The 123,808-nt window shown below is 44.2% G+C and overlaps 6 protein-coding genes across 8 annotated transcripts; 4 read left to right on the top strand and 2 right to left on the bottom strand.

The window, feature by feature from the left end:
- Positions 1–12,063: 12,063 nt before the first annotated feature.
- On the top strand, positions 12,064–13,778 carry pdyn (prodynorphin). Its single transcript, XM_056273812.1, has 2 exons — positions 12,064–12,399; positions 12,986–13,778. The coding sequence occupies exons 1-2, from the start codon at positions 12,280–12,282 to the stop codon at positions 13,487–13,489; spliced, it is 624 nt and encodes a 207-aa protein (XP_056129787.1). The 5' UTR covers positions 12,064–12,279; the 3' UTR covers positions 13,490–13,778.
- Positions 13,779–15,192: 1,414 nt separating this feature from the next.
- gmeb2 (glucocorticoid modulatory element binding protein 2) lies at positions 15,193–27,771 on the bottom strand. Its single transcript, XM_056273810.1, has 10 exons — positions 26,966–27,771; positions 23,641–23,795; positions 22,251–22,336; positions 22,020–22,144; positions 21,800–21,903; positions 20,524–20,681; positions 19,308–19,376; positions 19,034–19,171; positions 18,384–18,506; positions 15,193–16,993 (listed from the first exon to the last, which is right to left on the bottom strand). The coding sequence occupies exons 1-10, from the start codon at positions 27,167–27,169 to the stop codon at positions 16,332–16,334; spliced, it is 1,824 nt and encodes a 607-aa protein (XP_056129785.1). The 5' UTR covers positions 27,170–27,771; the 3' UTR covers positions 15,193–16,331.
- A 5,429-nt stretch (positions 27,772–33,200) lies between these two features.
- On the top strand, positions 33,201–69,676 carry rtel1 (regulator of telomere elongation helicase 1). Its single transcript, XM_056274186.1, has 33 exons — positions 33,201–33,403; positions 36,635–36,833; positions 38,369–38,462; positions 39,004–39,085; positions 39,188–39,248; positions 39,548–39,623; positions 40,567–40,651; positions 41,324–41,389; positions 43,610–43,751; positions 44,229–44,267; positions 44,435–44,510; positions 44,644–44,741; positions 47,139–47,194; positions 47,421–47,492; positions 48,784–48,865; positions 51,087–51,219; positions 51,901–52,014; positions 52,450–52,490; positions 53,569–53,654; positions 53,846–53,923; positions 54,146–54,223; positions 56,542–56,688; positions 56,803–56,918; positions 58,173–58,296; positions 58,448–58,613; positions 59,285–59,451; positions 59,563–59,658; positions 60,081–60,294; positions 64,450–64,587; positions 66,395–66,538; positions 66,697–66,903; positions 68,018–68,140; positions 68,373–69,676. The coding sequence occupies exons 1-33, from the start codon at positions 33,302–33,304 to the stop codon at positions 68,441–68,443; spliced, it is 3,573 nt and encodes a 1,190-aa protein (XP_056130161.1). The 5' UTR covers positions 33,201–33,301; the 3' UTR covers positions 68,444–69,676.
- A 1,133-nt stretch (positions 69,677–70,809) lies between these two features.
- Positions 70,810–77,371, top strand: icmt (isoprenylcysteine carboxyl methyltransferase). Its single transcript, XM_056272949.1, has 5 exons — positions 70,810–71,327; positions 71,897–71,985; positions 73,018–73,187; positions 74,773–74,990; positions 75,970–77,371. The coding sequence occupies exons 1-5, from the start codon at positions 71,109–71,111 to the stop codon at positions 76,147–76,149; spliced, it is 876 nt and encodes a 291-aa protein (XP_056128924.1). The 5' UTR covers positions 70,810–71,108; the 3' UTR covers positions 76,150–77,371.
- An 879-nt stretch (positions 77,372–78,250) lies between these two features.
- On the top strand, positions 78,251–82,535 carry LOC130106723 (60S ribosomal protein L22-like). The gene is made up of 4 exons (XM_056272950.1): positions 78,251–78,301; positions 78,724–78,834; positions 79,147–79,271; positions 82,346–82,535. Exons 1-4 carry the CDS (start codon positions 78,290–78,292, stop codon positions 82,488–82,490), a joined length of 393 nt encoding a protein of 130 aa, XP_056128925.1. The 5' UTR covers positions 78,251–78,289; the 3' UTR covers positions 82,491–82,535.
- A 528-nt stretch (positions 82,536–83,063) lies between these two features.
- On the bottom strand, positions 83,064–101,507 carry rcc2 (regulator of chromosome condensation 2). Of its 3 annotated transcripts, XM_056272947.1 has the most exons (13): positions 101,440–101,507; positions 100,379–100,593; positions 98,141–98,234; positions 93,756–93,899; positions 92,857–92,988; positions 92,102–92,190; positions 91,432–91,546; positions 88,068–88,234; positions 87,691–87,871; positions 86,730–86,835; positions 86,076–86,148; positions 85,725–85,802; positions 83,064–84,671 (listed from the first exon to the last, which is right to left on the bottom strand). In XM_056272947.1, exons 2-13 carry the CDS (start codon positions 100,577–100,579, stop codon positions 84,567–84,569), a joined length of 1,485 nt encoding a protein of 494 aa, XP_056128922.1. In that variant the 5' UTR covers positions 100,580–100,593; positions 101,440–101,507; the 3' UTR covers positions 83,064–84,566. The 3 variants fall into 3 exon arrangements, 2 of the variants coding, with proteins under 2 accessions (XP_056128922.1, XP_056128923.1); XR_008809761.1 differs by lacking the exon at positions 83,064–84,671 and having other exon boundaries at positions 85,740–85,802; positions 86,730–86,849; XM_056272948.1 differs by lacking the exons at positions 83,064–84,671; positions 85,725–85,802; positions 86,076–86,148 and having other exon boundaries at positions 86,456–86,849.
- Positions 101,508–123,808: the final 22,301 nt, after the last annotated feature.

Raw genomic sequence — 123,808 nt, 5'->3', positions numbered from 1 at the left:
GACTTGTCAGTATATATTTTTTTTCAAGCTCATAAGTACTGTTAAAGAAAATAATGCCCCATCGTCCCTTACACCGAGCAGGCCACAGTGTTGACAACTGGCGCCTCCTGCTGTTGATTTGAAGTATCTCACAAGGTGACTCGCTTTTGTTACAGCCATTTAATACAGATTTAGACAGAGGCAGACTCTTCTGGCCAAGACTTAGGCCTGGTGTGGGTTTTAAGGGCGCAACAGACAGTAGAGACCCTCTGAGACTCGTTTCTGGACAGTCAAGGTTTTTCACAACACCTAAAGACAAACTCTCAAGGAACGCAGACAAAGCCAGAAAATAGACTCTTCCATCTGTTTATGCATGATTCACTCTTCTTCTTTTTTCCTTAGATGTTTTCTCCCTTTTTCTCCCCAATTGTATCCGGCCAATTATCCTTCCCTTCCGAGCCGTCCTGGTCACTGCGCCACCCCCTCTGCCTGCAGACTACCACATGCCTCCCCCCGATACATATGGAGTCGCCAGCCGCTTCTTTTCACCTGACAGTGAGGAGTTTCGCCAGTTTCGCCCCGAACAGGCGCCCCGACCGACCAGAGGAGGCGCTAGCCTAGTGCAGTGACCAGGACACATACCCACATCCGGCTTCCCACCCACAGGCACTGCCAACTGTGTCTGTGGGGACGCCCGACCAAGCCAGAGGTAACATGGGCATTCGAACTGGCGATCCCCGTGTTGGTAGGCAACGGAATAGACCGCCACACCGCCCTGGATGATATGATTCACTCTTTCGTGTGCTTTTCAAGTCCTGCTTCTATCAGCTTGAGCGAATATGGACGATAAGGATCGCCGTCCTATCCGCGTTCAACTGCGTTCCCAACAAGTCGTACATTTTTTTCCTCCAGTTCATTAGGACCGTAATTAACCCACCACAGTGTCAGTCCACAGTGTCAGCCTCCACTCATTACGCTCCAGAAAGAAGACTCATGTGTGACCTTGACCTTCGGCGAGAAGGGTCACCCATTTTAAAGTCGCTTTGAAAAACAAAGCAGGATTGAAGTATATAAGGGCGCTCTTCACATCCTATAGGGTCTCTCATGTTGGGATTAAGGGTCCATGAAAACTGTTCATGTTGCGGGAGTGGGAATGACAAAATGGTTTTAGGCGCCTCACAGGAAGTCTGGGCCCCCTGCCGGGCCGCGGCCTCCGAGAGGAAACGTGGGAAGTCAAGCAGGTGACGTGACACATCATTTATCAGTAAGACTCTAGAGACAATGGGGGAACGGCGGTTATCTCCTGCAAGCACACAGCTGGCGAGTTAGACGACGTGCACGTCTAACAGGGATTCCCAACATGTGTCAGCCGTCCAGTCGATGGGCCCAAAATAGATCGTTATAACTGGAACTGGTGCGTGGGAGGTCATTATGGCATTAATTAGCTTTAGCGTGACATTTGCTCTTAAATATCGGACAGTGCTGTAGCCGCGTTTGAGCTGCCGGCGGTTGTGTCAACAAAACCAATTTTCATGAGCTGACTACGACTACCTAGCAGTGTAAGAAAGCAAATGTGTAGAATTGTAATGTCTTTGAATAAAGTTAGTTCCTCTGTTTATGGGGTCTCTGTTTGCTGCTGAATCGCAGCAGCGACTCCTACTTACTGGACTTGCTGGAGTGCACACAAAACTTTACATTGAGACAATGCAACCAACAACCATTTATAACATGGCACATAACAATATAGAATAAACAGGACAACACACACACACACACAGATAAGACAAGCTCTTCAGAAAAAAATGGTCTAAATGTAAAGTGTACTGGTTAAATATCAGATTTATGTCGTTAGATAACTAAGTTCCATGTAGTCTACTGCTACCCGACTTGGTAACCACTATAGTTATACATGTACTGATATGAAGCACAAAAAAACTATGTTTACACATACAATACGCTCATTTATACACAAATAACTTGACTATAATAATCATAATCATCATCATAAAAGTGATAATCTAGTAGTGGTGTTGTTACAGTACTTGTTCCTCAGACAGAATGTTTAACATATAGATTTAGTGCACATTAAACTCTTAATTCTGAGCAGAAATGTTTGCACGTATTTAGAAGGTCTCGCGGTTTTCCATTCTCGTTGAAAATGAACAGGCTGTTTTATTCGAGGGTCTCAAAAGCAGAACATTTTGTTGCATAAGATGTTGAGAGGTGAGGAGTTGTGATGTTTGTCTGAATGTGCTGCTACTGTAGGACAGCACAGGGTGGACCAGACCTCCTCTCCTCCGACAACAAGCGTTATGTTTTCCCCTCTTTCAACCATTATTCTCAACCTGCAGCAGATGTGTCCATCACAGATGGGGAGAGAGACCTTTACTCTTCCCTCCATCTCCTGTTTTCATGAAGAATTACAAATTTTCATCTGCCAAACAAATGACTTGGTACTTGATGACGAGCAGCAATGCAGCGTTCTCAATAAAATGTCCAAATCAAACACAACACAGTCAGGCGGAGGCTTAAGGTCAATGCCAGAATGATGTTTCCATCAAAACTGAGCTGTAATATTTCTCCATCTGTTGCTCATTGAACGGCTTGTTCGTCGTGACTTCATTTCATTCATGCAACATTCCAGGCAGATGAACCTGCTCCTCTGAAGCGGATTGTCTCATAACTGGCAATAACTGTCTGAAACGAAGAAAGCTGTTTCGACAAATGGACAAATAAGACTCGACGTCTGAAATAACCGAGGAGCTCCACAGTCGAATCGGTTCAGGGGCAGCTGCTGCTGTGCTGAATCTACATTACCATGTGTTAAAGCCACAGCAGATCCCTTTCATTTACTAGTGCTAAAGACGAGCCGTTCCTCTTCGTCTCCCCACGTGCTTTATGTTATGCTAATTCAGTTTGTATTTGTGCTGTATTAAAATAACCTTAGGCTTCAAATATACTTGTCCGTGTACAAGTACTGTGTGTGTGTGTTGTGCATTTCGCACAGGGTGATGTGACGCGTCTAGTGCAGTAGAGGAAAGATGCATGCTTGCTTACCGCCTGCTTTTCTTTTCTTTTTAATATAAATTTATTTCTGATTTTCTCCCAATTTAGTGGCCAATCGATCCCTATTTTAGTTCAAACACCCACCCTCGTACTGCATGCGTTCGCCAGCTGCATCTCTCCGGCCGGCAGTCTCGAGGGAGACGCCTCCCCACTCTCGTGACAAGGCGACTCCAGGCCGAACCACTGCTTTTTCCGACCCACCCAGAGACGCATCCACGTGACGAACACAGGCCGACTCCGCCCCCCTCCCGGAGACAGCGCTGCCAATGATCGCTGCTTCATCGAGTCCGGTCATAGCCGGATCTGACGAGACCGAGGCGCGAACCCCGGTCCCCAGTGGGCAACTGCATGGACACAAAGCCGACGCTTAGACCGCTACGCCACCGCGGACCGCCTGCTTTTCTAACCTCTAGCTTACCGCTTTGCCCAGTGCGTAAACCTTCTCCCGCCAATACATAGCGTCTCCTTCGCCTAGACCTCTATCAGGCTTCCTCGTCGCCACACACGGTAACTGGACGCCTCACTAGGCTAACTTGGTGGGGGATCTCGGAGCTGCACCTCTACAAGGAGCGCCTGTTTTGAAGAGGCTGATGATGGCACTGCGTCTGGCCTCAACGAAGCTGTCCTAATGTGGTCTGGGAACCTGAGCTGCCCCCCACCCCCAAGTCGACTCGCAACTCCCAGTCTGACACAGACGTGAGGACACCAGCTGCTGATCTGGGCTTAGACCTGAGGCTGTTCGCTGGCCCTGACGCAATAGTCGAACTCAAAACGCCGCCATTTTGACAGGAGAGCGGGCCCGTGGTAGGGCAAATGACTGCTAGCTAGCAGCACGTGTCTCCGCCTGCTGTATTTATACAGTGAATATGGTGGATAGCCGTTGTGCGCCGGGACGCCAGAACAGTCGCGGACAAGTGAACGGGAGAGGATTTTTTATCGAATTCCTAAAGATCCCGAAAGACGACATGAACGGATTTCTGCCATAAAACGTGCTGGAAGCGAACGGAAAGAAAACTGGGCGACGGGCGCCCACAAGCAACGGATCCCGCTTGTAGTGACCACTTCATATCAGGTACAGAATACAACACTTCCTAACGTTAATATGTCATGTATTTAACAGGCTTTTATCACGGTTTCTGGCAGTTTTATTAGTTTGTATATAAAAGGCAAGTTCGGCTTATGGCGTGGATTTTGCGGGGCTAACAAAGGTTAAGATAAAAGAACTAAGCCCGTGGCTCACTAAAACGTGACAGGACATTTTCTATTGTAAACTACTGTAAACTACTAAACTACTCCTGTGGCTCACTAAAACGTGACAGGACATTTTCTATTGTAAACTACTGTAAACTACTAAACTACTACTGTAAACTGACCCTTTAGCCGAGCGGTTGGTGATGTCGCCTTGTGGTGCAGTACACCCCGTATCGAATCCCGCACCGGGCAAGAAAATAACCGGTTACATTGGTGGCAGCGGTGGGATCCGGAAGTGTGCAGATCCTCAGAAGTCTCTTCGGAGCGCGGGAGTAACAAAGCGCGAGGGCGCGCTTCCGGGAGAGGGTGACGACTGTAAACTACTAATAAGACACGTTAGCCCCTAGCTGGCGGGTCTGACCCTTTGGCCGAGCGGTTGGTGATGTCGCCTTGTGGTGCAGTGCACCCCGTATCGAATCCCACCAATGTAACCGGTTATTTTCTCGCCCGGTGCGGGATTCGATACCAGGTGTACTGCACCACAAGGCGACATCACCAACCGCTCGACTAAAGGGTCAGACCCCCCCAGTCGATCGGCCAGTGGGTCTTATTAGTAGTTTACACTATTTACTTATGTTTTAGGGAAAAACGAGTGATACCCCTCTGTCACCTAACTACGTCCCATCCATTTAAAATGCTTTGCTGAACCAAGCGTTTTACAGCAACTGTTGTTTATCATAAAGGTATAATTTCATGTATGAGGTGGTGCCTTTCGAAATTCATTCACACAGTGATAATGTAGTTAAGTCCTTGTAAATCGAAGACACAGACTAGCTAACGCTGCATACACGTTATGACACCGATTACATTACACCGCTCACTGCTTATGCTAAAATTAACCAGCATGAAGTGACACTCACCCTTCCAGTGATGAGAAAGCAATTTCTAGTCGGTAGACGCCAAAGCTGAATATTTGTCACGAATCCAGATTTCGTCCATTTGTACCCCTCCAGGCTTTTGTAGGCTTTCAAAGGCTCCCCAGAGTGGGCCGAGGGAAGGTTGATCAGGTGATTGTAGATAGGAGCCCCATAGACTCCTCCCAATATCAGGAAATTCTGCCAGAATCCTAGAGCGGTTTTCATCCTGACAGGTACCATGGACATGATTTTTACTGCTCGCCAACTCGAAGAAAAATCCCTGGAACAGAATCAACCATTGTACATAGACTTAACCAACGCTTTTGAGTCCGTAAACCGCCAGGCCACCTGGCTAGTTCTGTCAAAAATAGGCTGCCCTGACAAATATATCGGAGTACTACAACTATTGCATGACAATATGTCAGCTAAAGTACTCAGCAGTTATGGAGACGAGACAGAGTCCTTCAAGGTCCACACAGGAGTTAAACAAGGCTGTGTCATTGCTCCAACCCTGTTCTCTGTCTTCATTGCCAGCATCCTCTACCTCACAGGTCCCAATCTGCTTCAAGGAGTCACAATCATGTACAGCACTGATGGGAATCTTCTGAACATTAACAGATTCAGGGCAAAAAGTAAAACCACTGCCACATCCATCATTGAACTGCAGTACGCCAATTACAACACCTTTGTGTTCCTCATAGAAGGGAACTACAGAGCGTACTGGATACCTTTGCAAAAGTATACAAGCAGTTTGGCCTGGCCATTGACATAAAAAGACCCATATCCTCGCCCAACAGAAATATGCCTGCTCTGCCCTCATCCATCTCTGTAGATGACACAAGACTTGAAAATGTGGAACAATTCCCATATCTTGGCAGCTGTCTCTCCTCCAAAGCCAACGTTGACATCGAAATACACCATCTTCTCAGTTGTGCCAGACAGGCCTTCTCAAGATTGTGTAAAAGGGTTTTTGAAAACTGCGACCTTCAGACCAGAACAAAAATTCTTGTGTACAAAGCGATAGTGGTGCCCGTCCTACTGTATGGGTCAGAAACCTGGACCACATATAGCAGGCACCTGAAGGCACCCAAGGCATATCAACAGCAATGCCTCTGGAAGATCCTTAAGATCAGCTGGGAGGATAAGCACACCAACTTCAGCATCCTCAAGGGGGCCAAAATGCCAACTATAACTGCCACCATTGCACAACATCAGATGAGATGGACAGGCCATGTTCTCTGCATGTCTGACTCTCGCCTCCCCAAACAAGTTCTCAGCTCATGACAGGACGCCGTGTCTCAGGAGGACAAAAGAAGCAACATAAAGATAACATCAAAGCCCACCTCAAAAGGTTTGGCATCGACCTTAACACCAGGGGAAAAAAAAAAGCAAAAATTAGGGAGGCCTGGACACTGGCTGTCCATGAGGGTGCTGGGTGCTACAACCATGACCTCCACTATGCTTCTGAAAACAAGTGCAGACTCAGAAAGGAGCGAGTTACCAGAAAGGCCCAAACCAAATCCTCAACCATTTCTTCACACCCTTGCTCACATTGCCCCAAAATATGCGGCTCCAGGATCGGCCTCTACGCCCACCCGAAGACCCACAAGGACCTAGAAGGAGAACAGTCATACTTGACCCCGAGTGACCGCGGGTGGTGATGATGATGATAGTGTGTGTGTGTGTGTGTGTGTGTGTGTGTGTGTGTGTGTGTGTGTGTGTGTCTTTCACCCGTCGCTTTTAACTGCTGATGATCTCACCAGTCCTCCAGCAGTTTGGTCTTCTTCAGCGAGTCCACCAAACCAAATCAAATCATTTACTCTTTTTTTTTTATTGTTTCATTTATTTACAGGTCTCGGAGATTACATTATTTTAGTCCTCCTCTCGTCTTTATGTGTTCAGTGATAAATAAGCAGTGGTGAACCATGATCACTTAGCAACAACAATTTCTTTCCAAACTTATTTTCATATCTGTCATGACGGAGGTCCTGCATGGCCTGAGTCACAGCAACGATGAGACAGGAGCCGTGCTTCATATTCTAATGGAACATGCCATCTACGGACCTTCAGAAATAAATGGTACGTAAGATTTAAGATTCATAACACAATTATGAAGTGGAAGACACTTGGCCAGCCTCAAAATCGAGCAGACATTTTTCAATCAATGCCAATGGCAATTTTACTTTAATTTTGAAAACCCGTAACTACCGCTCATTGATACGTCATATCTGGGTAGGAGGTTCTGTCCATATGCATGCAACTGAATCACCCACAAAATAGCAAACAGTACTTTTTGTAAACAATACAGACGTATCATGTAACATTACTTGTGTTTTTATTGAAACCCAAAGCCACAATTTTCAGGAATATAATCATGGTAGGTGGCGCAGTGGTAAGTGCAGTTGCCTCACAGCAAGAAGGTCCCGGGTTCCAGCCCCAGGGTAGTCCAACCTTGGGGGTCGTCCCGGGTCGTTCTCTGTGTGGAGTTAGCATGTTCTCCCCGTGTCTGCGTGGGTTTCCTCCGGGGGCTCCGGTTTCCTCCCACAGTCCAAAGACATGTAGGTCAGGTGAATCGGCCATACTAAATTGTCCCTAGGTGTGTGTGTGTGTGTTGGCCCTGTGATGGCCTGGCGGCCTGTCCAGGGTGTTTCCCCACCTGCCGCCCAATGACTCCTGGGATAGGCTCCAGCATCCCCGTGACCCTGAGAGCAGGATAAGCAGTTTGGAGAATGGATGAATGAATGTAATGATCCCACTGAACTAAAATCCTCTTTCACCGAGGATAACAGAGAGTCAATGCCAATTCAATTCAATTCAGTTCGATTCAAAACTTTATTGCAGACTCAGGGTCCATAACAGACAAAGACAAATTGAAAGCAGAAAGTTGAGAAGAGAATTGACTCCTTCGTAAAACCGCATCCACACTCACAATTACAAGTTTTCAATCAAGGACACTGCTGCAAAATGAAATAACAGTAACTCAATCTGAGATGAAAGACTGAAGGCAAAGGATCGTGCATGGCATCATGTTAAACGACACGTCAATATAACACGTGCAACCATGGACCGAAAAAAGAGACATGGGAAACTTTATGTGTAAGGCAGCAGAAAGCTTTTTTAATATTTGACAAAGATGAATCCTGCTGTCCACCATGACAAAATAGTATGAGTCTGTATGCAGGAAGCCTGACAGATCGACTTTTCATTCAACACAGCTTATTTCTGTTGTATGTGTGCCTGTGTAGCAAATTTGGGGGGCAGCTGGGAACCGCCCCAGATAGCATCCGGATGTGGGCCACTTCAGGCAATGATGTGGCTCTGACGGCCTTCTTTTGGCCCTGACAAAATGGATGTGAGCCTGAAGTGGCCCACATGTATAATAGCAAATATGGCCCAAATATGCCGAATCAAATGTGGGCCTTTTTTGGCAAAGATGCGGTGCTCTCGGCAACATGTAATCTGGATGTGACCCTGAAGTGGCCCGTGTGGTAAATGGTGAATATGGCCCAACTATGACAAAACAAATATGGGCCACCTTTGGCAAATATGTGGCACATGCGGCATTGCTATGGCTTGGTTCTGGCCCAGATCTGGCAAACAGGAGCGGACCGCCCAAGTGCCATCATTCCATGCAGTATGTGGGCCGGATGAAGTGTCCGGGTCACAGCACAGGGTCCAGACCACAGCAATTTTGCTATCTGGGGCTGCAGCCGGGGACGTGAACTGGGGCAACTACGTTAACCAGTTGACTATAGGATCCAACCCGTTAGCCAAGAGCTGGCGAGTCTAGTTATCCATGGTCATTACACTTGCTGCCATTGATTCCTACTACATCACCGTATTGCTAGCTATAGAACTCAGTCATACAGTTATCCACATGCTAAATAACGTCACACAACCCTGGGCTGGTGGGTACATGCAAGTGAATTAAAAACAAAAACTGTGCAGAGCCTTGCCCACTTGGAGCCAAGTCTTGAGGAAGGCGAAGAAATAGAAAAGTAGAACTCCTCCACTTCTTCCTCCTGGTCTTCCTCCCCCTCCTCCTCCTCCTCCTGCCAGGAGCAGACTTGGTGAAGGAGTTGCGGACTCTTAATAGCTACCATGGAAACTTTCACACCACTTCCAGCAAGAGATGCAGACACAGTATCGTCACGTTAGCGTCAGCCGTGTCGTTTAACGTGTGTGCGTGTGTGTGTGTGTGTGTGTGATATGCAGGTGTCTCCAGGTTACAGAGGAATGGGGGAGTGATGGAGGCTGCAGAACCAGACAGAAGGAGTTTTTATGAGGTGGTAGCCCTCTGAGATTGCTGCGTTGCTCCGTGTGCATGTGTGAAAAAGGAGGCGAGCGGCGGATTAATCATTTATTGGGAAAGCGGCAGAAACAAATAGATGCTGCTGCTTGTGGAAAGTGTCCTGTTTGGACACGAGGACAGGAAGCTGCTGTTTCCAGCGGCATGTTGTGCTTCCTGTCGCCCTGGATGTCGGCCTGGGTGAATGTGTAGTCTAAGGTGTGTACTGTGAAGCCGATGACTAAAGCAAACACTGATGGCTGATTAGATGACTTGAATATTGGAGGTCAGTCAAACACTTGAAGATGTCCATATTGTACAATATAAATCAACATGTACACAACATGAACACATGTTCTGTGATATTGGGCTACACAAATAAAACTGATTTGACTTGTCTTTGAAGCCTTTTAGCAGGAACATCTGCTCAGACTTCTCCCTTGTTAAACTTGGAGACCACATGAGATATACTTTAGAGGCATGGACCAGAGACACTGACGCGGGTCTGATACTGCAACACGTCACAACACCGATGGGAGGAAGGCAGTGATGCAGGTCAGACATTTATGGAGGAATTTAATATGACGAGAAAAACTCGTGAAGCATCAGACCCCAGTCCTTCATACGTACCGAAAAGCCTCTTGTTCTAGTGAGGAGCTTGCCGGTGTGAAAGACGAGGCCTTGGACTGACGTTCATAAACTGGACGATCACGAGGAGTCTGGAGTCCAGGTTCAGACTCAAGACATGGAGGCTCTGGACACAGCCGGGCAGTGCAACCTACACATGAAAGGAGGGAGAGATGGAGGCAGAGAAGGACGGAAAGAAGGAGGTAGAGAAGGATGGAGAGACAGGGAGAGAAGGACAGAAGGAGGGAGAGAAGGGGGAGAGAAGTACAGACAGAAGGAGGGAGAGACAGGAAGAGACGGAAGGAGGAAGAGAAGGACAGAGGGAAGGAGGGAGAAACGGGGAGAGAAGGAGTGTAGGAGAGAGACGGAGGGAGAGAAGAGGATGCTCACCCAAGGTTGCCTAGAAACACTTGGGCTGTTTGACAGGAGCTTATTAAGATGAAATCACCTGGTTTCTTCTCATCACGACTTTAAGAAGCCGTCTGATTCACTCTGCCGACTGAGCTGATGCAGATGAGGCACACCAGCAAAGGCCCACATAGTTCTGAAAAGACAACCCACTTCATGAAAATTAAATCCGGATGTAGAAAAACAAATTCCTACTTTCATTTTAACAACTTCTATGGATTTTATCTGACTTACAAAAGCCTCTGTAGCATCAACCCACAGCCGTGTGACTCCACGACCCGACACTCTCAACATGGCACACACCAAAGCGGAGGAAAGGTGCAAAATCCTGCCTTCCGTGAAGCAGAAATGTTGAGTTGTTGTTGTTGCTAAAAACTAATTTTGGTTGCAGTCACGGGGTGAAAACGTCGACAGCAACACGCGTGTTGTGAACAAAGGCCCTTTTTTTGCTTCATGGACTCACACAGATCGGCCTTCATTTTAGGTCGTCAACATAAATCCAGTCGTCTGGCGTTCAGCGCTGGTTGAAGGGGGTAAAGTGGGAGTAAGAAGGTCCTGTGGTCCTCTCAGGAGTCTCTGAGCTTCGCTGAACCCCCACGGCTCGTCTGGTCTCGTCTGACAGATCCTCCTGCCTGCATTTCTACACACGTCTTTATCTGCATTCTCGGCGTTCGGCCTCGTTGTAAAGGAGGTTTCTTTTAGACTCATTATAATATGAATAGGTCAACTTCAGTTCACCAGACCAACAAGGTGGAGCTCTGCAGGCTCTCCGCGGGTTGCGTCTCCCTCAGACGCAACCTCAAGGTTTTCCCACCTTTGTCAACATCACGGGCTCAGCGAGAACCTTGGTCTTCAGAGTAAAACAGCCTCGATACGGCATGAAACAGCAAAAGGAGGAGTGGAAAAGGCTCTCTTTGTTTCAGAGCAAACACACAAGGCCAACGAGGTTTATACGCCGTTCCATTAACCTGATATAGAGCAGATAAAATAGATGGGATGATGATGGGATGAATGACTGAGCTGTGTGGGCGTCAGAAATATGGGGGGGGGAAGGGGGAGAGAGGGAGGAGGGGGGAGAGAAGGAGGAGGAGAGGGAGGAGGGGGGGTGTTGGGTGTGAGTGGGGTTGTTGTGTTCTCATTGGTCGGCTGGTGAAGTCTATTCTGATGTGGTCTGGTGACACGACGAGTCTTCCACAATAAAAAGAAAGACGACGCGCAAAGTCACAGGAAAGACTGTTTTGGAGGACCAGATTACACTCCTGCTAAATTACATCGTATTTTACTTTGTATTGTATTATAGTATCATATTATATTATCACATCATATCATATTATATTTCTTGTCATCATTTCCAACAGCACATCCACACGACCGGACCTGTTTCTCCAACTCCACTGAGGTAAATATTTGACATTTGTATACATATTTATGTTGAATATAAGTATTTAATATTTCAAAAGCGATATGATTTCTGTACCTGTGCTTTTCCTGCAGGCTGTTCTGGTTGTGGGATTTGCTTTTCTTTTCTCTGAACATTGATACGTGATCAAAGTTGTGAAAAAATAAAATATTTCTCTGACAGTATAGAAAAATAAATGTGACATTACATTGACAAGACACACACACATATATAGATAGTTGTCTGTGTGTGTGTGTGCGTGCGCATGTGACCAGTGTGGTTAATATTAATGGTTCATTTCAAGTCATTTCTATTGATCTACACAAAGACTGAACTAGCCGGTCATTAGAAACTGAAATTTTCCGTGTCTTGTTGTTGTTGTCTTGTTGTTGTTGTTACAGAGGATGGAGTGGTGTGTCCTGGTGCTGATGCTGAGTCTGCCGTCCTTCATCCACTCAGACTGCTCACACTGCCACAGATGTGTCCTGCTCTCCATCCACACAGACCAGACCCTCAGCAGCCTGGCAAGATCACACCCATACAAAACAAAACACTACAGAAGACAATAACATAACATAACATAGAATAGAATAAAATAAAGATAAAGTAGAATAAAATAACATGAGACAGAATAAAATAACAAAAATAGAATTAAACAAAATAAAATAACAAGATAAAATAGAATAAAATAAAATGAGATAAAATAAGATAAGATAAAATAACAAGATGAAATAGAATAAAATAAGATGAAATAGAATAAAATAAGATAAAATAAAAATAAAGTAATATTCAATGAAAACCTGTATGGAGTCCACTTCCAGAGAAAAGCCCATCGTGTGGTTTGAAGTGACGAGTGCGACAAAACACAACAGAATGAAAGACAATATTAATTTCTAGTTCTCTGTATTAACAAGCCATTTTTACTTGAAAAAAATTACAAGTTAAAAATGTTAAATGCAGGAACTATATTTAAGTTGGCCCGTATAAAACAGTGAGGTACCGCTCAGGTTTCAGTCTGCACGGCTCAGAAAGACAATTCTGCAACATCTGTGGTGAAAGAAAAAGCTCGTTTGTTTTTTCGTCTGTTTTTATTCTCAACTTCTTTTGCAGTCCTGCATCCTGGAGTGTGAGGAGACTCTGCTGAACCCCGCTGAGCTGCAGAAATGCAGGGAGCTGGTGGACTCGGCCGTCAGCAGACAGATGGGAGCGCGTGACGCGCCACAGGCTGCAGAGAAGCTGCTCGGTGGACTCCTGAATGAAGCAGCAGACAACATGAACGGCAGAACGTTCCCCTCCACCCAGCCTGAGGAGCTGTCTGAGGAGGTGCCGAGGAGGAGCGAGGAGGAGCAGGACGCGGCTCTCCATCAAGTCAAACGCTACGGAGGCTTTTTACGCAAATTTGGCCCCAAGTCCAAGAGGAGTAATCCCGAGGATCCGGGCAGCCGGGAGCAGGAGGATCTGCACAAGAGGTACGGAGGCTTCATGCGGAGGATCCGACCCAAGATCAACAACCTGAAATGGGACAATCAGAAGAGGTACGGCGGCTTTTTACGGCGCCATTTCAAATTTTCCTTGCGTTCAGACCAGGAGCCTTATGATGACTCTGGACTATAGGTCAACAGTAAGACCAGAGGAAGACCTGGTTCACAGCTGAACAGTCTGCAGCTGACCAGCCGTACGCTACCGTGTCTGCCCCGTTGCTTTGTGGCTGCAGGTTTGATGCTGCAGATTCTGTCTGTAAAAAAAAAAAAAAAAAAGGCCGGTTGGTTCTTGTTTGTGTCAGTCGTGTTCAGAAGCCTTGTGTGTAAACGGGCTGATCGGTACCAAGTCTCCTGTGTATGTTATGAGCAGAGTTGTTCTCTCCTTTAATAAACCATGTCTGTCTCACAAAACCATGAATAAAAGCAACAACCAGACCCCTTACATCCATCCGCAAGGAAAAACATGTTTTTGTTGTTTGGAATGGGCAAAAAAGTGGAAAGCGAGAAAGCTCCCAAAACACACGTCCAGCTACAGTAACCGGTAGCCTTTGGTAAGTCACCTTCAAAAAAAACAAACAAAAAAAACATTTTAACTGGAAAACCTTGTCTACTCGTGTAGCCCTGAGTGTATTTTTCCGATAAAAAGCGAGCATCATTCATCCATCCTGTAGCTTTTATGAGTGTGCATACAAATATACACACACACACGTGTCCAAGGTGCCAAGGCGCGAAATCAAAAACAATAAAGCATTTTTAAATTATTTTCTCATATAACGTTAGCCTCATAAGATAAATGCCCCAAGTCATTTTTTGGCCAAATTGAGATTTCTGCCTACATGTGTTCTCCTCAAGCTGCTGCATCACCCTGGATTAGTGCCTATGTCCTAAGCCAATCAGAACACTTTTTACATTCAAAAATGACAATCTGCCTAAGTCACTCGTGTGACTTGAGCATTTTTACGTTGGAAAAAAATAAAGAAAAAAGTTGTGTGACCGGTTGTTTTCTTGCCCGGTGCGGGATTTGATACGGATGTACTGCACCACCAGGCGACATCACTAACCGCTCGGCTAAAGGGTCAGACTCGTTAGCTAGGTGGCTAACGTGTCTTATTAGTAGTTTACAGTTGCATACAAGAAAGGCTCCTGGTGCTCGGCTTTCTCTCTTTCCTTATCTGGTAAGATAATTAATATTTCTTTGATTTACTGTAGGCCTGGTGTAAATGTACTCAGCGGATATGAAAATGCGTTTTTTCTTATACGAAAATCGTAAAAAATGACTTAGGCATTTATTCTATGAGGCTAACGATAAGCTTTCTACTGAAATAATGAACAAGTACAGAAGAGCACGTGATCAATCTTGAGATTGACTTGTTTATTTACAAACTATACAGTCCTGCTCTCTCCTCCACACCGGCATGGCGGTGACTGTGCCGGAGCCTGAAAGGTTTTCATTACAAATACAAAATTCAGTCACCAAGTGTCAACAGCGAGTTCACCGCGGAGACACACGGCGTGCTGGGGCGCCCGGGCGCGGCAACCGGAAGCATTTGCATATTTGGGGTCAACGGCCGCTCCACTCAACAGGTGCCGCGCGAGTTCCCAGACTGCAGCGCGGCGGCTAGCGAGTTAGCGGCGCGGGAGCAGCTGCTTCCAGCGTGAAGCGCCGCCGGGGAGTCACGTGTGAACGCAGACTTCCGGGTCTGGGGAAGAAGAAAAAACGCAGACTTCCGGGCCTGGAGAAGAAGAAAAAAAACGCTTCCGCGTTTAGCAGCAAAGTGTTTAGCTTGAACTCAGTTATTCTGCCCCCCCTCACCCCCCCACCCACCACTGCCGTTGTCGATCAGTGGATTTTATTTCCCCCATTCGTCCATCTTGTACTCGACACGGGACACGCGGCTCCTGCTAGCCAGCCTCCCGGGACAAAGCGACGCAAGCTCCGGGCAGGCAGCTGGGTGAGTTCGATTCCCGGTTGCCCCTAAAACTGACGGGACGCTGCGGCAGCCGATCACGGCGAGCTCCAAAGCCGCTTCATTTTTGGTCATCGTGTTCCTCCGAGTGAACCCGTCCTGTTGTGCGGGAGCAGTGGGCGGCTGCTTCTCCTTTCCATCTAGCTCCCTTCCGGTGGTTATTTCAGATCGTTGCTTAAGTGGTCTTATGGTTGACCCCCTTCGTGCTTGCCGCAGCTCTGGGTTGCGCGCGGCGGCGACGTGACGGCACTTGCTGGGCCGCTCGCGTGAAGGAGGGTCCGGCTGGTGCGCAGCTGCAAGGGGGTGCAAACGTGGTCGCTCCGCCGCGCGCGACAGAGAACCTCCACCCAAGCGCGAGCGCCGAGTAAGGGGGGGGGGTTTAGCCAGAGAGCAAATTTTACATTTTGAAATGACTCGTGAAATTCCCCATGACGGACAGCCGCAGCGGGACGCCAGCTGTGGGTGAGTTGTGGCGCGCTGCTTCGGACTGCATGAGAAATTCTCCGACTGCGTCTGTTGATTTGTTCTCCGACGCAGCTGGCTGGGCGGGCGCTGTGTGAAAACGAAACCCGCCGATGGACAACAAAACTGGGACAGACTTCAAGAACGACTACTATTACTACAACTCTCAGCTGCTGCCGTTAGGGGGCGCCACAGCGGACCCTCCGTTTCCGTCTCTAAAAGAATCAAGAGTGATCAACTATCCCTTTAAAATGGGCAACATGAAACAAGCATATAGCAGGTGACTTGTTAGTTGGCTCAGTGTCGAAGCTGATATACAGGTTTTCGTTATGGCTTGGGGACAACATTTACAACATTCAACCCTGTTCCTTTCCATCTAAAACGACCGGCCGGTCTGTCAAAAGTTCAAAACACGAAAGGCTGCGAGACCACTCAGCCAGCACATGAAAACATACTTTCTTTCCGTCACCATGAATGATGGGGTGTCTACAGGGCCGTGAGTCCAGCGGTGTGTTGAAAACTGGAGAGATGATGTTTCAGGTTCTGTCATTGCTCCTCATCTGGCTGCTCTTTCTCTTTCACCTCCTCCTCTTCACTCTCTGGGGCCACATTAACCGGCTGGCTGTAAATCTGGGAATCTATTTCAGCCTCAGCTTGTGATTCTGCTTGTGTGCGTCCAGCAGTGACCGTCGCAGTATTCAGCACGCCAATATTACTGACTTGGAAAGGGACACCGCCACCCTGCGTGCTCCCCTGCAGCGCGGCGGGCAGCGTGACCAGCTGGTACTGTGGGCCGACCACCTTAACGAAGGTAGTGGTGCCCGGGGTGCCGGCGCCGGTCGTGCCTTCCTGGACGCCAACAGCCGTGGAGAGCATGCTCAGACTGGAGGGGTCAGCTGCGAGTTCAGACGTGCCAACCTGAGAGGTCAAGAGGGTGTACCCGCCGAGACTGGCACCAGCCGGGGCACCTGCCATAGTAAGAACCTTGCCAATTGGCAGTCCTGTCAGCTGGTTTAAAGGCAGTGTGATCTGGGTTGGGGTGGTGCTGATGGTGGCAGGACCGGAGATGGCGCGGGTCAGACGGGGGCGCTTGGGGGGCGGCAGGGCAGGCACAGGGGTGAGTGTCATCAGGACATTGTTGAGGTGCTGCGATTTGCTTTTCAGCTCTTTGGCACGCCTCCGGTGCTCATCGCACTGCTGCTCCAGAGCTACAGGAAACAAGGATGTCAGTCACCAAACAACGCAAATCAAAAGCTTTTTAGAATTTGAATAAAATGTGCTCATACCGTGTTTATTAAAGGGATCGTTCAGTTTCAAGATTCAAAGAGGTTCTTACGACATGTCCAAGGCTCAGCGTTTTCGGTTTTAATTTTTCAAAGCCACCCAGCATGCCAAATTTCGCCACAAGAGGACACTGTTACATAACCTCACACGAACAGGAACAACTTTTGGATCCGTGGAAACATACAATGCGGGTGAAAATCAGTTTAAACCGATCTCCTTTTAAAAAAATCTGCGTATTTTTCGGTGAAAATCGGTAAATACCGAAAATGCTGAGCCTTGTACATGTCCTACTGACAGTCAGACAAACTCATGGCTATTTTTATGTCTGTGTGCAGTGTGAAGGTACATTGAATGGTGAGTTTAGCCTAGCTTAGCTCATCTGCACAATGTCTACCAGGATCATTAGCAGCTGCTCTCAAAAGGAGAGGAATACATTTTCTGTGATGTCGATCATTACTACTTTTTACTTGTTATCCAAGCACTAACAATTTTTCTTAGCATTTCTGCTTCCGGTGTGGGAAGATGGTGGCGCGAACTTACGTTTGCAGCAGCCTCACCCAGTACCGTCCATGCAGTGTCTTTGTCCACGTCTACGTCTAAGTTTGTGTTTTCGTCTGATGGCTGGGAGAGCTTGGTCTGTTACGTCCTGTGGGCCCAGGGACCACGGCCCTGCCCAGAGCTGTGCCCAAAGAGGTAACACTGAGGGCGGTCTGACAGGATGCGGAAGCGGGGCAGGCTAAGCCAACTGCTAGCCCATGCAGACCGGCAGTTCTGACAGTCATCCCAGCATTCGTATATGGGTTCTTGTAGTTTTTAGTTATGTGTTTTTGTCTTTATGTTGCACTGCTATGGGAAACGACAAATAAAATGTTCCTGATTCCTGATTTTCACAAGTACATGCAAAATCCCCAAAATTAGATTATAGTTTTGAAATATTTTTTTCCGTAGCAAGTCTTCCGCAGTGGCTGTGCACGAAAGTAGAACCCTGTTTGCTACTCAATAGTTACGACTAGGATGTGAAATTAGCGATAAATACATAAATTACAACATTTAATTTTCTTAGACCAGCCTTTCATCTTTGGTGTCATCTTAAGGTGTATTTCCCTTCTTTTGAGAGGAGCTGCCAATGATCCTGGTAGACATCCAGCAACTGAGCTATGCTACGCTAGAAATGAAAAAGCAATTCATAGGTTTGTCCAACTCTATGTAAGTAGGACACAAAGTAAAAACCCTGAAAATGAAAATATCCCTTTAATTTACTGGGGGGGAAAATGCAAAAGCTAATTGATAAAGTCTCTGTGCTGATCTACTAACCGGCAAGGCTACGTGTGTACTGTTCTCTGTAGCGATCCATCTGACTCTTGTGACTGGCCAGCACCTTTTTAACCAAGTCCAGCATGCCAAAGTTGTGCACGATGTTATTGAGGAGCGCAGCGTCTGAAAAATGACAATTGTTTGATTTAAATGACTTGGCAAAGTAAATCATACACACTTCTGGGAATCTGTCAAGTCACATCACATCATTCCACACAACTCTTATCTCTCTCACACACACACACACACACACACACTTGTTTTACTATCCTCATGGGACCGGAAATTTATGAGACTCAAAATCCCATTTCTCGTACCCCAGACCCTAAAATCCACCCTAACGCTAAACCTAACCCCAAACATAACCCTAACCTTTACCCTAAGAGGAACAAAAATAACACATTTAAACCTAACCTGAACCCCCAACCTTAACCCTGACCCTACTTCTAATGCCTAGCTTTAATACTGGATGCCTAATCATAACCCCTGTTGTACACCTAGACGTTAACCAAACCCCTAGTCCACAGGTAACCCTTTGTCTCATGGGAACTAAAATATGTCCCACTAGGTAGGTGGTTTGAACTTTTACTATCCTTACGAGGATATTGGGTTCACACACACACACACATACACACACACACCAAACTAACCTTTGACCATCAGCTGAGGCTCAGTCACTCTGTCCTGCAGGCCCTTCAGCACCTCCTGTAGCTCCTTCTGAAACTCCTCCACCACCTCCTCCAGCAGGCCCGCCTCCTTCACACCACGCCAGAATGTAATTGAATCCTCTGCAGCGAGCACGCACGCACGCACGCACGCACACACACACACACACACACACACAGTAGTACATAATTTCATGTTGTACATTTAACCTGGTTTCTAATAAATGACGTAGATCAGTAGGGTGGTGTTCTTGCTCACCTCCAATGGCCGTGACCCATTCTGTGCTCTCCTCTGTTACTTCAAGGAACGTAGCCGGTGAGCCGTTTACTAGAAACAAAGAGATGAATCTCACCAAGTCTTCAGACCAATCCGTCTTACTGTCAGTGTATATTATTGTATGTTGTGTGTGTGTGTGTGTGTATCGCCTCGTCTGTCTGTGTCTTGCTGTTCCTACATTCAGCATCAGTAGGGACCAGCTGCTCTTCAGTAAAAACAGCTCTTACATTCACTAACGGTCAAGTGCTGTCACATCAGGACCGCTGTACTAAAAACTACACAGATGAAGGTGATAATGAAATGAAAGTATAATTAAATAATATAATAATAATAATATCCTGCAACCCTGAGTAGGACAAGTGGTCTGGATAATGAATGGATGGCTGGATAATAGTAATAATAATAATATAATGAAATGAAGGAACGAATAATGAAAAATCTGGAAATCTTTTGAAAAAGAAGTGTCGGAAAAGTAAAACTGGACAAAATTACACACTGCAGAACATGGGATGGTTTAACTTCCCAAGCAAGATCAATTAGACTGCTGCAATCTGAGCTTGAACTGAGACTGGGAACGGAAGGGAGGATATAGATCCAATCCATCCATTATCCAAGCCGCTTATCCCGATCCGGGTCGCAGGATGCTAAATGACCTCAGTAGGGATGTTTCCATTATACAGGGTGAATTTTCAAATTTGCACATAAGAAATGCATTTAAACGCTAAATGTTCATTAAAAAAATAACTCAGATAGCGCAACAAAGTTTTTCTGCAACGCTTGAGCATGACCGCGAGGAGGAGAGGCCTTAAAGGATGGCGCAGTTCGGGGATAAAGGATGTAAGAAACAACGCCAGTAGCTGTTGCTTCACTCATCACAATACCACCCGTGAACTACAACAGCCGATACGACACTATAACGAGACTTCCTCCGGCGGCGAACTAGTCTTTAATCCTCATTCCTCTTTAAGCTATCGGCTTCTTATGGAGGACGTCGCCTTGTCTCGTCCTGCGCATGCGCAGACGGGCGGCTTATTCACGCAACTGTTACTGATGGAAAACGCAGCCGTTTGCGTCCCCCCCCCCCCCCCCTTCGTTTGGATTTTCAGCGGTTCGCTTAAAATTCACACCGTGTTTGGATGGCAACGTGACCGCCGCTTACGGACTGACAGAAGAGGGGGGAGCGGGGCTGGAAACCTACAGGCTGCGGATGCTGGGGCGGCGGGGACGAGCTCACTGGCCGGCTGGCTGCTGACAGAGACTTTGCTTCCGACCAGGTCTATCTTGGTGCTGCGGCAGGTGTTGGAGCAAACCTTGCCGTGCTGATAGAAGTCCAGCTCGCCCGAGTCCATGATCTTCCTGTGTGAAATGAAACGAGACACGGGGGGGGGGGGGGGGTTCATTCGTCAGGGCGCAACAGGACGTTACAGACGCTGCGGCGCGGCGCTGAACCATTGCCATAGCTCAGCGTAACAGTGCCACCCGGTGGCACATTTCTGAACTGCACACCTCACTGATGAAGGTCATCTACTCATATATTTTCGGAATGTGTGTGTGTGTGTGTGTTAGTGTAGATAGCGGGACCGAAAACTAAAGCATTTATGATCCTAATTCTTTTTGGAGGTGGTAGGTATTGTCTCAGAGAGTACGGGAAAAATCCCAGAAAATTAAAATTATGCACAATTATGCATAAATATGCATTTTCTCAAAATGGCACCACTTTTCTTGGCATTTCAGATGATTCTGAGCATTTGGGGGGAGGGAGTTGGAGTGGGGGGGGGGTTTAGGGGCAGGGGGAAGGCGGTTAGCTGGCAGGATGAAGAGGAGGGAGATTTAGACAGGTGGATAACCAAACCGCTACATTGTAGCGGGGTTCTTCTAGTCTTATTATGTTTGTGTGTTCGGTTTTATATCTATTAAAGGTGCGATCTGTAATGATGCCGCCACGGCTATGTGGAAGACTGCAACGACGCCGTTGCAGTCTTCCACATAGCCGTGGCGGCATCATTACAGATCGCACCTTTAATAGAAATATGTCATGTTTCTTGTCAATAGAGCACTTGCAGGGCATTTATGGATGTGGCGAGGGAGGACATGCAGGTGGCTGGTGTGACAGAGGAAGATGCAGAGGACAGGAAGAGATGGAAAACGGATGATCCGCCGTGGCGACCCCTGACGGGAGCAGCCGAAAGTAGTAGTAGTAGTGGTAGTAGTCTACTGACAAGAAACATGACGTATCTTTACACTGGGTCAAGGTTGCGCATTTGCATGAAAAATTGAGACACGCGAGAGCCGACGAGGCCTTGGCTGGTTTTCTCATTTGTAAGTAACGAAGCAAAACACGTTGACGAAGTCTGACCAAAACAACGACGGACAGCCGCTGCGTGCATCAATTGGAGATTGTTATCTTTAAAATACGATGCATTCTTCTAAAGCATAAAGACATTTTGGTGACAGCAAAAACGACAAACCCAGACCTGAGCATAGCACCCTTGAGCCGGATGGCTCTCTTCCAGTCCTTCAAAGTGGATTTTCCTGCCAGACAGACAAACTCCTTCGGGCTTATGAGCTGCTCGTTGAACTACACAGTAGAGAGTCATCTAGTTATGAACGTAAGACATCAGTATAAACATGTACGAGATGGGTTTAAACAAGCTAACTGGTGTCAATATGACAGCTGTAGACAAAGATACATACTTGGACACATTTTATATTGATACCGGGGCAGACAAATTTCTTCCACACCAGCGTGGCTTTGGCATCTCCACAGGTGATGGGGTAGAAGATGTCAGCATCGGCATCCATCTCCTTTGATAACTTCACTGCTTACACAGAGACAGAGGTATCACATATGTTTTTCCATTTGATCATCCACACTGAAGTGTAATCTAAGGAGTGGTACAGGACACGGATGTCATATGACATTACCTATGACTGCCTCTTCCTTCGACAGACCATCTGTGCTGCTGCAGTCAGCGTCTGATTTTATTGGCGTTACCTCAAGAACACCTTCCCTACAATTCCAATGGAAAATAGATGAAATCAAGCAATCTGAGGTATCAAGCACAGTTAATGTACAGATGGGTGACAAATTAAAGGAAAAACCTAAACATTTGACCCCTAGGGTGAAGGGGTCTGGGGGTCTGTTATGCTGTGGGGAGCATTTTCCTGGCATGGTTTGGGTCCACTTGTCCCCTTAGAGGGAAGGGTCACTGCAGATAAATACAAAGTTATTCTGAGTGCTCATCTTTATCCTATGATGAGACATTTCTATCCTGATGGGAGTGGTCTCCCATCAGGGTAAAAATGGTGTCGGCCATCAGACCTCTGGAGCTTGTTCAGAAAGCTGCGTCTCGTCTGGTGTTCAACCGCCCTAAGTTCTCCCACACAACTCCCCTTCCCATGTCCCTAAACTGGCTCCCAGTAGCTGCTCGCATCCAGTTTAAGACTCTGGTGCTAGCCTACAGGGCAGTGAAAGGAACGGCGCCTTCCTATCTCCAGGCCATGGTCAAGCCCTACACCCCCGCCCGACCACTTCGCTCTGCTGCCTCGGGACGCCCGGTTGCCCCGTCGCTCAGAGGCCCCTGCTGCCGATCGACCCGGTCACGGCTCCTTTCTGTCCTGGCCCCCCAGTGGTGGAATGAACCCCCCAGTGAGGTCAGGACAGCGGAGTCGCTGCCCATCTTCCGGCACAGGTTGAAAACTCACCTCTTCAAGAACTACTACCCTGTTACTTGCTCTTAGCACTTATTGTATTCACTCATAAAAAGAGAAATCTCTTTCTTGCACTTTTACTTTAGCACTGGTTTTGCTCTTAGATGCTTGTTTAGATGCACTTATGACCTCTGATGACTAGTAGTTCTCCTGATTTCCTACATTTAATGCACTTATTGTAAGTCGCTTTGGATAAAAGCGTCGGCTAAATGACTGTAATGTAATGCCTCTTCCACAGGGCACGGGGGGGGGATCACTGAATGGTCTGATGAGGATGAAAATGATGTAAATCACATGCTGTGGATGCTATGGCCTTCAGTCACCAGATCTCAACCCAACTGAACATCTATGGAGGACTTTGGACCAGCGTGTTAGACAGCGCGCTCTACCACCATCATCAAAACACCAAATGGGGGAATATCTTTTGGATGAATGGTGTTCATCCCTCCAGCAGAGTTCAGAGACTTGTAGAATCTATGACAAGGAGCACTGAAGCTGTTCTGGAGGCTCGTGGTGGACCAACACCTTACTATGACACTTTATGTTGGTTTTTCCTTTAATTTATCACCCAGCGTTGTCCCGTTATAATGTCTACTTTACCCACTCAGGGTTTGTGGTAGTCAGTTCTGTAGCCAACAATACTGTCTTATCCTCCACTTCCACAGAAGAAACCTCTTCTGCCACCGCCTCTGGTATGGTCACGACCACCACCTCCTCTACATCCTGCATGCCGACGTCTGCTGAAGCCATCAGGTACAACTGAAAATGTTCACATGTGAGATGGCAATGAATACAGTGCAGTGATTCTCTACATACGTAAACTGATGGATTTTTTGGGCTTGTGTTCTTCATAAGGGTGGTTAGTTGATATTAAACTCATTCTGCTGTGTGAGACAAATGTGGATGTTCCATGTGGATTCTCATGTACACCACACCAAGCTAATCCAAGACGTTTGCCAGAAATTTGGGGTCTCAGTCCACTTCCAGTTGGATCATGGTGTGGACCATTTGTGGTATGAAATCAAATTCAAAACAGCCTGAACTAGGCTTGATAAAGAAATATATGATGCAATACAATGTGGGTTTGAGGTAGAATATTCAATATCAATATTCAATATCCAATATTGACATTAGATTGTAAATGTCCAATTACCAATGTAGCGAATTCAGGGGGCAGCCAGGAACCGCCGCAGCCAGGACGCGAACCCGGGTTGCCCACACCACAGGCGTCTGCGTTAACCGGTCAACTAAAGGGTCGGACCCATTAGCTAAGGGCTAGCGAGTCTAGTCATCCGTGGTCATTACACTACACCCCCCGCCCCCTCCTTTGGGAAGCACATCCCCGCACTTCAGCATATCAGCTCCCTCACGCCTCTGGGCGCATGTGCTTCCGACGGCCTCACGGCCTCACCATCCCACTTCTGACACCAATGTAGCAATGTCTTACATTGAGCCTTTAAATAGTTATTTATTAAGAGAACTTATGTTGGGGTATATGATAGTAGGGTAGTCAAAGAAAGGCGAATCAGTCATCTGGATATGTTTATTGACAGATACGTTTCATCACTCCTCTAAGTGACCTCCTCAGTCTAAACTGACAGCAGGTATCCCCACCCTTATAAACAATACAGTGAAAAAAACCCAACAATACAATGGACCAAAGGACCAAAACCAACGATCAGTTTCATATGCAAATATGGGTGTGATCATTTACCCCTCACACCCCCCCCCCGTTCAAATGTCCCCCATCACCAATTGCAATTTCGCAGTCTAAGAAGGCTAACCTGTCATTTTTCACATCCCCCCTGGTGAACTTGATGTGGTTGTCCACAGAGTTCATGTGGTCGGACACCTTGGTTAAAATTAAATCTCAGGACGTACAACATTTCACCGATCACATTAACTCTGTGGACAACCACATCAAGTTCACCAGGGAGGATGTGAACAATGACAGGTTAGCCTTCTTAGACTGTAACATTGCAATTGGTGATGGGGGACATTTAATTTTAACCCAGGTGTCGTCCACAAATCTGAACCAATGGCTAGGTGATGTCCCTGGATAGGACATCAGAGGCCTCTTTTCCACTTCCTACATGTACAAGTTGGCCATTATAGGTGAGAATGGGGAACCCATAGCACACCCGTGCCTCTGCCTATAGTACTGCCCCCTGTATGTGAAGTACGTGGACTGAAGACACAGCTTCAGGAGCAGACACACTTGGTCAGTGTTAAGGGTGGTCCTATTGCTAAGGGTGGGGTCATTTTGTAAGTTCATACGGACCACCTCCACTCCTTCATCAACAGGAACACACGTGAAGAGAGACTTAACATTATGAGACCATTGTTTCATCCACCCCCATAACGATGTCTCTCACCTTATCCACAAAATCCATAGTGTTCTGAATGCGATATTCATTACTGCCTAGCAACGGGTTAAGAATAGATGCCAGAAACTCAGAGATGTTATAGGTCACTGAGTTAATCATACAAACAATAGGCTGAAATGGCACATCCCGAGTACATCTATAATCAATAAAAGTATTTCTGTTTCTGGTCTGTCGCCATCTTACAATGTGATTGCGAACATTCCCAAATCCTCTGTGAATAGCACACGTGGCCATTATAACTCCAGTTAGTGGTAAGGGCAGTCTGCATAGGGGTCGTTATGCCACCGTATCGTTTATAAGGGTGGGGACACCTGCAGTCACGTGAGACCGAAGAGGTCACGTAGACGAGTGATGAAACGACCCCGAGAGCAGGATAAGCGGTTAAGATGATGGATGGATGGATGAGACGTATCTGTCAACAAACGTTGTGTCCAGATGAACTAGTTCAACTGTCTTTGCTTTTCTTACATGGATCGTTGAGCATGCACAAAAACGAAAGTGGGGTAGGGTCAGCAGGGGCGATTCTAGGATCAGAGCTTTAGGGGTGCTGAGCACCCAGAGTGCTGGCCGGCCAGGCAAGACACATTTTGGGGGGTGGATCAAACCATTTTTGAAGCACGGGGAGGGGTGTGTGCTGTATTTTTGTTGTTAAAATATTACGTTTAAACCATATACTGGATATGGTTATGACATTTCTTCAGCTTATTAAACATGGACATGCAGTAAAAAATAAAAAAATCTCTTCCAATTTTAGGGGTGCTGGGGTTCAACTTAGGGGTGCTGCAGCACCCCCAAAAATGGGCTTAGAAACGCCTATGGTAGGGTGTATAATTCCAAGTGTGTCCCTAAACCCCGGGATGTGGAGGTTCACCTGACTGACAATGGGTCACCTCTTTCAGCCCCCCCCTCAAAACGGTTTGGCCCCCGCGTCGCAAATCAGGCGAACGACTCCTCTGCGAAAGGGCGGCGCAACCACCACCTTTCGCCGGAGTACGTGTGGAGGGGCTAGCTTTGGCCTATGTCAGGGTTCTGACCAGCGGGGGAGACTTCTCCAGCTAGGAGGCGTGTAGCCGCGCGGTTGGACGGGACACCATCTCGGGAGTTGAACCACGCGTCTTGATTAGCTGCCGACTTGTCATCACGCATGAGCCGCAATAGCTGCGCCGCACGTAGCGAAACGCGTCCGAACGGCCACGCAAAGCGAACGCGCAGGCGGCGGCTCGCCGGCTAACCGCGGCTAACAAGCACGCTAAACAAGGCCGGAGGCCCGCCGCGTCCGGCGGGTTCTGGTTCCGGTTCCGGACGCTCCGCGGGTTCCGGACGCTCCGCCGCACGTCCCACGGCGCCCGGCGGGCGCGTGGATGTTCGTTCACGTCCGAACGTTGTTTTACGTAACGGAGAGAAGCGGCCGCGCGTTACGTCGGGGCGCACGCCGGCGTACGCCGGCCCCGCGCCGCGCCGGCGTGCGCCCCGCTGTTCGCTTTAACGACGTTTAACGTTCCCTTCTCCTCTCTGGGCTCCAGACATACGATGTTTTCTTACCTGCGGCTTCGGGAGGGGGGAGGGGGGGCAATAAGTAAAGGTTAACACCTCTTCCGGGTCGCCGCGGGAACAGCCGTTTGGCTTGATGAGTGGCTGGATACTGGCTCGCTCGGAGTCGCTCATAGGATTCGCGGCTGCGCAGTGCGCAGTCTCCGGGCTCCACATGGCCACCGTGAGAGCCGGACGGATGAGCCCGGACCGCATACGCTTTCTCTATAGACTCCTGGACTCAAGACGAGGGGGAAAGCCGGACTGCTTTAAAGTGGCACTAAACCTCCGGGAGACTATCAGAGGAGGTGTCCTTGTTCTAGGACAGCTAGATAGATGTGCGGTGGTCGCTGAGAGGGCAGAGAAGAAAACGAGTCGCCCGGGGACTAAAGGAGAGTGAACCGCTGCACAGCGCAAGGCAAACGGGGAACTTTAGCAAGCTGATGTGAGACGAACGGATGTGTGGAAGTGACGCTCTTGAGCCACCCCGCTGTTGTATTAGAAGTACCCCAGTTTAGTTTGTTCTCTATGCGCGCTCAGTAACCCGGGCAGGGGAATCAAACAAGGTGGAATCGGTTCATCCGGATCCAACCTTCATTGGGAGAAACGTGTCATCACTCATCTCAGTGACCTCTTCAGTCTCAGCTGACTGCAGGTATCCCCACCCTCATGAGCAGCACAGGGGCACAACGACTCAAACCGACCATCAGTTTTCATATGCGAAGCACCGTGGCTGGAGTTACAGTGAGCACGCGTACTATTCACAGAGGATTGGGGAATAGTTGATCAGCGTTATTATGAATCCCACCGCACTTGTAGGCAAGGCGAACCTTGTGGACAATCATCTCAGTGCTTTGAGACTAATGGGGGGGGGGGCAAAATCTCTCCTCAGAGTTTATGAAGAGCTGAAAATACCCCTGGAGCAGTGTTTCTCAACCGGGGGTCCGCGGACCCCTAGTGGTCCGTGGTGTAATTGCAAGGGGTCCGTGAAAATAAAATATCTTTTAAAAAAAGATCCTATGACATTTATAGAAATAGGATTATTTTACTCAAATGTGACTGAGACCTTTATCTACCTAAACTATAAAGGGTAACAGGACTTTTTTCTCTAATTACATCTGTTTCACAAGTGTAATTTATTGTATTTTAATAAGAGATCTCGATCCCGTTTGCATTGTTAAAAGTTACTGCATAAAAATTCTGTTGTTACATATATCTGAAAGTTACTGCATACATATTCTGTTTTGTTACATATATCTGAAAGTTACTGCATACATATTCTGTTTTGTTACATATATCCGAAAGTTACTGAATACATATTCTGTTTTGTTACATATATCTGAAAGTTACTGCGTAAGAATTCTGTTTTGTTAACCATATCTAAGTTACAACTGAAAGCTCTTATTTTTGCCCCAAAGAGTGAATAAATGCTATAATGCAATTTAAAATGCAGTTTCTACTGTTTCTATCAAATTGCGACCCCCCTCCCCCGAGATCAGGTGGAGGGGTCCTCAGGGTAGATCAAAAATACGCAGGGGGTCCAGGACCCCAAAAAGGTTGAGAACCACTGCCCTAGAGCAACTATGGAAAAGTGCAGACGTGTTATCTTTAATTTGTTTTATCGATTAATTTTTTTACTCTCTATCATTTATGTTACGTATTTTATTTCATACAACTTCTCTGTCTTACCTAAGGTGCCTTGTATGTTGAGAGATGTTTACCGTTATGTTTTGTAAATGAATCGCTTTCAATAAAAAAAAAACAAAAAAAACCAACTTCAGACACAAGACACGCCCCCCCGTGGCATTCAGGCGCTAGGATTGGCCAGGCGTCCGTGCGCGCGCGGGTGTTCGTTTTGACAGCCAACTGCGTTAGCCTAATGTTGATAGATTGGGAAATAAATTATGGTCACATAATTTTATTAATGGAAAACATGTTAACGTGGTTTACTGGGCCAACCTCGATCGACTGTACCTGCATGAAGCCGCCATTCATTTGTTCACAATATAAGGCAAACCTGAGCTGCTCAGGTGATAAGGTATATGGTCACCTGGATATGATCTCACCTGCCTCGGTGCAGGTAAGCCAGGCAGCTTGGTGAGGGACACCTGCAGTCAGCTGAGACTGAAGAGGTCACTTAAGACGAGTGATGAAACGTTTCTCTCAGTAAACGCTGTGTCCAGATGAACTGATTCAACTTTCTGGGATTAGTTATTTATATATTCTCTAGGTTTTTTAAAAAAAAAAAATTTAATATTGTGTGCTTTTGGGTTATGCGAGCTCCAGTGATGCTTTATTTCCCTCAGGATCAATAAAGTATCTATCTGATGCATTAGCAATATTCCCAAACATTACCACAGCATAAAACTACTCTTGCAGCATTATCGTCTGAGTTACAAGAACCCCGGAAACAAAGAGAAGAGCTGTCAAACACACAGCAGGCAGACCGAGACCCCAGGCCTGCACAGACCGAGACCCCAGGCCTGCACAGACCAAGACCCGAGGCCTGCACAGACCGAGACCCCAGGCCTGCACAGACCAAGACCCCAGGCCTGCACAGACCAAGACCCCAGACCTGCACAGACCAAGACCCCAGGCCTGCACAGACCAAGACCCGAGGCCTGCACAGACCGAGACCCGAGGCCTGCACAGACCGAGACCCCAGGCCTGCACAGACCAAGACCCCAGGCCTGCACAGACCAAGACCCGAGGCCTGCACAGCCAGCACACAGTCAGCATGACACAGAGCAAGCTGTCACCTGTAGCCAACTAGTGGGGAAGTGGTCCTTATCAAACATGCAACAAGGCAATTTTAAGTTGTTTTTTTTTGTACATCAGTGACTTTCAAACTGGTCCTGATACACTCTCAGTACTGTTGATTCACTGTTCTGTCTCGTACATCCACCTGTTGTGTGGGTCACCCAACCATCCCAGCAGGAGTTCTTCAGATTTGACTGCATTTGTTCATGTAAGTAGGACTAAAGCCAGTCGCATTGTGGGACCTTGAGGATTGGAAGGAAAAACCACTTTTTTGGATGCTTTAGGTCAGGGGTGGCTAACCATGTGCCATGTAGAGCCATGTGTATGCAGGTTTTCATCCCAGCCGGACTCCACCCCACGTGATTTCACTCATTAGCAACCCTTCAACCAAAGAGGAGGAATGTATCAGTGAAATCACCTGGGGTGGAGTCCGGCTGGGATGAAAACCTGCATACACGTGGCTCTCCATGGCACATGGTTAGCCACCGCTGCCCTAGGTTCATTATACGTCTGTTATTAAACAGAACATAACCAGAGCTGTTAGTAAGTATAGGGTTGTCAGTCAAATTACACCAAAAGAGGAACCACAACACAGAGGGTAGACGCGTGTTTGCTGCCTGCTTTTAGCAGGTCTCCCACATCCAGAAGGAGATTTACCAGTCCTTTATCTGTGCTCTTGTCTGGAGGAGACAAAACGATAACCCCAAACCAAACAATACAGCCGTTCAGTACGGTTTTACACAATCCGTTCAACTCAGGTCGCGATGCTTTATACACCATGAAAAAGAGTGTGTGAGATAAATGCGAGACTTGTAACTGTGAAGGTGTGCTGATGGGTTGTAGGAAGAGAGACTGAAGGGCAGGGTGGTCGATATGGGAAGGGAGGGGAGCATCGAAGGCCCGTTAGAGACAGGGGACAAACAATTACAGGTGCAAAGGGCTTTATTTAAATGCTTAAACAAAACACTTTTACTATCCAGAATATAGCTTCTTACGAAGCCATGATGTTACTCCAGCGCAGTAGGTGGGGGCAAGAAGAAGATGATGAAGAAGAGCAACAACAACAACAACAAGTCTTTATGCATACTCAATAACACAGGTAAGAAAATCACATAAATTTGAATGAGTTCATCTGGATACAACTTTATACGTTTCATCACCCATCACTCACCTCTTCAGACTGAAGAGGTCACTTAGGTCAGTGGTCTGCCGGATGCCACGCGAATGAGTGATGCAATGACATCATTGTACGCGGCGCGCCAAGTATCCGCTTCAAATTAAAAGCCCTCTAGCGTTACACGGACCGGGCTTTTATTTGAATATTGTACATGTTTCCTTGCGGCCCGGTGCCGGTACGTGGCCCGGAGGTTGGGGACCCCCGAGTCTTAGACGAGCTCCCCAAGCGTGGAGTCGCCGTCAGCCAGAGCGACCGCAATACGTTTTGTAGCGAATTCGGGGGGCAGCCACAGGAACTGCCGCGGCCGGGACGCGAACCCGTGTCGCCCGCACCGCAGGAGACCTCCCTAACCGCTCGACTAAAGGGTCAGACCCGCCAGCCTGCGGCCAGCGTGTCTCGTTATCCATGCACGTTACGCTATTCTATAAACGCTGAATTAGTACAACACGCGAGATTAAACTTTTCTCCTTTTCCTCATTTAATACTCAGGCACTGACTCGGCCAGCTGTTTTCTGTCACCACACCAGCTCGCGTTCTTTTGCTGCTGCTCCTGCATTGCTCTTCCTTCTGCTCGTATGCTCCATCCGCACCCATTGACGGTTCCACCTCCAGCGGAGTGAAGCAGGGCGGCCCCTTTCTTTCCCGCGCCGGTTGCCATGGCGAATCGCAGGATCGGCGCTCCATTGGTGGTGGCTTTTTATAGTCACGCGCCTTAACTGGAGCGTGAACGCGCTCAGATCAGCTGTTCGGAAATGGAGAAACTCGTGAGTTTGGCAGTTCACGTTGTCAGCGCAGAGGTCAGGTTTAAACTCGAGAGTTTGTTTAACCTGGTTTCCGAGGAAAGAGCTCATGTTGGAATTCAAAGATTGGGAACAGATGCAGAATTTTGTTGGATGCCTGTTCATGTGGGAATAAAGGGCAATCGATTTGCAGACAGGATGACTTAAAAGATCACTGTGGTGCATATAATTGACACACTATTTGGAAAAGGGGAAGATAAAGCGCTAATCAACGAAACTATCGGAACTTTGGCAGAAAGAGTGGGACGAGGACAGCAATGGCAGCGCATCCTAAAGAACAGTGTTTCTCAACCGGGGGTCCGCGGACCCCTAGTGGTCCGTGGTGTAATTGCAATGGGTCCGTGAAAATAAAATATCTTTAAAAAAAAGATCCTATGACATTTATAGAAATAGGATTATTTTACTCAAATGTGACTGAGACCTTTATCTACCTAAACTATAAAGGGTAACAGGACTTTTTTTCTCTAATTACATCTTTTTCACAAGTGTAATTTCTTGTATTTTAATAAGAGATCTCGCTCCCGTTTGCATTGTTAAAAGTTACTGCATAAAAATTCTGTTGTTACATATATCTGAAAGTCACTGAATACATATTCTGTTTTGTTACATATATCTGAAAGTTACTGCATAAGAATTCTGTTTTGTTACATATATCTGAAAGTTACTGCATAAGAATTCTGTTTTGTTAACTATATCTAAGTTACAACTGAAAGCTCTTATTTTTGCCCCAAAGAGTGAATAAATGCTATAATGCAATTTAAAATGCAGTTTCTACTGTTTCTATCAAATTGCAACCCCCCTCCCCCAAGATCAGGTGGAGGGGTCCTCAGGGTAGATCAAAAATACGCAGGGGGTCCAGGACCCCAAAAAGGCTGAGAACCACTGCTATAGAATACAAAAGACAGCACAGAGTGTTAAAGGGAGAAGTAGAAGAGAGGAGGTTAATCCTATCCAGATGAAGGTTTGATCACACCGGTTTAAATAAAACTATATTTCTACAGGGAAAAGTACATTTACAAGTGTGCGCGCGCTGTCATATGGCTGAAAATGTGTAACAATGCGCTGTGACAAATATGAAGAAAGGATAAGGTCGCAACAAAGGGTCAGAGGCCGAGGGAGGGTGCGATTTGGAAGGGGGTAGTAGAGACAAATGGAGATAAAGTGTGGGAAACACAGAGAGGGGTAATAGATTTTTTTTTAAAAATGATAAAAAAATACTGGATTGTTTAATAGAATATATTATTTTTAGACTAACGTGAACAAGAGCCTGTTCTACATACTCCGATACGTTAGGTGGCGGTACGCATCTAAAAGTTGATATTGCAATCCGCCCAAAAAAACTGCGAAGAAGAAGGGGGCTGCGCTGCGCTGCGCAGTAGTACGGTGCGGGAAGCAGTGAGCGGAACGCGGCAAAACAAACCCGGTCCCGGCTGGTCCGCGCTGTGTCACAACTCGGTACTTTTCTTTTTTTTTTACGTCCAGCGTCATTCTTGCCGAACCACATGGGACCCAGAAGTTAAGAGGCCTGTTACATCTCCTCGGAATTCGGTGATTCGTTGTGTGAGAACGGGACTCCTGCCGCCGTCAGTGTGGTGAGAGTGGAGACGCGACATGCCCGTCCTGACTCTCAGAGGGGTGGCCGTGGCTTTCCCCTTCGCTCCGTATGACTGTCAGAAGGAATACATGAGCAAAGTGATCGAGTGTCTGCAAAACGTGAGTAAACGGCGCTGGGTATACGCAGCATTAGCCGGTTAGCTAACCGACGGGGCTTGTTCGAGTTGATAACATTACCAGTGTAAACTAATAAGACCCGTTAGCCCCCTAGCTAACGGGTTTGATCCTTTAGCCGAGCGGTTAGCGACGTCGACTTGTGGTGCAGATCACGCCGTAACGAATCCCGCACCGGGCAAGAAAATAACCGGTTAACACCAGTTTTTCTACATTTTGATAAACCTCGCAGATTAACAGAAAACATAACAACTGTATGTCGGCACAGGGGGGGGGGTGAAAATGGAAAGTTCCCACCCTCACCTCCACACGCCTACCCTTCCTCACCCCCCGCCCCTTCACCCCAACAGTATAAGTAGCAGAGTTTCCACCGGCACCCTGCTGGCCGACAGTACCGGTGGTGGTCGTTGGTAATCCGAGCCTCGGTCGATCCGGTATGGAAATCTGATTTATGAGCCACATATTTGATTTGGTAAAGGTTTTTACACCGGGTGCCCTTCCTGACGCAACCCTCCCCATTCACCCGGGTTTGGGGCCGGCACTAAGAACGCACTGGTTTGCGCATGCTCAGTGGCTGGGTTAGTGTCAGTGATCGTAAGTCCTTACTGGAATGATAACTAAACTAATTATCCCCTAATCTCTTCCTGGTTCCTCTCATGGCGTTGCATATGATGTCATCTGCACAAACGTGTTGTTTATTGCTAGGACCTTTGTCATATAATCAGCTAAAATATCCAACAGCCACTCACTGACCCTGTTTACAGAAAGTTGAATCACTTCATCTGGACAAAATGTTTATTGAGAGAGAAACGTTTCATCACTCATCTTAGTGGCCTCTTCAGTCTCAGCTCACTGCAGGGGTCTCCACCCTTATAAACAGTACAGTGGCAATCCTCCCGGACCGGCACTTGACAGCGTGCACTATATCGCTCTGCTTGTGCCGGGGGACCCGGTCCTTGGGGTGGACCAATTTCTGGTGCAGCCTGTTTTTGGGGTTTGGAAAATGCGCGTCTCAACTGTTCCGAAACTCCCGCCACATACGGAATCACCACTGGTTCACGCTTGCAGCCATGCCCCAATCTGTGAACAGTACACATTGCCATTGAAACTCTAGTTAATGGTTATGGTAATTTGCATATGAAACTGATCGGGTGGTGGGGGGGGGTACGGTGGCGCAGTCGCCCCACAGCAAGAAGGTCCTGGGTTCGAGCCCCGGGGTAGTCCAACCTTGGGGGTCGTTCCGGGTCGTCCTCTGTGGATTTTGCATGTTCTCCCCGTGTCTGTGTGGGTTTCCTCCGGGTGCTCTGGTTTCCTCACACAGCCCAAAGACATGCAGATCAGGGCAATCGGTGGTACTAAATTGTCCCTAGGTGGGTGTGTGGGTGTATGGGTGGTGGTGGTGGGGCTGATGGCCTGGCGGCCTGTCCAGGATGTCTCCCTGCCTGCCGCCCAATGACTGCTGGGTTAGGCTCCAGCATCCCCTCGACCCCGAGAGCAGGACGGGCGGTTTGGATAATGGATGGAATTGGATACCTGCAGTCAGTTGAGACTGAAGAGGTCACTTGGATGAAACGATTCTCTCAATAAACGTTGTGTCCAGATGAACTGAGTCAACTTCCTGTGATTTCATTACCCGGATTATTGAGCATGCGTAAAGACATTTACCCCATTCTAAATCAAGCCATTCGAGATAAGCTGATTTTTACCTTAAAGCATATTGAATTTGGCTGTTGGTCGATGAGAAGAGTGGCTTTCTGGGTCCGTCACCCCCCCCACCCCCCACTGACTGGTTTCAGTAGTGTGTTGGAGTTCACTGCCAGGTACATAGGTAACAAATATACATCAGTAATCACTACAGAAATGTCAAATTCATTAAGTGCTTCTGCTAAAGCATCACATATAAATGTGATTATAATTAACTGTATAAACCAGAATTTCCCATGGGTTGGCAGTTTTTTTTTGTTTTGTTTTTTTACAGAAAATGGGTTTGGTTTTATTCTTTTGTTACAGTCGATATTGTAGCTAATTGTAATAGTCATGAAAAATATCTAATGCGTGTGTTACCATCCTTCACCTATAGGGGTCAGCTTTTTCCTCAATTCAACGAACGGACTTGTTGCTAAAATTTTGATGCAAAATCAAAAATCATCATGTGATTCTAGTGCAAAGAGCTGAGATGAGATTCTTTGTTGACGTCATGAAATGAAGCCAAATTCCACCTGACAGCACAGCGACACTATGTATAAAGGCCCTTTGGCAGAGTGAGGGAGGGGGGCTTCAAGCCCTTCACTTTGAAAGTTTGTCTTGTTCGAGGTCGCCTTCGGGAAGTTACAATAGCAGATTGGAGAGGTTGTAATGACGTGTATTTAGAGGTAAAATCAAAATGCACAATCAGTGAAGTATGAGCAAGTCTCACGTCACAAGTTTGCAACAACTTTCATTTTTGGGTATCTTTTCTGTGTAAGTGTTTATTTGTAAATGCTGCACTGCACAATTCTCTTATTTTCCGGTGCTGAATGGCAGAAGCAGAACTGCTGAATTGCGCTGCAGAGCTCACCCCGAATGGCAAATGGATGTTACGAGATGGTCTTTCTTTATTCAAAAAAGCACTACATTCTTCTAAGTGTGATTAAACTCTTAAATATGTGTCGATTGAACAATTACTATTTCTTTTCTTTTTTTTAAATTTATTTCTGATTTTTCCCTTTTTTCTCCCAATTTAGTGGCCAATTGATCCCTATTTTAATTCAAACACCCACCCTCGTATTGCATGCGTTCGCCAACTGCATCTCTCCGGCCGGCAGTCTCGAAGGAAAGCGCCTCCCCACTTTCGTGACAAGGCGAATCCAAGCCGAACCACTGTTTTTCCGACACACACAGAGACGCATTCACATGACAAACACAAGCCGACTCCGCCCCCCTCCCGAAGACAGCGTTGCCAATGATCGCTGCTTCACCGAGTCCGGCCATAGTCGGATCTGACGAGACCGGGGCGCGAACCCCAGTCCCCAGTGGGCAACTGCATCGACACCAAGCCGATGCTTAGACCGCTACGCCACCGCGGACCGTAACAATTACTATTTCTAACCATCATTGTGATTAAAAAATGATTAATAATTTATATGCAGCTCTGCTGATCTCTTGTTGACAGTTAGTGAAGTTCTGAATTATTGAATGAAGGCTAAAGCAGACTACCTCTTTATCTGCATCTCTTAGAAGGCCAATGGAGTGCTGGAGAGTCCCACGGGCACAGGCAAAACCCTGTGTCTGCTGTGTGCCACACTGGCCTGGAGGGACCACTTTAAAGACACCATCTCCGCCAGGAAAATAGCACAGAGGCTCGGAGAAGCAGAGATGTTTCCCAACACACCTCTGGCTTCGTGGGGGACGGCTGCAACGGATGGTGATACCCCAAGTATGTAGATACTCAACTTTTTGGCTCGTTTTCTTTCGTATAAATTGTATTTCAGTGCCTCATACTGCTACTGTGGTCATCTTTTATGTGGTAGCAGTTTAGCTAAGGTTATAGTTGGTATTGTAACAGGTGGCATGGTGGCACAGTGGTTAGCACGGTCGCCTCACAGCAAGAAGGTCCTGGGTTCAAGCCCCGGGGTAGTCTAACCGTGGGGGTCATCCCGGGTCATCCTCGGTGTGGCGTGGCGTTTGCATGTTCTCCCCGTGTCTGTGTGGGTTTCCACCAGGTGCTCCGGTTTCCTCCCACAGTCGAAAGACATTCAGGTCAGGTGAATCGGGCCATACTAAATTGTCCCTAGGTGTGAATGTGTGCGTGCGTGTGTGTGTGTCTGTCTGTCAGCCCTGTGAGGGACTGGCGGCGTGTCCAGGATGTCTCCCCGCCTGCCGCCCAGTGACTGCTGGGATAGCCTCCAGCATCCCCGTGACCCTGAGAGCAGGATAAATGGTTTTTTATAATGGATTGATGGATGGATGTTATCATTATAATTATAACAAGTATATAATATAGTAGATATTAGATAACTATATCTTATATATTTTTAGGATACATTACATAATATATATAAGCACATAGGTTATTCAGCCGTAACAAAACTCTATATAGTAGTGACATACCTGATGTGCATACATACATTACCTCCAGTATCCCATTTATTATTCCATTTATTTCTTCTGTTTTTCTTTTGTGTGTGTGTGTGTGTGTGTGTGTGTGTGTGTGTGTGTGTGTGTGTGTGTGTGTGAGAGTGATATCTATAATATGTATATGCAAAGACTAGAAGCTGCTGTAAACCAGAGTCAAATTCCTTGTGTGCATAAGTACACTTGGCCAATAAAGTTGATTGTGATTCTGATTTGAACCCAGCGTTACTTGTTTTCGATTTTGTGATTAATGGAAAAAAAGAAAGAATATATAGATAGATAGATATAAGATTTTCACTGGGAGTGACAAAGAAGGACAGGATTAGGAACGAGTATATTAGAGGGACAGCTCAGGTTGGACGGTTTGGAGACAAAGCAAGACAAGATTGAGATGGCTTGGACATGTGTGGAGGAGAGATGCTGGTTATATTGGGAGAAGGATACTGAATATGGAGCTGCCAGGGAAGAGGAGAAGAGGAAGGCCAAAAAGGAGGCTTATGGATGTGGTGAGGGAAGACATGCAGGTGGCTGGTGTGACAGAGGAAGATGTAGAGGACAGGAAGAGATGGAAAGGGATGATCCACTGTGGCGACCCCTAACGGGAGCAGCCAAAAGAAGTAGTAGTAGTAGTAGTAGGTAGATAGATAGATAGATAGATAGATAGATAGATAGATAGATAGATGTGTGTGTGTGTATGTATTTATTATCCAAGCCGCTTATCCCAGTTGGGGTCACAAGATGCTGGAGCCTATCCCAGCAGTCACTGGGTGGTAGGCCAATATATATATAAATAAAATAAACTTGTTATTGAATCTTCTTGTCTTTTGTGTTTCCCAGCATACTACACAGATATTCCCAAGATCATATATGCATCTAGGACACACACTCAACTCTCCCAGGTCATCCGTGAGTTAAAGAACACTTCATACAAGTAGGTGACTGCTTCCCTCTGATGTCACTTTTGGTTTGATCCATTTCATGTTCATCATGCGGGTTCTCTTCTGTGTCACTGGTGGGTTCACGCGGTAAGCCAGCAAGTTCAGTAACGGGTCAAATATCTGTCTCGGCAAGTCTTTGACGTGGTCAGAAACCTGTTTTCCAAGAGCTGAATGTTTGGAGAGTCAAAGTGATTTCGTAAGATGCATCACGTCTCTTTTAATGGGTTTGATATTTATCAGGGATGTACAGGTATCGCTTTTCCATTGCCGATACTGAGTTCCGGTCCAATCCATTACTTTTACTGAACATTGCAGATTTCTATCATTAGTTTGGGGTCAAAGTGTAAAACAGCTGATGTAGAATCAGATTCTTTTTCCACTATTAAAGGAATACAGTTCTCCATATGCTTTTATTTACGACATGTTGCTCATGGCTTTTAGTATTACAAATTTGGTAAAACCTCCTGTACTAATACTCAGTTTCAGCCTGCATCCATAACGGTCATGTTAAGGTCTCCCTCTCTATCCATCCAGGCCCAAGATGTGTGTGCTTGGATCCAGAGATCAGCTGTGCATCAACAAGGAAGTGATGAGTCAGGAGAGCAGCCACGTCAAGGTCTGACACGAGCAAGTGGCCTTCATTAAGACCACATGAGGATTTGTTTTATTTCCCTTTACATCACATTACTTACATCACTTACTACGACGTCTTTCCCAGATTCATATGTGCAAAGCCAAGGTTTCCTCCAGGTCGTGTATCTACTACAACAACGTTGAAGGTAATACGGCAACACTTCATAAATACTTAGGTGGTGGGGTGAAGATAAAGTAATTGTATGGTCACTGCAAGAGATTTTTACCGTAAGAAACGGTGTATACCTTTCGTTAAGAATATTACTGTAGAATTCATTTTTGTACAGAAATGTAAATATTCTGGAGGACCATAACGTCTACCATTCACATTTCTTTGGAGGACCAGTGATGGATGATAGTAGATCATATCTGTCAAACCCATCGATTGTCTGAATATACAGGGCTTATCATTTGAGATGAGGATTTAAAATTGTGTTTCCTTCAGAGAAAAGCACAGATAAAGAACTGGTTCACGCCATCATGGACGTAGAAGACCTGGTAAAAGCTGGCAACAAACAGAGGTCTGGCTTTTCTTTTTTACTCTTCTTGCTTCTTGTTTTACTCTTGTTCACTTACAAATTGTTCCTGTTTAGCAGCAGTTCTGATAGATAATATAAATTTAACAGGCTTATAATGAAACTAGAGAAATGAACCAGTGAGGTTTAGTGCTTGCTTGTAATGGTTTATTCAATGGCTACCGCCGTCAGCCCTGTCGGCAAGCTGCATCCATGTGAACATGGACACAGCAGCAGGAATATCCTGATTATCTGCATGTTGGTTCAGGAACAGAGTGTAACTGAAGGGACACAAGGTGTGATCGAATTTACTTTCTAAAATTGAAAAAAAAATTCTATTTTGGGCAGCACGGTGGCCCAGTGGTTAGCGCTGTCACCTCAGCAAGAAGGTCCTGGGTTTGAACCCCGGAGTAGTCCAACCTTGGGGGTCATCCCGGGTCGTCCTCTGTGTGGAGTTTGCATGTTCTCCCCATGTCTGCGGTGGGTTTTCTCCGGGTGCTCCGGTTTCCCCCACCATCAAAAAAGACATGCATGTTAGGGTTGATACTCCTGCCTGGGCCCCTGAGCAAGGCAATGGAAAGAAGAACTGGAGTTGGTCCCCGGGTGCTGCACCGGCGGCTGCCCACTGCTCCTAGCTACACAGCTAGGATGGGTTAAATGCAGAGAATTTCCCCACAGGGATTAATAAAGTATATCAAAATCAATTTAAAAAAATTTATTTTATCCCTGCCCTTTCTTGGTAAACGTTTTGAGTAATTTAGGTTCCACCCATAACCTGTGCTGTTTGTATTCTTTCATTTAGTCAGAAGATAATGATTTGCTCTCAAGTCAGCATGTCTTCTTCCTGGAGACATTTAACTTCATCTTAAATGTTTTAGTATACTACATAAACAACCTTTTTTCCAGCAGTATGTACCTTTTAACTGACAGCCGTCTGTTTCCATCATAGGGTTTGTCCTTATTACCTCTCCCGTTCCCTGAAACAGACGGCAGACATAATATTCATGCCGTATAACTACCTACTGGATCCAAAGGTGAGTTTGCTCAAAGAAGCTAGCTGAGCCTCCGACGAGCCGCTGTTTAAAATGGAGTGGGCGTCCAGGTTGCATGGCGGTCTATTCCGTTGCCTACCAACACGGGGATCACCGGTTCGAATCCCCGTGTTACGTCCGGCTTGGTCGGGCGTCCCTACAGACACCATTGGCCGTGTCTGCGGGTGGGAAGCCGGATGTGGGTGTGTCCTGGTCGCTGCACTAGCGCCTCCTCTGGTCGGTCGGGGCGCCTGTTCGGGGGGGAGGGGGAACTGGGGGGGAATAGCGTGATCCTCCCACATGCTACGTCCCCCTGGGGAAACTCCTCACTGTCAGGTGAAAAGAAGAGGCTGGCAACTCCACATGTATCGGAGGAGGCATGTGGTAGTCTGCAGCCCTCCGCAGATCGGCAGAGGGGGTGGAACAGCAACTGGGACACCTCAGAAGAGTAGGGTAATTGGCCAGATACAACTGGGGAGAAAAAGAGGGGGGGAGTCCGACTGCTCCTGTGATGGATCGGATGAGGTCTCATTACTTATGATTCAAGAATATGAAATGCTTGTATTAATATCGCAGTATTGTCTCAAATATGTTTAACAGTTTGATTGATCCATCACGTTACTACTCTTTCCACCAGTCCAAACAAGGTGTACCTTTTCTTTCTTCTATCAACAGAGCCGCAGGGCACACAGTCTCGACCTGAAAGGGGCAGTTATAATTTTTGATGAGGCGCACAATGTGGTGAGAGACTAAAGACTTCATATTTCCTTCATATATTCAAAACCTGTTGAGGTCATAGATATTTGGTGGTACCTATCCTCCCCGGGCGTACAGTTTAATTCATTTAAATGTGGTGTGTATTAGTTTATTGTCGGCGGCACGGTGATGCAGTGGTTAGCGCAGTCACCTCACAGCAAGAAGATCCTGGGTTCAAGCCCTGGGGTCGTCCCGGGTCGTCCTGTGTGGAGTTTGCATGTTCTCCCTGTGTCTGTGTGGGTTTCCTCCGGGGGCTCCGGTTTCCTCCCACAGTCCAAAGACATGTAGGTCAGGCGAATCGGCCCTACTAAACTGTCCCTAGGTGTGAATGTGTGTGTGTGTGTGTGTGTGTGTGTGTGTGTGTGTGTGTGTGTGTGTGTCGGCGTGTCGGCGTGTCGGCGTGTCAGCCCTGTGATGGCCGGGCGGCCTGTCCAGGGTGTCTCCCTGCCTGCCGACCAATGACTGCTGGGATAGGCTCCAGCATCCCCGCGACCCTGAGAGCAGGATAAGCGATTTGGATAATGGATGGATGGACTATGAATTGCCTTTGTGTATATGTGTGTGTATATACATATACAGTATGCTGTACGGATAAACTCACCTTGCCTAATATTTGTGAAGAAAGTAAAAAAAATTATATTTATAATTTTTTTAGGCTTTATTCAGCATTTCTACTTAAGTATTTCCTGTGAATAGATTTGGCACCTGAGGTCCATTTACCATGTGGGGCTTTTATCAGAATCAGAATCACGTTTATTGGCCATGTAGGTTTGCACACACATGGGAATGTGACTCCAGTTTCGTGTCTCTCTCAGTGTACTTAACATAGAATAACAACACTACAACACAACAATCTTCAGCTAAAAACGCAAGGATTGATTATTATTATTGATTATTTCCCCTTCTATGTGTTGTGCTCAGCGGAGGTGTTTCGGGTGTGACTCCAGGGAGGTTTAGTAGGAGCTGGGTTGTGTCTGGTCCCATTGTCTTTAGCTTCAGATGACAAACAGAATAGGCAGAATAATGAGCAAGACCAGCTGACCGACACTTCATGCCTGCTTTTCATCCACTGACCACGTAGTTTTATCCACTGACCATGTGGTTTAGGTTCTTGTCTGGGCTCTCTGCTTGTCTGACAGACACAGATGGCAGATGAATGTGTTGGAACGCTTCCCGAACGTGAACTCTGTCTTACTTGGTGTGACTGGACTCTGAACAGTGTTCATCACACTTCAATAATAAGTTCCATCCATCCATCCATTATCCAAACCGCTTATCCTGCTCTCAGGGTCGCGGGGATGCTGGAGCCTATCCCAGCAGTCATTGGGCAGCAGGCGAGGAGACACCCTGAACAGGCCACCAGGCTCTTTTAAAAAAAAATTTTTTTAATTTCTCCCTTTTCTCCCAATTGTATCTGGCTAATTACCCCACTCTTCCGCGCCATCCCGGTCACTGCTCCACCCCCTCTGCCGATCTGGGGAGGGCTGCAGACTACCACATGCCTCCTCCGATACATGTGGAGTCGCCAGCCACTTCTTTTCACCTGGCAGTGAGGAGTTTCGCCTGGGGGGACGTAGCACATGGGAGGATCACGCTATCTCCCCCCCCCCCCCCGAACAGGCGCCCCGACTGACCAGAGGAGTGCAGTGACCAATTGCAGCGACCAAGACTCATACCCACATCTGGCTTCCCACCTGCAGACACGGCCAATTGTGTCTGTAGGGACGCCCGACCAAGCATAAGTTGATCTTTCTCCAAGATATTTCCTGGCCCGGGTTTCATTGGGAATGATTCAGAAAGCGGGTCCATCCAAAAAGTGGTGTGTCCAGTCAGTCACTGTGTTGGAGCCTTGGTGAAGGGCACTTCATATTCACAGAACTGCACAAAACAGTGGCAACCATTGTTTGTTTGTTTGTTTGCGAGTCTGTTCTTCCTCTGTTACCACTAAGTCATCCACACTGCTTCTGCCAACCTTCCTCCATGTCCTCATTATTTCCATCATTATTAGTCTCAACTAGAAGGACCTGCTGGGTGAACAGGTAGAAAGAAGAAAAAAAAAGGAGGTAATGGGGACCAAAAACAATCATTAAATGCAAGTTTATGCAGATGTGTGTGTGTCTGTCTGGAACCTTTGTTAAACCACATGGAAGATTTGCATTTGCCGTCCGCTCTGTGTTTTTACTGTGTCTATTTTGATGTCTTTAGGAGAGAACATGTGAGGAGTCGACGTCCTTTGACCTGAGCCCGTATGACCTGGCCTCAGCCATCAGCGCTGTGGACAAACTGCTGATAGACAAAGCTAAAGACACCATCGCAGAGGACTTCGTCAGCGAGGACTTCAACTCTGGTTTGGATTACTTTGTTGTGTTCTGAGTGACCGCAGCACATGTGCTGAAGAACTGTTTTATCACGGTGGCACAGTCGTTAGTGTGGTCGCCTCACAGCAAGAAGGTCCTGGGTTCGAACCCCGGGGTAGTCCAACCTTGGGGGTCGTCCCGGTTCGTCCTCTGTGTGGAGTTTGCATGTTCTCCCCATGTCTGCGTGGGTTTCCTCCGGCTTCCTCCCACAGTCCAAACACATGTAGGTCAGGTGAATCGGCTGTACTAAACTGCCCCTAGGTGTGAATGTGTGTGTGCCGGCCCTGTGATGGACGGCGGCCTGTCCAGGATGTCTCCCCGCCTGCCGTCCAATGACTGCTGGGATAGGCTCCAGCGTCCCGCGACCCGACTTCGGATAAGCGGCTTGGATAATGGATGGATGGGTTAAAAAATGTATATTTTAATGTAAAAAACACAAGATTAACCAGAATATGCTTTTGTTGCAGGTTTAAAACTGGATATAACCGAGGTGGCCAAAATAAAACGTAAGCAATTTTGTTGCAGGGAATATTTAGCAGGAATTATATCCGTGCTAAAATCCATCTCTACTTTTTGAACCACGTTTGATCCACAGTTGATCATTACTAAGCCGTCCCAGTTGGCAGTGGCCCGGTTCTGTTGTTTGGCCTCATGTCTTTGTGTGGTTGTGCAGAGATGCTGCTGGACCTGGAAGCTGCTATTGATTCCTACGACGTTACAAATGGCACAGGAATCACCAAACCCGGAAGGTACGCTTGATGGGTGTGGAGGGTTAGATAATAATCAAGTTTTTTTGTGCTGTAAGTTGCGTTTTTTTAAAAATATTTTATGATGATAAAACGCAGTTGATGTCATTGAATGGCACATCTTTCTTCCACACAGTTTTATTTACGAGCTGTTCCAGAGGGCCGGGCTGACTTACAGCACCAAGACGGCCGTCTCCGAAGCCTTGGAGCAGATTATCGGCAACCTGACAGGACGTAATTATGGCTTTATTTTAATCGTTTTTTTCTGATCATAAATCTAACTAAATTCACTTGTGGACTTAATTTGAGGTGTCAGATTGTCTAGTCTATGTATTTATGATCCTGTGAATTGCATGTTGCTTTACTTGTGACCCAGAACACGTTGATGACGTTGTCATCCTCTCGTAGATTTATAGATTCTCGTAATGATTTTCAAAACAGCAAGTGTGGCCACAAAACTGCCGGTCTATTCACAACACACAAGGTTGATTCCAGGAGGACTACATAGGAGAGACAGTGTGAAGAATAAACAAAAAACAAGTTATATATGATTACAACTAGTTAGCTAGTACTACTTAATATCTTCAGCTGGTAAACAAATTATGACATTATAACAGAGAGTGATCATTGAATGGTCAAAACAGCCTTGTAGGCAGTGCATTGTGTGTACTGAGGCGGTCAGTTGTCCCATAGACATCCACAGTTCATCTGCTGTTCATTTGCAGACTTTGTAATAACGGTCAGTGTCCTAAAATTAATAGCCCTTTCTTGTTTGCAGTGGTGATGGACAGGTTGACGGACGAGATCAGGCAGGAGTCTCTGTGAACTATGATGTTTGCGGATGACATTGTGATCTGTAGTGAAAGTAGGGTGCAGGTTGAGGAGAGCCTGGAGAGGTGGAGATATGCACTGGAGAGAAGAGGAATGAAAGTCAGTAGGAGTGTGAGGGCAATTTACATATGCATGTTGCTTACTTTTAATCATTGACCACAGAGCTATGTTTACATTGTTTGAATGGATGGATGCCTGTGGGGCTCATGTTTAGCAGGACAAAGGTGGTGTTAAAAGTGCCTCTTCATGGGCGACCAGGTAGTGTAGCAGTCTCTTCCATTGCCTATCAATATGAGGCTCGCCGGTTCGAATCCCCGTGTTACCTCCAGCTTGGTCAGGTGTCCTTACAGACACAATTGGCCGTGTCTACAGGTGGGAAGCCTGATGTGGGTATGTGTCCTGGTTGCTGCATTAGCGCCTCCTCTGGTCGGTAGGGGTGCCTGTTTGGGGGGGGAGGGGTAACTGGGGGGGAATAGCGTGATCCTCCCACGTGCTACGTCCCCCTGATGAAACTCCTCACTGTCAGGTGAAAAGAAGCGGCTGGCGTCTCCACATGTATCGGAGGAGACGTAGTAGTCTGAAGCCCTCCCCGGATCGGCAGAGGGGGCGGAACAACAACTGGGACAGCTCGGAAGAGTTGGGTAATTGGCTGGGTACAGTTGGGGAGAAAAAATACTTGGGGTCAACTGTCCAAATTAATGGGGAGTGCAGAAGAGAGGTGAAGAAGAGAGTGTAGGCAGGGTGGAGTGGGTGGAGAAGAGTGTCAGGAGTGATTTGCGATAGAAGGGTACCAGCAAGAGTTAAAGGGAAGGTTTACAAGATGGTAGTAAGACCAGCCATGTTATATGGTTTGGAGACAGTGGCACTGATGAAAAGACAGCAGGCGGACCTGGAAGTGACAGAGTTGAGGATGCTAAGACTTTCACTGGGAGTGACGAAGAAGGACAGGATTGGGAACGAGTATATTAGAGGGATCGCTCAGGTTGGACAGTTTGGAGACAAAGCAAGAGAGGCAAGATTGCGATGGTTTGGACATGTGTGGAGGAGAGATGCTGGGTATATTGGGAGAAGGATGCTGGATATGGAGCTGCCAGGGAAGAGGAAAAGAGGAAGGCCAAAGAGGAGGTTTATGGATGTGGTGAGAGAGGACATGCAGGTGGCTGGTGTGACAGGGGAAGATGCAGAGGACAGGAAGAGATGGAAAGGGATGATCCACTGTGGCGACCCCTAACGGGAGCAGCCAAAAGTAGTAGTAGTAGTAGTAGTGGTAGTAGTGGTAGTAGTAGTAGTAGTCGTAATAAAAACAGCTAATGTGTTCATCCTCTATAATGTTATAACTACCAGTTATTATAAGAAGAATCCTGAATGGTTACTGTAATAGCGTTTGTCAGTTGATATAATGACTTACTACCCTGACCAGTGGTTATGAAATACTTTAACCATTAATTGTATCACATGCCAAATTACTTTCTCTACATTTTAATTTGTATCTATTTAACACCAAGTGTCATGGCTGAAAAAGCTTTGAATCTTGTCTATTGCCCTTTGACTGTTCCCACCCCCAGCTTCATACGTCTTCGTCCATCTTGTTACAGTCAAAACAAATAAAATACAATAATAAAAAATATATAAAATAATATACTAAAATAAATAATATAATAAAATAGTAATACATAAAATAATAATAATATAAAATAATATAAAATAATAAAATAATAAAATATAAATAATATAATATAAAATACAAAACAAAGATCATGATTCATAACTTCATAAATGGGCGATGTGTTTCCTCCACAGGGCCAGGGATTTTCTTGAATACGAGTGGCCTGCAGAAGTTGTATGATATTATTCAGGTGGGTTTGAAGTTTGAATTAAACTGATGTTTCATACATTTTCATGGAAGTGCCACCTGTGTTCTAGTGAGATGATACTTAAAGGTTTTTGGTGCACTCTGAAAACAAGAACGATTGTATATGTATGTATGAGAAACTCCTTGGCAGCCCCGTAAGTTCACGGACCTGTGAAAGCACAGGGACTACGTATGTTCCTGTTTGTCAGTGCGGTTGTCGTTTGTTGCAGCTGGTGTTCTGCAGGGACCCATCAGTGGTGGATAAAGAGAGACGCCTGCAGTCCGACTCGGCGTTCTTCAAGGTGGTTTTCTTGTTTTCTTACTAATCTGGAATTTGAGTATATGATGCCGAATGTCATAGAATGGACTGCTTTATTCACGTAGCAAGACACAGTCACTGTTGTCTTTATTAAAACAGTACCAGCTTATTGGGAATTCATCTGTACACTCTTGTTAATGAAGCCTACGATGATTTAAGCTATGGATACTCACAGTAATAATAATAATTTTATTTAAATAGCACTTTTCTAAAACAATATTACAAAGTGCTTTAAAAGAAATAAAACCAGACAAGGCAAAAATAAGAATAAGACCAAATAAGTAAGAGTAAAAATAAAAACCGTATAAATAAATAAAAGCAAATATCAAACATTTGTAAAAGCTTTCATAAAAAGAAAAGTTTTAAGACAAGATTTAAAAGAAGCTAGAGACTTGGTTTGTCTTTCCCAAGTTCAACAGGAAGAGAGGTCCATAGTGTGGGGCTCCAACAGCAAAAGCCCGATCACCCTTTGTGACAAACCGAGACCTGGGAATAACCAGCAGGGCTCCATCTGCAGAGCTTAATGGTCGAGGGGGCATATGCCAGGTCAATAAATCACAAATGTATGTAGGAGGAAGTCCTTTTAAAGCCTTAAAGGTGAGCAATAAATTTTAACATCAATGCGAAATATAACAGGGAGCCAGTGTAGGGAGTCTAGCACAGGAGTGATATGGTCTTGCCTCTTTGTCCCGGTAATGAGCCGAGCAGCGACGTTTTGTACCAACTGCAGACGGTGGGGGGAGTCCTTACTGATACCAGAATAAAGTGCATTACAATAGATAGATAAAAGCATGTGCAACTTTTTGCAGATCGGCAATTGGTAAAAATGACCTGATTTTGGAGATTAGCTTGAACTGGAGAAAGCGTGACTGAACAACATGTTTGATTTGATTATCAAAACTGAGGTTAGCATCAAATATTACCCCAAGATTCTTAGCAGCCTGCTTAAGACTACCCGATTAGTACCCAAAAGGGCTGATGGAATTTTTGGGAATGAACAGAATGACCTCAGACTTCCATCCATCCATCTATCCATTATCCAAACCGCTTATCCTGCTCTCAGGGTCGTGGGGATGCTGGAGCCTATCCCGGCAGTCATTGGGTGGCCATCTCAGGGTGACCTCAGACTTATTAAATTTGTGAAAATTTTTAGACATCCAGGATTTAATGTCAGAGAGGCAAGTTGTGAGATCTGCTAGGGCGCTAGGATCTGTGGGTTTTAGTGGCATGTATAACCGAGTGTCATCAGCATGTCATGTGGCTGATTTCCACAGGTCCATATTCATCAAGACACCAGCCATCAGAGGAAAAAACAAAACACAGACGTTTGGGCTTCGTCCTCTTCAAAGAAACAAGGTAATGGCACCAAATACAAAAACTAGCAGTTCACCAAGTAACTGAACTTAGTAGCAACAGGAATCCCAATTTTATCATGTTAAATTCCCAACTAAATCCCTTCAGAACCTGCAGAATTTAGTCCTGTTTTAAAGACTTCATTTAGTATCTCGTATTTATGAAAACCCATTCATTCACAGGTTTTAAACTCTTATTTTGTTTTATGATACTAACAACAGTGTCTGGTACCCAGGCCCAAACACAATGAGAAGATGTTATAAAGCCTGTTGGCCAAAAGGGACAAACGACTTCTTACAATGTGAAAATACTTTTGTCCAACCAACAGTTCAAAGAATTTTAAGTTACTCCCAAATAAAACATTAGTTGGTCTCATATTCTTATCTAGGGAACAACATAACTGATGTAGATGCAATACAGAAAAAAAAACCCAGATGTAATGAACATTTAAATTGGTAAAAATTAACAAACCATCACATCTTCTGATATGTGAAGTAAAGAAATGAATGAAGAGGGCAGTCTTAAGGAATGATATTAATAATAACATGAACATTACAAACTACTGAAGTAGGTCTAGGACAGAAATTAGGACTTATCAGTGGCACCTTGTGCCATGTTTATATGCTGCTATTATCCTGCTTTACATTGTAAGGACATTTTAAAGCTTCAGTCCTAGGGGCGTCCGGGTAGCGTGGCGGTCTATTCTGTTGCCTACCAACACGGGGATCGGCGGTTCGAATCCCCGTGTTACCTCCGGCTTGGTTGGGCGTCCCTACAGACACAATTGTCGGTGTCTGCAGGTGGGAAGCCGGATGTGGGTATGTGTCCTGGTCACATCACTAGCACCTCCTCTGGTAGGTTGGGGCGCCTGTTCAGGGGGGAGGGGGAACTGGGGGGAATAGCGTGATCCTCTCATGCACTACGTGCCCCTGGTAAAACTCCTCACTGTCATGTGAAAAGAAGCGGCTGGCGACTCCACCTGTATCGGAGGAGGCATGTGGTAGTCGGCAGCCCTCCCCGGATCAGCAGAGGGGGTGGAGCAGTGACTGGGACAGCTCAGAAGAGTGGGGTAATTGGCCAGGTACAATTGGGGGGGGGGAAGGGGGAGACACCCCCCCCCCCAAAAGAAAGCTTCAGTCCTGAATTTCCTGGTTTACCAGTGTGTGTGTCCTATGTAGGTGTTAGTAAGGTGAGTGTTGTCTGAGCTCCATTCTAAATGAATGAGTCAGCAGGGCTGTTGTGTCAGAAACGAACCAAAAACCTGGTTGAACCGGATTCTTACTTATTGATGTTGTTCTATCTGTAGGTAAAGGTCTTCTACCAGCTTGTTCTGTCATATCTGCTTGTTAGACACAACAACTTCACTTCCTCTTCAAACTCAACACTATCTGTCTTTCCAGTGGTTAGCACTGTTGCTTCACAGCAAGAAGGTCCAGGGTTTGAACCCCAGGCCGTCCCAGGTCCTTTCTGTGTGGAGTTTGCATGTTCTCCCCATGTCTGCGTGGGTTTCCTCCCACCATCAAAAAGACATGCATGTTAGGGTTAATACTCCTGTCTGTGCCCCTGAGCAAGGCAATGGAAACAAGAACTGGAGTTGGTCCCCGGGTGCTGCAGCCTCCCGCTGCTGCTATACAATAGGATGGGTTACATGCAGAGAACACATTCATTGTAAGAATACAATTTCAAATAAAGTGGCTTTCTTCTTCTTCTTCATTTGGTGCTACAGTGGTAGAAAACACTGTCTGCCATTTTCATTCTCTACTCAAGCTAAGTCCCACCTAGCAGTTAACATTAAAATTAGAACTACAAAAGTGTTCATGATTTGGATATATGTAAATATACTGTTGTATTAAATATTCCAGGGGTAGAAGGATCCAAAAGGACATTTATTTGTATGCTGGTCTTCTGGATTACAGCTTTAAATGACTAACATTGAAGTTTTTATCTGTATTTTGGTTGAGAGCACACTGCACCGAATGACATTTTACATTAACTGGACTGCAAACCTGACATGTGTGTTTTCATTGGTTTCACCGTTCTACTTTACATTCTTCACTAAGGAACTTAAACAAGCAAAGTATTGATTTGACTGAATGGCCGAAAAGTCCCAGTTTTCCTCCAAATTCACCTTAGTTTTTCTTATATTAAATGATTCTGTGATGAATTTAGAATGATCGTGTGTGTGTGTGTGTGTGTGTGTGTGTGTGTGTGTACGTACTTTCAGGTAATGTTCTGAGTTACTGGTGTTTCTCGCCTGGCTTCAGCATGCAGGATCTTGTCCAACAAGGAGCTCGCTGCATCATCCTGACCAGCGGCACGCTGTCACCGCTGTCCTCATTCACCGCTGAGATGCAGATGTAGGTCTGCAGGTTACCCACCACTGTCAGGCTTCTTCTGGCCTGTACAAAGCCATGAATATTAAATCTTTTCCATCACACAGAGAAAACCTCCCATGATTTTACATCCTAACTCTTGAACTCGCATCCGGGTAGTGTAGTGGTCTATTCTGTTGCCTACCAACGCGGGGACTGTCAGTTCGAATCCTCGTGTTACCTCTGGCTTGGTCGGGCTTCCCTATGAGCATAATTGGCCGTGTCTGCGGGTGGGAAGCCAGATGTGGGTATGTGTCCTGGTCGCTGCACTACCGCCTCCTCTGGTCGGCCGGGGCACCTGTTTGGGGGGGAGGGGGAACTGGGGAGAATGGCGTGATCCTCCCATGCGCTACATCCCCCTGGTGAAACTCCTCACTGTCAGGTGAAAAGAAGCAGCTGACGACTCCACATATATCGGAGGAGGCATGTGGTAGTCTGCAGAGTGGGTGGAGCAGCGACCAAGACGGCTTAGAAGAGTGGGGTAATTGGCTGGATACAATTGGGGGGGGGGGGGGGGGATCTTAACTCTTGAACTCTTTTTTTTTTAAAATTATTATTATCTAGTGTAAAGCGTCCTTGGGTTCCTTGAAAGGCACTATACAAAACTAAGGTGTTGTTGAATGCATAATGTGTGTTTTGTCCATTCTTTTCCTTCACCTCTTTCAGTCCCTTCTCTGTGCGTTTGGAGAACAGTCATGTGATCCAGCATGACCAGATCTTTGTGAGCATTGTTGATCGAGGGCCAGACGGCGTGCGTCTGAGTTCGGCCTTTGATAGGAGGTGAGCGTTACTGTGAATGTCTGATGCCAGCAATATTACTGCCATTAAACGGGTCTGGGCAAATTCAAAATGGCGCTCATTTATTTTAACAGCAGGCTGTAGGTGAGAGTTGGCAAAATGGACCTACCATAAATGCCATGTATCAGGAGAAGCTTGGTGTATGGTGGATTTTCAGCATCTTTATGGTTTCAGTAAATGTTTAGATTGCTGTCCTGACTGGCTAAACTAACAAAGCTAGTTACATATCCTTACAAATTCATAAGAATTGGGCAGTTCGGTCGAAAATAACTACTTGAGGATGCGTACAAACGAGGTCTTGAATGATTTGTGTCATGAGTTTTTTTTTATATTGAAATAAAATGATTCGCATTGAGGCTACGGCTAATATAGAAATAGCAATGCTTTTAAAATGTACCGTTTCTTCCTGTTTGTCAGATTTGTCCCTGAAAATATGGCGTCATTAGGCAGTACTATTGGTAAGTGAAACACTGTTTAATTTCAGTCACAATATTTGATCCCAAGTCTTTTTCACATTTTCCATGAAAGGGGGAAGTAAGACATGAGCAGAGACCTGCAGCATGATGGGAGACCACAGCGCTACACATCACGGCTGTGGTCCATAATGCTAGCTAGGCTAATAAAGCAGGTGATTAATGTTGTGCCAATGACTGTTTGGCCCCACATTTACAGCCCTCAGCCCAAATGATGAAGACTATTAATATAGCCCTCGGCCCAAATGATGAAGACTATGAATAAGAAACATTCCTAAATGGCCATGGGAGGAAAAAACAATGAACATTCCTTCCAGTAGTTTTGATACCCTTGCTGAATACAGACGGGGGTGACCAGAAGAGCTGTAGAATTCCACAAATGAAAGCATGTTCCTCCAAAACTGGAATATTCTCTCTACTGGGACACCTCTTCATCACACTACTGACATACCTAAATTATAATCGAAGTTATAATTTGATGATTGACACCAAATTGATGTTTTTCCTTTTGGGACCAAGTTTAGTTCAAATTTAACAATATAGCTGCACAAGTTACCGGCTGTGTTACATACAAGAGGATGTGGTTTGAAAACCAGTTTCGTAACTGGATCTTGGCAAGATGACACAAAACCGTTGTGTTCGGATGCAAAACTGTGTCAGCAAAGCCGAGTATCCCAAACTCTTTTTTTGTTTTAAATAATAGAAATCATCCTTTGTACTCAGGACGTAAATGATTTTAATGTGAAATGAGTGTTCCTTATCTGCTGTGGCGAACCAATAAGCGGTGCAGTAATAGATAAATGATTAATCCCTTCATTGTCTTCCGACACTTGACCTTCTGACAACCCTCTGAGCCTGGAGGTCATGCTGCTCAGAAGTATGGCTTCACCAAGGAGCAAGATTTTCATGATATGACAACCGAAAATCCTTACAGTCACAATTAATCTTCTGTCACAATTAATCTTCTGCTTTCTCTTAACTTACCTTCACATAACAGAAATAATCATTTGTTTATTTTGAAAGGGGTTTTATATCATTATATTTTCTGCTCTCCTGTCTTTAGCCAACCTGGGCAGAGTGGTTCCTCACGGGCTCCTGGTTTTCTTTCCCTCGTACCCTTCAATGGACAAGACCCTGGAGTTCTGGAGGGTGAGTTAACTCATGGATTTAACCATAAAGTGACCTATAAGAAAACTCATTATTGACTTTTGTTTGGATTTCTGATGAATTCCAAACTGGTTTCTTGCTTTATTTCAAGTTATTTGCAGCATTGTGAGGCAATACAGCGACCCGGTGTGTATCTGTAGCTAACATGGTGGTTATTCTTTCTTCTTTTACAGTCAAACGGACATGCCGACCGCATCGAGAACATGAAGCCAATATTTGTTGAACCTAAAGGAAAGGGCACCTTCACAGAGGTTGGCTCAAATTTGGTATTAATTTATATGGCAAAAAAAAAATTCAATTTTTTGCACTGGCAGACCTTAAAATACAGTAGGGTCCATCATTCATATGGAGTTTGGGTTGGTTGTCAAACTTCAGAAATCTCTAGATGATTAGTGTCCCAACGTATGAGAGGATGACAGTTTCTGAAGAAATAACTGACAAAACACATGATCTTCGTTCTTTTTTGTCTTTAGGTTATCAATGGATATTATGACAAAGTAAATGATCCAAAATCCAAAGGTGGAAGCTTCTTTGCTGTTTGTCGAGGGAAGGTGAGAAGTATTTATTTATTATCTGATGTTGTATCCTCTGTTGCTCTCCCTGAGGTTGCTTCCTATTTTTTTCTCCCTGTTAAAGGTTTTTTTTTAGGGAGTTGCCCCCCCCCCCAATTGTATCTGGCCAATTACCCCACTCTACCACATGTCTCCTCCAATACATGTGGAGTCACCAGCTGCTAGTTTTCACCTGACAGTGAGGAGTTTCACCAGGGGGACGTAGCACGTGGGAGGATCACGCTATTCCCCCCAGTTCCGATTTTCAAGAATAAGGGTGATATGCAGAACTGTAGCAACTACAGAGGTATAAAGTTGATCAGCCACAGCGTGAAGATATGGGAAAGAGTAGTGGAAGCTACGTTAAGAGGAGAGGTGATGATTAGCGAGCAGCAGTATGGTTTCATGCCACGAAAGAGCACTACAGATGTGATGTTTGCTTTGAGAATGTTGATGGAGAAGTATAGAGAAGGCCAGAAGGAGTTACATTGTGTCTTTGTGGATTTAGAGAAGGCTTATGACAGGGTGCCGAGAGAGGAGGTGTGGTATTGTATGAGGCAGTCGGGAGTTGGGGAGAAGTATGTCGGAGTGGTGCAGGATATGTATGAGGGAAATATGACAGTGGTGAGGTGTGCAGTAGGAAAGACGGATGGGTTCAAGGTGGAGGTGGGATTACATCAAGGATCGGCTCTGAGCCCTTTCTTGTTTGCAGTGGTGATGGACAGGTTGACGGACGAGATCAGGCAGGAGTCTCCGTGAACTATGATGTTTGCGGATGACATTGTGACCTGTAGTGAAAGTAGGGTGCAGGTTGAGGAGAGCCTGGAGAGGTGGAGGTATGCACTGGAGAGAAGAGGAATGAAAGTCAGTGGGAGCAAGACGGAATACCTATGCGTGAATGAGAGGGAGGACAGTAGAATGGTGAGGATGCAAGGAGTAGAGGTGACGAAGGCGTGCGAGTTTAAATACTTGGGGTCCACTGTTCAAAGTAACAGGGAGTGCGGGAGAGAGGTGAAGAAGAGAGTGCAGGCAGGGTGGAGTGGGTGGAGAAGAGTGTCAGGAGTGATTTGTGACAGAAGGGTACCAGCAAGAGTTAAAGGGAAGGTTTACAAGATGGTGGTGAGACCAGCTATGTTATATGATTTGGAGACAGTGGCACTGACAAAAAGACTGGAGGTGGCAGAGTTGAAGATGCTAAGATTTTCATTGGGAGTGACGAAGAAGGACAGGATTAGGAATAATTATATTAGAGGGACCGCTCAGGTTGGACGGTTTGGAGACAAAGCAAGAGAGGCAAGTTTGAGGTGACTTAGAAATGTATGGAGGAGAGATGCTGGGTATATTGGGAGAAGGATGCTGAATATGGAGCTGCCAGGGAAAAAGAAAAGAGGAAGGCCAAAGAGGAGGTTTATGGATGTGGTGAGGGAGGACATGCAGGTGGCTGGTGTGACAGAGGAAGATGCAGAGGACAGGAAGAGATGGAAACGGACTATCCACTGTGGCGACCCCTAACGGGAGCAGCCGAAAGTAGTAGTAGCAGCAGCAGTAGTAGTAGTAGGGCTCTACAAATAAAATTGACTTGACTTGAAATAATCAATAGGCAGATTTCATCTCCTGTTTGAAGGTGCAATGTGTAATATTTATTTCCTTTTACATGAAATGAGTCAGACGTACGAAGACTAACAGAACATTCTGGCATCGAGGAAACCTCCTCACATCGACTTCTATCCTCATGTAGACTAACCTGTACACTTTGTTTTATAACTGGTCCACAATGTTTAAGTTTCCATCTTCACCATTGCTGTTTGCAACAGAAAGGTAATGTGACAGCTGATTCTTCTGAATGGAAACAGGTGGCTCAGCAGTTCAGAAACTGTACTGAACAACAAGAAGTGTCCCTCTGTCATCCTACAGTAGTCCAACTGAGCCCTATGAAAAATCCTCCCATGTTCAGGCTCAGTAGCACGGGTAGGGATATTTAAGTGCAGATAGGTTAACATATCAAACTGGATTTGAACAGAGAAAATTTAAATGATCCATGTGGTGAAACTGAATTATTTTAGCAGCAGGATAAAATGTAAAAGAAAACTATAAACAACTACAAAACAGGTAGAAATATCTTGTGTATGGACTGACTGGTGTACAAATGCAGCATTAGAACTTTCTAAACTCAAAGCAGTATCACCGGTTTAATATGAAACTCTAGCATGGTATCAACAAAATGTTAAATCCCGAGGCTGCTCAGTATGTCATGATGTAGCTCTGTCATATGACTTATATACACACGTGTCCATAACATATATGTTCATCTCTGTCAGGCTAGTGAGGGGCTGGATTTCGCCGACTCTTTCTGCCGGGGCGTCATCATTACAGGTCTCCCCTTCCCTCCTAAGATGGATCCCAGGGTGGTCCTGAAGATGCAGTTCTTGGATGAGATGAGCAGAAAAAGGGATCCTGGGGTGACGGTGAGATGGATGCCACCTCATATGTGGCCTCAGTGTTTTGTTAGCTTATCTGTACGGTATTAGTTCTGGTTGTGTACTGACACTCAAGTTTGTTCTGCACACAAATGTCCCCAGTATCTGTCAGGGCAGGAGTGGTACAGACAACAGTCCTCCCGGGCTGTTAACCAGGCTATTGGTCGAGTTATTCGTCACAAAGAGGATTACGGCGCCATCTTCCTGTGTGACCAGAGGTTAGATATTGTGACTTTAACAGTTAATTCATTGTGTATTCGTTGTTATCTAGCATTGTAAAGAGCCAAATCAGATGTTGAGTTTTGTTGCTTTTCATTTCATTCCTTACATGCTTGATGTAATCTGCACACAAAAATACATGAACAAATACATGCTGTTTTTTAAACTTTTTCATTCATTCATTCATTCATTCATTCATTCATTCATTCATTCATTCATTCGTTCATTCATCAGCCACTTCTCCGGGGTCGGTTCGCGGTGGCAGCAAGCTAAGTAGGGCACTCCAGACATCCCTCTCCCCAGCAACCTCCTCCAGCTCCTCCTGGGGGATCCCAAGGCATTCCCCGGCCAGACTGGACATGTAGTCCCTCCAGCGAGCTCTGGGTCTACCCCGGGGTCTCCTCCCAGTTGGCCGTGCCCGGTGAACCTCCAAAGGAAGGCACCCAGGAGGCATCCTAATCAGATGCCCGAACCACCTCAACTGGCTCCTTCCGACGTGAAGGAGCAGCGGCTCTACTCCAAGCTCCCTCCGGATGTCAGATCCTCACCCTATCTCTAAGGCTGAGCCCAGACACCCTACGGAGGAAACTCATTTCAGCCACTTGTATCCGCGATCTCACCCTTTCGGTCACTACCCAAAGCTCATGACCTTAGGTGAGGTTTGGAAGGAAGACTGACTGGTAAATTGAGAGCTTTGCCTTCCAGGTCAGCTCCCTCTTCACCACAATGGTCCGGTACAACATCCGCATTACTGCTGATGACCAATCCGCCTGTCAATCTCCCACTCCATCCTACCCTCACTCGTGAACAAGACCCCGAGATACTTGAACTCCTTCACTTGAGGCAACAACTCATCTCCAACTCAGAGGGAGCAATCCACCATTTTCCAGTACAGAACCATGGCCTCAGATTTGGAGGTGCTGACTCTCATCCCAGCCATTTCACACTCAGCTGCAAACCACCCCAGTGAGCGCTAGAGGTTGCTTTCTGATGAAGCCAACAAAACCACATCATCTGCGAAGAGCAGAGATGCAATTCTGAGGTTCCCAAGACAGACACACTCCTCACCTTGGCTGTGCCTTGAAATCCTGTCCATGAATATCACAAACAGAATCGGAAACAAGGGACAACCTTGGCAGAGTCCGACACACACCGAAAACGTGTTTGACTTTGTGCTGAGAATGCGGACACAGCTCTCACTTTCGTTATACAAGGACCAGATGGCTTTTAAACTTTTTTTCTTTTTTTTTTAGGTTTAAAAATCCAGAAGCCCGAGCCCAGCTACCCTTATGGTTGAAGCCGTATGTTCGCCACCATGAAAGCTTTGGGAATATTGTCCGTGATGTCGCTCAGTTCTTCAGGGTCGCACAGAAGATGGTATGTTTAAGGATGCCCTCAAACACATGTTGAAAAAGTGATACAGCTCTTTTTACAAAGCTGTGCCCGAGTATTCAGGACACTTTGTGGTATAAAGTTCAGCTCAGATTAAGGGATACTTACTGCATGTCATTATGTTTGAATGTGACAGCGGCCTCCCGTAGAGAAGAAGGCTGGAGTTGAGAGCTGTTCTTCAGAGGACTCCTCAGACTTCCTGTCCTCCAGTATCAAACCTCACCCGTCCATCCAAAGTACTTCCTCCATAAAGGCCAAAGTGGTGGATGCACATGTTCCCAGTCTGAAGAAGAGAAAACTGAGTGAGTATCAAAATAGTCTCCATGTCTCTTTTCTATTAAAGCGACGCCAGGTAACTTTTTGGATTTCAGCAACTTCGGTTTGATTTCAGCTGTCTTTACATCAGCTGTCCAAAGACAACCAAGGGACTTCTTGTTTTCTTAGTGTAGTGACGAGATGTGTGCGGTTATTTACAAGCCGTAGCTCAAAAGACTTATCGCAGAAGAAGAAGAGCTGTGGTCACAGGTAAAGTAAAATGTCTTTAGTTATATGTATGCCCTAAATCAATGTCAGTGTTTCCCTGGAGGTTTGGTGACGAAAAGCAAAGAGAAAACAAGAGTTCCAGAAATCAGATCTGAATGGAAATTGTCATTCTCCCATAGACAACATAATACGCAATCAAAATGAATTTAATGATGATCTGCTGAAGTGAAAAAGTTACCTAGTGATGCTTCAATTCTGCTATCTGCAAAACAGAAGCTGTAGACAGGCTCTTAGATCTTCCAGTATCCCCTATAAAGTTGTTTGTGAAAATTCAAATACAGACAAATACACAATCCTGTCTTGCCGTGACAATTCTGCTTGATCTCAGGATCATATTAGGCTGGATTAGGTAATTTCCGTACTCTGCTCTCCTGACAACAGAGATATACAGTAGATTATTCATTTCCTGTTGAATTGTGTTTGTTTTCAGATGGATATACAGGAAACGAAGGGATGGCCCGGCTGTGTATTGAGTATGAGGCTGAGATGACGGATGGCCAGAGGAGACCAGTCGGCTTGTTGGATGTCTTGGACCACAGTGATAAACGGGACGGAACATCCGTAAAAGGACCAAACTACGTCGTGGGAGAAGAAAGGGTATGGTTTGGTTTAATAAATGTCACTCTACTTTGGTTAATGAACAAACAAACACTAGACAGACTTTCTCTCAAGGGCATATAATCACTGTGGCTGTTTCCCCATTTATAGGCAAGTCGTCTGTCCACCTTATCTCTTCAACATGACAAGCGAATGGACGATGAGTTTCACGGTGGGAAACGAAAAATCAAACTGGTCCAAGAACAGGTGGGTGACAAAAGAGAGCTGCTCCACTGTTTTCAGCTTATTTAAGATTTTCTTTTTTATTTCTGTGTTTTGTTACTCGAACATGCATGCCTTGCATTGTTTTTATTACATGTTGTTTGATACCACACCAATAAGAATTACATTCAAGCCACTGTTGGTCTTGTTCATTCATCAGTTTATTTTTGGAAAATTTTGTTTCTTTAATTTTGTGTCACTTCATAACTTTAGGAAACATGCAGCAAATGACATTATGAATCGGTCATTATAATAAAGTGACGTTTTGATGACGCCATGAGAGGATTTATTGGATCTGGAGGGTTCAACGTGCCTCCATCAACCCAAAACGTTTAAAAATTGCCTTCAGAGCCGCTCTGTATGTCCATCATACTGAAATGTTTCATTCTTCTCAATCCCTGTTGAAGAAAATCAACTTTCCAGAGAACGTGTCTCAGGAGAACAAAGCCGGTCAAGCCAAGTGGTTCTTGGCAGACATGAAAAAGTCACTGAGCCAAGTGAACTTTGAGCGGATCATGAAGGCGCTGCATTCATACAAGAAAACAGATGACCTAGAAGTGTTATGGAGGGAGTCAGCCGACCTTCTGACCGGAGATGCCAATACACACAGTCTGCTCCGCGGTGAGAGAGCTTTATGAGCATTACTGCTGGTCAGTATCTAGATGTAATGTGGATATTTTGATATGAGACTAGGTGTGTTGTGGGATTGTGGTTGTGGTAATATGGTGATATAACTTAAATGTTGTCATTCCCAGGTCTTAAAGGCTGCATTCCAGTAAAGTGAGACAATTTTTTGAACTTATTTGACTGTTTTAGAGACACGAACAATGAACTTCTCTATCTTCTTGGTCATCATATCCACATTACTAATGATCATTTATCAACATTCTCTGCTGTGTAAATATCTTATGAAAGAACGAGTAGCATCTACTAAATATCATCACATTATCAATATTGAAGTATTCAGTCAAAAATACTGTGATATTTAATTTCTTAATATCATCCAGCCATCCATCCATTATCCAAGCTGCTTATCCCCATCGGGGTCGCGGGATGCTGGAGCCTATCCCAGCAGTCATAGGGTGAAGTTGTTCTTAATATTAGTGAGACCACACACACACACACACACACACACACACACACATTAAAACCACCAACAGGTAAGTGAATAACATTGATTATCTCGTTAAAGGCACCTGTCAAGAGGTGGGATAAATTAGGCAGCAAGTGAACCATCAATTCTTGAAGTTGATGTGTTGGAAGCAGGAACAATGGGCAAACGTAAGAATCTGAGCGACTTTGACAAGGACCAAATTTTGATAGCTAGAAATTGGGTCGGATCATCTCTAAAACGGCAGGTCTTGTGGGGTGTTCCCAGTATGCAGTGGTCACTACCTACCAAAACTGGTCCAAGGAGGGATAACCGGTGAACCAGCGCCAAGGTCTTGGGTGCCCAAGGCTCATTGATGCATGTGGGGAGCAAAGGCTAGCCCTTCTGGTCCAATCCCACAGAAGAGCTACTGTTGCTCAAATTGCTGAAAAAGTTAATGCTGGCTATGATAGACAGGTGTCAGAACTCACAGTGTATCACACTGTTTCATGTCCAAAACTGTAGCTAGCAGGGCTTTCTCACAATCAGAAAATTTCAGTTCTGTGCTACTCCCGGAGCAACTACCATAGACTACTCATCTGTCTTTGTCGTAGTTCTGCAACAGGGCAGCACTTAAGGCAATGGGTTGAGAAGCTAGCTTCCAGATAGAACTCCTTATCCTTGTCAGGATATGCGAGGTACAGGGCTGAGCAGATCTCAGAAAGCTTGTTCTTGAGAGCTTCCCCACTGGAATGCTTTGTCCCTTCAGAGGAGCTCATTAAGTGATCTGGCAATCTTTGCATAGTCCTCAATGAACTGTCTGGAGTAGTTGCAGATGCCTAAGAAGCTTCTGAGCTCTTAGATAGTAGCTGGGGTGTTTATATCTTGAATGGCCTGAATTCTCCCTGTCGGGTTAAATGCCAGTAGTGCCAATGAGTAGCCCAACATATCCAATGTTGGTGCAAGAACACTGCCCTTTTGTGAGTAACTTTTTTGTTCCAACATTGACGGGCTGGTTGAGCACATGTCTGATCTTGATCAGGCGGGCTCCAAAGGTTCATGAGTGGATCAGAATATCATTGAAATAGGTAAGTTTCTGCGAGCTGCGGCATCACTCATGGCCTTATGAAGGAAGATGTTGAACTCCGATAGGGAGTTTGAGTATCCAAATGGGCACCGGTTCCATGTGAACAGCTGTGTGCCAAAGGAAAAGGCCAGCTTGTACTGGTCTGCAGGATCTACCTTCGGGTCCAAAATCCACTGCACACATGGAAAAGAATTTGGCATCTCTCACCTTCAAGAGTCTGATCCAAATGGATCATTGGCCAGCGAGACAGAGTTGTTTATTTAGCTGCCTGTAGTCGATGGCCAGGCGACATTTGCCATTTGACTTCAACACTGGCCACAAGGGTGAATTTTATGTAAAGAGTTGCATTCTCCAATGAGCTGCTCCTCCAGCAGTGTGTCCAATTTTTCCTGGATTGAATTGTAGGCAGCCAAGGGAATTTTGTACTGGTGCAGGAGCATTGGTGGCACATTTAGATCTGTTGGGACCCGCATGGTGTGGAGGTCTGTGATGCCACAATCATTGGAATCTCGTGACCAAATATGTTGGAAGTCATAGAAGAGCTCAGGGCGCTGCTGTCTTTGAACATCCATCGTTAAGGCATTCGCCTTAGCGAACTGTTGTTGGACCTCGAGTTCAAATCCAGGATACGGTTCTCCTGTTGGAGGAGCCACGACACCCTGCAATGAAACTATGCTGCCAGGGAGGGCAGTGAGGACATAGACAACCATGTCCCTTTCTGTGTCTGTGTTGGCATCACAGCCTTGTTCATTCTGCAGTGCCTTGTGCAGGGCAGTGGAGATTATTTTGCTGGGGAAGGTGGTGAATGTCTGCCTGAAGTTTTCTGCCCCAACCAGAGAAGATGGAAGTTCGCCAACCATTTGGATACTCAGTTCAAAGTCATGAAATGAGCTATCGATCAACAGCCCCAAGGGCTAACATGCAGCCACAAAAATGAGGTGCTGGTCAGGTTTTGCACCAGCAGATAAGTGGAACAGTGGTTCAGTTCAAGCCAGGGGGTGCCACACACTGTTCCAGAAAGAGCGGCAAAGGTTGGAAGAATGCCTGTGATCCTGAAAGCTCTTGTCCTTTCAGCATCACAAGCTTAAGGGGGACCCAGCTGTCCTGGCAGGAATCACTACATCAAACTCACTCGCCACTTGACATGCCTGAGGGATGGTCTGTCTGGAATGTGTGCATTCTGGGCTGGCGATGAGTGGGTACCTTTCAATGTTAACTTGGGCCCAGCGTACATGGTTAACCATGTCCAGCTGGGTTCCCAATTTGACAAGAATGTCTGCCCCAAAAAAGAGTGAATGAGGTAGTTGGGGAACCACACTCATGAAATGTGTGAATTCTCTTGTTCTGATCTGTATGGATAAGGTAGAGATGCCAAGAGCTTTGATTGGGGTCTGTGGTTGATCCACAGAAAGAAGACAGTGACTCTTCTGCACAAAGGGTAGACAGAGACTGCTCTGACACAACCTATCGTATAGGGCTTGATTTATGGCAGATTTCTCAGACCTGAGCGTTAAGACCACATCCTGCACTGCCGTCCCATTGACTCGACATCACCGGATATAAGGGGGCAGTGCGATGCTTGTTCTGAGTCCAGGGAGCAAAGGAAAGACTCGTGGTCCTTCAATGAATGTAGGCCACCAGGGGGTGCTGGTTGCTGAACAGAAGGAGAACTCAGCATCGCCAGTGTCTCATTCAGTGTCAGAAGGCCGGCTGTCAAGTGGGGCAGGAACATGGGCCCTCAGTGGGCTTTGCTGCTCCTGGTGGGAAGCAAATCTGTCACAAATCGTTGGCAATAAAAGTTGCGATCGACTTTGTGATTCGCTTCGCCCTTTCCGAGTTTGGTGGAAGCTTTGATATCTATCACTTGTTCAATTGTTCCAATCAACTACAACCAGCTGTTTTTCCTACAACTCTGGGTGGAAACGTGAAATATGGTTTCTCATGTTTGTTGGGTTCCCAAAATATTTTTAGTCAAACACAACTTGCATACAGTGCGGCTCTTGTCCAGGTCCCTTTTCCCTTCAACTCTGTAGAAGCCAACATGCTTCTATACGCTGGCTTTTAAGCCAGAGGGTGCCGGTCGGATTGTATCCGACTTCGGTTGCTCGCGCTCAGCCATCCTCACCAAAACTAAAGAAGTAGCCTAACTCAGAACATAAACACGATGCACATGTTTTACGTCCGTCACGTTTCACCCTCCGGTTGGTTCAGCGGCAGCCGTAAGGACAATACAGCCCAGTTAGGAAATGAGCTTTAAATTTGCGATTATTGAGTTTTCTGCATCAAGACATAATCTTTTGTGAGAGAATCTCGGTGCATCCAAGAATCGATTCCCACCCCCCCACCCCTAGCAGAAATATTTTTATCAATGAAACAAATTCTTGTACATTGCAGTCAGTGACATTTAAATGAGTTACTGAACACTGCCGCATGATTTGAAATCTAGAATAAAAGAAATGCTGCAGTCCAGCCTCCTTCATCCCAGTTCAGCATTTAGCCACATTTACTGGGGAATTGCAGGGAAGTTGACCAGTTTTTCAGCATTTCTACAGATTTCCATGTGGACCTCTTACCCAATATGCCAACTCATATGTCATAGGGTTCTACCAGTTCATACGCCCCCATCACAAAAAGGAGTTTGACGGCAGGTGTGAGGAGCGGACGGGTCAAGGTTGTGGATACAAACCGGAACACTCGCTCTCCAAAGAAGAGAGGATAGCGCTGATTCAGCACGACGGTACGTAAAGCCTACAGACTCACATTTACACAATGGACTCAAAATGGTTTTATTCCATCTGAAAGGACGTCATGCAGTCGCTCTTCCCAAAGCATTGGACTGTTTCACTATCACCTGTTTAATACTTGGAGAGAGAATTGTATAAGGGAAAAGGTAAATGGCTGTTAGAGTTAAATATCAATCTTTGTAACTGACATTTGGATCAATAACACAATTGATATAAAGCTAATCGAGCGATTTTAAATAAGGATCATGTGAGTCCGTTACATTGTCTGCTTTACTGGATTACATTTAAGGACTTGGTTGCAATTCTGGCGTAATGAGTAGTTATTTTCAGAAGTGGGATTCAGTCCATGAAAGCCAGTTAGCGTAAAATGTATTAATAGCCACACATCACAGTGTAAAGGCAGCTGATACTCTCAGTGACAGGTTTACATTTAAAATTTTCTATAGTGTTTATAAAAGTCTACACAACCAAGTTAAAATGGCAGGTTTTTGTGATGTAAAAAAATGAAACCAAGATAAATCATGTCAGAAGTTTTTCCACTTTTTTTTTTAAATTGCAACCAATAAAAATAAAGCGAAAAACAAACATTTTGAAGGGGGAAAATACAAAACTTCCAGTAACCTGGTTGCATAAGTGTGCACGCCCTTTTATCATTGGGGATGTGGCTGTGTTCAGAATTAACCAGTCACATTCAAACTCATGTTAAAGAGTAGTTAGTATACACCTGCCATCAATTAAAGTGACTGTGATTAACCCCAAATAAAGTCCAGATGTTCCGGTAGGAATTTCCTGACATCCTCTTGGTTCCTTCCATCTGCAGAAGCTATGGTCCACAAAGATCTTATAGAGCATGAACGGGATCTCATGGCCATTTTAACAGGGGCATGTAGACTTTCTATATCCATTGTACATGTTATTTCCTGAACGGATTCCAGTTGCCTGCTAAATTTCAGGTCTGCTTTCGAGCATCATCTTTTCAGAGTCCTGTGGGATGAGGGTGGTTTGATGGAGATTCAATACTGGCCTCCTCTTTTCTTTCCCTGTCTCTTCTATTCTGTCATTTACATAGAAACTGATATTTGAAGCTAAGGTTGTCCTTGTGCATAGAAAACGACCTATAGGCATGGCCGGGTAGTGTAGTGGTCTATTCCGTTGCCTACCAACACGGGAATCACCAGTTCAAATCCCCATATTACCTCCGGGTAGGTCGGGCATCCCGACAGACAAAATTGACCGTGTCTGCGGGTAGGAAGCCGGATGTAGGTATGTGTCCTGGTTGCTGCACTAGCGCCTCCTTTGGTCGGTAGGGACGCCTGTTTGGGGGGGAGGGGGAACTGGGGGGAATAGCATGATCTTCCCACGCGCTACATCCCCCTGGTGAAACTCCTCACTGTCAGGTGAAAAGAAGCGGCTGGCAACTCCATATGTGTCGGAGGAGGCATGTGGTAGTCTGCAGCCGTCCCCGGATCGGCAGAGGCGGGGGGTGGAGCAGCGACCGGGACGGCTCGGAAGAGTGGGGTAATTGTCTGGATACAATTGGGGAGAAAAGGGGGGGGGTAAAAAAAAAAGAAAAAGAAAGAAAACGACCTATGAAATATGCATTGATAAAGAGAAATCCATTCTTACTCCTATGATTTATATAATCCTCAAGAAAAGCTAGCTGTGAAATCACCAACCTCTGCCTGCAAAAGTCTTAAGAACAGATCAGCTGAAGCAACTGACATTTGTTCTTTTTTTTTTTTCATAAAAAGACCTTATTGATTAAAACAGTTGTGTTTTTGTCTGTCTGTTTCCCTCTAGTTAATAACAGACAGTCTGCTACGGCGTCTTCAGGCGCCGCATCTCTTTCCACCTGTCAGCTAAATGCGTCCCTGCAGTTAAACCATGGAGGATGTCACATTGGAAACCACGCCTCCAGGAAACTTGACACAGGAAGTCAAACAGGTAGACTTCCTTCTTGATTTACCTTTGACGCTGATGACTTCTAAGGGCTCCTTCACATTTGGTGGTCATGTACATGGTATATCACAGTAGTTTAAATGGATCTATATGATCGGTTGATATGAATGAATTAAAGCACATCTGTTTTTTGTGTGAACCAGGTTCTGTGTCTACAGCACCGCCCACTTCAAAGAATGAAATCTACTCTACTTTTGTGGCCGATGTGAAAAAAGCCATTGGAGGAGAGAAGTTCAACCAGTTCTTCATGGCCGTTCAGAATTATAAAAAGACGGAGCGGTTTGATGAGCTGGTGTCCACCGTGGTGAGCTTATTAACAGAAAAAGATGACGACTTCTGTCTTCTAGTCAGTAAGTACTTCTTGTTAAAAGCAAGCGTGTTTTTGATGTGATTGATAAAATATGAGGGTCATCCTTTAAATAGCTGATGAATAGCTTAAGGAGTTAATCCAGCGGCCGGTTCATAATACCCAGACGTTTCAGGCGGTCACGCTTGCCCTCAGCTGTGAAGCTCTTCAGTAGTTTGTGACTCTGTGAAGCTCTTCAGTAGTTTGTGACTTTGTGAAACTCTTCAGTAGTTTGTGACTTTGTGAAGCTCTTCAGTAGTTTGTGACTTTGTGAAGCTCTTCGGTAGTTTGTGACTCTGAGAAGCTCTTCGGTAGTTTGGGACTCTGTGAAGCTCTTTGGTAGTTTGTGACTCTGAGAAGCTCTTCAGTAGTTTGTGACTCTGTGAAGCTCTTCAGTAGTTTGTGACTCTGAGAAGCTCTTCAGTAGTTTGTGACTCTGTGAAGCTCTTCAGTAGTTTGTGACTTTGTGAAGCTCTTCAGTAGTTTGTGACTTTGAAGCTCTTCAATAGTTTGTGACTTTGTGAAGCTCTTCGGTAGTTTGTGACTTTGTGAAGCTCTTCGGTAGTTTGGGACTCTGAGAAGCTGTTCAGTAGTTTGGGACTCTGTGAAGCTCTTTGGTAGTTTGTGACTCTGAGAAGCTCTTCAGTAGTTTGTGACTCTGTGAAGCTCTTCAGTAGTTTGTGACTTTGTGAAGCTCTTCGGTAGTTTGGGACTCTGAGAAGCTCTTCGGTAGTTTGGGACTCTGAGAAGCTCTTCAGTAGTTTGGGACTCTGAAGCTCTTCAGTAGTTGGTGACTTTGTGAAGCTCTTCGGTGGTTTGGGACTTCACATATTTTTTGGTCATTGGAAGTTATTTCTTGGTCTGATTCTCTGGGTAGGACTTGCTTTGTAACTACTGCATTGGTATTGGCAGTGAGTCATATTGATCTTCTGTAACTCCACCTAGGTCCCGAGAAATACTAATTTGACCTCTTGAAATGTTATTTTTTTTCTCCGTTGTATTTATGTGTTGTTTATTTGTCTTTTAATATCTGCCTTGTATGTCTTCTTGAGCATGTGACTGTAAGGTTGTGAATGTGAAATACTTTATTCATCCATCCATCCTCTCTTTGTGTCCAGGGTTTGGGATGTTTGTACGTCCTCATCATAAGGCTCAATACAAAGAGTTGTTGGACTCCCTGATGGGACCGTCCATTCCTACCGCCACCGTCCTAACTGTGAATGCAGACCAGCCGAGCCAAGGTAACCCTGTTTACAACCAAATAAACTTTTTTTCTTTCTTTTTTATGATTTGAAGCTGGTCAACAGTTGCCGACTGGTTTTGGCTGGTTTTGAGTAAATTGTTTTGTGACACCAATGAAAAGCTTAGCGTTCACTAAACGTATAGTTTCCATTAAGAGAAAGTGACTTCTGAAAACATGGGGCTGTTGAAAACAGGAATTAACACATTACATTTCTTCTTCTTTTTTTTCAGCTTCAGTTTCAAGTCCTGTGAAGACCCAAAGCAAGATTTCCAGTTTTTTCTTGAGCAGCCTAGGGAAATAAACTGTGAGGAAAATGAATTTAGATGTGTTAAACTTCTTGAACGTGACTGAAGACAGGACGTGTGACCTTTAAAGGATCGAGAGATTTGAGGCGCCTTTTGTCTTTCTACATGATCATTGGTTACTCTCAGCCTGAATAACCTCATGACTGATCCTGATAGTATAGATTTGTCATAAAAGGTATGAGGCCTCCCTCTCATGAAGACTGACTGTAAAAATACTGATATGAGCGCTCAGTGCAGATGAGAGGGAACATACCATCGTCTCAACAATGTCGGAATCAGTGGATGTTCGTGTACGTAGTAGAAATATCATGGAGCATCTCACATGATACACAAGCACAGGATGTGACATATATGTCAGTCCATGTAATCTCATTTATCACTGTGTCGGTTTGATCTGTGTGTCATCACACTATCCATGTTTCAGAGAAGCTTCCCTTTTGGAAACCGTCCTCGACGAGGTGGAGGCGACCAGGAGTTTGGTCTGACCTGTGAGGCTCTAGAACCTCCCGTCTGTCTAAACCTTGACGTCATCACTGAATGAAATGTTGAGAGATGGTTTTCCAGATAAGACCCACATATCCTGTTTACGTGCATCCAGAAGATTAAAGTTACACTCATGTATCACAACACTTTCATTACTATTTTCATAAGTCGAAGATATTATGAAAGCACAAATCAATTTTTAATTTGAATATTATTGAAAATTTGAAAGTAAATTAAATCTCACTTTATTTTTCACTAATGCTTGCAATTTTGGTTCAAAATATTATTTTACAATAATACGATACATAATATTAATGCAATAATTTTATGTACCACTATACAATATGAAAATTTGGATGCTCTGTGTTTATAATGTAAAATGAATTTTTAAACGTATGTCTTTACTGAAATTTTGATTATAAATGTGATGCAGAAAATGCATGCACGAGTATAGAAATAAAATGCAGCCATCCTTTTTCCTTGGAATCAAGTTTATACTCACATGAAGACAGACTGAGGGGTGAAATGTTGCTGCTAAAGCTAATGGCGTGTCTGTAACTTCATAACTTTTGCTTCATGAAGTTCAGATCTGAGGTCGGTTCATGTTACACGGTGTATGGATTACAGATTCGGAAGGAATAAACTTTTATGGACTTTATTTTATAACAAAACACCCACCAGCCTGCTGTAATATTCCCAGTGCAAATGTATCAAGTGGTAGCCCTTGGAATATAATTTGTGAAGAAATCATAATGCATATACTGTTTTATATTTGTATATTAAATTCAAAAACTCTTCAAAAGACTTCGTCTCATTGAGTTTTATGTCGTTCAATTGGCAACATTAATTGGTTAAGATATATCATTTTATTTATTGTCTTTATGCATGCTCAGTAATCCAGGTAAGAAAGTTGAACTTTCTTTGATTTATTTATTGTTGTTTTTAATGACAAGTGTCAGTGGAGCAGCAGGTTTATGTAGTAGACCTGTCAAATGTTACAGAAGATGGGATTTGAAACATTTTAAAGATACAATCCTAAAGATGTCAGCTCTGTCCACAGAGAGGCGGGGAGACACAGCAACATGTCCTGCTACAATGTAGCACATATGAAGATTTAAGAACAAAGTTCTTTACAAAAATTGATTTTGATACATTCTGTGATCAGGCTGAACTGCAACATCTACTCGGGGGGAAATAGTGTCAGCGCCTAAGTGTCACAGCCTAAGAGACAACCAACACAATAATAATGATAATAATAAATTAAACTTATATAGTGCTTTTCTAACACTCAAAGTCGCTTTACAATAAACGGGGTGAAACAAGACAACAGATAAACATAACAGACATACAGGGGTGGATGGGAAGGGGGGCTACGAGAGTGAAGCGGCAGCCACACACAATGCCTGCAGTACCCTCCCACTTAAACTGATACAAAAGGGCAACAAAAGCATGACAGCTGTACTTGTCTCCTCACGACTCATGCTCTACCTTTTGATTTACTTCTCTTTCTTTGTTTTATTGTTTCTTTATTGATCAGTATGATGTGTTAATGTTCATTATTAGTGTTACTGTGTACGGTCCAAATATTTGGGCAAATTGCACTTTAATGCTTTGGCAACATTGTTTTTGTTGTTGTTGTTTGTTTTTGTTTGTACTTGCATGCCAATAATGCCCTTTGAGTCGAGAGAGGGAGCGCGTGAGAGCCTCTGGTGCAGTGAGTAGAACCGGCCAGCAGGTGGAACTGTTTCACACCATCTGCAGTAAACGTTTGCTGTCGCGTTCAGACAAACGGTCATAAAAACAAACCGCAGAAAGGTGAATCGGCGCATCTGGACGCAACGTTTATTGAGGGAAACGTTTCAGCCCCCACCGAAGCGATTCTAAGAGTCCACTCAAGTCACCCATCTCAGTCAGACTGGAGAGGTCACTCGAGCTGAGTGATGAAACGTTTCTCTCGCAATAATCGTTGCGTCCAGACGAACGGATTCACCTTTCCGCGATTTCCCGCCTTGGGTCATCGGGCGAAGGCTCGGCAGGAAACGAACCCCGGAAACGCGGCGCGCCAACCGGCCGACTCGACGTAAACACCGGAAAGACGCCGAAGCGGGAAGTCACGTGATCCGCGGGCAAGCGTCCACTTCTCGCGAGAGTTCGTTTTAAAGCGCAAAGTGTTTCATCATGGCAGGCTCCAGGTTGGTCCTGGAGGGAAGGATAAGTATAAAAACCTTTATTCTGGGGTTTAGTGTTGTAACAATCCCCGTCGTCAGGACGCTGTTCGGGCGTGTGGACTGGGTGTTTGATTATCTGACGGAAACTCCGGGGAAAATAGCTATGTGTGTGCACGTTGCTGTGGTGAACGGCCTCTTGCTGCTCCTCTACAGGGGACCCCTGTATAAGGTCAGTACAGTAAGAGCTCCAGTCTTCCCGGCGGGTCAGTGTCTCCTATATATGTGTACGTTCCGTCTAATGTAACTTCAGCCAGTTGCACGCAGCGCATAGATAACACTAGCCTTCTCGGCTAGTTGGGTAAGCTCATTAGTGTAAGGAGGATAGAGACAGATGCCATGCCTGACGGGTTGACAGTTTAAGCTGTTTGCCCGGTTTAACCTCCCAACTTGATGGCGTATTTACCAATACTTCGGACCAGTGTTTCTCTATTGGGGTCCTCGGGTACCACCAGCCCTGCTGGCTCTCTGTGCTGTCGTGCAATTAATGGCATTGTTGTTCAGTGTTGTTCCAGTTATTCAGGCTCCAATCGGAGGTTTTACCCCTGAAAAACAGGTGGACGGAATGAACTTCCTGCTAAAATGGAGAACCAGCAGTACTGCTGCTGCTCGAGGAGCTGGTAGAGAAGCATTGTTTTAGAGAATGAATTCCCCTTCCCCATCAGGTTGGCTGGGCTGAAGGTCATTTCACTGCAGATAATAAGTGTGGTCTCTCATTGTAATTCCTCTCTCCTGTTCCAGGTTGCAGTCAGAGCCTGTTTTCTGGGAGTAACATTTGGCTGCGGTTTGATCATTAGCTTTTCCCAAACAACATGGACACATTTTGGCTGGTATGTAGACCCACATTTACTCTGCGCTGAGGGACAGTATGCTGTTTCTGCTTTGCCCCGGGGTTTTATTTCTCAGTGTGTGTGTGTGTGGGGTGGGGGTGGGTATATAGATAAAATCTCATTTGTTTATTAGTTCCTCACATCCGTCCATCCGTTATCCAAACCACTTATCCTGCTCTCAGGGTTGTGGGGATGCTGGAGCCTATCCCAGCAGTCACTGGGTGGCAGGCGGGGAGACACCCTGGACATGCTGCCAGGCCATCACAGGGCCTCACATGAACTGCCATAATGGACACAGCATCTGATGACACACATGAAGATAACCCCCTTTTCCAGCCTATTTATCAGTTACTGAGGGAACATGTGTTGTTAAAGAGCATTCATAATTTCACAAGCTATTTGTTGTGGTACAGTATCAGCTAAATGCAAAAAGCAGAGAGAACCCCAACTCGGCTCACATGTACCTTATTTTCCTTGTTTAAAAAGAGACGGTTTAGCCTGCCTTGGGTTGTTGTCAGGTCTACATTCAAAAAATGTGAGACAAGTCATTCATATTATACATATAATTTACAGGAAGTGGAGGTGAAAACCAAGGTGTGGTTTTTCACTGCTACATCTGTTACTCTCCCAGTATAGGACCCTCTAGAAGTCTCTGCAGCATCTCACATCATGATAAACTACAAAATACAAACACTGTTAACACATGTTTACCACAGCAAACACAAAATCATTAAGTCATAAATCTTAATCAAAAGTCACATGTTATCAGTACCATCATAGTAAACCAATGAATAAATATCCATGTCAGGGCTAAATATTCATTTTTCCACAAAGTCCAAAGTAACACGTGTCCATAAAAAAAATGGTGTAATGTTGTACTACATCCAAGCAAACATGTGAAAAGTCCTGAAAAGGATTTCTTAAAATGAGTGGGGACCCTGATTTTTTTTTCCCATCATAGTGGTTCAAAATGTCTTCTCAGCTGGTTTACTGCTTAGTTAACATTGGATTAAAGTGTGATGTGTTTGGCAGGTACATGTGCTCCTTGTCTTTCTTCCATTACTCGGAGTACCTGGTGACCGCCATCATCAACCCTCGCAGCCTCTCGCTAGACTCTTTCCTGTTAAACCACAGTGTGGAGTACACGCTGGCCGCTGTCTCCTCCTGGATGGAGTTCACTGTGGAAAAGCTCACAGTTCCAGGTCTGTCTCTTATTCTCATTATGGTCTGTACAAACACACATGCGCTGCTCTTTACTACATCTGCTCAGTATGTGGATATAATCTGGATATGTTGATGTGAGACTAGATGTGTTGTGGGATTGTTGTGGTAATATGGTGACATAACTTAAATGTTGTCATTCCCTGGTCTTAAAGGCTGCATTACAGTAAAGTGAAACATTTTCTGAACTTATTCCACTGTTTTAGTGAAATGAACAATGAATGTCTCTACCTGCTTGGTCATCATATCCACATGACTAATGATCATTTATCATCATTTTCATATGTGTACTTATCCTATGAAAACACCAATAGTCATCCACTAAATATCATCACATTATCCATATGGAGGTGTTCGGTCAAAACTGTTGTGATATATGGTTTTGTAATATCGCCCAGCCTTATTCTTTAATGTATGACTCTCTTTCAGTTGGCTTGGTTTGTAATGCTGTTTGTAACATCAGGTTAAAATGTTGAGGGTCTGTATGGGCCAGTTTGAACCATCATTTAGGAAAGGACACATATCACCATGTGGTGGTTTTCGGGTTTGGCTGTGGACAGAAGGATTGAATGTGGGAAAACGGGGTTCGGTGAAAGTGGAAAGAAGGGAGAGGATGAAGGATGTCTGAGGAGGAAGACGACAGTTATATGGGGGCTCAGATTGAATAACTACACTTTAAAGCGATAAAACATTCATTTAGCAGCGATGGATTCCAAAGAAGGTGAAGAGTTAAAGGCTTGTCATTATACCGTGTCTCCATCGTCCAGATAGGAGTCATGTAAATCCCGTTAAAATCCAGATGCAAATGCACCGGAGACGTATTGGGAATAGATTTTAATCCCCTTTAAATCAGGGAGTTGGTTTGAGATGCACTGTGTCTGTCAACTGTTTCTCCAAAAAAAGACGTCATCTCTCTTCTCCCAGTTGTACGTGGAAGGCCAAAATTTTCTAATATGATAGTTTTAACATTTTAGACAGTACGTTAATATTACATTGTAGTCATTTTTACTGAAGTGCAGTTTGAAAAATTATTTATGAATACTAGAACCCAGTGAAAATGCCTATTGTTTTTTGCTGAGAGTTTACAAATCCATTCCAGTAAGATTAAAACGTAGTATAAACTGTCGGCACATTGCTTTAAATGTGCCACCGAATGGATTTGATGGCGTCTCGCTTCTCTCTGGGGGAGTTTGAATTGATCTGTTCATCCCACCGGATGCTGAGAAGTTGACAGGTAGTCCAACATGGAGAGGAACGTGAATCAATTCAAACACAGCAGTCTTTCGGGTTGTCCACCATTTCATAAATGACCAGAAGTTCTTGGAACTTTTGCTTTTCTTATTAGGAGTTTCTCTCAGGATCTGTGTCTAAGCAAATTAAAAATGTCATAGGAGCCCCCGCCTCATCTGTCATCTGTTTGCACGGCTGATGATTTTTTGCTGGTGTGTGTCGTGCCATAAGCTAATGAGTCCATGCAGGAGCAGGTAACATCTGACTTGTTTCCATGCTGTGGACGAGCCTGGTGATGTGCAGATACAAACAGTGACGGGGTGTCTCCTCCCGCAGAGCTGAAGCAACTGAACTGGCTCAGTCTGGCGGGTCTGCTGATGGTGATGTGTGGAGAAGGACTCCGCAAGGCGGCCATGCTGACGGCCGGCTCCAACTTCAACCACATTGTCCAGAATGAGAAGGCTCAGAGCCACGTGCTGGTCACCAGCGGCGTCTACTCCTTCTTCAGACACCCTTCATATGTGGGCTGGTTTTACTGGAGCATAGGAACACAGGTCAGCCACATCGGGGATCGTTCAGTTCTTAACTCGCATGTAGACACACTGACTGCATGTAAATTCCATGCGAGCTGAAAATTAAATTTTTGTCAGGTTAACACTTTTATTTAAGAATTTCAACTGCCATGTAAACAACTTAACTGAACTAAATTGTGTCTAAATCAACACAAGCATAATGTGATTAACAGAGCTACATATTGTTTCATCAATCATTTGATTTACTGTGATTTGTATTCACCGTTCCTTCAGCGAATTGGTTGTGTTACTGGCATCTGACCCAGAAATGACAGACAAAGAACAACATGGCGAGCATCAGGAAACAGACACTTTTCTAAAACAACATTCATGTTCAATAAGATTAATGAGTTTAATATCCTCAAGTTTTTGGACGGGTGAAAAAAAACCAGAAACGGAGACATTTTCTGAAAAGTCTCAGACACGTTCCTCACACAGCATATCTTCTGTTCCATAATTCGACTATGTAACGAGTCTTGTATTGAAGAGACGCATTATAACGAACACATGTGGACATTAATCACACCATCACCTTAATCCAGTTATTTATCTTAATCAGATTACTGACTGCCCACAACAGTAGCGGCATGGAAAGTATGATGTATTGATTCAGATCCTTTCGGACGGGTTTTCTCTTTCTTTAGGAAAACAATGATCGTCTATAAACATTGTTCAATGAAATTATTATTGAATTTGGACATTTCAACTCTTATCAAAATGTGTGACGGTAATCTGGATTGGATCCCAATTTAAAGAAAGCCACACTGTGACAATTTCCTCACCAAGAGAGACGTCTAATGACATCACACATGAAGACGAATGTGATGTTTTGCTTTCATTGTTGGTCTTTTCCACATGGAACCTGTTTGGACGTTTTGGTGTGACACCGGAACAAGGACAGAGCGTGTTTTAAGACCAATACAAGATTACTAATCAGTTATTTTGTCTTGCCGTGTTGCAGGTGATGCTGTGTAACCCTGTGTGTACAGTCGGCTATATGCTGGCTAGCTGGCGCTTCTTCCGCGAACGGATTGAAGAGGAGGAGCTGTCCCTCATCCATTTCTTTGGGGAGGACTATGTGGAATACAAAAAGAAAGTGTCCACGGGGCTGCCCTTCATTTCTGGCATCCGTGTCAACTAGAAATTCAGGAGTGCTGATAATAATCAACTTGGCAGGGAGGCACTGAGACAGGGCGGCCGTGGCCAGCATGTGGCTCTGGTCATGGCGGCGGCCCTGAAGGACCCTGGAGCCGACGGAGACCCACTGAGCTGTGGAAGAGCTATGATGGCAGCATGTGGCCGGGCTGCTGTTCTTTAACCACCATCTTCCATCTCAACAAACCGACAATCCAGTTAAAACAAGACACAATCCAGAATATTGCTTATCATCTCTCTATCTGATCTCCCTCCATTTCCTTTATTTCTGTCAGCATACTCTAAGCGTGCTTGTCATGTGACATTTCCTTCTTGTTGTTTCAGTGCTCCTCATTTGCAGCTTTTTTCTTTTCTTTGTTCTCTGTCTGGTCTGGGATCCACTTACATTTTTGTCAATTCCACAGTTAATTTGACATGGTTATTCCCTCATTGCTCACAGTACATTTATTCTCAGCAGTTCACATTGAGAGGTCTTAAGTGGCAAAAGATTTGACAATTCTGTCTGTTGAATTTGACAGGAAGTACACGTGGTGAAATGAATGTCAATTAATCAAAATCCTGCTTCAAAGCTTAAACTTTGTAGATGAATCCAACACATCAACTTTGCTTCCACTGTCCATTTTTCCACTCTTCTCCTCTGGCTTCCTGTATCGTCTGCACTGACCAAATGATTCAGCTGACGGGGCGTGTTGGTTCAGACAGTCTCACCCTTACTGTTCTCATCTGTCTGAATTGGCTCGCCCTGCTTTCTTTGGCCCCTTAACATGTTTATAAGACTTTTCAGGTATCTGATATAGACGGGGTCTGAGGTAGCCTCCAGGTAAAAGTCCTTTTTGATTAAAGAGTCTTCATGCAGTTGTAGAAATGTACACATGCACGCACACATGAGAGAGTGTGTGCATGTTTTTGCATTCTGGGAGAGGGTATTTATGTGATAATACTGTTATGTATTTGTAGCACAGATTATCTATACAGAGCACTGTATCGAGCTACAGAATGGACCTGATGGGTTGACTGCTGGTTCTCTGTTGGTTTCATGGAGCACGGCACCCCTGAGCCACCCAGAGGATCTGGTGCACTTTTTCAACATAGTGTTTATTGCATATAAAAGAATTGACCGCTTTGACTGAAAACTGAGTTTTAGTTGATTACTGTGGTTTTATTCACAAGATTTTCTAAATTGCACACCACTTTTATGTGAAATAAAATCAAGGTAATTCTTTTGAAAGAATTGTCCTCATTTCAGACTTTTGGTTCAAGAAATGAAATCACTCGATTATTTACAGGGAATAGAAATATAATTGTTTAATTAATTTTCAAACGTTTTAATGGTATGTGTTCAAACTTTTTTTTACTTTAGTATGAACAGTATAGGCATTAGCACTGTTAATTTTGGAACAGTACCTTGCATTTGGTCACGTTAAATCACTATATATTAATTATAAACATTTAAATTAATTTCTTTAACTATGTCTGTATGCCTGTATTATCTATAATTATCCTATTCTTAAAGTTGTCTTTTCTGATCTCTTGATTAATAGAACGGCGATATTTGAATCTGAGGTGTGACGTCACCACAGGAGGCGAATCAGCAGCAAGGAGCGCGGCTTCACCGCGTTTGCGTCATTTCCGATATATGCAGCTTGGTTATAATAACGCTAAAAAAAACCCACCATCATCATCATGGTAATCAATTTAACTGAACATATCAAAGAAAGCATTTAACATAAAAACAAACAAAATCACCGGCAACATGTAAGCGACAAATAAGCAACTCGAATAATACCGATCATGTTGAAAAGGCGTCAGAAGAAGTTGAGAACTGTAGTTTAAACGCTCATTTAAATGTACCACGTGACTAGCGGGCGCGCACTGCCAAACTCATTGAGTCCGTATTAAGTTATGTTATTAAGTGGGTTTCGGTTATGCGCAAACACGAACTTATTATTTATTATCTTTCTTCTTTTTTTACAAAGAAGAAAACACTAAAACTGCTGAGCTTGTTTGGTTTTTTTTTTTTTAAAAAAATTAAAAACGGGTGAGATCGATTACTCGGCGTTTGATTTGTGCTGCGGAATGTGGCGCATGCGCGCTGGCCGCTCTTCCTTTCCGCTGGCTGCTCCGCCATGGCTCCCCCCGTAAGTTGGTTCGTGTGGTGGGAACATCGCCCTAACCGTCGGTGTGAGACACCGAAGGGACCGTGAAAACGTGTGGATGTTTTGTGTTAGATTATGATTAAAATGTAGAGTTCACCGCTCGTCCCCCCCGCAGCAGCGAACGAACATTTAAACTGCCAGATCTGCCGAGGCTCTTGCGCTAAGCTCTCTGTGGTTACTGTAGTCCACCACGTTTGTTAGCACGTCCAACTTTAAACCCCCGTTTGCGCTACATGCTTATTATTCTTTTCATTGTGAGTCATTTGAGTCCGCCAGCTCTCACCGAATCATTTGTTAATATGGCTTTGATGTTGGGTAGACACCTGCAGGGACTAGATCCTGTACAAGACTAGAAGCGTTGGCGCCAGGCTAGTCATGCTAACGTCTGCTCTCTGTTCATGCAGCAGAAGAAGCAGAACACCAGCAAAGGTGGTAAGAAGAAAAAACAGGTCCTTAAGTTTACCTTGGACTGCACCCATCCCGTTGAAGATGGCATCATGGACGCTGCCAACTTTGTAAGTCATCCACCATACAATTCAACTTTATTTCCGCTGTACAGCCTCGTCCCATTCCTGTTACTGTCCTGCCAGTGTCTGTGCTGGAAGTTAAGCTGTGCGTCCCGTTAGCCTCAGCATGTTTGGTCGTTTTCTCAACATGTGAAACTAAAGCCCAGAAGTGGATTATGTGTAAGTGTGTTAGTGTTTCATGGGTTGCTATGGATCAACTCTGGAGCACAGCAAGTTCCAGAAGTGTCATTAAATGGCTGAAGGTTTCAGCGTGTACTCAATTCTAAAGCAGATGTGTGCTGAATGTTTAAACGACCACAGGAGCAGTTTCTCCAGGAGCGCATCAAGGTAAATGGGAAAGCTGGCAACCTTGGTGGAGGCGTCGTGTCCATTGACAGGAGCAAAAGCAAGATAACCGTGTCTTCAGAGGTGCCCTTCTCCAAAAGGTAACAGCCGCATTATGCAGCTCTTCTCTGAGGAGCAGAGCACAGCTTGGGAGCCAGCAACACCGCTCTCTGCATCTACGAGTAGACGCTGCATGTCTACATTTTGACTGCTTTGAGTTTGACTTTGTGCTTCTCGCTTTTTTCTGCTCGTCTATTCTTGACCTTGTAAAGTATATTGCTTTTCTTATTTAACAGATACCTTTATCCAAAGTGACTTACAGAGGAGTCATTAATTAGTAGATCAATTTGTGTGTCAACCGACAGGTTTCCTCCTAGAGCATTAACTAGTAATTATGTCTATGTAGACAATTATATAATGCACTAGAGTGCATGGCATGTCATGTGAAGTTATGTAAGAGCACAAGTCAATAACTAATAGTAACCCGAGTTATTGGAGAGCCCGTCCTGTTTTATTCACCTTTGGGTGAATAAAAGCTTGCAGGGACAGGCTAATTAAATGACTGTGTACTCACTTTTCATGTGGTCATTGACGGTCAATGAAAAAGGTCTCTAAGTGAGGGGCTGCATGATTTCTTCAACACTGTGACATCCATACACCAACCTTCGTTTATGTAGAAGCATATGCCGCCACCCCGTTTTTTTCCCCGATAGCTCTATCGTGGTCCGCCCGCAGGAGTTGGAACTGCGGCAGATGAAGTGTACTGTCCGTGATATGCTCACTAAGCCAGGTTTCAGTGAGACACAGGGCGGCAGATCTGGAAAAGTCCGAGTTTTTTCCGTTTAGGAGTAGCAGTTCGTCCATCTTTTTGGTCTGAGAGCAGACATTTGCCAGGTGGCTTGACGGGAGTGCAGTTCTAAATCCCTGCTGTTGCAGTTTAACAAGCACTCCGGCTTGCTTCCCCCTTCAGTGTCTCCACCAGAGCCCACACAGAGCTGCTACTCCCCAGCCAAAAGCTCGGCTAGACTTCATTAAAATGTTGTTAAAGTCGGTAAAAAAGTCTATTCAGTTTGTCCGGTGGACAGTTGGAGGCTTAAAAGTTCTTCCCTGCTGGAAACTAAAAGCAAAAAGTACAAGAGAGCGCAGAACCAAGGCTACCATTCGCGGCGCCATCTTGTTTCATTAATTTTCATAAAACTCCAAATGCCGTTTTTTCGTGTCCTGCATCATACACTACATGGCCAAATGTATGTGGATGCCCAAACATCACACCCATATGTGCTTGTTGAACATCTCATTCCAAAACCATGGGCATTAATATCGAGTTGGTCCCCTTCGCTCCTATAACAGCCTCCATTCTTCTGGGAAGGCTTTCTACTAGATTTTGGAACATGGCTGTGGGGATTCACTCCCATTCAGCCACAAGAGTTCAGCATTTCAATTCATCCCAAAGGTGTTGGATGGGGTTGAGGTCAGGGCTCTGTGCAGGCCAGTCATGTTCTTCCACACCAAACACAGTAAACCATGTCTTTATGGACCTCACTTTGTGCACGAGGGCAGTCATGCTGAAACAGGAAATGGGCCCTTCCCCAAACTGTTGCCACAAAGTTGGAAGCACACAATTCTCTAGAATGTCATTGTATGCTATATTACGATTTCTCCTCACTGGAACTAAGGCGCTGAGGCCAAACCATGAAAAACAGCTCCAGACCATTATTACATTATCATCATTATTACAGTTGGCACTATGCATTCAGGCAGGTAGCGTTCTGGCATCTGCCAAACCCAGATTGGTCCGTCACGACTGCCAAAAAGCAAAGTGTGATTCATCACACCAGAGAACATGTTTCCACTGCTCCAGAGTCCAATGGTGGTGTGCTTTATGCCGCTTCAGCTGAGACTTGGCATTTCACATGGTGATCTTAGGCTTGTGTGCGGCTGCTCGGTTATGGAAACCCATTTCATGAAGCTCCTGACGAACAGTTCTTGCGCTGACATTGCTTCCAGAGGCAGTTTGGAACTCGGTAATGGGTGTTGAACCAAGGACAGATGATTTGTAGCACTCAGCAGTCCCGTACTGCTTCACGGCTGAGCTGTTGTTGCTCCAGGACATTTCCACTTCACAATAACAGACTTACAGTTGACTTGGGCAGATCTAGCAGGGCAGGAATTTGACCAACTGACTTGTTGGAAAGGTGGCATCCTGTGACAAAGCCATGTTGAAGTCACTGACCTCTTCAGTATGACCCATTTTGTTGTTTCCATCCAGCTTTTCCAGTGCAATGCTTCATAATGCATATAAAAAAACTTTAATGGCCATCCAGGTAGTGTAGCGTTCTATTCCGTTGCCTACCAACACGGGGATCGCAGGATCGAATCCCTGGTGTTACCTCCGACTTGGTTGGGTGTCCCTACAGACACAATTGGCCGTGTTTGCAGGTGGGAAGCCGGATGTGGGTATGTGTCCTGGTCGCTGCACTAGCGCCTCCTCCGGGCGGTCGGTCGAGGTGCCTGTTCAGGGAGGAGGGGGAGAGGCAGAGGGGGGTGGGGCAGTGACCAGAACAGCTTGGAAGAGTAGGGGATTTGGCCGGATACAATCCGGGAGAAACGCCCCGCCCCCCCAAAAAAAATGCTTTAATGGAAACTGTGGAATGATCCTTTTAATAACTAGTTAAACGTACGTCGGCTCTTTTTTCTCTTAACTGCCCAGTCGTGTCGTGTTGGATCGTTTCTCTGCCCGTCTTTCGGTTCTTTATTACAGAACGTGTCGTTTACATTCGTACTTGCTATCATGGATAAAGGCGTTAGCTAGCTTGCATGAAATTTGTTGCATCTTTAAATTTTGGGACGGAAATCTGAATGTCAGTATTTTAAGATGATACTCAGTGGAGTGCTTACTGAAATGTTTTAAATATGTTTTAAGAAAATACTATTTTAATGTCCAAACATGTTTGCAAGAATTAACTAACAGAGCTGGACTGTAATGCATACAGGAAGTTATCAAAACTTTTAAATCAAGTTCTGATGTTATAAGATAATTATTGATAATTTGCTCATTTTGCATTACATTTTTGTGGCCTCATTTACTGTTTGGAAATGTCACTTACCGAAAGAAGTGTCAGTTATTGGAAGAAAAACAGCCTAGTTGATTTAAAAGCATTTCCCCTGTTTGCAGATACCTGAAATATCTGACCAAGAAGTACCTGAAGAAAAACAATCTTCGGGACTGGCTGCGTGTTGTGGCTAACACCAAGGAGAGCTACGAACTGCGCTACTTCCAGATTAACCAGGATGAAGAGGAGGAGGAGGATGAGGATTAAATTCGTGCGATTTTGTACATTCATTAAATTTGTGTAGAGTACAAGTGCCTGTCTGTTTTTAGATGCATCATTTAAGGGTTTTCTCTATATATGACAGGTGTAGTTTGTCTCGCCATCAGGCGGAGACCTTGGATATACGGGGTTTAAAAATCTACCCGATGTACACCCTGTTTACACTTAGCATGAAACCAGTGGTTCTCAATCAGGTCCTCAGGTACCACCAGTACTGCTGGTTTTCTATTCTACCAGGTAGCTTCAAGAAACGTCGAAACCTTACTTTTGGCTGATCCTTTGGGTCAACAGTCATGTAGCTAAAATCAAACACCAGTTTCTCTGAAAACGGAAATATTGATCTTGGCTAGTCTAGAAAACAAGAATTCGCTCTCTAGATGTTTTGTTTTGCCATCTGTGGAGCTGCATTAGGAGTCCACCTGTTTAAGACTATTGAGGAGCAGGACTTCGACAGGGCCACCACTTCATAACAAATTAGTTTTTACTTGTGGCAGATGGTTAGTGTATAAGATCTGTAAATCTTTGTAGTAAGATTGTAAAAGCTGGTGGAAAAAAAACAAAACACGGAGTTGCATAGACACGAGACAATGGCTCCTTCCATCAAAGCGTGTATTTAGAAAATGACATAACAAATGCATGAGAGTACAAACAAAGTCTTGAAACCAGTAGTGACGGATCTGTTGGTGTCCAACATTTACTGACAGATCCATTTGTTACAGCTTAGACTTGGAAATGAGCTGCCATCGGAGATGAGATCTACACAGTTTGGTCTAGAAAAGATTCTGGTAAAGCTAGGCTTCGCCCACAATCTTTACAAATGCATAAAAACAGTAAGACAACGGTCCCCATATCTCAGTTCTATACACCTAGACGTGTTGCACCAGTCTACATATGCATGCTATAATTATTACTGCCCATCCCATGTGGGCAAGAAATAACTTCTTCTTGAAGCATACAACACTCGTCCTGCAAAAAAACCCAAAAAAAACATGGAGAACTGAGGAACACAAATCACCAAATACATGTTTAATTATTTCAGTGGAAAACAAAAAAACTTGCTAACCCAAAGACATACATCACTTGTAAAATGAACACAGGTTGGAGAGTAAGTCTCTGCTGACTTAAAACTGGGGCGTAAGGGTTTCTAGTAAATCTTATTACAGACAACCCATTGCTGGTCTTGCAAAATGTAAATGTGATGGTGAGCCTGCTTTAAGCATGTCAACAACCAATAGTCCTTAAAAATCAGAGTAAGGTAAGAAGGAAAGCTACACTAGACACTACGGCGTTGGAAAGACTTTAACGTGCATCTTGGATGCAAACATTTGAATTAAACGGGAAACAAACGTAAGTTAACATGAACAATTCGAGTGCACCCACTCACAAATCCTGATTGTATTTTCCCAGCAGCAGCACACATACCCTGCAATACAACCATAAAAACACTTGCACCTGGTCTTTGGAAACCACAAAACAAAAAAACCCCAAAATGGTTATTCCATATCTTCAAAATACACTTTTCTTCAAAAAAAAAAAAAAAAAAAAACCCAAAAGGCACAGATATGGAGTATTGGTCTTTGAAAAGGTCCCTCACTGGAAAAATACTGAGGGTCCAGCTGTAGCACCAATTGCTGTTAAAGAGAACCAGAACAGTTGATCTGCAACAGAGAGAGGAAATAAAACATGAAGACTGAACTGAGGCTTCGGTTGGTCAAAAAAAAAAAAAAAAAAAAACAGGACAACCCGGGAGATCTTTGAGGAATTTGTTCTTTTTAGTTTTGGGATGTGGACTGCAGCGCCACCTTCAGTCCAAACCAACTTTGTTTCCTGCAGAGCATTTTCAGGTACAAATGAATTGATGTGGACCTTGTTTGCTGGTTGTCAAGATGTGAAAACTTATCTCGACTTTGTGAGAGTTTCCTCCTGAACTGAATCATCCCTGAAGTCCGCCGTCAGGACCAACATGTGACTAAAGAGCAGATGCCTCCTGGTGAGCATCGCCAGCCTCCTCTGAAGTGAAAAAGGTGAAAAAAAGGTGATTGGTTTCATGAGCGTGCCGCAGAATCAAAGTGTTCGGGGGTTGTATTCTGGAAGCTTCTGAAGTCTCTCCTCCTCTTGCTGGCTGTCCTGTCTGGCAATGACCAGAGAGTGGGAATAACCCATCGCCACCTGACACACAGACACACAAAAATAATGAATCACTAAGTTCAGGATGTCTGCAGCTATCAGAGTTAAATATAACACAAAACATCAAGAAATCTAAGACCAATTTTAGGACATCATGCAGGAAGGTTGGCCCCCAAGGAAATTGGGGGCCATAAAGAAGCTGTAATTTGTTGAGGGGTAATCTTAACGTCTTATATTTGATCTAGTACAGCCTGCTCCATAGATATTACATAGGTGAAATTATTTTTTGACTGGCTCATTACTTTTTGAACATAGTTGAGACAAGTTGAGAGTCTGGAGCTTGGCTTTCATTTTACTGAAAATTAATATCTAAAGTAATGTAAAAAGATTTTACTGATCATTGCACTGTGTTTTCAGTTAATTCTGAGTGAGATGACCCCAACGGGTAAGTTTAGTAGGTAAACATAGCTTCAGCATAGCAGTTAGCATCAGGAAGGCTTCGGGTTTTATAATCGATCAAAAATTCCGATTCTGCTGCAGAATAACAAAATTTTGACAAAGATGAAATCACAAAATGTCATTGTAGAAATTGAGACTTCATAAATTCAAATTTAAAATGATTTAAAGACTTTTAAGGACTAATTGTAAAAGACATTCTTTCTTGAAAGAGCGTGATGAAGAATTTCCGTATTGAAATTGCTTCATTGCATCGCATAATCCAAAGTGATGATGTCCAGGAAGTCTGGAGCACTGAGGTATTGGTGGCATTGAGTGTATGTGGTATTTGCCGTATGTGATATTAGGTGTATGTTGTAATGGGTGTATGCAATATTAGGTGTCAAAGTGGATCGGTCAACTCAAGGGTCATTTTCCATTTCACGTCCTTACACGTTCATAAGTTATCATTCTCAACTTTCTTCCTTAAAAATAATGGAGTAGCCCAAATATGACCATCCTGTTTGTACCACCACTTTGTTCGCTACCGTCTTTGAAAGAAAATTTAGGCCCAAACTAAGAACAAAATGGACTCTGGTAGCAGAAATCAAATTTAAAAAAAAAAAAAGTTTTGCCTTTAGGCTTCTGTCCAACATTTACCTGCTCGGTGTAGATGCCGTCCAAGGTCTTGATCTCCTGGGCAGTGGTGGAGGATTTGGGCTTGTTGTCTCCATATCCCTGCAGGTCAACACAGTCAGGAGTCACTACAGAAACCCTGATAGGACCAAAACTTCTGATGTTGCCCTTTCCTGATTCTTCGACAACTCAACCCTGATGTTTTTCCCCTTTCGTTTTTCTCCAAGCAATGGAAGTTAAGACAGAAATAATCACTTTAAAGAAATATATTAAAATCAAAGCTGTTTGAATGTTTCAGGTTTTAACATGAGGACATTGTGTTTGGACATTCATCGGCCTCGCAGAAGGGAAGAACTTGAAGAATCTTTTACTTACAAGTTCACCAAATGTTGGAGAAGGGCCCCAGCTGATTGTACTCTCATCCGCAGCGATAATGATGCTGCTTTTCCTGTCAGATGAACAACACACGGCTCACAACTAGTTTAATCCAAGACTGGCGTTAGATCAAACTTCAATCTCAGGTGCCGTAAGGAGACCTGGGCCGCTGATTTATGAATGGATGATGATTTATTTCGAACATGTAAACAAGCAGGATATAACATACAGAAAAACCATTGCCACAAATGTGAAGTGATCAACAAATCCACACATCAAAATCAGCGATTATTTGTTCCATGTTGGAAAAGGAGTAGGAGGAAGTACACAATTATTTTTTCCTACCCCTTCTCACCGACTCATTTCGATTTATGATTTGCAATTACTGCTTTGAGCTGCCATTTTCTGATCCCGCCAAAAAAAAAACACACTTTGCAGATTGTTGATTAAATGAACTTTGCCTTTCATTCAGCCTCATCTAGAACCATTAAGTCCCTTAAGGTGGACTAGTTAGATACAAAATGAAAGTGGTGGAGTGAAACTAACTGACTGAAAGCGACACAAAGCAGCTCTGCCACAGATCATGGGGTTGTCACTTAACGACTATATGTCACAATGACATTCTGTAAAATAAGACCAAACCCGAGCACTCACCCACACGCTAGGCTGCGGATTTTCCAACCACACAAATCTTGCACAGCTTTAGGATACATGGTCGACTCTCGGGATGTGTTGGTAACCCCCCAGAAAAGAAGCCCCCCTTAAAACAAGAGACTGGTTAGTAATGAAGGATGACTTTTTACTATGTGTTCCGATTATGAAAAGGAGGTGTGTGTTTGTGCGTTTTCATGGATTTGAAAAGCCTGGTGTATGCAAAGATGGTGGCATGCTGCTTACTAGGGATGCAGCGATACCGATACTAGTATCGGTCCAATACTGTGCTCATGTATTCGTACTTTGCAGACAGGTCAGGCACAGACGCGGCACATCACGTAAGCGACACATTTTTTTTTTTTACCTGCTACACTGTGACTTTGTTGCATGTGGTTGTGTGCCAGCCATGTTTTCTGCTTCACTAGGCAAAAACTACACAGAACTGTGTAAAATACGAGTATAATCTGTTTAAAAAATGTTAAAAATAAATACCTCCTTGTACCAGAGGCAATACAACACAGCAATGCAATCTTGTGTTTTTTTTTCATTGCACATTAAAATAAATCAATCAAATCAATGTGTATCCATGATCCTGTAGTTAAAGCGATCTAGTTATTAATTTCGTTCCACAGCCCATGCTTTATCACTTGACAAAACCCAGCATGCACACAGAAATCTCCTCAGAAAACACAGCTGGCTTGCAACCAGATGCAGTCAGTGCCATGTTTGTTCAGGAAAATACAGCTGAATGTTAAAATATCAACAAAAGCATCACGTTGTGTATTTAATTCGTTAGTCAGAAAGTGAGGAACATTTGATGAAAATAAAACATGTTTTCAAAGTCATTGTTAGAACTAATGGTATTATTTAAGTACTCATATCGGTACTCGATACTGGCAAGTACCCACATGGAAGTACTTGGTCTGCAAAAAAGTGGTATCGGTGTATCCCTACTGCTTACCCATCTCGCTGACGGCGAAGGAACACTGGTAGCCAGTGTAGATCTGGGTGGCCCCACGGCCAGGGAAGTCAAAGAGCTTAACCAGCCGAGGAACCATCTCGTCTTTCTGCTCTGTGTGTCCTAGACGGCCATAACCACCGAAGCCCCAAGTGAACACACGCTTCTGAGAGTCCAGCACCAACTGGGAAAAAAAAAAAAAAAGAAAGAAAAAAAAAACCCAAGTACATTTTAACTTCATCCTCCAATTTGCCTTTTCACACAATTTAAAATTATGATTAACACATTAAGTTTGTTAGTTGTAGGATGAGGTTATGACTTTTTCATCTTTAGTCTTCTAAAGTGTAAAATGTAGAGAAAACCTTAGCAGGGTTCCATACCGTGTGATTACCCCCACAAGCTACATCTCGGACTACCACGTTGGGTACCGGCGTGACCTGACCATCCTTGGACTTCTCAATAAAGATGGCTACACGTCGAGGGATGAGCTCACAGTCGAACTCAATGCGCTGAGCGCGGGCGATGAACTTTCCATCAGAGTTGTGACCTGCATCAATAGGGCCGAGAGAGCGGTTTGTGGGGACCACCATGAAAGGAAGGTTTGGTTTGTGTGATCGAAACATTACACAATTTGACCATTAGTTTATTTTTTATATACATACATACATACATATATATATATATATATATATATATATATATATATATATATATTCAGATTTCCGCTAAATGTTTGGCTTGCACAGAGGGAAAAAAAGCTTTCTGAACCTTAATTATACCAGAGAATGGGGACAGAGACAGAGAATACTGGTCTCTGATTGGCTGGAGGGTGTGCCTTAAAACTGTATAATACACACGTAGTTTGGCTCAATTTAATCACTGTTCTAAATTCTTATGCTTGAAACCAAGTCTGTGTAAAATTGTTTCATGGTATACCGATACTAGCAAGGTATCACAATACCCTGCCACTATAAACGGTACTATACCTCATTTTATTAGTGCCGGCACTTTAAGAATGACAGTGTTTATAAGAGCCGTACTTCCTATGAGTTGCGTCAATGAACGACAGCGGGGCAGTGTGTGTGTGTGTGTGTGTGTGTGTGTGTGTGTGTGTGTGTGTGTGTGTGTGTGCGCAGTGCTCTGCTTCCACTCCCTGCAGGCATAGCGGGCATGCCAACTGTTGTTTTTTTCCCTCTCATGCACACGCTCCAGCCTTCATGGTGACAGAATGAGAGGCATGGCTGCAAGCATTAAGTGCTCTTGCTGACCGTCCGCAGCTTGTTGACAAAGCAGGCGCACAGAGCGAAATTACACAGCCTACAGTCAGGGCAAGCCCACAGACACCACAAAGCCCATCTGGAAAATATGGTTTGAACCCACGCAGACCAACGGAGCCAACACGTCCAACTTGGTCGATGCACCTTGCCGAAAGACATGGCAACCTTGTCAAGGAGTTCCAAGAGCGACAGATTAGCGAATGTGATAGATAACATGATTACATGCTCTCAAATATAAGTCACACAAGTGTAATTTATTTTGTGACAAGCGAACTTTTTTCACCAGAGTTTGACGAGGCAATTCAGAGCAATGATAAGTGTTTAATTTGGCTTTAGCTAATTTACCAATGTAGTAAACACCTGTATGCAAACACAACGTCCACACTAGTAATGTTAATTTTACCATAACTTGCAGCTGTTAAAAACCAGGCGTTCGGGGGGTGGGGGGTGGGTGCTGCTGAGTATGGATAGTGAGTAAACAAGTCCCAGACCAGACCAGATCCTACGATTTTTTACAGCAATTTTGTTGCAAACTTATTTTCTTCGTCTACAATTTTTCGGATAACAATAATAACACATTTTACTCGTAACATGCCGAAACAACCAAAGAAAACAGACACTCCTGATTGTGAAACTAAGAGTGAAGATGGTAGCATGGAGGCAGCTACCGTTAAGCCTCCCGAACCTACACTGGCTAATGTGATTAGCCTCACTGAAAAGTTTAAAGAGGCCCAAACTTTGATCAACAACTTGCATCGACCATGCTCTCAATCGGTGGTTGCCTGGCAGACGTTGAAGTTCACTGCAAGAGGTGGACTCAAAAACTACATATTTGGAGAGCCTTTGCACCCAGCTAGCTAACAGCAATGCTAATCTGCATGAAAGGCTAGATTATCTGGAATCCTGCAGCCGCCGTCAAAACCTACAAGTGATAGGCACCCCAGAGGATACGGCGGGACCGCAGGTGACTGCATTTATGGGAGACTTCTTCAGCGAAACCCTGAGGATGCCAATCCAACCAACCTGCCTGCCTATCTGTGGTCGGGCCTATAGAAGCCTAGCACCCAATCCAACGGACCCCAAACGACCCCGGTCCCTCATCGTACGGGTGCATCACGACCAGGTCAGGTGAGAAATACTTCGACTGTCATGGGAGAAGGGCGAGCTGTATTTCTGCAAGCGCAGGGGGCACATTTTCCAGGACTGGCCGGCAGATGCTGCCTGTCGGAGGGCCGCTTTCAAGAATGTCAAGGCAAGCAAACAAAAATTGGGTAATTGGCCGGGTACAATTGAGCAGAAAAGGGGGGGGGGGACTACAGAAGGCACATTCTGTTTACTAGAATATGTATATATTCACAAATTCTGGAAAGATTCTGGAAAGATGTTCTTAAAGATATCAATGACATAATTGGTCAAACAGTAAACATTCCTCCATTATGCATTCTTGGTATAATCCCCTAAATATTCCTCCAGATTCATTAAAACTCCTGAAAATCTTCCTCTTCTATGCTAGGAGGTGTATGTTATTAAGGTGGGTGTTAGAGGAACCCCCTAACATCGCACTTTGGATAAGTCCTATGTTAGAGTTCATGCTTGTCGAAGCTCTCAGCTTTTTATTTAAGAGGAACCTTTTCAGTTTTAAAAAGTTTGGAGTTCTTTTATGATATGGACTGTGATGGACTGGCGGCCTGTCCAGGGTGTCTCCCCACCTGCTGCCCAATGACTGCTGGGATAAACTCCAGCATTCCCGCGATCCGGTTTGTATAATGGATGGAGTCCTTTTACAACTTAGTTAGGACCTGATTGTTTGCGGACGATAACAGCAGGGCTCTGTGGTCTGGCATGGGGGGAGTAGATGTTTTATTTTCAATGCATTGTGTTTATACATTCCTGTTTTGTATTGTCATTAGCTTTTTCACCTGTCATGAACTGTAAACCTGTCGGTTTAAAAAAAAAAATCATGACAACACTACACTATGTAACCATAGCAACACACTGAATCAGTAGTAAGGGTTGTGAAAATTCACAGTTAGCTTAGCGGCTAACTTTTGCTTCATAACCTTTTAATTCAGAGTCCAAAACGTTCAACAACAAAAAAAGTGAATGCTTTTGTTTTAATCCTTTAGTAAGCGACCACGGGATAATCCACTGCACATTGTGCGTCAAAATCCTTTAACACACCTTGTCGTGGATTATTTCTTACTTAACCCATCCCAGCTCAAACCCATCTGATTTACTCCTATGTTTGCAAAAGCAAAGTAGATAAATCAATAAAATCTTCAACCTCCAACTTCATCTGCAGTAACAAAATGGCAGTCAACATATATACTGGTGCTTTCCAATACCACTGCAGGATATACTAGCAAATGTGTTACTCGCAAATGTGTTACGTTCAGAACAAGTGACTAAATGATCTCAACCAAGATGGAATTAAAATGAGAAAAATAGGCTGTGGATGTGAGCCTACCTAGCTGTCCGTACTCTGGGCAGCCGAATGAGTAAAGGTTTCCTTTGCAGTCGACCACCATGCTGAACTCTGCACCACAGGCTACTTTAACCAGCGGCTGGCCATTGTACGCGATCTGAACAGGCGGGAAGGTTTGGAGACAAAATTCACACAAAAGCTCATTAAAGTGTCATTATCAGTGTTCAGTTCTTATTGAGGTTAAAATACTTTCAGTTGTCTCCACTGCACAAACACAATTTAAAAAATAAATAAACGGACCTGCTCTGCTACAGAAACGTTCTGATGTTATCACGTTCTTCGACTGATTTAATATATTAGTATTTCTAATAATTAGTATTTCTGGCCTTAAGTAAGATAAGTCAGCTGGAAAGTCCCCATAGTGGTTTAACTCAAGTGATTTTTTTTGGTGGTAAAAAAGATGAAATGCCCATTTTATAATCTTTATAATGTGGACATTATGTTCTGTCAATAATATGATTAATGTTATATAACAAGGGAACCTGATTCAAGGTGAAGGTGTTACCAAGAACATGCAGCAGAGATGCATCAATTACTTTTTTCTTCTTTTTTTTTTGCTATGATTCACTGCTAACTTAAATACCAAGATAAGACTTTTCAACCAAGTTGACCTTTCTGACTTTATTTCTAGATGGGGTGGTTAGTGGCTTACCAAAGCTGGAGTAAGGATCGCATCAGTCTGGTTTCCCTGGCCCAGCTGTCCTAGTTTGTTCTCTCCAAATGAGAAGACTGTTCCCGCCTCTGAAGAAAGAACGCAATATCAACCCATCTTCATTCACCCAGAACACAAGGACAAACCAGCCTTGTCCAGCCACCCAGTGGTGTTATATTAGAAAAAACACTTTCACCATTTAGTTTCAAACGAAAGGAAGTCACTTTGCCATTATACAGGTTACAACGAAATTTGTCTTCGGCAATTAACCCATCCTATTGTATAGGAGCAGCGGGCAGCTGCAGCGCCCAGGGACCAACTCCAGTTCTTCTTTCCATTGCCTTGCTCGGGGGCACAGGCAGGAGTATTAACCCTAACATGCATGTCTTTTTGATCGTGAGAGGAAACCGGAGCACCCGCAGGAAACCCATGCAGACACGGGGAGAACATGCAAACTCCACACAGAAAGGACCGGGGACGGCCTGGGGTTTGAACCCAGGACCTTCTTGCCGTGAGGCAACAGTGCTAACTACTGGGCCACCGTGCCGCCCATTTGCGGAAAATAAACTGCTTTGTTATGTAAAGGGTTTACTAACTTTAACGAAACTCATCCCCCTAATAGAATAATGGCTCTTTTTGTGTTACCACAAACATGCTCAAGCACTTAAAGACAAAAACAAGATGGAGCCCTTGTGGTCTGGTTAAAGGCCATATAGGCCGTATATAATATTCATACAGGTCGTATATAATATTACCTGTGAGAGCCAGGGTGTGGTTGCGTCCACAGGCTGCAGCGACAATCACATTATCCGCCAGGGTTTCAATTAACTTCGGCGCCTCAAGACGCTTAGTGTCTCCATGACCCAGCTGACCTTTCTCATTACGACCTGCAGGCAACACAGACAACAGCTCAACATCCATCCATCCATTATTCAAACCGCTTATCCTGCTCAGGGTCACGGGGATGCTGCAGCCTATCCCAGCAGTCATTGGGCTCAACAATCTTACCAAACCAAGGATTCAAACCGATGGTGAGGCGCACACACAGCTAACAGCAAGTTATAACAAGAAAACTTCATAACTGTTAACTGAAATGAAGCTACATAGAAATAATAATTACCTATTTCACCTAATTTTGATGCTGATCACATAGCTGCAATTATACGGCGTAACGTACTTTGTGGAGCAAGTTGCTTTTACATAGTGGTAGGTTATCCCAGCGACATGCCAATGCCATTTTGTGTTAAACATGTACTCAATTTATGTTTAATTTTGTTTAAATATTTTCTAATACTGAATTGTGAGGAAACATTTCTACATACTTGGGCATTTCACATACTCAGTAAAAAGTTTGATACCCCATTTAGTTTGTAATGTGATTAAGTGTATTTCCCCTTTCACCATCTTTCAAAGCAGAGTGCTGGTCCTCAGTTCTTAGCACTAGGGCTTCTGTAAGTGGCAAATACAGGTAACATAGCTTGGTATGATGGTGGTACCTGTTAGCAGTAAACCAACATTAATCACATCGATCAGACTACTGTTAAAGTTTTTTTGTACGCCCGTATGATTGATTAACTGTGAATTGCTAGACTAACTTCAATTGAAGGAGCACTTGAATGGTGTTATACTTGTCATCTGCAGGCATCTTACTTACCCCAGCTCCACAGTTTGCCTTCTGTGGTGATGAGAAGGCTGTGGGCAGCGCAGGGACCAGACACTACGCAGCTGATCTGGACGTCATTCAGACAGCCGTAGCGATGCGGAGTCCACAAGTTCTGGCCCAGGTTCCGGTATGCCGCTAGAGGACACACACAAACCAGATCACAATTTAGCAAAAAGATTTGATATGAGAATCAAATGTATTTGGAGTCAATAAACAAGATTTGATACTAGATCCAGACTCATAAATACCATCGAACGCCCACCCTGATAAGATGGTAAATTCAGATAATTCAAATGTAAAACGTGACTCTTAAAACAACACTTAAATAGTCTTTATGTGTGCTCAATAATTTAGGTAAGAAGATCACAGAAGGGTATCAGTTCATCTGGACACAACGTTTAGTGAAAGAAAAGTTTCATCACTCATCTAAGTGACCTCTTCAGTCTGACTCACTGCAGGTATCCCCACTCTTATAAACAATACAGTTGCATAACGACCGAAACCAGCGATTGGTTTCATATGCAAATACGGGTGAGCCCATTAATTACATGTGTACCATTCACAGAGGGTTGGGGAATGTTTGCAATCACAGCATTGTAAGATGGTGACAGATGTACTCTTAACCCCCCCCCCCCCCCCCATTGGTTAAAGGATTAGCGGTCCCTCTTCACATAGATGGCTTCTTTGACTCCCCGTTCAAACCAGCGTTCCTCCCTATCAAGGATGTGCACATCCTCATCCTTGAAAGAGAGGCCACTGGCCACAGTGCTGTGATTGCAACTATTCTCCAATCCTCTCTGAATAGTACACACTTGGCCAGGACCAAGGGCCAGCAGAAACAATCTGGTAGTTTCAACAGTTTACAGATGGAACTTTAACCATCCTGATTAACTCTGATGCACTTATGGCCACTGAAGGCTTATTAAATATGTATGAAATCTATAAGTAGACATCCCAACCAGGCCAGAAGACAGCAGGATAATTTCAGTTAAACAGTGACAATCCTGAAGATTTACGTAAGATACTCTTTTTGACTCTTTCTAATGCTGCTGCATTTACACCAAGAGCCAATCCATGAACATCAGATCCTGCAGACTTTAACAGTATTTGATGTGAATGGTTGGTATCTGGTAGGACTTTGCCAGGAAAAATGATCTATCTATCTTCATCATAGCAGCCAAAGAAGAAGTGAAGGTGTTGTGTCTAACAAGCAGATATGACAGCACAAGCTGGTAGAAGAGCTTTACCAACAGATAGTACAACATCAGTAAGTTAAACTCAGGTTCAATCAGGTTTTATTGTGTGTTTCTGCACAACAGCCCTGCTGACTTTCATTCATTCTGAATGGAGCTCAGACAACACTCACCTCACCACCACCTACACTGGACACACACTGGTACACTAAAACCAGGAGATTCAGGACTGTACATTTTTAGGGCAGATTTACTCTGAAATCTGTTGCATATGATGCCGTGATTTTTTTTTTAGGGGTTGTCATATCGACAGGGGCTCTTAAACTTGGTTAATACATAATGCAATAGCATGTCAAACAGTCATTTGAATGCAGTTCCACATGTATTTAAAGACAGCCTCGCAGCAGTCACCCCTTTATAGAGATGGTCTATGTTTATGCAAAACAGTCCCGTGCAGCTGCTATCCCCCAACCCCCAAACCACCCATCCATTCTAAACAACACTGGCTTATCACTGTGCCAGTATGGAGAGGCGAGCCATACAGGCCAAGGCTATCCTAACCGTACCCAACTGAAAATACTGTACCACCCATAGAAATTGAAAGGTCAATTGAGTAGTTCAAAAGAAAATGGCGATTGTTGTTAGTTGTTGACTTACCACAAGCTGGTTTATACGTAAGTTACCCCGCTACAATGGTCACAGTTCTTTGCAACGGCAGCGGTTCAAATAAAAATGGCCGCTGCTCTGACCATCCTGCTATGTTGATTTAAATTGGAATGTACATTCTACTATCATTCAATTTCTATGGTACCACCATATAAAAGCGACTTATGTTTTTTTTTCCCCTCACAAGAATGCATTTTTTGCTGAGTGCGTCTTATATTCCAGTACGACTTGTAGTCCGGGAAATACAGTACATTAGAATACAGTGCGTCTCAGTACACCAACTTGTTTCTAAAGTGCATTTTTAAAATGAAAACCATCACTGAAGACGTTCATAAGAATGTGATCACTGTGAATGGAAAAGCTTAATTTCCACTGTGAACTAAACCTAAGAGCTTCCCAAAGCCAGTGCCTTCTATAATATCCATTAATATGATGATCAAATGCTGTACAACAGATGTGACAAAAAGAAGAGGCTGGTTAATGTAAAAAGGTATTTTCCAGTTTGTATTAGTAGCCCTTTTTGCAACTATTTTTCATGTTCATTTTTCAATTCACGGTACAGTAATGTAGTAGGAGTTCAATCGTTCTGTTTTTACCTCAAGACCCCCCCCCCCCAATTGTAGTGGGTGGGTTGAGACTACAATTAGATCACTTAAGACTTTTTTAAATCACTACACAGCTTAATGAATTCTAAACTGTTCAAAATTTGAAGACAGACTTAAGATGGTCAGCTGAAGGATAACTGGAAATAAAATATTTTAGCTATGTTTTTGGGTTTGTATTTGTCTTCTGCTGAATAATAGTAATATTAAAGCCAGAGTGTGGGTCTTTTGCATATACATGAATATCTGTGACATTCAAGCCCTTGCCAAAGGAGTTCAACACAATGATGATTCAGCCTACCACTGCCAGGTAAATCTCTGTATTTTGCAGATTACCGAAGTTTTACATCTGCGTCTGTGGCGACATTCCTGCGCAGCATTCCTGTGCTGGCATATCGTAAGTGATGCGTAGTGACTTGTTTTACGTCAACCATCAATGATTACTTTGCCTTCAGGGCTTTCTGCCAGAAAGCTTCCAGGCTTGGAAGCCATGGTGGAAAAACCCAAGAAGCATCCAAGAAAAGTTTCTGATGATCCAGAGGAAAAAAAAGAAAAAAGAAACTCGGCATTCAGAGGAAGGATTAAAGTCAAAAAACGAAAGCGATCGACAGCGAGGACAAACACGGATAAACCATTGGTGTAGCTTTTCCTCGCTTGAGAGCACTGAAAGAAGTAATTAATCTCATTGCCAGGAGGGGGAGACAAAATGTGTGGACAGAAGATTAAAAAAACAAACAAACAAGGAGGCCTCTTTGATATTCAACCCTTCATGTAGATCATTTCACTCCAGACATCCTCATATACAAATCAGCTCTCATCTACAAAACACAGTTCAATAACAGGAGCCAACAAACAATTTTTCATATCAAACCACAATTTTCTCTGAATTAAAATGGTTGTCTAAACAAACTTTGACTCAAGTTCTGTATTGTAAGAGTTCGGACAAATGAGGAATTTGCCTGGGTGGGATGGTCAACATGAAAACTATAAAACAAACTAAATGATATTCTAACATAAAAAAAATAAAAACTATGATTCTAAACTATCCAAATGGAAACAAGACTATCTAGGTGCCAAGCAAATAAAGGAATTTGAGTATCTTCAAAAAGAGTAAAAAAGCAAGAACAGCTCCACAATTTGAAAAAAATCAGATAACATTCACACACTGTATTGTGTTTTCATGTAGACCAACACGCTGATTATAAACCAATAGTCATTACTCTACCTTTATAAACAGAAACGTGTCTGTTTTTCATGCGATCATCTTTTTCAGTCAGGTCAAAATCAAAGTAAGCATAACACCATTATGCACCAAGATGTTTCTGCTGAAATCTCTTCACCTATCAGCCCATGTTTATCCTTTAGTTTGCTTACTTCCGGCTTTTTGAAACTGCACTTGTGCAGTGAACTGGAGTGTTGGTTGAATAATACAAACACGATACAGCCGTTAGAAATTTAGCAGGTTAACAGATAACTCTCTAACAGGTCAGAAAATGTTTAAGAATCTCCATGGTATGGTGTTTTGAAATAAAGTGTAAAGAACGAAAAATCAGACAGATGGAGAAACACAACACGCTAGCCTAAGGACAACCGCTTCCAGATCGGCAGTATGAAACACAGCTAATAAGAATCTGTGTATACAGATCTGGGTATTTGAGAAATCACATTATTTCATACCCTGTAGATTCAAATTGAAATTTGCCTTTAACTGGTTACTCCCAGTAACTAACTTTCAATGTATGTATACTCACAAGAGTATTTTGCAATGATGAGAAATATAATGCACTGATAAGAAAACATAAAAACAAAAGTACACAGGAAGAATATGGAGGAATAATGACCTGAAGTCCAGGTATAATCACAAATAGTACAGAGAAGACCCAAGATGAAATGCCTCCAAAATATTGAGTCCTACCTTGCTGTTTGGGCACCTCCTTTCTTCCAATTAAATCCCAGTTAGTTGCTCCAAAAATTAGCAGTTGACCTTTGACCTTGGGGCATTCAAGTTTCTGGGGGGGGTGACAGCAGAAGGTCAGTGAATGATCTAGAAAAGGGGTTGTAGCTGAAGCTTGACAAGTGGAATTGTACAGAACTGAATACAAACGTTCTCAACAAGCATTGAGAGTATCTGAGCACAACTGCATATATTTCTCAGACACAAGTAACTGCAATTTGCCGTCAATAATAAATACAACTTAACCCCCAAACTTGTGGAGTATAGCAATGCCATTTTTGTATTTTTCATATTCAATACTGCATACTGTCACTCACACTGTAATAATTTAAGGAGGACCCATATAGCCTCTACAATACTGCTATGAATAAAATTTCATTATTATTTAAATTATGGGTACTATACATCTGTCGGCTTACTGTTACGTGCAATATACAATAACTGTGCATTAACTGTATCCTGTGCAATAACTTAACATGCGAACATGGTGCTGATCTTTTTTCTCAATGTAACATCTGCGATGTTTTTTATACCAATGCTCTTGATCCACCCTGCTTCTATATATAAAAATATACATCCCTTTATTATACAGGCACCAAATACTTCAGTTTATTCTTTCTTTATATTTTGTACAGTGCCTTTAGTTTTTGCTTTATATTCTTGCTATTGTGAGTATTTTCGTTATTGTGTGCTTTTGGATTATGTGAGTCTCTATCTCAGTCTCTCTCTCTCTACAGCCTGGTGATCAGGTATGAATGAGCAGCAGCGTGCATAACACAAGTTTCAGCACTAACACGTTTCTTTTTTTTTTAGAGTTGACTATTTAGTGTAACACAATGTATAAAGGCCTGAAAGTGTCAAAACAATCACATATCTTTCCCATCCCCACAAACCATAGCTTCCCTGCAGGCAGAACACACAGCTATAATACATAACTCTGCCAACACAGGCTACTCTTCCACCATATTGTGCCCATAGTTGGGTGGAAGTGATCAAGTTTGAATGATTATAAAGGACAGAATGTGCTTGAGCTATGGTGCATTATGATCTCATGATGGGGCCTCAACTTCTAACATGGTTTATCCAATAACATTAAAAATTCCCTCAAAAGAAAATGTTGGTACACACTGCAGTCAAATTTCACACCATTTCAATTTCACTTTCTATATTGTGTAATGGAGCTGAGCCATAAGATAGAGCCACATTTGATGAGCATGTGACCAAAAGAATAATCATAATTATGTTTGCAGAATATGAGTAGGATCTAGATTTTGGACCACTGGTTCTCTAAAAAAAAGTTATATACGCATCAACGCTGCACACACTTCCCCCTCAGATCTGTCCAATTAACATACTGCATGCATCAACTTGTGTTAATGTATTTAAACGCTGTTTTTTGTCAGCAAGTTAATCTGCACAACACATTCACATTTTAGTACAAAAAATCCTACACTATAGAAGAAAAATTTCACCCATAATATATTGTTACCATTCCAGATTTATCATTGTCAGAGATGTTTATATAGTTTTGAATAAAAAAACATTAATGATTGTCAAAACTTAAGTGTTTTGTAAAATATCTGCACCTCGCAAACTTTCTTTACCAATATAAACAAATACGGATCTGATGAACTGAGAATGTGCATTCCTACCCAAAATCAGCTAAAAATACCACAACCAGTCAGGGTAATTAAAAGGATGAGTGGTGACTAATGAAGCAAGAATAGAACAGTCACCTGGTGACCGTCTTACTTGAATGTCAACAACTTTAACGTTTATCTCAATTTTCTGTAGTGATCCAGGAAACTTGACAATGCAAGGTCAAACTACGACTCAGCATAGTCATTTCCCTGTTTGGGCCAAGTCTAACCACTACGTCATGTTTCTCCGAAATGAAGTGAAGGTATACTGTTATGCTTAATCACATAAAGCATAAACTTTAAACAAGGTCTGATGGCAAACAGAAATATGGAAAAACAAAACATTTACAATGAGTCATTTGAAACTGAATAGTGGTAGCAAGCTTCAACTTTTCCTTCAAAAAAAGGAGGAAACTATAAATGAATGAATATATGAGTGGAACAAAATAAGCTTGCTGTTACAGCAGTGGCATTTATCTAAGCTTGGACCAAAAAAGATCCAGAGATGCAGGGTAATGCAAGCTGTAAAGGGGGTTGTTATGACTTGAAAAGGGCTCACTATTTTCTCCTTGATTTCATCTGCGACAGTGACAGGCTGGAGGCCAGACTTTGTAGCAGGCTTTCCAGGTTTCTTGTTGTTTTCCTGCTCATAATCAAAGTCGTCATCACTGCTGAAATCTCTCTCTTTTCTTTTGCCACTTGTCCTCTTCTTCTTCATTCCACCATTCCCTGAAACTTCAGTCACCTTCTTGCGGGGCATCTTTTACTCAGAAGCTGTTAGGTGGAGGAAAGCAGTGTGTTATGTTGGTCAAAGTACTGGACAAATCCAAAGACCCGAAAACGCATGTTATACCAATGTTGTGCAATTTCTGTTAAACCACAACATTGCACAAACTTTTAAAAATGCAGAACCTAAATCAACACTACAATTACAACCTTTTGCTGCATTACCTAAAACACCATTCTGATAAATCAGGAATAGAACAAAATAAAAGAGGATCCCTGTTTACTATCAAGACAGATGCCAGACCATTTCCAATGAAGATTTGAACATTTTTAAGTTATATAGCCTTTTGTAACAGCTATCAGCAGTTCACAGAAGTACACCTGGACACTAGAGATAGAATGAGTATGACACACACAAAAAAAAAAGACAGCAAGAAAACGTCATTATGTAATGGTGGTAGCTTCATTTCTGGATATGCATTTGTTTGCTTGCTAGCAGGGCTCCGGTCTCTTTGTTCCGACTGGCTCAGTGAACATCATTACTAGCACCATGACTAGCCGACATGCTAATGCCAATATATAAGATGACGGTCACCACAATCATGAGAAAGGCGACAAGTTAGGATGCTTCATAGAAAGATCATTGTATATCTTAAGTTTGACGAGGCGTGCTTGTGTTATATTAAGAGTAAATCTTAAGCGGCTAGCTTCCCGGCTAGCGTCAAGCTATCTGACACTGAACAAAGACGCGACCACTGGGTCGAATCGTTCCATATCAAACTTTTTAAAAATCTTTTCTTAACCAGGAAAATTCAACACGGATTAGAGTTGATTTACATCATGTCACTTCAAAGGGCACTTCATCAAATTTCATAAAGCTAACAGTTTCTTTACCAATAAGTCTTCTGTTCGGCGGCTCGTCCGTCTTCCTCGTCTTTTTTGATTGATTTGGAACAAAAGAATCTGCCGTTCGCCTACATCAAACCACGTGGTTCACCTAATTATTATTCATGAGGAAGTGCCCATGTGGTACGTCTTCTTCTTCATCTGTTTTTTTTTTGTATAGCGGTTAGCAAAATAACCTTCTGGTGCAGTACCGACAACTACTGAATAGGAGAATAAAAAAAATACAAAGAAAACTAAAAAAAAAGCCCTCAGGGCATTCTGCCAAATTCATTGAACTTGCCTAAATTTAACCTAACCTTACTTAATCTTAACCTGCCTAACCCTAAACACTTAGCTAAACCTAACGTTAACCGGTAGCTAACGTTAACCTAACTGATAGCTAACCGTCAACCTAACCGTCTTCTGTTAGACCGGAAGCTCTCTGGCAGAAAGCCTTGAAGGCCTTGTGCTCAAACATGAGGACATAAAGCACACATCCTCTGATGATTTTTCCATACATTTATTTTGGATTCAAGTGTACTCCTGCGCCTCAGCTCATTTAACCTACGAGTCAATGTACACGCCTTAAATGAGTCTAACTTCTCCACATTTTGAACGCTACATTAATCCACGTTCTGCTGTTTCGGCCGAACCACGTGGTTTACCCAAGTGACGTCACCTTGACGTCATTTTGTAGTTTCATGCGGTAGTCGCAAGACGGTCGTCGCGAACCCGTACTCATTTTCTGTTAGCGTCATTCATCTATGGCTAACCCTGTCACCTGAAATACATATTGTGTTTGACACAGGGAAACGTAACTAACCGATTGTTTTTTGTGTTTTGGCGGCAGCCATTATGAAACCGGGTTGTACTCGCAAGGAACCTGTAATATTTGCTAGTAATATTTGATTTGCTAATGTCCCTTACGGCTTTCCGTAGCGCCACAACAAAGTCACGTGATGTACGTAACAACGTCAGTCGGAATCCGGTCGGTGAATAAACACCCAGCACGAGAGAAGTCGTCCTTGCTTTATTAATGTTATAAGTTAACATAGCCAGGGGGCACAGATCATTACATGGTGTCAGAGTAGCGGAGTTTAAATACCCAATATGGATTCGTACGGCGTTCCAGCTCCACGGATGGACTGGGAATCGGCGAACTTACCTGAAGCATGGAGACGATTTCGACAAACAACGGAGCTAATGTTCACGGGCCCCCTGCGCGGGAAGAATGAAGAGGAGAAATGCAGCTACCTCCTGCTCTGGATAGGGGAAAAAGGGCGCGATGTGCACAACACTTGGACACTCAGCGGAGAACAAGCCAAGAAGCTAGAAACGTACTACGATAAGTACACTGAGTACATCACCCCCAAAGCAAACCCGATTTATGCCAGATATAAATTTCATGAAAAGATGCAGGGAGAGAGTGAATCCTTCGAACGATTTGTAACTGAGCTAAAGCTCCTAGTCAAAGACTGTGGCTACCCAAATGCCGACGAGATGGTCAGGGACCGCATCGTGTTTGCCACCAACTCACCCAGAGTGAGAGAAAAGCTACTTAGCCAGGGAGCTGAGCTAACGCTAGAAAAGGCCATAGATGTAGCCCGCTCACACGAGCTAGCAAAGCAACAGCTAAAGTCTATGGGCCAGGGCAGCACACATGAAACGGTGCACGCAATAGGCAGAAAGACTTACAAACCGAACGCACCCAAAGCAGCTAACGCTAACTTCAGACAAAGGGAGGGTAACGTTAGCACCGCCGCTAGGGCGTGTAGCTATTGTGGAGGGCTACACGGCGCTAAAGCCACTTGCCCAGCTAAAGGTAAACAATGCATTAAATGCAAGAAGCTCAATCATTTTGCTAAAGTATGCAAGTCTAGCTCCCAGGGACAGACAAAGTACTACCGCGGCACAGTACATGCCGTCGGAGAGAACCCAGAAGAGTACACCACTGACAGAGAGCAGGAAGAACTGTACTTCGACAACATTACAGTGGAGAGCACCGCTGTGGGAGAACAGACAGAGCTGTACATAGACTGCATCTCAATAGAGAACAACGGAAAAAGCAACGAGCAGGCTTACGTAGAGGTTGGAATTGGCACACCTCCACAGAAGGTAAAGTTTAAACTAGACACTGGGGCACAGGCCAATACTATTCCCACCAACCTGTTCCAGGCGCTGTTCAAAAATGTGACACTGAAACCAGCAATACACAGACTCACTGAATATGGAGGAGGCGCGCTGAGCGTGAAAGGCACATGCAAACTCAAATGTAAGTACAGAGACAATGCAATTATGCTGGACTTTTACGTCATTGACACAAACGCCCCACCAGTCATGGCAATGAAAACATGCCGTGACCTAAACTTGGTAAAAATAGTGATGGCTGTGAGCGAGGAAAACAATGTCACATCACAGAGCATAATGGATGAGTATGCAGATGTTTTCCAAGGAATAGGAGAGTTCCCAGGCGAGTGCACCTTCCGCGTCACACCAGATGCAACGCCGGTCGTCTGCCCGCCACGCAGAATCCCCATCGCCCTACGCAGCAAACTGAGGGACGAGCTTGACAGCATGGAGAAAGGCGGCATAATCTGTAAGGTAACAGAACCCACAGAATGGGTGAACGCACTCGTCATTGTTGAGAAGCCAAAGACAGGCAAACTTAGAGTGTGTTTAGACCCCAGAGCTCTTAACAAAGTGATACAACGACCTCACTACCCCCTCCCCACGCTGGAGGACGCCACCACAAAGCTTGCTGGAGCTGAGTACTTTAGCGTGTTAGACGCGCGGTCAGGCTATTGGGCCATCAAACTGAGCACTGAATCCTCAATGTTGACGACATTTAACACAGTGTTTGGCAGGTATCGTTTCCTCAGACTGCCATTCGGAATCGTGTCCGCTCAAGACGAGTTCCAGAGACGCGTGGATGAAACATATGAAGGATTGGACGGTGTGACGGCCATAGTGGACGATATACTAGTGTTCGGCAAGACTAAAGAGGAACATGACCAGCGTCTCAGAGCGATGCTGAAGCGCACAAGGGAGCGAGGGGTGAGGCTCAACCCCGACAAGTGTCACATATGCGTGTCCGAGGTAAGCTACTTCGGCCACACGCTCTCACACGAAGGCATCAAACCAGACCCACACAAGGTGAAGGCGGTCAAGGACATGCAACCCCCACAGAACAAAGCAGAGCTGGAGACAGTCCTCGGCATGATCAACTACCTCGCCAGATTTGCTCCACACCTCTCACAGATAAACTCACCCCTCAGACAGCTTCTGAAACAGGACAGTGAGTTTGTGTGGGATGCAGTCCACGACAAGGCGTTCCAAGAGATGAAGAATCTCATTACACAGCACCCAGGTCCAGTACTCTCATATTTCGACCCGCAGAAAGAGCTGCGACTCCAAGTGGATGCATCCAAAAGTGGCCTTGGGGCTGTCATGCTCCAAGATGGCAAACCAATTGCCTATGCGTCCAAGTCACTCAACAGCACTGAAGAAAACTACGCACAGATAGAGAAGGAGCTCTACGCTGTGGTCTTCGGCTGCAAGAGGTTCCACGAGTACATGTATGGACGAAAAGTGATTGTGGAGTCAGACCACAAGCCTCTGGAGGCAATACTAAAAAAGCCACTGGCAGCAGCACCACCCCGGCTGCAACGGATGATCCTGGCGCTCCAAAAATACGACATCCAAATCATCCACCGCCCCGGTAAGGACATACCGGTGGCCGACACACTGTCACGCAAGTCAATAGAACACCACGACAGTGACCTACAGGAAGGGATGGAGGCCCAAGTGCACACAGTCCTCAGCAACATCCCTGTGAGCGACACAAGACTCACAGAAATCAAGCAGGAAACAGCGCAAGATCCACAGCTCACCGCACTCAGACGAGCCACACTCACTGGCTGGCCAGACACAAAGAAAAAGTGCCCGCCCAGCATCCAGGAATACTGGAACCACAGAGCAGAAATCTCAGAAATGGACGGTATCCTGTTCAAAGGTGAGAGAATCATTGTCCCCCAAAAGCTTCGCAAGGACATGATACAGCGCATCCATGCCAGCCACCTTGGCGTGGAAAAAAGCAAATGCCGAGCAAGAGACTTACTGTTCTGGCCTGGCATGGGGAAACAGATCGAGGATGCGGTAGCAGACTGCAGCATATGCCAAGAACGGCGCAGCGCAAATGCAAAGGAACCAATGATGTCACACGCCATACCCGAGCGGCCGTGGCAAGTGATAGGCACAGACCTATTCACATGGAACTCACAGGACTTCATAGTCACTGTGGACTACTACTCCAGATTCTTCGAGCTAGAAAGACTTTACAGCTGCACCTCATCTGCCGTCATCATGAAGCTGAAAGCAGCAATGGCTCGACACGGAATCCCCGAGACTATCATCAGCGACAACGGTCCGTGCTACAGCTCTGGTGAGTTCCGCAACTTCTCACAGACATGGGGTTTCTCACACACCACCACAAGCCCCCACTACCCACAGAGCAACGGCCTCTCCGAGAAGACTGTCCAGACGGCCAAACGCATCCTGGACAAAGCCAAAGCTGAAAACAAAGACCCCTACATGAGCTTACTGGAGTATCGCAACACACCGGTGGACAACCTGAAATCACCGGCACAGCTACTGATGAGTCGGAGGCTGCGGTCCATTCTCCCATCAACAGCAAAACACCTGCAGCCACAGATCGCCAGTCAGGAGGATGTTCACAAAAGGAGAGAGGTATGTCAACAGCGCCAGCAGGCATACTACAACCGAACAGCCAAACCTCTGCCCCACCTGCCCGCAGGCACACCAATCCGCTTCCGGCAGGAGGATGGATCCTGGAGACCTGCAACTGTGGAAAGACCAGCGAACACAGACAGGAGCTACCACATCCAAACCAAAGAAGGTCAGATCTACCAACGCAACCGTCAACACCTGCGACAAAGCAGAGTGAACACTCACACTACGCACACACACACTTCACAGCAGACTGTTACCAGCGCTAACAACAACACACAAGCCCATCAGCAAGAGCATGCTGAACCTCCAGACACGAACAATCAGCGACAACCAGACACACAGCCTGGTTACACCACGAGGTCAGGTCGCACGATCAAACCAAGACAAATCCTTGACTTATGAATGTTAAAAAAAAGAGAATTTTACACCAACCTGTACTATACCTGCTATGTTTTGAAAAGAAATATTTACAGCGTTCACTTACCTTGTGTACCTACCTGCTGTTTGCAGTTACCAGTAATGAAATGAAAAAAAAAAAAAAAGATGAAATGTTATTACGGTGTCACATTTAGACAGTGAAGGAAATGTTTTACACTACTTTGTTGCAGTCCAGTTATATAAGAGTTCCACTTTCATATTCTTTCTTATTAAGATTGTATTCGCTTATAAACATGCTCAACGTGGTCTGTATCTCTGCAGAGAAAGCAGCACTTTTCAGAAAAAGGGAGATGTAATATTTGCTAGTAATATTTGATTTGCTAATGTCCCTTACGGCTTTCCGTAGCGCCACAACAAAGTCACGTGATGTACGTAACAACGTCAGTCGGAATCCGGTCGGTGAATAAACACCCAGCACGAGAGAAGTCGTCCTTGCTTTATTAATGTTATAAGTTAACATAGCCAGGGGGCACAGATCATTACAGAACCTACGGCTAACGTTATGCAAATTGTCAGCAGTCAGACTGTTAATTGCCAAGGCAGTGGTCCATGCATTTAGCCATTTTTAGCTACATTGTTCCGTCCATCCATTATCAAAACCGCTTATCCTGCTGTCAGGGTCGCGGGGATGCCGGAGCCTTATCCCAGCAGTCATTGGGGCGGCAGGCGGGGAGACACCCTGGACAGGCCGCCAGGCCATCACAGGGTTTCGCTGCATTGTTTTTGTGAGTAGATTGCTGCTTAAAATTCATTACAGTGTTACCGTAAAACTATTTGACTTGTAGAACTAAATTGGTAGACGACTTAACCCTGTGTAAAACACAGATCTTATCTGGGGCGGGGGGGGGTAGTTTTTTCAAATGGGATAATTCAATGGGGATTTTGTTGCGCAAACCCTCCGCCATTTTTTTAAACCCTCCGCCATTTTTTTAAACCCTCCGCCATTTTTTTAAACCCTCCGCCATTTTGCAGCCAATTTTGTCCTACAGGATGACGACATAGCTGGGCCACACATAAGTTTTTGCAGAAAGAGATGTTTTCATTATTGCCTTGCATATACCTGCGTTTTTAAAGCAGGCCGTTTAAATTAATACAGCGCTGGACTTGCACTTTATTTCTTAATAAATTGCCCACGTTTCTTGGTACTGTGCATGGTGTTTTATAAATGATAGTGTAAACTACTAATAAGACACGTTAGCCCCTAGCTAGCCGAGTGGATAGTGATGTCCCCTTGTGGTGCAGTACACCCTGTATCGAATCCCGCACCGGGCAAGAAAATAGCCGGTTACAATAGCCTACAGATCATTAACACAAATTGTAATGCATTCTGTTAGGGCCAATATATTATTCAAACAATACCCCCCTAATCCTTGCTGTTGCTGATATTTGATGTCAAGTAATACCAAAACTGATTATATCTACTATCTTACCTACCTGGTAACCTAAACGCATTGTCTCACATATAGACATAGCGGCTTAGAATATGATCTCTGAAATAATCAAATACATTCTGCATGTTTGTAGTCTATCTACAGTTTCTTTCTCTCTCCTCCCAACTCAACCCCCATGTTTTAAGAATGAGGATCTGGGATTTGCTAATGGCAGTGATTGGTGGAGATCAGTGCCACGTGCTGCAGTATTGGCTGTTGGCTGTTAAGCAACTTTTTTTTCTTTTTTCTTTTGCCTTAAGAATAAGACTGTTCTCCGCCGTGCAGGAAAAAGAAATAAACTGCAAGAAAAAATAGCAAAGCAAGCAAGCAAGCATTAAACCAGAGAAATGTTTTAGGATAAGGAGGTTAAGAAGACTGGTAGGCTCAGATTTGACCATAAGGACCTTAAGGTAAGAGCTTGTTGTCCGTCTGTGTCACTCCTTATTCAGCATCTGAATGCAACCAAAACTTATGCAGCGAGAAAAAGAAACAACCCTGTGTGGGGATTTTATTTTCCTTCTGTATAGAAACTTTGGTAACACTTTAGTATGGGGAACATATTCTAAGTAACAGAAACTTAATTTACAGTAATTTAACACTATTAACACTTGTAGTTTTGTGTTTTGTTATGTAAGAACAGACCATATTCATTAAGTGTTAGTAAGGGAGAATAGCTCTTCTTGTGGTACTACCACCTTATAAAGGCCATACTAAGCAAAGCATATTGAGATGGTACTACTAATAAGCAATAATTCTGAGGTTATAGAGGGAAAACTCATAGTTAATGGCTTACTGGTTGTATAATAAGGCCATGCAGAATAAGGCATTAATGAGTACGTAATAATGACCAATTAAGAGCCAATATGTTGCTAATTTGCATGCTAATAAGCACCTTATTAATGGTGACTATGTTCCCCATACTAAAGTGTTACCGAAACTTTCATCAGAGTTCAAGATAAATAGTCAAAACCCATAAAATAGAATTGAACTGAATGTTTCAAATGCATTAGAGTTTTAATTATCATCTGGTTGATGAGCTCCACGTCGTACAGGGACAGGTTGTACGTGTCCAAGTGGTGATGAGTGACTCTGAATATGAAGAAAAGAAAACCTCTTTTCAAATGTATTGCAAGAGCGGCTTTGAACAACTACACATCTACTACTACTACTACTACTTTCGGCTGCTCCCAACCACATTTCAACAACTACTACACATATCGACCGAAATTTCTCAAATCGAGAGGTAGACTGCTTTTAACACTACTGTATTAGCCTATGCTCAAGAGAGCAGCCTCAGAATCAGAATTATTGGCCGTGTAGGTTTGCACTACATGGAATTTGACTGTGGTTTCGTGGCTCTCTCAGTGTACTTAAGATGGTATAGCAACACTACAACACAACAATCTTCAGATATACTAGACACAAGGATTGACTTATACAGGTGAAATAAGAGGTGATAAGATACAATGGTGCTGAGAATATATCAGAGATGCTGAAATAGATGTTAGCAGGTTACTTACATACATGCCTGAGGTAGATGGACATGACAGGGTGTACCAGTATTCGTACAATGTACGGCACAGTATATACAACATGGTTGGATTTATTGACAGTGTTAAGTGTTCATTTGATGACAGCCCACGGAAAGAAACTTTTTTATATCTGGTTGTTTTGGGGTACAGTGCTCCATAGTACCTACCAGAGGGGAGGAGTTGGAACAGATTGTGACCAGGGTGTGATGGGCCTGCAGTGATGTGTATTTGTTTTGTAGTATCCTGGTGTTTCTTCCAACATCCATTTTATTTATTTACTTTAAACTTATAGCAGTCACTTTTTAGTTATTAGTAGCTGAACTGGAAATGACCTACGAAGTTCAACAGGTAAATTAAAGTTCTCCTGGAACTGTGGAATTCATATTAGCTTGAAATTAAATGTAATTCAGAAATATTGCTTCACCTTCTGTAAACTCTGTTTTCTTGTCTGGTGGGATAGAAATACACAAACACACACGGTTTCAGGATGTATTGGTGTGTACACAGCTACATGGCCAGTAAACATGATTCTGATTCTGATGTGAGAGGCCAAATGACAGCTCAGAGACATGATGTTAAATATTGATCTGAGAACAGAAATTAGGAGAACCCCAAGCTCACAGTGCCAGAGCGATATGACAACAGTAAAACAAACAACAACAACAAAAACAAACAAAGAAAAGCACAGGAAGTTGAATCAGTTCATCTGGACACATCTATTGAGAGAAAAGCTTCATCACTCATCTAAGTGACCTCTTCGATCTCAACTGACTGCTGCAGGTACCCCCATCCTTATAAACAATACAGTGGCATAAGGACCGAAACCAACGCCCAGTTTCATATGCAAATTACCATGACCATTAACTAGAGTTACAATGGCCATGTGTACTATTCACAGAGGGAATATTTGGGAATGTTTGCAATCACTGCATTGCAAGATGCGTCTTCACATAGATGGCCTCTTCGACTCTCCGTTCAAACCAGCGTTCCTCCCTATCAAGGATGTGCACATCCTCATTCTTGAAAGAGTGGCCACTGGCCTGTAGATGGTGTAGACTGTGGAGTCCTGGTCTGACATGTTAGCTCTCCTGTGTTGTGCCATCCTCTTGGCCAGTGTCTGTTTGGTTTCCCCAATGTAGAAGTCATGGCAATCCTCCCAGCACTTAACAGCGTCACTATATTGCTCTGTTTGTGTTGGGGGACCCGATCCTTGGGGTGGACCAACTTCTGGCACAGCATGTTTTGGGGTTTCAAAGCAACTGAGATGCAGTGTTTGGAATATACCCACCTCAGCTTTTCTGACACTCCCGCCACATACAGAATCACCACTGGTTTACGCTTAGACAGCTGTTGTCCTTCCCCTCTCTTTGATGCTGGTGCACTGTTTGGGTGGTGGGGACGTTGTCAGCTTGGTGGTACAGCGTCCTGATGACTCCTAGTTTGTGCTCCAGTGGATGATGAGAGTCAAACTTTAAGTACTGATCAATATGTGTTGGTTTATGGTAAACATCAACAATCAAGTGTCCCCCATCGCCAATTGCAATTTCACAGTCTAAGAAGGCTCACCTGTCGTTTTTCCCATCCTCGCTGGTGGACTTGATGTGGTTGTCCACAGAGTTAATGTGGTCGATGAAATGTGGTACATCTTGAGATTTAATTTTAACCCAGGTGTCATCCACAAATCTGAACCAATGGCTAGGTGGTGTCCCTGGATAGGACATCAGAGCCCTCTTTTCCACTTCCTTCATATACAAGTTGGCCACTACAGGTGAGACTGGGGAACCCATAACACACCCATGCCTCTGCCTATAGTACTGCCCCCTGTATGTGAAGTATGTGGACTGAAGACACAGTTTCAGGAGCGGACACACTTGGTTACTGTTAAGGGTGGTCCTATAAGGGTAGGGTCATTTTCTGCACTCAGTTGAGACTGAGCAGGTCACTTAGATGAGTGATGAAACATTCCTATCAGTAAACGTTGTGTACAGACGAACTGATTGAACTCTGTGAGGTTTTTTTTACCTGAATTATTGAGCATAAAGACAATAAAAGAAAAGATAGATATTCCAAATCACTCAAGTGAAGACTTTGAGGACTGTTTTTTTTTTTTTTAAACGACTTGACCACACTGCTGCTTTGGCTCCATAGGTTTGCATGGTGTTGTGGGTCAGCAGCGGTTAGCATGCAGGCTAAGCTGTTTAAATGATGAAACACCTGTCACCAATTAATTCCCTTCTTAGTCTGTGGAGAGAGAGGCCGGGTATCCACAGGCCATATGCACCGCCGTCATCTTTGACCTAAATCCACAGTGAGACCAGCAGGACTTAACAGAACAGGACAGGAGGCGGCTGGTCAGTAGAGTCTGAATGCCTCCGTCACGAGCAAGGCAGCATCAAGAGCTAGCAAGAACTTACAATCTAGGAATGGGAACTGCATATTTAAATACGTGTTCTTGTTTCTACTTGTCTTACAAAAACAAAAATAATAGTATTTAAGTTTTTGTTGCTTTTTTGGCTGCTGGCAACACCTTTTAATAGATTATTATGACGTTTTACTGCACTGATCTATAGACACAAGATTTCCTCATTGATCGCTGACTAAAGTGAGTTGAAGTGTTGGTACATGTGTTGCAGTATAAGTCGCACATGAGTCCGGTTTAATTTTATCGCTACACCAGAAATGAATCTGTAATTTTTTCTTTCTTTTTTGGATCCCCCCCCCTTTTCTCCCAATTGTATCCGGCCAATCACCCCACTCTTCCGAGCAGTCCCGGTATCTGCTCCACCCCCTCTGCCGATCCAGGGAGGGCTGCAGACTACCACATACCTCCTACGATACATGTGGGGTCATCAGCCGCTTCTTTTCACCCGACAGTGAGGAGTTTCACCAGGGGGACGTAGCACGTGGGAAGCTCACGCCCAGATAGCAATATTGCTGTGGCCGGGACCCGTCCCACACTGACACTTTCATCTGGCCCACATACCACGTGGAATGATGGCACTTGGGTGGTCCACTCCTGTTTGCCAGATCTGGGCCAGAACCAAGCCACAGCAATGCCGCATGTGCCACATATTTGCCAAAGGTGGCCCATATTTGTTTTGTAATATTTGGGCCATATTCACCATTTACCACACGGGCCACTTCTGGGTCACATCCAGATTACATGTTGCCGAGAGCACCTTATCTTTGCCACAAAAGGCCCACATTTGATTTGGCATATTTGGGCTTTATTTGCTGTTATACATGTGGGCCACTTCAGGCTCACTTCCATTTTGTCAGGGCCAGAAGAAGGCCACTAGTGCTGCATCATTGCCTGAGGTGGCCCACATCTGGATGCTATCTGGGGGCTTCCCACCCGCAGACACGGCCAATTGCGTCTGTAGGGACGCCCGACCAAGCCGGCGGTAACACAGGCATTCGAACCGGCAATCCCCATGTTGGTAGACAATGGAATAGACTGCTACGCTACCCGGACGCCCCCATGAATCTGTAATTTTAAGTGTCTAATATTGCACACGTCTACATGCCTTTATAGCCTTTGTATGTCAGTAGAAACGCAGACAGAATTAAAACCAATGTTTAATTACTGTTTAAGAGACATGTTCATTCTAGGGACAGTAGATGCACAGACAGAGGTTTGTGTAGGAGTCTGTAAAGCCTCCTTACCTGCCAGGGGTCCAAAACATCATCACTGAACCCCCATCCTTACTTTTCTGTTAAATCAAGAACAAGCGAGGTGCGATTTAAAATACACGAGTTATGGATGGCTTTCTAATGATGTTAATCTTTTTGTCAGATATGGCAGTCAGGGAGTCACCAGATGGGTGAGTAAAGGGGTGTATCGAAACATGACATCTTACATTTTAACACTGGTATTAAAGGCCCAGTCTGTGATTTATCTGACCATGTCAAACAACTGAAGAGTTTGAGTCGTAGATGTAACGTAATCATGTTGTGTGTTTCTCATCAGACGGTAATATAACGTGTGGGTCTGTTTGACTCCAATCTTTACAACCATTAGAGATGTCAACACACCTTTTACAGCATCAAAAAACTTTAGAAACTCAGATTTAGTTGTTATTTACTGTTAGTCCTTGTATCAAGAGACCTGTCAACCAATCTGGGAGCGACAGCAGCTTCCTGTGCTGTGGTTTGTGGGCGGGCAACACTTGGAATTACATTTGGATTATGGACTGTAGCGCTAATGATTGCTTGAATGTTGTATACTTAGTGGTTTGGATTGTGTTGTGTTGTTTTGTGTTGTGTTATTTTGTGTTGTGTTGTTGTTTTGTGTTGTGTTGTGATATTGTGAAGTTTAATCCAAAGTCTGAAAAGACCTCCAGTGATGGATGCAGTTCAAGGCAAATGAAAGACGACATGGAAAGCTCTGATTTTCAGACTTTAATCATTTGATCTTCAACACATCATTGATCTGTAAGAGAAAGCACACAGACTCACAACTTCAGTAACCTGAACTAAAGGGATGTTCAGTGTGTGCTAATACTTGCAGTTTGGTTAAATTGTTTGTCTTTAATCACTTTTTTTCCAAACTGAGTTTGAACCCCCACCAAGACAGCATGGTCAAACCAGTGTAAGTCCACGTGGAAGGACGAGGGAAACGTCCTCCCATCGTGCGAAAGACAGTGAAATGGATTTTCTCTGATATTTCATACAGGCAGATTAAAACAGGAATCATGTTCACTCTTCTTCATAGCTTTGGATTTCAGGTCATGTGACTCCATGTGTCTTCTGTCTGTCTGTCTGCTGCTAACTTAGATGAGCTGACAAACTGTGTTTTACCCGGGAAGAGTCAAATCCTCACACTTCTGACGGATGTGGGCATATTTTGCTTGCAAATTTTCATTTATTATTTTTTAAATCAAATTCTAGTTATTTAGAGATAATACTAAAACTGGACCCATGGGTAAACACAGGAATTTGGAATTTGCTCCTGATTTGGTACAAAACAAATGAAGCACAGGTTTGAGAAATGTCCCTAGATAATGTGTGAGGATCTTACTTAAGTCAATTTGCTTGTCGTTGATCCAGATGTTGTTCGTCTGCTGGACTTGGACTGAACGTGGAAACGGAGAGTTTATGGAAAGCCGGTAGTATTTATGAAGGTAAGGACCACGAGACACACCACTGTCTCTCATTACATCCTCATCATGTCACACACAGTATCTTATGGTATATAATATACAGTATTTACGGCATCTTTCATATGTATATATATATATATATATGTGTGTGTTTGTGTGTGTGTTTGTGTGTGTGTGTGTGTGTGTTTGTGTGTATACACACACACACACACACACACATTGCAGGAGTGGGTACAGCAGAGAAGTGACCAGTGCAGTAAAGGAGAGTGTGCATTGTGAGAAAGTGAGAGTATATAATATGTAATATGTAATAATATGTATAATATGTAATGATAATAATATATATATGTATATGAGACTGTATATGGCATACAGTATGTACATATGTATGAGTACATCATATGAATCCTATGACTCATGAATGATGATTTATTTCGAACATGTAAATAAGCAGGATATAACATACAGCTAAGCCATTGCCAATAATCTGAAGTGATCAACAAGTCCACACATCAAACTCAGCGAACCAGTATGCATCAGATTATTTGTTACATGTTGGAAAAGGAGTAGGAGGAAGTATACACTTGACTTTCCTACTTCTTCTCACCTACTAATAAATTAATTCAGCTACTATACATTTCAAACTCAATTCCCACTGTACTGTATAGTTCACATACAATGCAAGTTGTGCTGCACAATACAAACTCAACTACTGTGAACAACAATAGGAGGAAAAAGAAGAAAAACATCAAAACACGAGAGAAAGACAAAAAAAGAAAAACAAATATGATAAACAGTATGAGTGTACAGATTTTCTGATCAACCTCAAAAGAAAACTGCATTTATGTTTAGGAGTAGGTATTTTATTTATTTCTGTCAAGAAAAGAAAAAAACGTCAAAGTAGGAAAACATGAATTTACTGTCATCCGTTTCTGTGTGAATTCTTGTTTGTGTTGTGTGTGTATGCATTTGTGTGTATACATGTGTGTATGTGTGTGTGTATATACACGTGTGTGTGTACATGTGTGTATGCATGTGTGTGTGTAGGACAGGCACCGCAGAGAGCCAGGGAGTGGCTGCATGTGGTTTCAGAGCTCACACGGAGGTTAAATCCAGGTCCAGGTAAACTCTCCTCAGCTGTCTACTGTCAGAAAGCTGTCCTCTGTTCTGTTACAACTGTCTGGTTTCTTCTCCAGCCCAACCATCTCCACAGTCAACCCCAACACAGAAAATAGAAAGATATTAATTAGTACAAAAAGCTAAGCAACATATATAATATACGCCAGTCAAAATCTGCTTCACCTGAAGTTGTTGTTGCCTTAGATGCGGAGAAGGCTTTTGATTGGGTGGAATGGGATTTCCTTTTCGACGCACTTTCAAGATTTGGATTTAGGCCCATCTTTATTTCTTGGGTTAAATTATTATGTAACAACCCCTTAGCATCGGTTTGAACTAACGAGGTATAGTCAAGATATTTATTTCCCTCTGTATAGGGGAACAAAATAGGGTTGTCCACTCTCTTCGTTGCTTTTTGATTTGGTGATCGAGCCACTTGTGGCTTTCTTATGACAGTGTGGCTCCTTTGAAGGGATAATCCGAGCTGTTAGGGTACACAAGGTGTCATTGTATGCTGATGACCCTGCACTGTGTCTTTCCTCTATCTTATCTAAGCTGGAACAATTTGGAAATCTCTCTGGATACAAGTTACACCTGCAAAAAAGTGAAGTTTTCCTGTTGAACCCTACAGCCGTTGGTATCCCTGCCTCTATGTTCCCCTTCAGGAGAGTGACCTCAAATTTCAAATCTTTGGGGATTACGGTTCCTCGCTCCTTTCAGCTTTTACACAAACTAATTCTCCCCTTCAATTGACAAATGCAAACAAGATATGGAGCGCTGGTGCACATTACTGTTATCAATGGCTGGGCGCATTAGCTTGCTTAAAATTAATATTGTCCCTAAGTTCCTGTATCTTTTTCAAAACATTCCTATATTCATTTTGAAAAAACAGTTTAGCTTTCTTTACAGGATGTTCTCTAACTTTATCTGGGATGGCAGACAGCCCTGGATACGTAAGGACTTCTTACAACATCCCAAAGTACTGGGAGGGATCGCTAAGCTCAATCTTCTTTACTACTATTGGGCTAGTAATATCCAGAAGGTTGTCATGCATGTTCAAAGCAGCTCGCTTGAGCACACACCTGAGTGGGTGATGATAGAATCACATGACCTCCCTATCGGTTCCTTAGTCACTTACCCACTACCAATGGTAACTGGCACACCACACAAAAATCCGGTTACAGCTCATACAATCAGGAATCAGGAACACTTTGTCATTTCACTTCATGCGCTTGCTTACATGAAATGAAACAAAATGCCGTTTCCCCAGCCCACAGCAGTACACCACAAAGATAAAAACACATCCAAAAAACACAAGAACACACATATCCAAACCAACACATATATCCAACTAAACTATAACTAAACATATTCTATCAGAATATGGACTCAAGTTAGGAAAACATCTGGTCTGCAGAGAGCCTCCTTAATGACACCCATTATGTCAAACCACCTCTTTACTCCTATAAGTTAGATATGGCTTTTCGAGCATGGCATGGGAATGGAATTCGATTTATAAAGGATTTAATGAAAATTTCTCTTGCTTTGTCTCCAAACTGTCCAATCTGAGCTGTTCCTCTAATATACTCATTCCTAATCCTGTCCTTCTTCATCAGTCCCAATGAAAATCTTAGCATCTTCAACTTTGCCACCTTCAGCTCCGGCTCCTGTCTTTTCGTCAGTGCCACTGTCTCCAAACCATACAACACAGCTGGTCTCACAACTATCTTGAAGGAGCTATAATAAACTAGCCACTATAAAGCCTCAGCCACTGGCTAGCCTTAAAAACCTCTGGGAGCAGGATCTTGATACTCCTCTCCCTAATGATCTGTGGAATGCAGTTTTGGATCAGGCACATTCTTCCTCTTCATGCAGTAGATTTGGGCTTGTTCAGTTTAAGATTGTTCACCGTGTCCACCTTACCAAAGCTAAATGGACCAAAATTTACCCCCACATCGACCCTACTTTTGACAGATGTAAACATGCACCAACTACCTTTTTGCATATGTTCTGGACATGCCTTGATCTACATACATTTTGGTCAGCAATATTTGAATCCTTAAGCGAAATTTTCCGTGCAGCTATTGATCTGCATCCTTTAATTGCCATACTTGGTGTGGGACCGGAAGACTGTGACTACCCATCTAAACATGTATAAATTGGTGGTCTTTACTACATTACTAGCTCAGCGGCTAATACTCTTAAATTGGAAGAGCTCAAGACCCTCATCCCAAGTCAGATTGATCAGGGATATTATGTTTTATCTTAAGTTGGAAAACATAAAATTTACCTTAAGGGGTAAACAGCAACAAGTTCAAGAAAGTCTGGAAGCCTTTTCTGACTTACTTTGACACTTTAACCAGTATAACGGACTCGGATGCCTCTTCACCCGAGTCAGGAACGGCCCAACTAGTATTGATTGTAAACCAAGAGATTCTTTGTGTATAGGTGAACCATGCCGATTATTTATTTTTCTTGAACCTTTTTTATTTTTTGTCTTCAATTTAGTTGTTCATTATTTCTTTAATCTGTGTTCCTCCTTGAGGATCTGGGAATGTCGGGAAAGGGGTGGGGTTTACTGTGTTAATTTATTCAATATGTGACTTGTATATGCTAAAATTGTAAATGCCAATAAACATATTCTCAAAAAATATATATTTTATGGTTCACCGTAAACCCCCCCCCAAAAAAAAAACAAAACAAAAACCTAAGCAACACAATCTGTTCTCTAAACCTTGAACTGTCTTCGTGGTTTAATCGTTAAATAGCACATTGAGTCTCATTGAGGTTCTGTGTTTCTTATCTTTCACTGTCAGTTATCCAGACAAGCATCTTGTTCCTCTGCTCTGTACGCAGGTTACTGTAGTAGAAATGCCCCGCCGTGTGTGTCTGTGCAGCAAACGTCTCTGGTACTCGTTCAACATCAGCTCTCATTTGATTGATTAATTGGTTTTCTTGTAAATCCTGACAGTGGGAAGGTGTATTAGCTTATTTTGTACAAAATGTGTTGTTAGCTATTGGAACAGTCACAACAACCAAAGAAGGACGACAAATGTCCATATCACATATTATACCTGTGATGTGGTTTTTGTCTTTGTGTGTGTGTGTGTGTGTGTGTGTGTGTGTGTACATGTGTGTGTTGTATGTTCATGTCATCATGTCACATGTTCTTCTGACATGAACATGAACATGCTGATCTGCCAGGGCAGCTTCCTGTGCTGGCCAGCGGGCCTACCCATTTGGTGAAGGAAGTGGTTGTGGTTGTGATTTACAAGGAGAGGGAAGAGCCAAACATGTAACAGAAATATTCTAAGCTGTGTTGGACCATTAAAACACATTGATCCTTGCTTTCTGTCAAGAAAGGAGAAGGTTTCGTCATCCTTCAGGGCAGCCTTGTGTTTCAGGTGCCGGCTGGGGCGAGGGGTCCGCTCCCCAGGAGGAGCACACAGACGCCTCGGATGGAGATCTGCTGTCCAGTCTCCACAAACAGAGCCGACCACACAGAATGTACTGTGCTCCAATAACAGCGGCCGCCCAGGATCAGATCAGCGGGCCAGGAGTCTTCTATGATGATGTGCCATCTGAAAACCAGCTGAATCCGTATGATGGTAAGGACCGAAAACACCACACAGGTTTACACGTGAGTTTAATCCCTTGCAGAAGAAACCAAGTGTCCAAGAAGAGAGGAACACAGATAGACATGCTCCCAGATACTCCACTGTGTACATGAGAGAGAGAGAGAGAGATGGACAGTCAGACAGACAGAGAGAGCGAGAGAGAGAGAGAAAGAGACAGACAGACAAAAATAGAGAGAGACAGACAGAGAAAACAGACAGACAGAGAGCATGAAAGAGAGAGAGAGACAGACAGACAGATGGGGAGCACGAGAGAGACGGACAAACAGACAGTGAGAGAGACAGACAGACAGACAGAGAAAACAGACAGACAGACAGAGAGAATGATTGAGAGAGAAAGAGAGAGAGACAGAGAGCGAGTGAGACAGAGAGACAGACAGAAAGAGACAGAGCACGAGCGAGACAGACAAACAAAGAGACAGACAGACAGACAGAGAGAGAGAAAGAATATTATTTCAGTGAAAGACATTTGATAAATTAAAGCTGTCATCAGTACTGTAGCTCATTCATCTGAGTCATGGCTGACTGTGTGAGATGGTCAAAAAGTTAATGTGACACTTTGTCGTGTGTGTGTGTGTGTGTGTGTACTGGATGCTGTCTTGTTTTTAAATGTTGTCTTACGTGCTTTTAAAAACTGCATATGTCTTGTGACTACTGGGTACTGAATATTGGACATGTGTGTATTCCCCTGTGCCGGTTGTGCAGATGGAGATGTCTACGAGGACGTGCAGGCTCCCAGTCTGTACGGCCGTAGGAGCAGCTGGAGCTCCAGCGAGTTTGAGAGTTCTGGTGAACTGTCGGACACCGAGGGCAAATCTACAGCCTGTGGCAAAACCAAGGTATCAATAAAAACAATGACTGGCCATCCCCAGTATTAAAGACACCAAACGAATTCTTTCTTACAACTTATACTACCAAAGAAAGTTCATGAAGTTTCTGAATTCTACAAAGCAGCTGAGTGGGAAATGGCCAGGATGAGAGTCAGCACCTCCAAGTCTGAGGCCATGGTTCTCTACCGGATAATGGTGGATTGCTGGATTGCTCCCTCTGGGTTGGGGATCAGTTGTTGCCTCAAGTAAACTAGTTCAAGTATCTCGGGGTCTTGTTCACGGGTGAGGGTAGGATGGAGCAGGAGATTGACGGACGGATTGGTGCAGCATCAGCAGTAATGCGGACATTGTACCAGACCGTTATGATGAAGAGGGAGCTGAGCCGGAAGGCAAAGCTCTCAATTTACCAGTCAATCTTCATTCCAACCCTCACCTATGGTCATGAGCTTTGGGTAGTGACCAGAAGGGTGAGATCATGGATACAAGCGGCTGAAATGAGTTTCCTCCATGGGGTGTCTGGGCTCAGCCTTAGAGATAGGGTGAGGAGCTCGGACATCCGGAGGAAGCTCGGAGTAGAGCCGCTGCTCCTTCGAGTCGAAAGGACCCAGTTGAGGTGGCTCGAGCATCTGATTAGGATGCCTCCTGGCACCTTCAACTAGGAGGAGACCCCAGGGTAGACCCAGAACTCGCTGGAGTGACTACATGTCCAATCTGGCTTGGGAACACCTTGGGATCCCCCAGGAGGAGCTGGAGGGTGTTGCTGGGGAGAGGGACGTCTGGAGTGCCCTACATAGCTTGCTGCCACCGCGACCTGACCCCAGAGAAGTGGCTGATGATGAGATGAGATGAGATGAGATGAGATGAGATGAGATGAGATGAGATGAGATGAGATGAGACAAAGCAACTTGACATTCATATTAGCAGTGTCTGTGTACGTGTAGGAATGTCATGTCCGACAGATCTGAGGTGTAAACGCTGAAGAAGGAAAATGAACATTTCATCTAACACCTGTGAATGTGTTAGAGGACCTGATGGAGATTCATACGATGTAAATGTTTCGTAGAGCTTACTGAACAACAACAAGAGCTCGTAGAAACAGCCAAATAAAACTTAATTTGTGCTGGAAATGTCAAAAGGAAACATTTCTGAGATTGTTGATGTAAGTTTATCAGCGCAAGTTTCTTTAAGGTGGTTTAGATCCTCTCCTCCACGTCCCTCAGCATCTCGGTTCCTCCATCTTTCGCTGTGCACACTTTCACATGAATTTCATTTGCTATGCAACAATTACATATTTTGATTCAAAGCAAAAGAGAGGTGAGACAAATGAACGGTGTAATTGTATTTTAGTGTTTTTTCTCTTTTTGTTTCATAAGGAAAGTGGTGTCTTGACAGGAGGACAGAACAGTCCCGTTTCCACATTGAATGCAGGTTAAAGTGGATTTGAAGGAAGTGAGCAGTGTGCGGGGTATTTTTGGCAGTTCTCTGGTCTTTCAACGGTTTCTTTCAGTTCCTCTGGAAAAAAAAGTTTCGCTCCTCCTCGTCCATCTTAACAAATCACTTCCACGAGCTGTTAGTTCAGTTTGAACCGTTTCGGACAGGAAGGAATATAACATACATGACAAAAATGTCAGAAATGAGGTTTTGGTTCAGGACTTCTGAAGAAGAAAGTGTGGTTTTAGTCCATTCTTGGAAACGCTGCATGTTTTTATATGTTGGATATTAATTCCTGGGCATTGAGTCCATTGTCGTCTGAGGCCCTGTCGACAAAAACCAGACAAATGACAGAGGGGACAACATGGGGTGCACTGAAGAGGCCGTGTACAGGGATAAAAAGAGTTTGTCTTTAAAGGAGTTTTGTTTTTGATGCAATGAAATTTGGGATTTTGTGCAGTTGCATTGAATTTCTCCTGTCGTGCTCTGGACCCTCTCCCCTCATGTAACGCTGCTGGTCGCTGCAGTTCTCTCTGGATGTACAGCGACTGAAGGAGTGTCTGGGGACGCCCGATGCCGCCCACGTCAGACAGAGCTGTGACACTAAGGTACGACCCAAGCTGAGAACGACGACCCCCAAACTAGCGTCCAGCGTAAGGGAGGGTATCGGGGACAATAACATTTGTGAAGACTTTGCGCTACACGTGACCATAGAGCTGAAGTTGATCTCTTGGGTGGAGTTTTGCTGCCACCGTTTTCCTGCTTTCGCAGCTCTTAAATAACATCTTTGTTTCAGCAGTTTCTTTATTGGACCAAATAACACCATCTGAACAAGCCAATCAGAATCGTCCCTCTGAGTGATGTCACACCGGGACTAATTGACCCAGAATTTGCACGAGGCCGTCCACGCAAAGAGCAAAGTAGTCTGTGGTTGGGCAGCCATTGTTTCTGTCAAGGGAGGGGGTGGGACCAAAAATAATGCCAGCCAATCAGAATAGTCAAGTCAAGTCAATTGTATTTATACAGCCCAATATCACAAATTACAAATTTGTCTTAAGGGGCTTTACAGCAACACAACATCCTGTCCTTAGACCCTCTCATCGGATAAGGAACAACTCCTTTAAAAAAAAAACCCATTTCACGAATGTTGGCATTATCATACTAATTAACACCAAATTTCATTACAGGTGGGTTCTTTTGGCAGAAAAAAATGTCACAGATGTGTTTGACCAATTTGTCAAAGCGTAGGAAAACACACCCTTTAAAATTCAAAAAGCACTATTTCATTTTCTCGTCACATTCTGTGTGTTGTTCTTGCTATTTAAGTTGTGTAGAACTGATAGACGTCAACAGTATAAACCATCTGTCAAGTATTTGTTCAACTCTTTTCATTGTAATAATAATAATAATAATAATCATTACATTTATATAGCGCTTTTCTAGACACCCAAAGCGCTGAAGGCAGGAGGAGGAGGGGGGTGGGATGGAGGACAGCGTGGAGAGGGTTCTCCTCTGTAGATTTCAACGTGCTATTTCAGTTTATTTCAGAAATACCCCAAATTTGAATACTTCCCCTGAGTCTTTTGTGGCAGACGTATGGTATATATCAGCCAGGAGTCCAGGACAGGGAAAGCTGTGATCAGGACTGTGACCTACGTCTTTGACAAGTACAGTCCTTAAACCAGAGTCAGATGCAGGGGATGTTAGGTATGTTTCACACGTTTTACTTTTAGAGGATGTCGTAACGCTTTAACCCATTCATTACGCAGAGGTAACCAAGTAATATATGGGAAAATAGATGTAGTTTAACTATGATTTGTGGTAATTACTGTGTAATATATGAATAAAACAGACTATTTTCTATGTCTCCGGTTTGCTTCCTTGTCATTATAATGTGATGTTAAATATAATTCTACATCAAACCCCATATGGGATAAATTCACACATCACATTGTAACAAACACAAGTGTTTTGAATCACAGGGATAAACAGTAATTATCTGTTAAACTTCAATATAAGGTGGATATTGAATGTCCTTCTGAGCAGCATAGCCACATTAAAGACAGCACCACATTCAATACTCAAGTTTAACAGATTATTACCATTTAACCCTGA

This window comes from Lampris incognitus, chromosome 2, assembly GCF_029633865.1.
Source record: "Lampris incognitus isolate fLamInc1 chromosome 2, fLamInc1.hap2, whole genome shotgun sequence".
NCBI classification, from domain to species: domain Eukaryota; kingdom Metazoa; phylum Chordata; class Actinopteri; order Lampriformes; family Lampridae; genus Lampris; species Lampris incognitus.
This window is presented reverse-complemented; position numbering and strand designations above follow the sequence as displayed.

Coding starts and splice junctions, on each gene's coding strand:
- pdyn (XM_056273812.1), top strand. CDS start 12,280: ATGGAGTGGTGTGTCCTGGTGCTGATGCTGAGTCTGCCGTCCTTCATC. Junction 12,400..12,985: donor ACCAGACCCTCAGCAGCCTG/GCAAGATCACAC, acceptor CTTCTTTTGCAG/TCCTGCATCCTGGAGTGTGA.
- gmeb2 (XM_056273810.1), bottom strand. CDS start 27,169: ATGCGGTCCGGGCTCATCCGTCCGGCTCTCACGGTGGCCATGTGGAGC. Junction 19,172..19,307: donor ATGGGTCACGGCCATTGGAG/GTGAGCAAGAAC, acceptor TGCTCGCTGCAG/AGGATTCAATTACATTCTGG. Junction 16,994..18,383: donor GTACACACGTAGCCTTGCCG/GTTAGTAGATCA, acceptor TGTTTCCTGTAG/CTCTGGAGCAGCAGTGCGAT.
- rtel1 (XM_056274186.1), top strand. CDS start 33,302: ATGCCCGTCCTGACTCTCAGAGGGGTGGCCGTGGCTTTCCCCTTCGCT. Junction 39,086..39,187: donor AGGAGAGCAGCCACGTCAAG/GTCTGACACGAG, acceptor CGTCTTTCCCAG/ATTCATATGTGCAAAGCCAA. Junction 43,752..44,228: donor CAGCGAGGACTTCAACTCTG/GTTTGGATTACT, acceptor CTTTTGTTGCAG/GTTTAAAACTGGATATAACC.
- icmt (XM_056272949.1), top strand. CDS start 71,109: ATGGCAGGCTCCAGGTTGGTCCTGGAGGGAAGGATAAGTATAAAAACC. Junction 71,986..73,017: donor ACATGGACACATTTTGGCTG/GTATGTAGACCC, acceptor TGTGTTTGGCAG/GTACATGTGCTCCTTGTCTT. Junction 73,188..74,772: donor GGAAAAGCTCACAGTTCCAG/GTCTGTCTCTTA, acceptor CTCCTCCCGCAG/AGCTGAAGCAACTGAACTGG.
- LOC130106723 (XM_056272950.1), top strand. Junction 78,835..79,146: donor TCATGGACGCTGCCAACTTT/GTAAGTCATCCA, acceptor AAACGACCACAG/GAGCAGTTTCTCCAGGAGCG. Junction 79,272..82,345: donor GAGGTGCCCTTCTCCAAAAG/GTAACAGCCGCA, acceptor CCCTGTTTGCAG/ATACCTGAAATATCTGACCA.
- rcc2 (XM_056272947.1), bottom strand. CDS start 100,579: ATGCCCCGCAAGAAGGTGACTGAAGTTTCAGGGAATGGTGGAATGAAG. Junction 92,989..93,755: donor AGGCAAACTGTGGAGCTGGG/GTAAGTAAGATG, acceptor TGTTGCCTGCAG/GTCGTAATGAGAAAGGTCAG. Junction 92,191..92,856: donor CCACACCCTGGCTCTCACAG/GTAATATTATAT, acceptor TTCTTTCTTCAG/AGGCGGGAACAGTCTTCTCA.